The following is a 144,179-nucleotide window of genomic DNA, read 5'->3' on the forward strand; positions in this document are numbered from 1 at the left end:
TCGCTCATGTTTCTTCCAAAAGGAAAAAAAGATATATGAGAGTTCTTCCTGAATCTGAAAGAGAGTACTTGGGTTCTCCCAATAACTAAAAAGTGTAGCATGCCTGAATCTAACTGAGGTTCGCGATGGTGGAGGGACTGGATCGGAAAAAGGAGAGATTATAGTTGTAAGATATCTAATGAAACCGTTGCTGGAATTGAGATATTATTCAAATAGAAAGATCTCAAATATCTGAAGTTTGTCTTTGTATATTATAGGGATGATCCGAATGTACGGAATGTATCGTTAAATATTCAAGATGATTTCACAAGATCTAGTTTCATTTAAATAAGGGATTCTAGCCAATTGAAAGGATATTTTGATCAAGCTGATCTTCATGATCATTAGACTATGAGCAGTTTTAAGCTTTTGATAGGTGTAATAAATCGCCGTTAGTGCAGGTTCTTATTTCTTAACAATATGCTTTTTATGACATGCTTTCCTTATGTTTACCATTATACACTTCAATATATTTAGTGTGAGCTAGACGTAGGGTTTAGCCAAAATGGTATTGCGTGGCCTAATTAATTCAAAAGCTTTTTTTATTTCAATTTTTTTTTAAAATGTGGCATTGGTAAGTCTAGATAACCTTAAAAGACTAAAGTTTCACCAGGTTTGGGGTCGGTTTTTCGTTTTATATTTTAAGAATACGGTTTTACTTTAACACTGTTATTAAAATTGACATTTTAGTTTTCATGAAAAACGCGTGAAATTTTTTTGTTTTTAACTTTACAATTAAAAATTAAAATGCAACACCTGATAATTATATAGCAGCTATTTGAAAAAAAAAAGTTAATAAAAATTTATGTTAAGTTTACAATATTGTATGCTATTGTATTTAAATGTCTTTGTACGCATTGCCTTCTACTTAGATTACTATTGAATGTTGTATTGATCTACTTCGTGAACAAGAAGTAGGTGTTCAAGATCGACGAAAATTATAAACGTGAGGATTAATGGCCAATTTCGAAACCGAAATGCAACCATAAATTCGAGGGTCACAACCCGATTCCGGAACCAAAACCAAGGTATAGGCTTCATCCTTTACTAATTCATATAAAGTAGTACAAATGAGTTTTTTTTAGAAAGAAAGCAAACAAATTGAGGTTGGGGTTTTTACCATCAACCAAACGCCCATGTATGTATGCAGCATTTATGTAAAATCTTATAGCATGGTATTAACTGAAATTAAGGGTTTAATTAATACTAATTTCATCAAGCGTTAGTTTGAACTTTAAAGTGTTATTTATGTACCCACTATGGTATTAATTGAAAACATTCTTTTTTAAGTTATGGTCATTTGATTCATAGAACAAATAGAATGCATTATATTTATATACACACAAATGTTGATGTTAAATATTTAATTTTTCTTTGCTTGAACACATTTGTTTTGACTTAAGTTGAGGTTTGTGCATGTAATAGCCATTCTTACAATAACTATGCATAAAATTATCTTTTGTATAACTTAAAAGTAGAAGTGTTATGGCACCGCTACAATTTTTTTTTGAAAAACACATTATATGTTCAACAAGTTATATAAAGGTTGAACGACTATGACCATATTATGGTGTACCAACTGTGGTTTCAACGTCTAATCAAGTATACAGTCACAAACCCAGCATAACGCGCCAGTGTAAAAACTAGTTCAATATTAATTTTGAAATCCATATAAGGTGATTTTTCAATACTAACTTTGAAAGTTTAATATTCAATTCAAATAATTTCCCTCTCTCAACATTTTTGGTTAGGATGCTGCTGAACATACCATTTCCCCTTTAGTTTAACTAAACATATCCTTCCTCTAAAGTTTTACATTAATACGATTTAAATCTTTTTTATTTTTCCTTTGCAATTTTGTTATCTTTTATTATCATTATTATTTAAAAAATAGTTTTATTTATACTTTAAAGAGTTTTTCTTTTATTTATTATTATTATTTACATATTATAAAACAGTTTTTTAGATTTTAAAAATAACCAAAATAAGTGATTATGCAAAAAAACGTTTCTTTAATTAAAAAGAATATTTTTCTATTTTAGAGTTTTTAAAAAATGTTTTTTAGGGATAGCTTACCTTTTTTATTTAATAAAAATCACAAGTTTTAATCAATAAAAGAGATTAAACAACATACGAATTGATCAACAAGTTGGTTCACTTCTCATGTCATGTCACATTTATCTTGTGCACCCAAATCTAACAAACAAATATTCAAATGATTTTTTTTGTCCATGAAAGACATATGATAAGATAAAAATATACAAAACGTTTTATTGTTCTTATAAAGTCGTTATATCATTATTCTTTAAATACATTTTATAAAGCATTTAATATAAATATTGTTATTATGATAAAGAAAAATAATCACAAAAAGAGAGAAAATGAAAAAAAAAATAAAATAAACTGTAAGGTTTTTTATTTGATATTTTAAAGAGAGAATTAAAATGACAACAAATATTAGAAGATAGTAATATGCCAAATAAAACTGTAAAAGGTATTGAAAGTTTAGAGAAGTATGACAAGTACACAATGGGGGTACGTTTAACCTAAACCTTTTGGTTATTATCATTATTATAATTAAGAATTATGAATTCTTTCTAAATACTACGTTTGAAGCTAGTAATAATAGTAGTAATAATAATAATAACAACAATAATAATAATCTCTACAATTTTGGTTATTATCATCATTACTATGAATTCTTTCTAAACTAGATTGAAGCAAATAAGGATGTCAAAGACATAAATCTCAAAAGGATAGTTTGTTATTTATTCTAAGATTCAAGTTATTTTACAAAAAGAAATAAAAATTAAAATGATGAGAAATATTTGTAACAAAAAAAAACCTAAAAGAATAATGAAAAAAAAATCATAACTCAAAATATAATAAAAAAAAATGAAAAATATAAAACCACAAAAATGTTTTCACCGTCTTCCTCGGCAAAAAAAAACACTCGAAAAAGACATGTTTAGGAAAATTGATCATTGCGTCTTTTTATTTATCATTTTATCTTTGTGTTTTTTGTTTAAATTCGTCATTGATTGTGTTTTTTTTTCCTTAGCATTGTCTTTTTTTTTCTTGATATTGTGTTATATTACTCAACACTGTGTTATATTTTGCCACATATTTTTTTATTTATCATTGTGTTTGTTCATTTTCGGCATTGTGTCTTTTCGTCATTGTTTTGTGAACGGGAATAACAGGGGAAACATTTTGATTTTTTAATTTTTTCGCCTTTTTATTTATATTTTAAGTTATGTTTCTTTTATTATTTTTTGAATTTTTAAGGGTTTTTTGTGTGACCACAAAACCTTTGCACGCTTCTCATTTTTGTCTCATTTTGCATTTTAACTCTACACACATTCTAATGCATGTTTTCAAATCAAATCTCAAATGAAGAATTGGTTATTCGTTTGTCATTTATGCTCTTTCAAATCTAAGTTGTAACAACAACTATCAACAAAACTCTTTTCGAAATTAATAAGACAATCTAACGCCTTGTGATAAAACGTCAATGATGCGAGTGGTCACTCGGATGCTAATGTTACCGGCGATTAGAAACGGGCTTTCTTCTCCCACGAGTTGAAATAAAGACCTCTTAAACACATTTGTGCACAATAAAACCTCTCTTCTCTCGGGATCAATACGCCTGTGGGAGCATACTTATTTGAAGACAACATGGCCTCAGTGCAATACTTAATGGAAATAACTCCATAACTAATCTTCCTCATCTTCAAACTGAAGTCCAATGCAGAGTAGTACGCTCCCCGAATCACGCCCGAATGTTCGCCCAGACTAGCCCATAAAAAGGAACTTTTGCCCCAAACTTGAAACACTCGGATCTAACCCGAACCCCTTTAAGCAGAGTAAGCAGCTGATCCCTGTGATGTTTATGTACACATCCCACCGATCATGTTGATACACGAAACGTCTTTCGCTTTCGTCTTGTTAAAGGTTGGTTGATAGTAGTGTTAAAACGTAATAACGGGTTTTGCGAAGGTCATGTTTAGCGGATGTGAATATACCCGTATATGATCTACGTGTGATGGTAGATCCGTATATGTCATGATATACATTGGCATTGGTTGTTAGTTAGTTTCAATGGGTAAGCTTATGGATCATTTCTTTCAATGTTATAATTTTTGATCCAGTCAAGCTCGTGTACGTAATTGTCATATCTTTTGTATTTCACTACTATCAATAAAATTTGAGCGTACGAGTATATTCTATTGTGTTTTTCATCTTGTACCGATTTTCACTCAGTACATTAAAGAGTTGAATCAGTTCGTAAACAACAAAACATGATCTCGATCCCGGTCATGAACTTTTAAAAGCAATGCAGAAACTAAACTCATCGGCAGTGATCTCAAGGAAGATATGCATGACTTAAAACAGGAAGCCACTTGGTATTTATTAGCAATCAATAAAACGCAGAGAAGTTTCTGGTACGGTTGTTGAAGTCAACTCACCGGTCTACATAAATCTAACGACTTCTTCAAATGTGGAGAATTTTGGTCACCCTGTGAGCTACCCATGTTTGCTTGACAGGCATCTTGACTTTTGTCATATCCACCTAAACATAAGACACAAGTATAGTCACAAATAACTTAAATCACTAGAATAACCATAGGTACTGAAGCATTTAAAACGAAAGGCATAAAGAGTTCATTCATTTTGCTTACAATAAGTAATTATACTCCATCCATCCCACAAATATTGTAACACTTCATCATCATCATCATCATCATCATCGTCCTAAATTCAATCTCGGATTGGGTTGAATGAATGTTCTCCGGTCTTCAAGATGAGCGGACCCACACCTCGATCTTCTTCTCCGGTTGCTCGGGATCTGCCATCGAAGATTGGGGAGTGGAGGTGACTGTCAAAAGTTTCCTCTTATTTACATGCAAAATAATATGGTGGAGGCCAAGTCTCAAATGAGAGATGAAGATCCTTTACATAGGAACCCCGTGACCACCATCATAAAACCCTAACCTTATTAGGCCAAGCCCGGTATAGGTTACCTCCACATCCCCCAGTCCATTGGGCCTTGGTTAGTATACAATAATAATATAATAAATAGAACATGTAATGTAATAAGTAACGGTCGTACCTACGGTCTAGTACCCTACCTCCACAATAAGGCTCCTACGCATAAAACTGAATAAAAAAAATCCCCTAGATGACGTAAATAAGAACGAACCAGATTCTCTAATTCGGGCGGAAACTTCTGCGATATTAGTTTAGCATGCTTGTTCGAAAATCGAGTATCCTGATCAGCCGTAGTGCCTAATAAAACACAAAATCAACCATTAATTTCATCAATTTCGCCTACAGTTATCGAATAGAATTGTTTAACTACTCATCGAATAGAATTGTTTAATTGAGAAATCAACTTGACCTAATAAGTTGTTGACGACGAAATTGAATGTGAATTGTGTGAAATTGAGAGTGTACTTACACTGAAGAGACCTCCGAACATCTTCTAGGGTTTTGAAAGAGATGGAGATGAAGGTGCGGTGTGGTGTGGTGTGGTTTGGTTTGGTTTGGTTTGGTTGACAAGTTGCGAAAGAAATAGGGCTACATGCGGGATCTAATTTGGGGGGGGGGGGGGGGTTGTATACGGTGATGGTACAACCCGCTAATGCATGGATATAAGTGATTTATAAATTGCGGATATAAGTGATTTATAAATTGCTCCATCTGAGTTTAGGGTAATTTTAAGAATCGTCTTTAAACTATGTAAAAGTAATTCTTGTCCTCTGTTGGTAAGGAATTAAGGATGACAATAAAACTCAAATTCGATTAGAAAACTTGAAACCTAAAAATATTTAAAGCGAGTAACACCCACCCGATCCATTAGGGTATGAGACGGGATTGAGATTACTTTTGAAAATTTTCACGGGTTTAGGACGTGTATGGGATTTATAACATGCCTAGTTACCCGATAACATAACCCCAATTACCTGAATATATACCCAAGTAACCCGGCTTAATTTTCTGTTTTTACTTATATATTTATTTGTTTAGGACTTTTAAGTTCTTTCATTTGTTCCGCATTGGTTGCCTAAAAAGAAATGAAAGAAAATAATTTCCTTACTAGCTGAGTGCCCGCGCAATGCAGCGGGGGTGTGCACGCAACTCGACATTGAACGTCTAGTATGTGCCAGTACATACGTCATCTGATGACAGTGTGCACGTAGCCCGAAATTTGACATGTAACTCGTGCAAAGACAGTTGCGTGTAATCGAAGATTGAACACGCGTAACCGGCCCGGAATGCATGTTACTGACATTAAAACATGCTTAACCAACACCACGGGTGTAATTCATAACGATTAACGGTGTAGGGCGCTATGTTGAGCGCTTACCAAGATTTGGTTATGTGCGTTACGTGGTCCTAAACACTCGTTTATGGGCCCCGGTACATGTAAACAACGACATCTGCGTAACCGGTGACGAAAATCAAGAAGCAAACCCGAAATATACAGTAATTTCAAATAAATCACTTTTGTAAACCAACCCGTTTCGGCCCTAAACCCGTTCCGACTTGACATCGGTCTGACCTGCCCCTATCTTCTCGAACCCGAACCAAATAAACCATTTTTTTGTATCGAATTGTTCTGACCCTAATCCACTTTTACAAATGACCCAAGCTCACCCGACTCGACCTATTAACAGTTTTACACTGTGATCGCGTAACATGTTACATTTTTAAAAATAAAAAACTATAACAATATCACACTCAAATTTAAGAGAATAAAATATTCGTTTTTATAATGTAGTTATTTTAAGAAAAATATTAACGTGTGAAAAGATATGGCCGTTAAAAAGTTGAGGGGTAGTTGGTTTTGAATTAGGGGACATATGTGTAACTATTATCTAAATTTACAAAAAAAGTAGTGAAGTTGAGGGACCAAAATTATAAGTATATTTTAAAAGAACGAAAATACTTAATTACTCTTAATTCTTATACTTTTGATGCATTGTGTGTTGTACATAAAGAACTGAGTTTAATACCTCTTAAAATTTAAGAGGTCCCTCACTCATGCTTTATATATAGTATAGATAATTAGATCCCACGTTGCTAGGTTAATAAAATTTCTAGGGCCTTTATATCTTTTAAAAGAAAAGCCCAATGTAAATCCGAAACCATGGTTTAATGGTTAACCAACCAATACAAGTTTAAAGGCTGAAGTTTAGAGTAAAGTTTAATTGTTTAAATAATGGTTTGATAATTTTGTTAGATATATATTTTCAAAACCCGATAAATACCTGATGAGTTTTAGACCGAGTATATTCGACAAGTTTTTTTAATAAACTAATGGGTATACCCAAATCGGCGGGTATGCCTAATACCCAACGGACAAATACCCCGACAAATACTGGATGACTTTAGGAGGGGTTTTGATAAAAATGTCTGAGTTTGGGATTACCAAAACCTCTCCCAAACCTGACCCATTGCCATATCTACCCGTTGATCATATAGTCACAACGAGTGAATATTCTAGGACCTGTTTTATATATTAACTAGTTTTTATCCCCCGTATTACGGGGGTTATTTTATATTGTTTGTTCTAATATTTATTTTTTTTGAATTTATATTTTTTTATTGTATGAAAGTTAATAATATACTTATGGTTTGATAGATAAATTGTTTCACAAATAAATGAGATGTTATAATCCGGTTTAAAAGCGATATGGTTTTGATGAGACCCAAGACTCGTTTATTTTTTTTACTATAAAATTGGTTTTTTTAATTATATATAATATTTATGAAAGTTAATAATATACTTATGGTTTGATGAGACCTAAGACCCGTTTAATTTTTTTACTATAAAATTGGTTTTTTAATTTAAATAATATATATATATATATATATTAAAATAAATAAGATGTTAATTTTTAGTATATCCTATTTTATAGGATTTTACATCAATAATTTGGTGAGAATAATTTTTAATTTAATGAGATATTATAACCCGTTTAAGGAATATCTGGGTTTGGTAAGACCCATTCCCATGAATTCGGGTCAAATGCATGAGAAACCTTCATTTAAAAATCAAGAAAATCTGGTGACTTCAAAAAAGGGGGAGCGACCACATCACGACACATAGGATTTTTATGTTTCCGTTTATATATATTATAGATAGAGATTCGGATTGGATGGGTATTTGTATTTTGACCATTTCCAATTTAATATTTAATCATATGAATGTATTTTAAACTTTGTTTGATAACCATAGGTTACATGTCAGATAATTACTCAGCGGGTATTAAACAAGGGTATCGAAAAGTTAAAATACAAAGGACAACAAAAATAAGAAGGGTGAGAAGGAATTCAGTCCATTGATCTTAGATTTGAATGGCTAAGATTAATTTAATAAATAAAAATTGATGGAATTTGTTGACATTCTCTCTCCATATGCAAGTCACATGTCAATTCACCCATCATTTTAAAATGTCCGCAACTTTTTCATGCGACGTTATTTTTTTTTTAAATTCACCATAATAATAAGTGTTTTTTTTATCTTTAATATGAGTATCATATTGATATATATATAAAAAAAATAATGGGTTTTTTTAATTGTGTTTTTTTGTTGTTCATTGTGTCTTTTGGTTGAGTTTTCATATGAATTGTATCATAGATTTTGATCATTATATTTTTCAATTAGTACTCATATTAAAGATAAAAATTAAAACAAAGATTACTTCAGTGTGTCGTTTTGTTCGTCATTAACTTTTAGTCATTGTGTAATACGTTCATTGTCTTTTATTCGGATTGACATATGACAAATTTATTTAATTTGAGAAAAATAGTATTGCGTTCATTGTATATTACGTTCAAGTCATTGTGTAATATGTTGTTTCCATTGTGTTTTACGTTTCAAGTCATTGTGTTATACGTATTCACCATTGTGTCTTACGTTTTAGGTTATTGTGTTATATGTATTCACCATTGTGTTTTACGTTTCAAGTTATTGTGTAACATGTATTAATCATTGTGTTTTATGTATTAGATAATTTTTTGTTATTTTATCATTATTTTACATATTATTATTACACAACGGTGTTATTAGTATTTAAAAAAACATAATGATGAGTTGAAAGACACAATGACGAAAAAAGACACAATGGTGTGCGAAAAAACACAATGACGAAAAAAGACACAATGATAAGCGAATAGACACAATGGTGTGCGAAAAGACACAATGACGAAAAAAGACACAATGATAAGCGAAAAGACACAATGACGAAAAAAGACACAATGATAAGCGAAAAGACACAAAGGTGTGCGAAAAGACACAATGACGAAAAAAGACACAATGTTGTGCGAAAAGACACAATGGTGTGCGAAAAGACACAATGACGTGATTGTTGTTTTATTTTTTATATAACAAAAATCATACTCATATTAAAGATAAAAAAACGCTTGTTATTATGATGAATTTTTTCTTTTTAAAAAATATCACACGAAAAAGTTATAAACGTTCTAAAATGATGAGGGTATTAACATGTGCCTTGCATGTGGAGAGAGAAAATGTGTACAATTACATCTATAGTCTTTTTCTTTTGGTCCCCACTTGACACATGTCAATTATTTATGACTTCTCACACTTCTTATTTTTATTACCATTTGTAAAATAACTTGACCCATCGAAGATATACCTGATATATTGTTAGATAATATTCATTGATATTGCTTAGTACATTTTTTTTATTATTCCAATGTAATTTTATGTTTTCAACAACTATAATAAAAGATAGAAATGTTCAAATAACACCCTTGAAGTTTGATCTAATTCATGCATATGTTAAATTTACCTTTTTCATTTTGTTTTTTCTTTGGTTTCAATTTAAGTTCTTTCCAAATTTGTTTTTTTTATTTTAATTTGTTGCCTTTGTAAAATGTATCGTTATGATTTGCTTATTTTTATCAACATTTGAAACCCGTGGTAAGAAAATACATATGTCAAACACCTACGGTGCAACACACTAGCGCATATACTATTATTACCAAACACATAATGTGATCATGATGGAAAAGTAAATGAACTATTTTCAGGTAGATGGGTCGGGAATTACCTAATCACATCCCCGAGTAAATTTTTAAATTTAATCCGTTTCCCGAATACTTGTTTCATTACGCGTCCCTAATGTTTTTGATTTCGGGTATACATTTTCGGATAATTGGGCCGCGTATCATATAATCCATGCCCATCCTGCACTTGTAAATTTTTACAACTAATATCATACCCGAAGACCCGTCTTGAATGTTTTGGATTTGTCCATCTGATACGTGTATAGTAAGAGTAGTTTTGAAATGGTCCAAGTAGTCTTTTAACACATTTGATTATGGAGAGTGAGTTGATTGTTTGTTTCCTTGGTTCGCTGTCTATAGCAAATTTCCACACACTTAAATTGACCCTTGTTTTGAAAAATCAATTGGTGTAGGTGCCAAGTATTTTCAAGGGATAGATTTTCAGTGGTCACCATTAAGTTATGGCAGAAAGAACTTCTCAAAATAGTGTTTTCAGAATGGAAGCTAAAATGTCACCACTAACCGCACAATTATGTCGCCAATTTTCACTTGATGAGATCCTATCAGCCACCCAGAATTTCGATGATGCATTGGTGGTAGGGGAGGGTGGCTTTGGTAAGGTATACAAAGCTACTTTCAATGTTGAAAATGGGGAAACTTTTACTGTTGCCGTTAAGCGATTGGATTCCGGTTCCAACCAAGGAGCACCCGAGTTTTGGGCTGAGATCGAGATGCTTACTAAGTTAAGGCACTGCAATCTCGTGTCTTTGATCGGTTACTGTAATGATGACTCAGAGATGATCCTTGTCTATGAGTTTATGCCGAATGGAACCCTGGATGATCATTTGCATAGAAAGGGTACTAATCTGAGCTGGGTACAACGCCTAGTGATAAGCATAGGTGCTGCAAGAGGATTGCATTACCTTCATACTGGAACAGGGACCCAACATGGAGTCATACACCGAGATGTCAAAAGCTCAAATATTCTGTTGGATGAAGATTATGCTGCTAAGATATCCGATTTTGGATTATCCAAAATTGGCCCAACAAACACATCAGGTGCCTATGTCAATACCCTTGTTAGGGGTACCTTTGGTTATCTCGATCCAGAGTATTTTTTGACTGAACGATTGACTAGGAAATCCGATGTGTTTGCCTTTGGCGTTGTATTGTTCGAGTTGTTGTGTGGGAGGGCGGCGTTGGATAATAATCTTGATGACGATAGGTGCAGTTTGGCAAAGTGGGCTCATGAATCTATTGAGAAAGGGATAGTGAACGAGATCATTGATTTAAATATTAAAAGTCAGATCTCTCCAAAGTGTTTGAAGGTATATGTGCAGATTGCAGACCGTTGTCTGAATAGCGAGTCAAAGAAACGCCCTACTATGGCAGAGATTCTGGCAGCTCTTGAGCTTTCGCTGGCATTACAAAATAAATTCGAAAGTCGTTTAAAGTCAGCTCCAGGCATATTTTCATTTGCTAGAATGATTAAATGGCCCTTTATCTCACCTGAAGTCAACTCTGGTATATACTTACAAGTATATTTTGCGTATTCCATACAAATATTTATTTACAATTAGTTATAATCCTTATCATTTCCTCTTAATAGCTCATACTGATACGAAGCCCTCAACGATCAATGAAGATACCATTGAACACAGTTCATCATCGAAAGAGGCCCCCTCAAGGGAAATGCTGGATCATTTAAATCATGTTGCAGGTAACTTATTTAGTGATTTGTTTTACTTGTCATTTTTTTAGTCTCGAATATTCAATATCTATTTCATGTCGAATATATTAAACTGTATTAACTTAGTATATGTTTAAACCTATGTTATACTTATTATTAGATTAGTTATGATAATGTAGCATAACTGCTTTGCGGTTATATGGGTGAACTGATGTGATCAAGAGGTGCATCTCTCGATCGATCACACCTCTCTTGACATGCATAATAGGCAATCACGCCTCCATTTGTAAACCACACCAATTACATGCAATCCATTATTGATTAGCATTAATCTATAACTCCAAATTATTATCTTAACCCTTTTCTATTTGCAATTAAACATTTCAAATACTATTATTATATCTCAACCGAAAGAGTAGAATGCATATGTATAATATTGAAGTGGCTACTGAAAGGAATATTATGATTCTTTAGTTATTAAAACATTATTTTTTCTTTTCATTGAGGAAATATTTCTAATATTATGTTTTTTTATTTGTTGCGTTCATTTCCTCAAGCACAAAGCAAGTCTCTTGACAAAAGCAACATTAATCATGCCTCCTTGTCAAAAGAGCATAGTGATTTGAAGGTATTTTCTTTTGGAGAACTACAAAAAGCCACAAGAAATTTCATCCTTCATAGGAGGTTGGGTGTGGGAGAATTTGGGGAGGTTTTTGAAGGTTGGATGTATACAAATACATCTTCCCTGTCTGATTGTAGATTAAGGATTGTCATTAAGAGGTTTTTCCACCCCAAGATTCAATATCCCCTGAACGAGAAGGTACCTAACTTAACCTTTTGTCAAAAGAAAAGAATAAAGGAAAAGAAACAAAAACGTTGCTTGGAACATGACCATGCAATTAAGGATTCCTGGTGTACGTGATATGGCGTACTTAGTTTACATTCATATACTTTATATCGTGAACTTTTAACTTAGGGAAATATATAAGCTGTTGAGCTTAAGTGCTCATGTAATAGACCGATTTGAGATGGTCAATTTCCTCATAAACCTGTAAAGTGGGTTAGGCTCCAAGAACAAGAAGAGAAGAAGAAATTGAAGCTGGAACAATATTCTGAATATTTTTCTTATTCTTTTTACTCAAAAGAAGATTACACTTTATAGGAAAACAAATGCACAAAAATAGGAAAAGATAAACAATAAACAAACCTTATTAAGAACAATAAGGAAACTAAATAACAAATAAAATTACTTTGCTTGTAAGAAAAATCTTTTGATATATAATCAATATATTGAGCATGGATAATATCATGATCGTATCATATGAATTGCCAAATCTTGAGTGATAGTATATAGTCGGTGACTTGTAATTATTCAAAAAAATAAATAATAATGATAATAATAATAAATGGAATATTGGTAAACTATCTTATGGATCTAATTATGAGTATATATGCTTGCAGTTTGTTGATCTTACATTAAGCGAATTTAATCATCCGAATCTTGTTAAGGTTCTAGGCTACTGTTTCAAAGGCAAACAACTGTTCCTTATTTATGAATTCATGGAGAATGGAAGCTTACATACTCACCTATTCTCAAGTAAGCAGAGCCTTAAACAACATATAAGAAACTAAATGTTGCAACTTGGTGTAGAATGTAAAATGTTAATCCTTTTCAGAAGACAAGATACCACTTCCATGGAAGACAAGAGTTCAAATATTGGTAGGAATAGCTGAAGCCCTTTCGTTCCTGCACAGAACACAAAAGCAAATTGATAATCACCCTATAAGGCTAAACCAGATATTGCTAGACAAGGTAACTTTCATTTCTTAGGATGCAACTTTGACAATCTGTGGTTTTATTTCTCCTTTAATTTGGTACAAAATATAGACGTTCAACGCAAAGATTTCTGATTTTGAGGCTGCAAAACTAGTATATCGATATTCACATAAGAAGGATATTATAGATCCATTATACTACCCACCACAATTCAGTAAGTTCCTTTAATGTCTCTCCCAGCTTTTTCTGGTGCATGTTGAAATCTAATTTAAACTAATGACTTCTAAATATTTGTTTAGTTTCATCATAAATTAACAAAATGATACCGAGATTTCAGATGGCTTCAAAGCAGTGGAGAGCAACATCCAGGCTTTTGGGGTAGTGTTGGTTCAGATACTAACCGGTGAACGTATTGGTATTGAAACCATTATTGAAAATCTACGACGGGCGTTAAAAGTCGGTAGAAAACATCTGAAAGAGAGCTTGATGAAAGCACTTGATTCACGCGTGCCCGATGTAGATGACAATATTATTGAAGAGGCAATGAAATTAACTTGTCTTGCAATCATCTGTCTTGATGATCCTGATTTTACTCCGGATGTAGCCTTGGCTGTATTAAGAGACCTTTAGACTCATATAACAGAATGTTATGTACGTAAGTAGCCATAGACAGCATCACAACATCCTCTTTGTTGGGTTAATCCGATCTTTCACCAAAGTAATTAATGATTCCGTCAAGTTATAACAGTTAGTATTTGTGTTTGTTTGTGTTCGTGAACACATTCATTTACTTAATGAATGAACATGAATATAAAATCCCATTCGGTAAGTGTCCGTGAACCGTTCGTGAACACATTATTTCCTTAACAAACGAACATGAATAATTCCTTGTTCGTGTTCGTTCGGTTCATTTACAGCCTAAGTGTGGGCTACCCCTTAACCTATATATGCTAATAAACAAGTCACAAGAAGCGTTAGAAGATGCGATGCAAGCCCGTGTGATAAATCCTGAATGGACAACTTTACCTTGACGAAGATGCCCATGCGATGCCTAAAAATCTGATTTCGTTAGATTTGGAAACAGAGGGAAACTAAACACTCAGTGAAGTGATTACACATGCGCGGGCCTCGGCCTATTAATTCGAGAGTTGAAGGCTCTCTGTCAACTTTGACCAACTAGAGAGTTTTGCCCATACATGAATGACTAGAATAGTTTTTGATCTCCAACTCAGACCACAATTTGTAATTAAATTTTTATACTCCAACAAATTTTACTGGAGTTAATGTGTAAATAATATTCTAATAACTTTTTATGTATTTAAAGTATTAATATGATTGTAGCATTATGATATATGTTCAAAACGGTTTGGGACTAGGAACCGGAACCGGTTCCTAACCGGTTCCTATATTCAAAACCCCCTTTTAAACCGGTTCCAGGCTCGAACCGGTTAGGGAACCGAACCGGTTCTCCCACCCTCGGACCCCTAACCTATCTAACCGGTTCTTACCGGTTCCTAACCCGGTTCCTGTACCGTAACCGGTTCCAACCGGTTACAGTGTAAAAAAAATTTTTTTTTTTCGTTTTTCGTTTGCGATTTGGATTCTAAACTACGATTCGTATTTGTATAACATGAAAAATAAAAAAAACAATTAACATAAAAATAAACAATTAACTGATGAAGAAAAGACAACTACTGAAGATGTTTGCCACTGAAGACAACTACTGAAGGTTGCCACTGAAGACAACTACTGAAGGTTGCCACTGATGACAAGTTGACAACTACTGAAGGTTGCCACTGATGATAACTACTGAAGGTTGCCACTGATGACAACTACTGAAGGTTGCCGCTGATCACAGCTACTGAAGACTGCCACTGATGAGGAATACTCATCAGTGGGAAAGCTGCCACTGATGAGAAATACTCATCAGTGGGAACAGTCATCAGTTGAATCAGCGGGAAAGCTGCCACTGATGACAACTACTGAAGGTTGCCACTGATGAGGAATACTCATCAGTGGGAACATTCATAAGTTTAAGAGTTTGTTGTCACTGATGCAAAATATGAATCAGTGACACATCAGTTGCAGAGTTTCATCAGTTGGAACATCATCAGTTAAATATGTAACCATTGTACAATGTAAACTTGTTCATTGGATTTGCAATACAAGTGCATTTAGTTTTTTTTTTTTCGTTTTTCGTTTGCGATTTGGATTCTAAACTACGATTCGTATTTGTATAGCATGAAAAATAAACAAAACAATTAACATAAAATTCATTTTATTTACTTTAAGAAGTTCAAAAAAAAAGGTTACATGTTTTAAAATCTTCAAAAACAAACTAACAAAACATTAAACTTGTAAATATAAAGTTGTGACATATTATTTCTAGAAAAGCCTTCTTGTTCGTCGTAATTATTGAGCGGCGACTTCTTCCTCGGAATTACTTGTAGAAATGCCTTCTTGTTCGTCGTGCACTCGAACATCAAGTGGTGTTTCATCTTCGAGAGTGGTTACGTGTTGAATACGATCGATTGAGTCCAAGTGATCCTTTAAGCAAATGCACATTTCCACCGACTCCGAATTTAGTCTTGTTCTTCTCACCGATATTACCCTGCCACTAAGAGAAAAAGCGGATTCCGAAGCTACCGTAGAAGCTTGGACGGTTAGTAAATCACGGGCCATGGTGGCAAGAATCGGAAACTCGGTTTCATTTACCTTCCACCAAGCCAAAACATCAAAAGTGCCATATTCCTCTTCTGATAAACCGGTAGAGTAATCATTTGCACTATACCTTCCTAGTTCGCTTGAAGGGGTGTTACCCCTTTGTTTTTTAGCCGTTACGTTGCGAACGGTGTTCATAAGGCTAATCATGGGATCTCGTACTCTAGTAGCACTTGAACTTGATGAAGACCCCCCCGGAATAGGCATGTGTATGTTTGACCCATATTTATTTAAATAAAAGTCATACATAAATTTAAAATTCAAGTTAAAATCATTGTTTGCCTCTGTTGAAAAGTTTGGGTCAACTTCATGCATATCTAAGGCTGAAAAAATTTCGTCTATCACACATTCAACCCCCGTAACATTTAACATTGGGTTTAAAGCGGCGGCGCAAGTAAAAACCGGTGGCAATTCAAGAAAGTATTTTTTTAATTTAAACTTCATTGGTAATATGATGTTTGAAAACATTGGACTTTTATTTTCAAATTCTTTAAGATTGTTAACGATTAAAAATAACTCCGAAAGAACCAAGGGACTTGTCGGATAATACGTTCCCGATAGTTTCGTAGTTGATGTTTTAAAAACTTCAAGAAAAGTCGATAAGTCATTGATAATTTCCCATTTCTCATTTGAAATGGGGATTGCCAAATCATTCTCGGCAAGACTAGAATGAAACATTTGTAAAGTTTCTCTTTGTTTCAAAACACTTTGAAACATTATGCAAGTGGAATTCCATCGATGAGGTACATCCCAATTAGCTCCCAAAGCTTTTCTTCCCGTATCTTTACAAAATTTTCTATATTCCATTTGTCTTTTTTTACCTTTCTTAAAAACTTCATGTATCATTAGTCTAAAATCGTTTATAACCGATGTAACCTCATCCGAAGCAAGTCCGTCTTGCACGATTAAATTAATGATATGTGCAACACACCTTGAGTGAAAAAATACACCATTGCAAATCGGCGTATAGTTTAATTTTAATTTATCAACCGCCGATGTATTATTCGACGCGTTATCAAATGCCATTGAAAATATTTTATTTTCTAGTTTATAAGTTTTTATAACATAATCTAAAATTTCAAACAAATTATCTCCCGTATGTGGATACTTAAAGAGTTCGAAAGCAATGGTGCGTTTCATCATTTCCCACGATGACGGGTCTACCCAATGAGCGGTGACACAAAGATAAGATTCGGGTAGACCATGTGGAGCCGACCAAACATCACTAGTTAAGTTTATTCCCGTATTTATATTTTCAAAATATGCAATTAGTACCTCTTTGGCCTTCTTCCACAATTTTAAACAATAACGTTTAAGAGTATGACGACTTACGTGAGTGTATTGTGGTTGAAGCGTATCTCGAATCATGGCGGTTAAGCGAGGGTTGTCGAAGTGGCTAAACGGAAAAGCTTCTTGAATCACAAACTTCGCCATACGATCTTGAACTCGATCAATTTGGTATGTAAATATTCCGCCTTCACTATCCATTTGCGTTTGTTGCGAATCGACGTTCTTTTTCAACGCCTTGCAATACGGTTTTTCGATGTGTTTCTTCAAATTTGAATTCGAAAGTGGGTTTAAATAAATCCCACAAAACTTGCACCGAGCCTTCAATGAATGGTCACTCAATTCAACCAAATCCCAATTGCACCAAATCTCTTGATTACGATTATGAGGTACAATACGAACGAAACTTGGTTCGGCGTTGGAACCTTGACCAACCGATGATTGTGAGGCAGCCATAACAACAAATATGAATATAGAAGAAGAGAAAACAAGAGATTAGAGAACTCAAAACGTTGTAATAGCGTTTTTTTGTATTTTTTTGCGTTCGGGTTTGCGTTTTGAGTGTTGTGATGAACCCATGACACCAAATACAGTGGGGTGCTTGGGGGAGCCAAAAAACGGCTATTTTTGACCCCAACGGTCAAAAAACGGCCAAAAAAACGATTTCCAACGGCTATATTCGATCCAACGGCTAGAACCGGTTAGGAACCGGTTCCGGATGGTTCGGTTCCAGACCGGTTCCGGTTCGGTTCCGGTTCCTACCCGCCCCCCTCAGAAATGCAAGAACCGGTCACGGATCATCGGGTTGAATCAGATAGGGTCCGGTTCCTACAAAAAACGGGTAGGAACCGGTTCGGGTCGGTTCGGGTCCACCGGTTCGGTTCCAGGAACCGGTTTCGTTGAACATCTCTAGGTTACCTCCACATCCCCCAGTCCATTGGGCCTTGGTTAGTATACAATAATAATATAATAAATAGAACATGTAATGTAATAAGTAACGGTCGTACCTACGGTCTAGTACCCTACCTCCACAATAAGGCTCCTACGCATAAAACTGAATAAAAAAAATCCCCTAGATGACGTAAATAAGAACGAACCAGATTCTCTAATTCGGGCGGAAACTTCTGCGATATTAGTTTAGCATGCTTGTTCGAAAATCGAGTATCCTGATCAGCCGTAGTGCCTAATAAAACACAAAATCAACCATTAATTTCATCAATTTCGCCTACAGTTATCGAATAGAATTGTTTAACTACTCATCGAATAGAATTGTTTAATTGAGAAATCAACTTGACCTAATAAGTTGTTGACGACGAAATTGAATGTGAATTGTGTGAAATTGAGAGTGTACTTACACTGAAGAGACCTCCGAACATCTTCTAGGGTTTTGAAAGAGATGGAGATGAAGGTGCGGTGTGGTGTGGTGTGGTTTGGTTTGGTTTGGTTTGGTTGACAAGTTGCGAAAGAAATAGGGCTACATGCGGGATCTAATTTGGGGGGGGGGGGGGGGTTGTATACGGTGATGGTACAACCCGCTAATGCATGGATATAAGTGATTTATAAATTGCGGATATAAGTGATTTATAAATTGCTCCATCTGAGTTTAGGGTAATTTTAAGAATCGTCTTTAAACTATGTAAAAGTAATTCTTGTCCTCTGTTGGTAAGGAATTAAGGATGACAATAAAACTCAAATTCGATTAGAAAACTTGAAACCTGAAAATATTTAAAGCGAGTAACACCCACCCGATCCATTAGGGTATGAGACGGGATTGAGATTACTTTTGAAAATTTTCGCGGGTTTAGGACGTGTATGGGATTTATAACATGCTTAGTTACCCGATAACATAACCCCAATTACCTGAATATATACCCAAGTAACCCGACTTAATTTTCTGTTTTTACTTATATATTTATTTGTTTAGGACTTTTAAGTTCTTTCATTTGTTCCGCATTGTTTGCCTAAAAAGAATTGAAAGAAAATAATTTCCTTACTAGCTGAGTGCCCGCGCAATGCAGCGGGGGTGTGCACGCAACTCGACATTGAACGTCTAGTATGTGCCAGTACATACGTCATCTGATGACAGTGTGCACGTAGCCCGAAATTTGACATGTAACTCGTGCAAAGACAGTTGCGTGTAATCGAAGATTGAACACGCGTAACCGGCCCGGAATGCATGTTACTGACATAAAAACATGCTTAACCAACACCACGGGTGTAATTCATAACGATTAACGGTGTAGGGCGCTATGTTGAGCGCTTACCAAGATTTGGTTATGTGCGTTACGTGGTCCTAAACACACGTTTATCGGCCCCGGTACATGTAAACAACGACATCCGCGTAACCGGTGACGAAAATCAAGAAGCAAACCCGAAATATACAGTAATTTCAAATAAATCACTTTTGTAAACCAACCCGTTTCGGCCCTAAACCCGTTCCGACTCGACATCGGTCTGACCTGCCCCTATCTTCTCGAACCCGAACCAAATAAACCATTTTTTGTATCGAATTGTTCTGACCCTAATCCACTTTTACAAATGACCCAAGCTCACCCGACTCGACCTATTAACAGTTTTTCACGGTGATCGCGTAACATGTTACATTTTTAAAACTAAAAAACTATAACAATATCACACTCAAATTTAAGAGAATAAAATATTCGTTTTTATAATGTAGTTATTTTAAGAAAAATATTAACGTGTGAAAATATATGGCCGTTAAAAAGTTGAGGGGTAGTTGGTTTTGAATTAGGAGGCATATGTGTAACTGTTATCTAAATTTACAAAAAAAGTAGTGAAGTTGAGGGACCAAAATTATAAGTATATTTTAAAAGAACGAAAATACTTAATTACTCTTAATTCTTATACTTTTGATGCATTGTGTGTTGTACATAAAGAATTGAGTTTAATACCTCTTAAAATTTAAGAGGTCCCTCACTCATGCTTTATATATAGTATAGATAATTAGATCCCACGTTGCTAGGTTAATAAAATTTCTAGGGCCTTTATATCTTTTAAAAGAAAAGCCCAATGTAAATCCGAAACCATGGTTTAATGGTTAACCAACCAATACAAGTTTAAAGGCTGAAGTTTAGAGTAAAGTTTAATTGTTTAAATAATGGTTTGATAATTTTGTTAGATATATATTTTCAAAACCCGATAAATACCTGATGAGTTTTAGACCGAGTATATTCGACAAGTTTTTTTAATAAACTAATGGGTATACCCAAATCGGCGGGTATGCCTAATACCCAACGGACAAATACCCCGACAAATACTGGATGACTTTAGGAGGGGTTTTGATAAAAATGTCTGAGTTTGGGATTACCAAAACCTCTCCCAAACCTGACCCATTGCCATATCTACCCGTTGATCATATAGTCACAACGAGTGAATATTCTAGGACCTGTTTTATATATTAACTAGTTTTTATCCCCCGTATTACGGGGGTTATTTTATATTGTTTGTTCTAATATTTATTTTTTTTGAATTTATATTTTTTTATTGTATGAAAGTTAATAATATACTTATGGTTTGATAGATAAATTGTTTCACAAATAAATGAGATGTTATAATCCGGTTTAAAAGCGATATGGTTTTGATGAGACCCAAGACTCGTTTATTTTTTTTACTATAAAATTGGTTTTTTTAATTATATATAATATTTATGAAAGTTAATAATATACTTATGGTTTGATGAGACCCAAGACCCGTTTAATTTTGTACTATAAAATTGGTTTTTTAATTTAAATAATATATATATATATATATATATTAAAATAAATAAGATGTTAATTTTTAGTATATCCTATTTTATAGGATTTTACATCAATAATTTGGTGAGAATAATTTTTAATTTAATGAGATATTATAACCCGTTTAAGGAATATCTGGGTTTGGTAAGACCCATTCCCATGAATTCGGGTCAAATGCATGAGAAACCTTCATTTAAAAATCAAGAAAATCTGGTGACTTCAAAAAAGGGGAGCGACCACATCGCGACACATAGGATTTTTATGTTTACGTTTATATATATTATAGATAGAGATTCGGATTGGATGGGTATTTGTATTTTGACCATTTCCAATTTAATATTTAATCATATGAATGTATTTTAAACTTTGTTTGATAACCATAGGTTACATGTCAGATAATTACTCAGCGGGTATTAAACAAGGGTATCGAAAAGTTAAAATACAAAGGACAACAAAAATGAGAAGGGTGAGAAGGAATTCAGTCCATTGATCTTAGATTTGAATGGCTAAGATTAATTTAATAAATAAAAATTGATGGAATTTGTTGACATTCTCTCTCCACATGCAAGTCACATGTCAATTCACCCATCATTTTAAAATGTCCGCAACTTTTTCATGCGACATTATTTTTTTTAAAAAAAATTCACCATAATAATAAGTGTTTTTTTATGTTTAATATGAGTATCATATTGTTATATATATAAAAAAATAATGGGTTTTTTTAATTGTGTTTTTTTGTTGTTCATTGTGTCTTTTGGTTGAGTTTTCATATGAATTGTATCATAGATTTTGATCATTATATTTTTCAATTAGTACTCATATTAAAGATAAAAATTAAAACAAAGATTACTTAATTGTGTCGTTTTGTTCGTCATTAACTTTTAGTCATTGTGTAATACGTTCATTGTCTTTTATTCGGATTGACATATGACAAATTTATTTAATTTGAGAAAAATAGTATTGCGTTCATTGTATATTACGTTCAAGTCATTGTGTAATATGTTGTTTCCATTGTGTTTTACGTTTCAAGTCATTGTGTTATACGTATTCACCATTGTGTCTTACGTTTTAGGTCATTGTGTTATACGTATTCACCATTGTGTCTTACGTTTTAGGTTATTGTGTTATATGTATTCACCATTGTGTTTTACGTTTCAAGTTATTGTGTAACATGTATTAATCATTGTGTTTTATGTATTAGATAATTTTTTGTTATTTTATCATTATTTTACATATTATTATTACACAACGGTGTTATTAGTATTTAAAAAAACATAATGATGAGTTGAAAGACACAATGACGAAAAAAGACACAATGGTTTGCGAAAAAACACAATGACGAAAAAAGACACAATGATAAGCGAATAGACACAATGGTGTGCGAAAAGACACAATGACGAAAAAAGACACAATGATAAGCGAAAAGACACAATAACGAAAAAAGACACGATGATAAGCGAAAAGACACAAAGGTGTGCGAAAAGACACAATGACGAAAAAGGATACAATGTTGTGCGAAAAGACACAATGACGTGATTGTTGTTTTAATTTTTATATAACAAAAATCATACTCATATTAAAGATAAAAAAACGCTTGTTATTATGATGAATTTTTTTTTTTAAAAAAAAAATATCACACGAAAAAGTTATAAACGTTCTAAAATGATGAGGGTATTAACATGTGCCTTGCATGTGGTGAGAGAAAATGTGTACAATTACATCTATACCCTTTTTCTTTTGGTCCCCACTTGACACATGTCAATTATTTATGACTTCTCACACTTCTTATTTTTATTACCATTTGTAAAATAACTTGACCCATCGAAGATATACCCGATATATTGTTAGATAATATTCATTGATATTGCTTAGTACATTTTTTTTTATTATTCCAATGTAATTTTATGTTTTCAACAACTATAATAAAAGATAGAAATGTTCAAATAACACCCTTGAAGTTTGATCTAATTCATGCATATGTTAAATTTACCTTTTTCATTTTGTTTTTTCTTTGGTTTCAATTTAAGTTCTTTCCAAATTTGTTTTTTTTATATTTTAATTTGTTGCCTTTGTAAAATGTATCGTTATGATTTGCTTATTTTTATCAACATTTGAAACCCGTGGTAAAAAAATACATATGTCAAACACCTACGGTGCAACACACTAGCGCATATACTATTATTACCAAACACATAATGTGATCATGATGGAAAAGTAAATGAACTATTTTCAGGTAGATGGGTCGGGAATTACCTAATCACATCCCCGAGTAAATTTTTAAATTTAATCCGTTTCCCGAATACTTGTTTCATTACGCGTCCCTAATGTTTTTGATTTCGGGTATACATTTTCGGATAATTGGGCCGCGTATCATATAATCCATGCCCATCCTGCACTTGTAAATTTTTACAACTAATATCATACCCGAAGACCCGTCTTGAATGTTTTGGATTTGTCCATCTGATACGTGTATAGTAAGAGTAGTTTTGAAATGGTCCAAGTAGTCTTTTAACACATTTGATTATGGAGAGTGAGTTGATTGTTTCTTTCCTTGGTTCGCTGTCTATAGCAAATTTCCACACACTTAAATTGACCCTTGTTTTGAAAAGTCAATTGGTGTAGGTGCCAAGTATTTTCAAGGGATAGATTTTCAGCGGTCACCATTAAGTTATGGCAGAAAGAACTTCTCAAAATAGTGTTTTCAGAATGGAAGCTAAAATGTCACCACTAACCGCACAATTATGTCGCCAATTTTCACTTGATGAGATCCTATCAGCCACCCAGAATTTCGATGATGCATTGGTGGTAGGGGAGGGTGGCTTTGGTAAGGTATACAAAGCTACTTTCAATGTTGAAAATGGGGAAACTTTTACTGTTGCCGTTAAGCGATTGGATTCCGGTTCCAACCAAGGAGCACCCGAGTTTTGGGCTGAGATCGAGATGCTTACTAAGTTAAGGCACTGCAATCTCGTGTCTTTGATCGGTTACTGTAATGATAACTCAGAGATGATCCTTGTCTATGAGTTTATGCCGAATGGAACCCTGGATGATCATTTGCATAGAAAGGGTACTAATCTGAGCTGGGTACAACGCCTAGTGATAAGCATAGGTGCTGCAAGAGGATTGCATTACCTTCATACTGGAACAGGGACCCAACATGGAGTCATACACCGAGATGTCAAAAGCTCAAATATTCTGTTGGATGAAGATTATGCTGCTAAGATATCCGATTTTGGATTATCCAAAATTGGCCCAACAAACACATCAGGTGCCTATGTCAATACCCTTGTTAGGGGTACCTTTGGTTATCTCGATCCAGAGTATTTTTTGACTGAACGATTGACTAGGAAATCCGATGTGTTTGCCTTTGGCGTTGTATTGTTCGAGTTGTTGTGTGGGAGGGCGGCGTTGGATAATAATCTTGATGACGATAGGTGCAGTTTGGCAAAGTGGGCTCATGAATCTATTGAGAAAGGGATAGTGAACGAGATCATTGATTTAAATATTAAAAGTCAGATCTCTCCAAAGTGTTTGAAGGTATATGTGCAGATTGCAGACCGTTGTCTGAATAGCGAGTCAAAGAAACGCCCTACTATGGCAGAGATTCTGGCAGCTCTTGAGCTTTCGCTGGCATTACAAAATAAATTCGAAAGTCGTTTAAAGTCAGCTCCAGGCATATTTTCATTTGCTAGAATGATTAAATGGCCCTTTATCTCACCTGAAGTCAACTCTGGTATATACTTACAAGTATATTTTGCGTATTCCATACAAATATTTATTTACAATTAGTTATAATCCTTATCATTTCCACTTAATAGCTCATACTGATACGAAGCCCTCAACGATCAATGAAGATACCATTGAACACAGTTCATCATCGAAAGAGGCCCCCTCAAGGGAAATGCTGGATCATTTAAATCATGTTGCAGGTAACTTATTTAGTGATTTGTTTTACTTGTCATTTTTTTAGTCTCGAATATTCAATATCTATTTCATGTCGAATATATTAAACTGTATTAACTTAGTATATGTTTAAACCTATGTTATACTTATTATTAGATTAGTTATGATTATGTAGCATAACTGCTTTGCGGTTATATGGGTGAACCGATGTGATCAAGAGGTGCATCTCTCGATCGATCACACCTCTCTTGACATGCATAATAGTCAATCACGCCTCCATTTGTAAACCACACCAATTACATGCAATGCATTATTGATTAGCATTAATCTATAACTCCAAATTATTATCTTAACCCTTTTCTATTTGCAATTAAACATTTCAAATACTATTATTATATCTCAACCGAAAGAGTAGAATGCATATGTATAATATTGAAGGGGCTACTGAAAGGAATATTATGATTCTTTAGTTATTAAAACATTATTTTTTCTTTTCATTGAGGAAATATTTCTAATATTATGTTTTTTTATTTGTTGCGTTCATTTCCTCAAGCACAAAGCAAGTCTCTTGACAAAAGCAACATTAATCATGCCTCCTTGTCAAAAGAGCATAGTGATTTGAAGGTATTTTCTTTTGGAGAACTACAAAAAGCCACAAGAAATTTCATCCTTCATAGGAGGTTGGGTGTGGGAGAATTTGGGGAGGTTTTTGAAGGTTGGATGTATACAAATACATCTTCCCTGTCTGATTGTAGATTAAGGATTGTCATTAAGAGGTTTTTCCACCCCAAGATTCAATATCCCCTGAACGAGAAGGTACCTAACTTAACCTTTTGTCAAAAGAAAAGAATAAAGGAAAAGAAACAAAAACGTTGCTTGGAACATGACCATGCAATTAAGGATTCCTGGTGTACGTGATATGGCGTACTTAGTTTACATTCATATACTTTATATCGTGAACTTTTAACTTAGGGAAATATATAAGCTGTTGAGCTTAAGTGCTCATGTAATAGACCGATTTGAGATGGTCAATTTCCTCATAAACCTGTAAAGTGGGTTAGGCTCCAGGAACAAGAAGAGAAGAAGAAATTGAAGCTGGAACAATATTCTGAATATTTTTCTTATTCTTTTTACTCAAAAGAAGATTACACTTTATAGGAAAACAAATGCACAAAAATAGGAAAAGATAAACAATAAACAAACCTTATTAAGAACAATAAGGAAACTAAATAACAAATAAAATTACTTTGCTTGTAAGAAAAATCTTTTGATATATAATCAATATATTGAGCATGGATAATATCATGATCGTATCATATGAATTGCCAAATCTTGAGTGATAGTATATAGTCGGTGACTTGTAATTATTCAAAAAAATAAATAATAATGATAATAATAATAAATGGAATATTGGTAAACTATCTTATGGATCTAATTATGAGTATATATGCTTGCAGTTTGTTGATCTTACATTAAGCGAATTTAATCATCCGAATCTTGTTAAGGTTCTAGGCTACTGTTTCAAAGGCAAACAACTGTTCCTTATTTATGAATTCATGGAGAATGGAAGCTTACATACTCACCTATTCTCAAGTAAGCAGAGCCTTAAACAACATATAAGAAACTAAATGTTGCAACTTGGTGTAGAATGTAAAATGTTAATCCTTTTCAGAAGACAAGATACCACTTCCATGGAAGACAAGAGTTCAAATATTGGTAGGAATAGCTGAAGCCCTTTCGTTCCTGCACAGAACACAAAAGCAAATTGATAATCACCCTATAAGGCTAAACCAGATATTGCTAGACAAGGTAACTTTCATTTCTTAGGATGCAACTTTGACAATCTGTGGTTTTATTTCTCCTTTAATTTGGTACAAAATATAGACGTTCAACGCAAAGATTTCTGATTTTGAGGCTGCAAAACTAGTATATCGATATTCACATAAGAAGGATATTATAGATCCATTATACTACCCACCACAATTCAGTAAGTTCCTTTAATGTCTCTCCCAGCTTTTTCTGGTGCATGTTGAAATCTAATTTAAACTAATGACTTCTAAATATTTGTTTAGTTTCATCATAAATTAACAAAATGATACCGAGATTTCAGATGGCTTCAAAGCAGTGGAGAGCAACATCCAGGCTTTTGGGGTAGTGTTGGTTCAGATACTAACCGGTGAACGTATTGGTATTGAAACCATTATTGAAAATCTACGACGGGCGTTAAAAGTCGGTAGAAAACATCTGAAAGAGAGCTTGATGAAAGCACTTGATTCACGCGTGCCCGATGTAGATGACAATATTATTGAAGAGGCAATGAAATTAACTTGTCTTGCAATCATCTGTCTTGATGATCCTGATTTTACTCCGGATGTAGCCTTGGCTGTATTAAGAGACCTTTAGACTCATATAACAGAATGTTATGTACGTAAGTAGCCATAGACAGCATCACAACATCCTCTTTGTTGGGTTAATCCGATCTTTCACCAAAGTAATTAATGATTCCGTCAAGTTATAACAGTTAGTATTTGTGTTTGTTTGTGTTCGTGAACACATTCATTTACTTAATGAATGAACATGAATATAAAATCCCATTCGGTAAGTGTCCGTGAACCGTTCGTGAACACATTATTTCCTTAACAAACGAACATGAATAATTCCTTGTTCGTGTTCGTTCGGTTCATTTACAGCCTAAGTGTGGGCTACCCCTTAACCTATATATGCTAATAAACAAGTCACAAGAAGCGTTAGAAGATGCGATGCAAGCCCGTGTGATAAATCCTGAATGGACAACTTTACCTTGACGAAGATGCCCATGCGATGCCTAAAAATCTGATTTCGTTAGATTTGGAAACAGAGGGAAACTAAACACTCAGTGAAGTGATTACACATGCGCGGGCCTCGGCCTATTAATTCGAGAGTTGAAGGCTCTCTGTCAACTTTGACCAACTAGAGAGTTTTGCCCATACATGAATGACTAGAATAGTTTTTGATCTCCAACTCAGACCACAATTTGTAATTAAATTTTTATACTCCAACAAATTTTACTGGAGTTAATGTGTAAATAATATTCTAATAACTTTTTATGTATTTAAAGTATTAATATGATTGTAGCATTATGATATATGTTCAAAACGGTTTGGGACTAGGAACCGGAACCGGTTCCTAACCGGTTCCTATATTCAAAACCCCCTTTTAAACCGGTTCCAGGCTCGAACCGGTTAGGGAACCGAACCGGTTCTCCCACCCTCGGACCCCTAACCTATCTAACCGGTTCTTACCGGTTCCTAACCCGGTTCCTGTACCGTAACCGGTTCCAACCGGTTACAGTGTAAAAAATTTTTTTTTTTTCGTTTTTCGTTTGCGATTTGGATTCTAAACTACGATTCGCATTTGTATAACATGAAAAATAAAAAAAACAATTAACATAAAAATAAACAATTAACTGATGAAGAAAAGACAACTACTGAAGATGTTTGCCACTGAAGACAACTACTGAAGGTTGCCACTGAAGACAACTACTGAAGGTTGCCACTGATGACAAGTTGACAACTACTGAAGGTTGCCACTGATGATAACTACTGAAGGTTGCCACTGATGACAACTACTGAAGGTTGCCGCTGATCACAGCTACTGAAGACTGCCACTGATGAGGAATACTCATCAGTGGGAAAGCTGCCACTGATGAGAAATACTCATCAGTGGGAACAGTCATCAGTTGAATCAGTGGGAAAGCTGCCACTGATGACAACTACTGAAGGTTGCCACTGATGAGGAATACTCATCAGTGGGAACATTCATAAGTTGAAGAGTTTGTTGTCACTGATGCAAAATATGAATCAGTGACACATCAGTTGCAGAGTTTCATCAGTTGGAACATCATCAGTTAAATATGTAACCATTGTACAATGTAAACTTGTTCATTGGATTTGCAATACAAGTGCATTTAGTTTTTTTTTTTTTCGTTTGCGATTTGGATTCTAAACTACGATTCGTATTTGTATAGCATGAAAAATAAACAAAACAATTAACATAAAATTCATTTTATTTACTTTAAGAAGTTCAAAAAAAAAGGTTACATGTTTTAAAATCTTCAAAAACAAACTAACAAAACATTAAACTTGTAAATATAAAGTTGTGACATATTATTTCTAGAAAAGCCTTCTTGTTCGTCGTAATTATTGAGCGGCGACTTCTTCCTCGGAATTACTTGTAGAAATGCCTTCTTGTTCGTCGTGCACTCGAACATCAAGTGGTGTTTCATCTTCGAGAGTGGTTACGTGTTGAATACGATCGATTGAGTCCAAGTGATCCTTTAAGCAAATGCACATTTCCACCGACTCCGAATTTAGTCTTGTTCTTCTCACCGATATTACCCTGCCACTAAGAGAAAAAGCGGATTCCGAAGCTACCGTAGAAGCTTGGACGGTTAGTAAATCACGGGCCATGGTGGCAAGAATCGGAAACTCGGTTTCATTTACCTTCCACCAAGCCAAAACATCAAAAGTGCCATATTCCTCTTCTGATAAACCGGTAGAGTAATCATTTGCACTATACCTTCCTAGTTCGCTTGAATGGGTGTTACCCCTTTGTTTTTTAGCCGTTACGTTGCGAACGGTGTTCATAAGGCTAATCATGGGATCTCGTACTCTAGTAGCACTTGAACTTGATGAAGACCCCCCCGGAATAGGCATGTGTATGTTTGACCCATATTTATTTAAATAAAAGTCATACATAAATTTAAAATTCAAGTTAAAATCATTGTTTGCCTCTGTTGAAAAGTTTGGGTCAACTTCATGCATATCTAAGGCTGAAAAAATTTCGTCTATCACACATTCAACCCCCGTAACATTTAACATTGGGTTTAAAGCGGCGGCGCAAGTAAAAACCGGTGGCAATTCAAGAAAGTATTTTTTTAATTTAAACTTCATTGGTAATATGATGTTTGAAAACATTGGACTTTTATTTTCAAATTCTTTAAGATTGTTAACGATTAAAAATAACTCCGAAAGAACCAAGGGACTTGTCGGATAATACGTTCCCGATAGTTTCGTAGTTGATGTTTTAAAAACTTCAAGAAAAGTCGATAAGTCATTGATAATTTCCCATTTCTCATTTGAAATGGGGATTGCCAAATCATTCTCGGCAAGACTAGAATGAAACATTTGTAAAGTTTCTCTTTGTTTCAAAACACTTTGAAACATTATGCAAGTGGAATTCCATCGATGAGGTACATCCCAATTAGCTCCCAAAGCTTTTCTTCCCGTATCTTTACAAAATTTTCTATATTCCATTTGTCTTTTTTTACCTTTCTTAAAAACTTCATGTATCATTAGTCTAAAATCGTTTATAACCGATGTAACCTCATCCGAAGCAAGTCCGTCTTGCACGATTAAATTAATGATATGTGCAACACACCTTGAGTGAAAAAATACACCATTGCAAATCGGCGTATAGTTTAATTTTAATTTATCAACCGCCGATGTATTATTCGACGCGTTATCAAATGCCATTGAAAATATTTTATTTTCTAGTTTATAAGTTTTTATAACATAATCTAAAATTTCAAACAAATTATCTCCCGTATGTGGATACATAAAGAGTTCGAAAGCAATGGTGCGTTTCATCATTTCCCACGATGACGGGTCTACCCAATGAGCGGTGACACAAAGATAAGATTCGGGTAGACCATGTGGAGCCGACCAAACATCACTAGTTAAGTTTATTCCCGTATTTATATTTTCAAAATATGCAATTAGTACCTCTTTGGCCTTCTTCCACAATTTTAAACAATAACGTTTAAGAGTATGACGACTTACGTGAGTGTATTGTGGTTGAAGCGTATCTCGAATCATGGCGGTTAAGCGAGGGTTGTCGAAGTGGCTAAACGGCAAAGCTTCTTGAATCACAAACTTCGCCATACGATCTTGAACTCGATCAATTTGGTATGTAAATATTCCGCCTTCACTATCCATTTGCATTTTTCGATGTGTTTCTTCAAATTTGAATTCGAAAGTGGGTTTAAATAAATCCCACAAAACTTGCACCGAGCCTTCAATGAATGGTCACTCAATTCAACCAAATCCCAATTGCACCAAATCTCTTGATTACGATTATGAGGTACAATACGAACGAAACTTGGTTCGGCGTTGGAACCTTGACCAACCGATGATTGTGAGGCAGCCATAACAACAAATATGAATATAGAAGAAGAGAAAACAAGAGATTAGAGAACTCAAAACGTTGTAATAGCGTTTTTTTGTATTTTTTTGCGTTCGGGTTTGCGTTTTGAGTGTTGTGATGAACCCATGACACCAAATACAGTGGGGTGCTTGGGGGAGCCAAAAAACGGCTATTTTTGACCCCAACGGTCAAAAAACGGCCAAAAAAACGATTTCCAACGGCTATATTCGATCCAACGGCTAGAACCGGTTAGGAACCGGTTCCGGATGGTTCGGTTCCAGACCGGTTCCGGTTCGGTTCCGGTTCCTACCCGCCCCACTCAGAAATGCAAGAACCGGTCACGGATCATCGGGTTGAATCAGATAGGGTCCGGTTCCTACAAAAAACGGGTAGGAACCGGTTCGGGTCGGTTCGGGTCCACCGGTTCGGTTCCAGGAACCGGTTTCGTTGAACATCTCTAGGTTACCTCCACATCCCCCAGTCCATTGGGCCTTGGTTAGTATACAATAATAATATAATAAATAGAACATGTAATGTAATAAGTAACGGTCGTACCTACGGTCTAGTACCCTACCTCCACAATAAGGCTCCTACGCATAAAACTGAATAAAAAAAATCCCCTAGATGACGTAAATAAGAACGAACCAGATTCTCTAATTCGGGCGGAAACTTCTGCGATATTAGTTTAGCATGCTTGTTCGAAAATCGAGTATCCTGATCAGCCGTAGTGCCTAATAAAACACAAAATCAACCATTAATTTCATCAATTTCGCCTACAGTTATCGAATAGAATTGTTTAACTACTCATCGAATAGAATTGTTTAATTGAGAAATCAACTTGACCTAATAAGTTGTTGACGACGAAATTGAATGTGAATTGTGTGAAATTGAGAGTGTACTTACACTGAAGAGACCTCCGAACATCTTCTAGGGTTTTGAAAGAGATGGAGATGAAGGTGCGGTGTGGTGTGGTGTGGTTTGGTTTGGTTTGGTTTGGTTGACAAGTTGCGAAAGAAATAGGGCTACATGCGGGATCTAATTTGGGGGGGGGGGGGGTTGTATACGGTGATGGTACAACCCGCTAATGCATGGATATAAGTGATTTATAAATTGCGGATATAAGTGATTTATAAATTGCTCCATCTGAGTTTAGGGTAATTTTAAGAATCGTCTTTAAACTATGTAAAAGTAATTCTTGTCCTCTGTTGGTAAGGAATTAAGGATGACAATAAAACTCAAATTCGATTAGAAAACTTGAAACCTGAAAATATTTAAAGCGAGTAACACCCACCCGATCCATTAGGGTATGAGACGGGATTGAGATTACTTTTGAAAATTTTCGCGGGTTTAGGACGTGTATGGGATTTATAACATGCTTAGTTACCCGATAACATAACCCCAATTACCTGAATATATACCCAAGTAACCCGACTTAATTTTCTGTTTTTACTTATATATTTATTTGTTTAGGACTTTTAAGTTCTTTCATTTGTTCCGCATTGTTTGCCTAAAAAGAATTGAAAGAAAATAATTTCCTTACTAGCTGAGTGCCCGCGCAATGCAGCGGGGGTGTGCACGCAACTCGACATTGAACGTCTAGTATGTGCCAGTACATACGTCATCTGATGACAGTGTGCACGTAGCCCGAAATTTGACATGTAACTCGTGCAAAGACAGTTGCGTGTAATCGAAGATTGAACACGCGTAACCGGCCCGGAATGCATGTTACTGACATAAAAACATGCTTAACCAACACCACGGGTGTAATTCATAACGATTAACGGTGTAGGGCGCTATGTTGAGCGCTTACCAAGATTTGGTTATGTGCGTTACGTGGTCCTAAACACACGTTTATCGGCCCCGGTACATGTAAACAACGACATCCGCGTAACCGGTGACGAAAATCAAGAAGCAAACCCGAAATATACAGTAATTTCAAATAAATCACTTTTGTAAACCAACCCGTTTCGGCCCTAAACCCGTTCCGACTCGACATCGGTCTGACCTGCCCCTATCTTCTCGAACCCGAACCAAATAAACCATTTTTTGTATCGAATTGTTCTGACCCTAATCCACTTTTACAAATGACCCAAGCTCACCCGACTCGACCTATTAACAGTTTTTCACGGTGATCGCGTAACATGTTACATTTTTAAAACTAAAAAACTATAACAATATCACACTCAAATTTAAGAGAATAAAATATTCGTTTTTATAATGTAGTTATTTTAAGAAAAATATTAACGTGTGAAAATATATGGCCGTTAAAAAGTTGAGGGGTAGTTGGTTTTGAATTAGGAGGCATATGTGTAACTGTTATCTAAATTTACAAAAAAAGTAGTGAAGTTGAGGGACCAAAATTATAAGTATATTTTAAAAGAACGAAAATACTTAATTACTCTTAATTCTTATACTTTTGATGCATTGTGTGTTGTACATAAAGAATTGAGTTTAATACCTCTTAAAATTTAAGAGGTCCCTCACTCATGCTTTATATATAGTATAGATAATTAGATCCCACGTTGCTAGGTTAATAAAATTTCTAGGGCCTTTATATCTTTTAAAAGAAAAGCCCAATGTAAATCCGAAACCATGGTTTAATGGTTAACCAACCAATACAAGTTTAAAGGCTGAAGTTTAGAGTAAAGTTTAATTGTTTAAATAATGGTTTGATAATTTTGTTAGATATATATTTTCAAAACCCGATAAATACCTGATGAGTTTTAGACCGAGTATATTCGACAAGTTTTTTTAATAAACTAATGGGTATACCCAAATCGGCGGGTATGCCTAATACCCAACGGACAAATACCCCGACAAATACTGGATGACTTTAGGAGGGGTTTTGATAAAAATGTCTGAGTTTGGGATTACCAAAACCTCTCCCAAACCTGACCCATTGCCATATCTACCCGTTGATCATATAGTCACAACGAGTGAATATTCTAGGACCTGTTTTATATATTAACTAGTTTTTATCCCCCGTATTACGGGGGTTATTTTATATTGTTTGTTCTAATATTTATTTTTTTTGAATTTATATTTTTTTATTGTATGAAAGTTAATAATATACTTATGGTTTGATAGATAAATTGTTTCACAAATAAATGAGATGTTATAATCCGGTTTAAAAGCGATATGGTTTTGATGAGACCCAAGACTCGTTTATTTTTTTTACTATAAAATTGGTTTTTTTAATTATATATAATATTTATGAAAGTTAATAATATACTTATGGTTTGATGAGACCCAAGACCCGTTTAATTTTGTACTATAAAATTGGTTTTTTAATTTAAATAATATATATATATATATATATATATATTAAAATAAATAAGATGTTAATTTTTAGTATATCCTATTTTATAGGATTTTACATCAATAATTTGGTGAGAATAATTTTTAATTTAATGAGATATTATAACCCGTTTAAGGAATATCTGGGTTTGGTAAGACCCATTCACATGAATTCGGGTCAAATGCATGAGAAACCTTCATTTAAAAATCAAGAAAATCTGGTGACTTCAAAAAAGGGGAGCGACCACATCGCGACACATAGGATTTTTATGTTTACGTTTATATATATTATAGATAGAGATTCGGATTGGATGGGTATTTGTATTTTGACCATTTCCAATTTAATATTTAATCATATGAATGTATTTTAAACTTTGTTTGATAACCATAGGTTACATGTCAGATAATTACTCAGCGGGTATTAAACAAGGGTATCGAAAAGTTAAAATACAAAGGACAACAAAAATGAGAAGGGTGAGAAGGAATTCAGTCCATTGATCTTAGATTTGAATGGCTAAGATTAATTTAATAAATAAAAATTGATGGAATTTGTTGACATTCTCTCTCCACATGCAAGTCACATGTCAATTCACCCATCATTTTAAAATGTCCGCAACTTTTTCATGCGACATTATTTTTTTTAAAAAAAATTCACCATAATAATAAGTGTTTTTTTATGTTTAATATGAGTATCATATTGTTATATATATAAAAAAATAATGGGTTTTTTTAATTGTGTTTTTTTGTTGTTCATTGTGTCTTTTGGTTGAGTTTTCATATGAATTGTATCATAGATTTTGATCATTATATTTTTCAATTAGTACTCATATTAAAGATAAAAATTAAAACAAAGATTACTTAATTGTGTCGTTTTGTTCGTCATTAACTTTTAGTCATTGTGTAATACGTTCATTGTCTTTTATTCGGATTGACATATGACAAATTTATTTAATTTGAGAAAAATAGTATTGCGTTCATTGTATATTACGTTCAAGTCATTGTGTAATATGTTGTTTCCATTGTGTTTTACGTTTCAAGTCATTGTGTTATACGTATTCACCATTGTGTCTTACGTTTTAGGTCATTGTGTTATACGTATTCACCATTGTGTCTTACGTTTTAGGTTATTGTGTTATATGTATTCACCATTGTGTTTTACGTTTCAAGTTATTGTGTAACATGTATTAATCATTGTGTTTTATGTATTAGATAATTTTTTGTTATTTTATCATTATTTTACATATTATTATTACACAACGGTGTTATTAGTATTTAAAAAAACATAATGATGAGTTGAAAGACACAATGACGAAAAAAGACACAATGGTTTGCGAAAAAACACAATGACGAAAAAAGACACAATGATAAGCGAATAGACACAATGGTGTGCGAAAAGACACAATGACGAAAAAAGACACAATGATAAGCGAAAAGACACAATGGTGTGCGAAAAGACACAATAACGAAAAAAGACACGATGATAAGCGAAAAGACACAAAGGTGTGCGAAAAGACACAATGACGAAAAAGGATACAATGTTGTGCGAAAAGACACAATGACGTGATTGTTGTTTTAATTTTTATATAACAAAAATCATACTCATATTAAAGATAAAAAAACGCTTGTTATTATGATGAATTTTTTTTTTAAAAAAAAAAATATCACACGAAAAAGTTATAAACGTTCTAAAATGATGAGGGTATTAACATGTGCCTTGCATGTGGTGAGAGAAAATGTGTACAATTACATCTATACCCTTTTTCTTTTGGTCCCCACTTGACACATGTCAATTATTTATGACTTCTCACACTTCTTATTTTTATTACCATTTGTAAAATAACTTGACCCATCGAAGATATACCCGATATATTGTTAGATAATATTCATTGATATTGCTTAGTACATTTTTTTTATTATTCCAATGTAATTTTATGTTTTCAACAACTATAATAAAAGATAGAAATGTTCAAATAACACCCTTGAAGTTTGATCTAATTCATGCATATGTTAAATTTACCTTTTTCATTTTGTTTTTTCTTTGGTTTCAATTTAAGTTCTTTCCAAATTTGTTTTTTTTATATTTTAATTTGTTGCCTTTGTAAAATGTATCGTTATGATTTGCTTATTTTTATCAACATTTGAAACCCGTGGTAAAAAAATACATATGTCAAACACCTACGGTGCAACACACTAGCGCATATACTATTATTACCAAACACATAATGTGATCATGATGGAAAAGTAAATGAACTATTTTCAGGTAGATGGGTCGGGAATTACCTAATCACATCCCCGAGTAAATTTTTAAATTTAATCCGTTTCCCGAATACTTGTTTCATTACGCGTCCCTAATGTTTTTGATTTCGGGTATACATTTTCGGATAATTGGGCCGCGTATCATATAATCCATGCCCATCCTGCACTTGTAAATTTTTACAACTAATATCATACCCGAAGACCCGTCTTGAATGTTTTGGATTTGTCCATCTGATACGTGTATAGTAAGAGTAGTTTTGAAATGGTCCAAGTAGTCTTTTAACACATTTGATTATGGAGAGTGAGTTGATTGTTTCTTTCCTTGGTTCGCTGTCTATAGCAAATTTCCACACACTTAAATTGACCCTTGTTTTGAAAAGTCAATTGGTGTAGGTGCCAAGTATTTTCAAGGGATAGATTTTCAGCGGTCACCATTAAGTTATGGCAGAAAGAACTTCTCAAAATAGTGTTTTCAGAATGGAAGCTAAAATGTCACCACTAACCGCACAATTATGTCGCCAATTTTCACTTGATGAGATCCTATCAGCCACCCAGAATTTCGATGATGCATTGGTGGTAGGGGAGGGTGGCTTTGGTAAGGTATACAAAGCTACTTTCAATGTTGAAAATGGGGAAACTTTTACTGTTGCCGTTAAGCGATTGGATTCCGGTTCCAACCAAGGAGCACCCGAGTTTTGGGCTGAGATCGAGATGCTTACTAAGTTAAGGCACTGCAATCTCGTGTCTTTGATCGGTTACTGTAATGATAACTCAGAGATGATCCTTGTCTATGAGTTTATGCCGAATGGAACCCTGGATGATCATTTGCATAGAAAGGGTACTAATCTGAGCTGGGTACAACGCCTAGTGATAAGCATAGGTGCTGCAAGAGGATTGCATTACCTTCATACTGGAACAGGGACCCAACATGGAGTCATACACCGAGATGTCAAAAGCTCAAATATTCTGTTGGATGAAGATTATGCTGCTAAGATATCCGATTTTGGATTATCCAAAATTGGCCCAACAAACACATCAGGTGCCTATGTCAATACCCTTGTTAGGGGTACCTTTGGTTATCTCGATCCAGAGTATTTTTTGACTGAACGATTGACTAGGAAATCCGATGTGTTTGCCTTTGGCGTTGTATTGTTCGAGTTGTTGTGTGGGAGGGCGGCGTTGGATAATAATCTTGATGACGATAGGTGCAGTTTGGCAAAGTGGGCTCATGAATCTATTGAGAAAGGGATAGTGAACGAGATCATTGATTTAAATATTAAAAGTCAGATCTCTCCAAAGTGTTTGAAGGTATATGTGCAGATTGCAGACCGTTGTCTGAATAGCGAGTCAAAGAAACGCCCTACTATGGCAGAGATTCTGGCAGCTCTTGAGCTTTCGCTGGCATTACAAAATAAATTCGAAAGTCGTTTAAAGTCAGCTCCAGGCATATTTTCATTTGCTAGAATGATTAAATGGCCCTTTATCTCACCTGAAGTCAACTCTGGTATATACTTACAAGTATATTTTGCGTATTCCATACAAATATTTATTTACAATTAGTTATAATCCTTATCATTTCCACTTAATAGCTCATACTGATACGAAGCCCTCAACGATCAATGAAGATACCATTGAACACAGTTCATCATCGAAAGAGGCCCCCTCAAGGGAAATGCTGGATCATTTAAATCATGTTGCAGGTAACTTATTTAGTGATTTGTTTTACTTGTCATTTTTTTAGTCTCGAATATTCAATATCTATTTCATGTCGAATATATTAAACTGTATTAACTTAGTATATGTTTAAACCTATGTTATACTTATTATTAGATTAGTTATGATTATGTAGCATAACTGCTTTGCGGTTATATGGGTGAACCGATGTGATCAAGAGGTGCATCTCTCGATCGATCACACCTCTCTTGACATGCATAATAGTCAATCACGCCTCCATTTGTAAACCACACCAATTACATGCAATGCATTATTGATTAGCATTAATCTATAACTCCAAATTATTATCTTAACCCTTTTCTATTTGCAATTAAACATTTCAAATACTATTATTATATCTCAACCGAAAGAGTAGAATGCATATGTATAATATTGAAGGGGCTACTGAAAGGAATATTATGATTCTTTAGTTATTAAAACATTATTTTTTCTTTTCATTGAGGAAATATTTCTAATATTATGTTTTTTTATTTGTTGCGTTCATTTCCTCAAGCACAAAGCAAGTCTCTTGACAAAAGCAACATTAATCATGCCTCCTTGTCAAAAGAGCATAGTGATTTGAAGGTATTTTCTTTTGGAGAACTACAAAAAGCCACAAGAAATTTCATCCTTCATAGGAGGTTGGGTGTGGGAGAATTTGGGGAGGTTTTTGAAGGTTGGATGTATACAAATACATCTTCCCTGTCTGATTGTAGATTAAGGATTGTCATTAAGAGGTTTTTCCACCCCAAGATTCAATATCCCCTGAACGAGAAGGTACCTAACTTAACCTTTTGTCAAAAGAAAAGAATAAAGGAAAAGAAACAAAAACGTTGCTTGGAACATGACCATGCAATTAAGGATTCCTGGTGTACGTGATATGGCGTACTTAGTTTACATTCATATACTTTATATCGTGAACTTTTAACTTAGGGAAATATATAAGCTGTTGAGCTTAAGTGCTCATGTAATAGACCGATTTGAGATGGTCAATTTCCTCATAAACCTGTAAAGTGGGTTAGGCTCCAGGAACAAGAAGAGAAGAAGAAATTGAAGCTGGAACAATATTCTGAATATTTTTCTTATTCTTTTTACTCAAAAGAAGATTACACTTTATAGGAAAACAAATGCACAAAAATAGGAAAAGATAAACAATAAACAAACCTTATTAAGAACAATAAGGAAACTAAATAACAAATAAAATTACTTTGCTTGTAAGAAAAATCTTTTGATATATAATCAATATATTGAGCATGGATAATATCATGATCGTATCATATGAATTGCCAAATCTTGAGTGATAGTATATAGTCGGTGACTTGTAATTATTCAAAAAAATAAATAATAATGATAATAATAATAAATGGAATATTGGTAAACTATCTTATGGATCTAATTATGAGTATATATGCTTGCAGTTTGTTGATCTTACATTAAGCGAATTTAATCATCCGAATCTTGTTAAGGTTCTAGGCTACTGTTTCAAAGGCAAACAACTGTTCCTTATTTATGAATTCATGGAGAATGGAAGCTTACATACTCACCTATTCTCAAGTAAGCAGAGCCTTAAACAACATATAAGAAACTAAATGTTGCAACTTGGTGTAGAATGTAAAATGTTAATCCTTTTCAGAAGACAAGATACCACTTCCATGGAAGACAAGAGTTCAAATATTGGTAGGAATAGCTGAAGCCCTTTCGTTCCTGCACAGAACACAAAAGCAAATTGATAATCACCCTATAAGGCTAAACCAGATATTGCTAGACAAGGTAACTTTCATTTCTTAGGATGCAACTTTGACAATCTGTGGTTTTATTTCTCCTTTAATTTGGTACAAAATATAGACGTTCAACGCAAAGATTTCTGATTTTGAGGCTGCAAAACTAGTATATCGATATTCACATAAGAAGGATATTATAGATCCATTATACTACCCACCACAATTCAGTAAGTTCCTTTAATGTCTCTCCCAGCTTTTTCTGGTGCATGTTGAAATCTAATTTAAACTAATGACTTCTAAATATTTGTTTAGTTTCATCATAAATTAACAAAATGATACCGAGATTTCAGATGGCTTCAAAGCAGTGGAGAGCAACATCCAGGCTTTTGGGGTAGTGTTGGTTCAGATACTAACCGGTGAACGTATTGGTATTGAAACCATTATTGAAAATCTACGACGGGCGTTAAAAGTCGGTAGAAAACATCTGAAAGAGAGCTTGATGAAAGCACTTGATTCACGCGTGCCCGATGTAGATGACAATATTATTGAAGAGGCAATGAAATTAACTTGTCTTGCAATCATCTGTCTTGATGATCCTGATTTTACTCCGGATGTAGCCTTGGCTGTATTAAGAGACCTTTAGACTCATATAACAGAATGTTATGTACGTAAGTAGCCATAGACAGCATCACAACATCCTCTTTGTTGGGTTAATCCGATCTTTCACCAAAGTAATTAATGATTCCGTCAAGTTATAACAGTTAGTATTTGTGTTTGTTTGTGTTCGTGAACACATTCATTTACTTAATGAATGAACATGAATATAAAATCCCATTCGGTAAGTGTCCGTGAACCGTTCGTGAACACATTATTTCCTTAACAAACGAACATGAATAATTCCTTGTTCGTGTTCGTTCGGTTCATTTACAGCCTAAGTGTGGGCTACCCCTTAACCTATATATGCTAATAAACAAGTCACAAGAAGCGTTAGAAGATGCGATGCAAGCCCGTGTGATAAATCCTGAATGGACAACTTTACCTTGACGAAGATGCCCATGCGATGCCTAAAAATCTGATTTCGTTAGATTTGGAAACAGAGGGAAACTAAACACTCAGTGAAGTGATTACACATGCGCGGGCCTCGGCCTATTAATTCGAGAGTTGAAGGCTCTCTGTCAACTTTGACCAACTAGAGAGTTTTGCCCATACATGAATGACTAGAATAGTTTTTGATCTCCAACTCAGACCACAATTTGTAATTAAATTTTTATACTCCAACAAATTTTACTGGAGTTAATGTGTAAATAATATTCTAATAACTTTTTATGTATTTAAAGTATTAATATGATTGTAGCATTATGATATATGTTCAAAACGGTTTGGGACTAGGAACCGGAACCGGTTCCTAACCGGTTCCTATATTCAAAACCCCCTTTTAAACCGGTTCCAGGCTCGAACCGGTTAGGGAACCGAACCGGTTCTCCCACCCTCGGACTCCTAACCTATCTAACCGGTTCTTACCGGTTCCTAACCCGGTTCCTGTACCGTAACCGGTTCCAACCGGTTACAGTGTAAAAAAAAAATTTTTTTTTCGTTTTTCGTTTGCGATTTGGATTCTAAACTACGATTCGTATTTGTATAACATGAAAAATAAAAAAAACAATTAACATAAAAATAAACAATTAACTGATGAAGAAAAGACAACTACTGAAGATGTTTGCCACTGAAGACAACTACTGAAGGTTGCCACTGAAGACAACTACTGAAGGTTGCCACTGATGACAAGTTGACAACTACTGAAGGTTGCCACTGATGATAACTACTGAAGGTTGCCACTGATGACAACTACTGAAGGTTGCCGCTGATCACAGCTACTGAAGACTGCCACTGATGAGGAATACTCATCAGTGGGAAAGCTGCCACTGATGAGAAATACTCATCAGTGGGAACAGTCATCAGTTGAATCAGTGGGAAAGCTGCCACTGATGACAACTACTGAAGGTTGCCACTGATGAGGAATACTCATCAGTGGGAACATTCATAAGTTGAAGAGTTTGTTGTCACTGATGCAAAATATGAATCAGTGACACATCAGTTGCAGAGTTTCATCAGTTGGAACATCATCAGTTAAATATGTAACCATTGTACAATGTAAACTTGTTCATTGGATTTGCAATACAAGTGCATTTAGTTTTTTTTTTTTCGTTTGCGATTTGGATTCTAAACTACGATTCGTATTTGTATAGCATGAAAAATAAACAAAACAATTAACATAAAATTCATTTTATTTACTTTAAGAAGTTCAAAAAAAAAGGTTACATGTTTTAAAATCTTCAAAAACAAACTAACAAAACATTAAACTTGTAAATATAAAGTTGTGACATATTATTTCTAGAAAAGCCTTCTTGTTCGTCGTAATTATTGAGCGGCGACTTCTTCCTCGGAATTACTTGTAGAAATGCCTTCTTGTTCGTCGTGCACTCGAACATCAAGTGGTGTTTCATCTTCGAGAGTGGTTACGTGTTGAATACGATCGATTGAGTCCAAGTGATCCTTTAAGCAAATGCACATTTCCACCGACTCCGAATTTAGTCTTGTTCTTCTCACCGATATTACCCTGCCACTAAGAGAAAAAGCGGATTCCGAAGCTACCGTAGAAGCTTGGACGGTTAGTAAATCACGGGCCATGGTGGCAAGAATCGGAAACTCGGTTTCATTTACCTTCCACCAAGCCAAAACATCAAAAGTGCCATATTCCTCTTCTGATAAACCGGTAGAGTAATCATTTGCACTATACCTTCCTAGTTCGCTTGAAGGGGTGTTACCCCTTTGTTTTTTAGCCGTTACGTTGCGAACGGTGTTCATAAGGCTAATCATGGGATCTCGTACTCTAGTAGCACTTGAACTTGATGAAGACCCCCCCGGAATAGGCATGTGTATGTTTGACCCATATTTATTTAAATAAAAGTCATACATAAATTTAAAATTCAAGTTAAAATCATTGTTTGCCTCTGTTGAAAAGTTTGGGTCAACTTCATGCATATCTAAGGCTGAAAAAATTTCGTCTATCACACATTCAACCCCCGTAACATTTAACATTGGGTTTAAAGCGGCGGCGCAAGTAAAAACCGGTGGCAATTCAAGAAAGTATTTTTTTAATTTAAACTTCATTGGTAATATGATGTTTGAAAACATTGGACTTTTATTTTCAAATTCTTTAAGATTGTTAACGATTAAAAATAACTCCGAAAGAACCAAGGGACTTGTCGGATAATACGTTCCCGATAGTTTCGTAGTTGATGTTTTAAAAACTTCAAGAAAAGTCGATAAGTCATTGATAATTTCCCATTTCTCATTTGAAATGGGGATTGCCAAATCATTCTCGGCAAGACTAGAATGAAACATTTGTAAAGTTTCTCTTTGTTTCAAAACACTTTGAAACATTATGCAAGTGGAATTCCATCGATGAGGTACATCCCAATTAGCTCCCAAAGCTTTTCTTCCCGTATCTTTACAAAATTTTCTATATTCCATTTGTCTTTTTTTACCTTTCTTAAAAACTTCATGTATCATTAGTCTAAAATCGTTTATAACCGATGTAACCTCATCCGAAGCAAGTCCGTCTTGCACGATTAAATTAATGATATGTGCAACACACCTTGAGTGAAAAAATACACCATTGCAAATCGGCGTATAGTTTAATTTTAATTTATTAACCGCCGATGTATTATTCGACGCGTTATCAAATGCCATTGAAAATATTTTATTTTCTAGTTTATAAGTTTTTATAACATAATCTAAAATTTCAAACAAATTATCTCCCGTATGTGGATACTTAAAGAGTTCGAAAGTAATGGTGCGTTTCATCATTTCCCATGATGACGGGTCTACCCAATGAGCGGTGACACAAAGATAAGATTCGGGTAGACCATGTGGAGCCGACCAAACATCACTAGTTAAGTTTATTCCCGTATTTATATTTTCAAAATATGCAATTAGTACCTCTTTGGCCTTCTTCCACAATTTTAAACAATAACGTTTAAGAGTATGACGACTTACGTGAGTGTATTGTGGTTGAAGCGTATCTCGAATCATGGCGGTTAAGCGAGGGTTGTCGAAGTGGCTAAACGGCAAAGCTTCTTGAATCACAAACTTCGCCATACGATCTTGAACTCGATCAATTTGGTATGTAAATATTCCGCCTTCACTATCCATTTGCGTTTGTTGCGAATCGACGTTCTTTTTCAACGCCTTGCAATACGGTTTTTCGATGTGTTTCTTCAAATTTTAATTCGAAAGTGGGTTTAAATAAATCCCACAAAACTTGCACCGAGCCTTCAATGAATGGTCACTCAATTCAACCAAATCTCAATTGCACCAAATCTCTTGATTACGATTATGAGGTACAATACGAACGAAACTTGGTTCGGCGTTGGAACCTTGACCAACCGATGATTGTGAGGCAGCCATAACAACAAATATGAATATAGAAGAAGAGAAAACAAGAGATTAGAGAACTCAAAACGTTGTAATAGCGTTTTTTTTGTATTTTTTTGCGTTCGGGTTTGCGTTTTGAGTGTTGTGATGAACCCATGACACCAAATATAGTGAGGTGCTTGGGGGAGCCAAAAAACGGCTATTTTTGACCCCAACGGTCAAAAAACGGCCAAAAAAACGATTTCCAACGGCTATATTCGATCCAACGGCTAGAACCGGTTAGGAACCGGTTCCGGATGGTTCGGTTCCAGAACCGGTTCCGGTTCGGTTCCGGTTCCTACCCGCCCCACTCAGAAATGCAAGAACCGGTCACGGATCATCGGGTTGAATCAGATAGGGTCCGGTTCCTACAAAAAACGGGTAGGAACCGGTTCGGGTCGGTTCGGGTCCACCGGTTCGGTTCCAGGAACCGGTTTCGTTGAACATCTCTAGGTTACCTCCACATCCCCCAGTCCATTGGGCCTTGGTTAGTATACAATAATAATATAATAAATAGAACATGTAATGTAATAAGTAACGGTCGTACCTACGGTCTAGTACCCTACCTCCACAATAAGGCTCCTACGCATAAAACTGAATAAAAAAAATCCCCTAGATGACGTAAATAAGAACGAACCAGATTCTCTAATTCGGGCGGAAACTTCTGCGATATTAGTTTAGCATGCTTGTTCGAAAATCGAGTATCCTGATCAGCCGTAGTGCCTAATAAAACACAAAATCAACCATTAATTTCATCAATTTCGCCTACAGTTATCGAATAGAATTGTTTAACTACTCATCGAATAGAATTGTTTAATTGAGAAATCAACTTGACCTAATAAGTTGTTGACGACGAAATTGAATGTGAATTGTGTGAAATTTAGAGTGTACTTACACTGAAGAGACCTCCGAACATCTTCTAGGGTTTTGAAAGAGATGGAGATGAAGGTGCGGTGTGGTGTGGTGTGGTTTGGTTTGGTTTGGTTTGGTTTGGTTGACAAGTTGCGAAAGAAATAAGGCTACATGCGGGATCTAGTTTGGGGGGGGGGGGGGGGGGTTGTATACGGTGATGGTACAACCCGCTAATGCATGGATATAAGTGATTTATAAATTGCGGATATAAGTGATTTATAAATTGCTCCATCTGAGTTTAGGGTAATTTTAATAATCGTCTTTAAACTATGTAAAAGTAATTCTTGTCCTCTGTTGGTAAGGAATTAAGGATGACAATAAAACTCAAATTCGATTAGAAAACTTGAAACCTGAAAATATTTAAAGCGAGTAACACCCACCCGATCCATTAGGGTATGAGACGGGATTGAGATTACTTTTGAAAATTTTCGCGGGTTTAGGACGTGTATGGGATTTATAACATGCCTAGTTACCCGATAACATAACCCCAATTACCTGAATATATACCCAAGTAACCCGACTTAATTTTCTGTTTTTACTTATATATTTATTTGTTTAGGACTTTTAAGTTCTTTCATTTGTTCCGCATTGGTTGCCTAAAAAGAATTGAAAGAAAATAATTTCCTTACTAGCTGAGTGCCCGCGCAATGCAGCGGGGGTGTGCACGCAACTCGACATTGAACGTCTAGTATGTGCCAGTACATACGTCATCTGATGACAGTGTGCACGTAGCCCGAAATTTGACATGTAACTCGTGCAAAGACAGTTGCGTGTAATCGAAGATTGAACACGCGTAACCGGCCCGGAATGCATGTTACTGACATAAAAACATGCTTAACCAACACCACGGGTGTAATTCATAACGATTAACGGTGTAGGGCGCTATGTTGAGCGCTTACCAAGATTTGGTTATGTGCGTTACGTGGTCCTAAACACACGTTTATCGGCCCCGGGTACATGTAAACAACGACATCTGCGTAACCGGTGACGAAAATCAAGAAGCAAACCCGAAATATACAGTAATTTCAAATAAATCACTTTTGTAAACCAACCCGTTTCGGCCCTAAACCCGTTCCGACTCGACATCGGTCTGACCTGCCCCTATCTTCTCGAACCCGAACCAAATAAACCATTTTTTGTATCGAATTGTTCTGACCCTAATCCACTTTTACAAATGACCCAAGCTCACCCGACTCGACCTATTAACAGTTTTACACGGTGATCGCGTAACATGTTACATTTTTAAAACTAAAAAACTATAACAATATCACACTCAAATTTAAGAGAATAAAATATTCGTTTTTATAATGTAGTTATTTTAAGAAAAATATTAACGTGTGAAAAGATATGGCCGTTAAAAAGTTGAGGGGTAGTTGGTTTTGAATTAGGGGGCATATGTGTAACTGTTATCTAAATTTACAAAAAAAGTAGTGAAGTTGAGGGACCAAAATTATAAGTATATTTTAAAAGAACGAAAATACTTAATTACTCTTAATTCTTATACTTTTGATGCATTGTGTGTTGTACATAAAGAATTGAGTTTAATACCTCTTAAAATTTAAAAGGTCCCTCACTCATGCTTTATATATAGTATAGATAATTAGATCTCACGTTGCTAGGTTAATAAAATTTCTAGGGCCTTTATATCTTTTAAAAGAAAAGCCCAATGTAAATCCGAAACCATGGTTTAATGGTTAACCAACCAATACAAGTTTAAAGGCTGAAGTTTAGAGTAAAGTTTAATTGTTTAAATAATGGTTTGATAATTTTGTTAGATATATATTTTCAAAACCCGATAAATACCTGATGAGTTTTAGACCGAGTATATTCGACAAGTTTTTTTAATAAACTAATGGGTATACCCAAATCGGCGGGTATGCCTAATACCCAACGGACAAATACCCCGACAAATACTGGATGACTTTAGGAGGGGTTTTGATAAAAATGTCTGAGTTTGGGATTACCAAAACCTCTCCCAAACCTGACCCATTGCCATATCTACCCGTTGATCATATAGTCACAACGAGTGAATATTCTAGGACCTGTTTTATATATTAACTAGTTTTTATCCCCCGTATTACGGGGGTTATTTTATATTGTTTGTTCTAATATTTATTTTTTTTGAATTTATATTTTTTTATTGTATGAAAGTTAATAATATACTTATGGTTTGATAGATAAATTGTTTCACAAATAAATGAGATGTTATAATCCGGTTTAAAAGCGATATGGTTTTGATGAGACCCAAGACTCGTTTATTTTTTTTACTATAAAATTGGTTTTTTTTAATTATATATAATATTTATGAAAGTTAATAATATACTTATGGTTTGATGAGACCCAAGACCCGTTTAATTTTGTACTATAAAATTGGTTTTTTAATTTAAATAATATATATATATATATATATATATATTAAAATAAATAAGATGTTAATTTTTAGTATATCCTATTTTATAGGATTTTACATCAATAATTTGGTGAGAATAATTTTTAATTTAATGAGATATTATAACCCGTTTAAGGAATATCTGGGTTTGGTAAGACCCATTCCCATGAATTCGGGTCAAATGCATGAGAAACCTTCATTTAAAAATCAAGAAAATCTGGTGACTTCAAAAAAGGGGGAGCGACCACATCGCGACACATAGGATTTTTATGTTTACGTTTATATATATTATAGATAGAGATTCGGATTGGATGGGTATTTGTATTTTGACCATTTCCAATTTAATATTTAATCATATGAATGTATTTTAAACTTTGTTTGATAACCATAGGTTACATGTCAGATAATTACTCAGCGGGTATTAAACAAGGGTATCGAAAAGTTAAAATACAAAGGACAACAAAAATGAGAAGGGTGAGAAGGAATTCAGTCCATTGATCTTAGATTTGAATGGCTAAGATTAATTTAATAAATAAAAATTGATGGAATTTGTTGACATTCTCTCTCCACATGCAAGTCACATGTCAATTCACCCATCATTTTAAAATGTCCGCAACTTTTTCATGCGACATTATTTTTTTTAAAAAAAATTCACCATAATAATAAGTGTTTTTTTATGTTTAATATGAGTATCATATTGTTATATATATAAAAAAATAATGGGTTTTTTTAATTGTGTTTTTTTGTTGTTCATTGTGTCTTTTGGTTGAGTTTTCATATGAATTGTATCATAGATTTTGATCATTATATTTTTCAATTAGTACTCATATTAAAGATAAAAATTAAAACAAAGATTACTTAATTGTGTCGTTTTGTTCGTCATTAACTTTTAGTCATTGTGTAATACGTTCATTGTCTTTTATTCGGATTGACATATGACAAATTTATTTAATTTGAGAAAAATAGTATTGCGTTCATTGTATATTACGTTCAAGTCATTGTGTAATATGTTGTTTCCATTGTGTTTTACGTTTCAAGTCATTGTGTTATACGTATTCACCATTGTGTCTTACGTTTTAGGTCATTGTGTTATACGTATTCACCATTGTGTCTTACGTTTTAGGTTATTGTGTTATATGTATTCACCATTGTGTTTTACGTTTCAAGTTATTGTGTAACATGTATTAATCATTGTGTTTTATGTATTAGATAATTTTTTGTTATTTTATCATTATTTTACATATTATTATTACACAACGGTGTTATTAGTATTTAAAAAAACATAATGATGAGTTGAAAGACACAATGACGAAAAAAGACACAATGGTTTGCGAAAAAACACAATGACGAAAAAAGACACAATGATAAGCGAATAGACACAATGGTGTGCGAAAAGACACAATGACGAAAAAAGACACAATGATAAGCGAAAAGACACAATGGTGTGCGAAAAGACACAATAACGAAAAAAGACACGATGATAAGCGAAAAGACACAAAGGTGTGCGAAAAGACACAATGACGAAAAAGGATACAATGTTGTGCGAAAAGACACAATGACGTGATTGTTGTTTTAATTTTTATATAACAAAAATCATACTCATATTAAAGATAAAAAAACGCTTGTTATTATGATGAATTTTTTTTTTAAAAAAAAAATATCACACGAAAAAGTTATAAACGTTCTAAAATGATGAGGGTATTAACATGTGCCTTGCATGTGGTGAGAGAAAATGTGTACAATTACATCTATACCCTTTTTCTTTTGGTCCCCACTTGACACATGTCAATTATTTATGACTTCTCACACTTCTTATTTTTATTACCATTTGTAAAATAACTTGACCCATCGAAGATATACCCGATATATTGTTAGATAATATTCATTGATATTGCTTAGTACATTTTTTTTATTATTCCAATGTAATTTTATGTTTTCAACAACTATAATAAAAGATAGAAATGTTCAAATAACACCCTTGAAGTTTGATCTAATTCATGCATATGTTAAATTTACCTTTTTCATTTTGTTTTTTCTTTGGTTTCAATTTAAGTTCTTTCCAAATTTGTTTTTTTTATATTTTAATTTGTTGCCTTTGTAAAATGTATCGTTATGATTTGCTTATTTTTATCAACATTTGAAACCCGTGGTAAAAAAATACATATGTCAAACACCTACGGTGCAACACACTAGCGCATATACTATTATTACCAAACACATAATGTGATCATGATGGAAAAGTAAATGAACTATTTTCAGGTAGATGGGTCGGGAATTACCTAATCACATCCCCGAGTAAATTTTTAAATTTAATCCGTTTCCCGAATACTTGTTTCATTACGCGTCCCTAATGTTTTTGATTTCGGGTATACATTTTCGGATAATTGGGCCGCGTATCATATAATCCATGCCCATCCTGCACTTGTAAATTTTTACAACTAATATCATACCCGAAGACCCGTCTTGAATGTTTTGGATTTGTCCATCTGATACGTGTATAGTAAGAGTAGTTTTGAAATGGTCCAAGTAGTCTTTTAACACATTTGATTATGGAGAGTGAGTTGATTGTTTCTTTCCTTGGTTCGCTGTCTATAGCAAATTTCCACACACTTAAATTGACCCTTGTTTTGAAAAGTCAATTGGTGTAGGTGCCAAGTATTTTCAAGGGATAGATTTTCAGCGGTCACCATTAAGTTATGGCAGAAAGAACTTCTCAAAATAGTGTTTTCAGAATGGAAGCTAAAATGTCACCACTAACCGCACAATTATGTCGCCAATTTTCACTTGATGAGATCCTATCAGCCACCCAGAATTTCGATGATGCATTGGTGGTAGGGGAGGGTGGCTTTGGTAAGGTATACAAAGCTACTTTCAATGTTGAAAATGGGGAAACTTTTACTGTTGCCGTTAAGCGATTGGATTCCGGTTCCAACCAAGGAGCACCCGAGTTTTGGGCTGAGATCGAGATGCTTACTAAGTTAAGGCACTGCAATCTCGTGTCTTTGATCGGTTACTGTAATGATAACTCAGAGATGATCCTTGTCTATGAGTTTATGCCGAATGGAACCCTGGATGATCATTTGCATAGAAAGGGTACTAATCTGAGCTGGGTACAACGCCTAGTGATAAGCATAGGTGCTGCAAGAGGATTGCATTACCTTCATACTGGAACAGGGACCCAACATGGAGTCATACACCGAGATGTCAAAAGCTCAAATATTCTGTTGGATGAAGATTATGCTGCTAAGATATCCGATTTTGGATTATCCAAAATTGGCCCAACAAACACATCAGGTGCCTATGTCAATACCCTTGTTAGGGGTACCTTTGGTTATCTCGATCCAGAGTATTTTTTGACTGAACGATTGACTAGGAAATCCGATGTGTTTGCCTTTGGCGTTGTATTGTTCGAGTTGTTGTGTGGGAGGGCGGCGTTGGATAATAATCTTGATGACGATAGGTGCAGTTTGGCAAAGTGGGCTCATGAATCTATTGAGAAAGGGATAGTGAACGAGATCATTGATTTAAATATTAAAAGTCAGATCTCTCCAAAGTGTTTGAAGGTATATGTGCAGATTGCAGACCGTTGTCTGAATAGCGAGTCAAAGAAACGCCCTACTATGGCAGAGATTCTGGCAGCTCTTGAGCTTTCGCTGGCATTACAAAATAAATTCGAAAGTCGTTTAAAGTCAGCTCCAGGCATATTTTCATTTGCTAGAATGATTAAATGGCCCTTTATCTCACCTGAAGTCAACTCTGGTATATACTTACAAGTATATTTTGCGTATTCCATACAAATATTTATTTACAATTAGTTATAATCCTTATCATTTCCACTTAATAGCTCATACTGATACGAAGCCCTCAACGATCAATGAAGATACCATTGAACACAGTTCATCATCGAAAGAGGCCCCCTCAAGGGAAATGCTGGATCATTTAAATCATGTTGCAGGTAACTTATTTAGTGATTTGTTTTACTTGTCATTTTTTTAGTCTCGAATATTCAATATCTATTTCATGTCGAATATATTAAACTGTATTAACTTAGTATATGTTTAAACCTATGTTATACTTATTATTAGATTAGTTATGATTATGTAGCATAACTGCTTTGCGGTTATATGGGTGAACCGATGTGATCAAGAGGTGCATCTCTCGATCGATCACACCTCTCTTGACATGCATAATAGTCAATCACGCCTCCATTTGTAAACCACACCAATTACATGCAATGCATTATTGATTAGCATTAATCTATAACTCCAAATTATTATCTTAACCCTTTTCTATTTGCAATTAAACATTTCAAATACTATTATTATATCTCAACCGAAAGAGTAGAATGCATATGTATAATATTGAAGGGGCTACTGAAAGGAATATTATGATTCTTTAGTTATTAAAACATTATTTTTTCTTTTCATTGAGGAAATATTTCTAATATTATGTTTTTTTATTTGTTGCGTTCATTTCCTCAAGCACAAAGCAAGTCTCTTGACAAAAGCAACATTAATCATGCCTCCTTGTCAAAAGAGCATAGTGATTTGAAGGTATTTTCTTTTGGAGAACTACAAAAAGCCACAAGAAATTTCATCCTTCATAGGAGGTTGGGTGTGGGAGAATTTGGGGAGGTTTTTGAAGGTTGGATGTATACAAATACATCTTCCCTGTCTGATTGTCGATTAAGGATTGTCATTAAGAGGTTTTTCCACCCCAAGATTCAATATCCCCTGAACGAGAAGGTACCTAACTTAACCTTTTGTCAAAAGAAAAGAATAAAGGAAAAGAAACAAAAACGTTGCTTGGAACATGACCATGCAATTAAGGATTCCTGGTGTACGTGATATGGCGTACTTAGTTTACATTCATATACTTTATATCGTGAACTTTTAACTTAGGGAAATATATAAGCTGTTGAGCTTAAGTGCTCATGTAATAGACCGATTTGAGATGGTCAATTTCCTCATAAACCTGTAAAGTGGGTTAGGCTCCAGGAACAAGAAGAGAAGAAGAAATTGAAGCTGGAACAATATTCTGAATATTTTTCTTATTCTTTTTACTCAAAAGAAGATTACACTTTATAGGAAAACAAATGCACAAAAATAGGAAAAGATAAACAATAAACAAACCTTATTAAGAACAATAAGGAAACTAAATAACAAATAAAATTACTTTGCTTGTAAGAAAAATCTTTTGATATATAATCAATATATTGAGCATGGATAATATCATGATCGTATCATATGAATTGCCAAATCTTGAGTGATAGTATATAGTCGGTGACTTGTAATTATTCAAAAAAATAAATAATAATGATAATAATAATAAATGGAATATTGGTAAACTATCTTATGGATCTAATTATGAGTATATATGCTTGCAGTTTGTTGATCTTACATTAAGCGAATTTAATCATCCGAATCTTGTTAAGGTTCTAGGCTACTGTTTCAAAGGCAAACAACTGTTCCTTATTTATGAATTCATGGAGAATGGAAGCTTACATACTCACCTATTCTCAAGTAAGCAGAGCCTTAAACAACATATAAGAAACTAAATGTTGCAACTTGGTGTAGAATGTAAAATGTTAATCCTTTTCAGAAGACAAGATACCACTTCCATGGAAGACAAGAGTTCAAATATTGGTAGGAATAGCTGAAGCCCTTTCGTTCCTGCACAGAACACAAAAGCAAATTGATAATCACCCTATAAGGCTAAACCAGATATTGCTAGACAAGGTAACTTTCATTTCTTAGGATGCAACTTTGACAATCTGTGGTTTTATTTCTCCTTTAATTTGGTACAAAATATAGACGTTCAACGCAAAGATTTCTGATTTTGAGGCTGCAAAACTAGTATATCGATATTCACATAAGAAGGATATTATAGATCCATTATACTACCCACCACAATTCAGTAAGTTCCTTTAATGTCTCTCCCAGCTTTTTCTGGTGCATGTTGAAATCTAATTTAAACTAATGACTTCTAAATATTTGTTTAGTTTCATCATAAATTAACAAAATGATACCGAGATTTCAGATGGCTTCAAAGCAGTGGAGAGCAACATCCAGGCTTTTGGGGTAGTGTTGGTTCAGATACTAACCGGTGAACGTATTGGTATTGAAACCATTATTGAAAATCTACGACGGGCGTTAAAAGTCGGTAGAAAACATCTGAAAGAGAGCTTGATGAAAGCACTTGATTCACGCGTGCCCGATGTAGATGACAATATTATTGAAGAGGCAATGAAATTAACTTGTCTTGCAATCATCTGTCTTGATGATCCTGATTTTACTCCGGATGTAGCCTTGGCTGTATTAAGAGACCTTTAGACTCATATAACAGAATGTTATGTACGTAAGTAGCCATAGACAGCATCACAACATCCTCTTTGTTGGGTTAATCCGATCTTTCACCAAAGTAATTAATGATTCCGTCAAGTTATAACAGTTAGTATTTGTGTTTGTTTGTGTTCGTGAACACATTCATTTACTTAATGAATGAACATGAATATAAAATCCCATTCGGTAAGTGTCCGTGAACCGTTCGTGAACACATTATTTCCTTAACAAACGAACATGAATAATTCCTTGTTCGTGTTCGTTCGGTTCATTTACAGCCTAAGTGTGGGCTACCCCTTAACCTATATATGCTAATAAACAAGTCACAAGAAGCGTTAGAAGATGCGATGCAAGCCCGTGTGATAAATCCTGAATGGACAACTTTACCTTGACGAAGATGCCCATGCGATGCCTAAAAATCTGATTTCGTTAGATTTGGAAACAGAGGGAAACTAAACACTCAGTGAAGTGATTACACATGTGCGGGCCTCGGCCAAATAATTCGAGAGTTGAAGGCTCTCTGTCAACTTTGACCAACTAGAGAGTTTTGCCCATACATGAATGACTAGAATAGTTTTTGATCTCCAACTCAGACCACAATTTGTAATTAAATTTTTATACTCCAACAAATTTTACTGGAGTTAATGTGTAAATAATATTCTAATAACTTTTTATGTATTTAAAGTATTAATATGATTGTAGCATTATGATATATATTGAATTATGTATAAACTTTAAGCCTAGTTGGTGCCAAAGTTAGCTGTCGACTCGCTTGAATAGAATTTCATCCTGTATAATTTTTATTATGGTGTTTGTGTATTTTATAATTTGAAATTGTTGTTAACTTTAGTTCTTTGATACATGTATAAGAAAAATATATACAATCATCGAAGTTAAAAGAAAAAGCAAGCCATTTCACCATCTCGGCTGACTCAAGCTGAATTAATGTTGGCCCAACCCCTTTGGTCACTAATCTTGAAAGTCGGTTGGCTAATAAATGAAATTAAATAAAAAGAGAAAATTCAACTAGAAGGAACAACCGGGTTGATCAACCGACCGATAGTCGGTGACTTTTTAATTAATACTCCATCCGTCCCATTATAAGTGTCCTAGTTTGACTTTTCAAGTCTTTCTTATTTAACTTTGACCGACAATATTTTTGTTTGTGTTGTATAATACTTGATGTAAAATATATGAATGGATTGGGTTTTAAATGTATTTTACATTGATATAATTTTCATAAAGTATTATATGACACGAACAAAAATATTTACGGTCAAGGTTACAAAAGAAAGACTTGAAAAGTCAAATTAGGATACTTATAATGGGACGGAGGGAGTATCTTTTAAACTCTTGTGGGCACATTGCATGTTATAATTGGTTGGTTAGAATTGTTCAAATAAAATTTATTATGATAAAAATCTAGCACTATATAATTCAGAAAAATATACCAAACTTCATAAAAAGAAAGTTTTTTTTATTACTAGTGTGTGATATTGACATACTTCCAAATCCACTCTCGATTCTCGTTTCTGATTTTTTTTCGTGAAATCCCGATATATTTCTAGTTCTTTTTTTTTTTGGATATTTGATACAAATTTTATTTATAAAATGGAGTTATTTTAAAAGATATGCTTTTCTTTCTTAAAATGAGTTCGTACTACACTGAACCATGTTAAATCTACGTGTTTGTTTTAGTGCTTTCATGTGTGTTCCGTTCGTCTTTGTGAGTTCCTAATAAAGGATAATTCATATAAACCAATTTTGAAATACATGATGCCTCATTAAAGAATGATCACTTTGAAGGACTTAATCATCATACTTTCAATGTTAGGAGTGAACAGAAAGAAAGCGAAACAAAGGACATATAACACTTAAGACAATGATGACCGTGGTCCATGGACCGACAAATCTTCCGGGCTTCTTCTGTACGATTATGCCACTTGATTTACATTTTTGTTAGATCATTATGCTTCTGACTAAAATAATGTTAAATAAATTGTTGCCTGTAAATATATTTGGACATTTATTGATAAGTCAACTGGTGTAGGTGCCAAGTAGCTTTCGAGGGGTTGTGTCCTGGGCAGGTTATTATTGGTTTCAGTCTTATTATGGCATTAACACTTAGCAGTTCACACAGGCCTTAGCAACCATTGTACTTATTTTTGTAATGGAAGCTGTGAAGTCATCATTACTTTTCCCGCAATTATGCCGCCAATTTTCACTTGATGATATTCTAGTAGCCACCCAGAACTTCGATGAGGCATTGGTTGTAGGCGAGGGTGGATTTGGGAAAGTGTATAAAGCTAATATCAATGTTGAAAATGGTGCAGCTTTTAGTGTAGCCATCAAGCGATTGGATTCTGGTTCCAACCAAGGAGCACCTGAATTTTGGGCTGAAATTGAGATGCTTACAAAGTTAAGGCACTGTAATCTTGTGTCTTTGATTGGTTATTGAAACGATGACGCAGAGATGATTCTTATCTATGAGTTTATGCCAAATGGAACCCTTGATGGTCATTTGCACAGATATGGAACTAGTTTGAGTTGGGTACAACGACTCACGATAAGCATAGGTGCCGCAAGAGGATTGCATTACCTTCATACTGGAACAGGCACCAAACACGGAGTCATACACCGTGATGTCAAAAGCTCAAATATTCTGTTGGATGAAGATTATGCTGCTAAGATATCCGATTTTGGATTATCCAAGATTGGCCCAACAAACACATCAGGTGCCTATGTCAATACCCTTGTTAGGGGTACCTTTGGTTATCTCGATCCAGAGTATTTTTTGACTGGACGATTGACTAGGAAATCCGATGTGTTTGCCTTTGGCGTTGTATTGTTCGAGTTGTTGTGTGGGAGGGCGGCGTTGGATAATAATCTTGATGACGATAGGTGCAGTTTAGCAAAGTGGGCTCATGAATCTATTGAGGAAGGGAAAGTGAATGAGATCATTGATTTAAATATTAAAAGTCAGATCTCTCCAAAGTGTTTGAAGGTATATGTGCAGATTGCAGACCGTTGTCTGAATAGCGAGTCAAAGAAACGCCCTACTATGGCAGAGATTCTGGTGGCTCTTGAGCTTTCACTAACACTACAAAATAAATTTGACAGCCGTGTAAAGCCTGCTGCAGGTGGCGTACTCTCAGTTGCCAGAATGCTTAAATGGCCCTTTATCTCACCTGGAGTCAACTCTGGTAATATACACATACATACATTTTGTATTCCATGTAAATATTTATTTATATAACCTCATCATATTCCCTTAACAGCTCAAATCAATAGAAAACCCTCATTGATCAATATTGAAGATACCATTGAACGCAGTTTATCATCAAAAGACGATCCTTTGGATCATGTTCCAGGTAATGTATGGATCAACATTGAAGATACCGTTGAACACAGTTTATCATTGAAAGAGGATCTTTTGGATCATGTTCCAGGTAATGTATCGTTTATTTGGTGACATGTTATCTTCAGTTCAATTTAGTCTTGCATGTGTTTGATCTGGTTTCCTCAAATATTGTGGTATATATGTGTTTGATGCTCATCTCAGAGGATGGTGATAAGCTAAAGCTGCCAGCTTTTAAAGAGTACACACTAGATCAACTCAGAGCAGCAACTGATGGGTTCTCCGTGATGAATGTCGTGTCTGGGGATGGTGAATATGCTCCCAATGTTGTCTATATAGGAAAACTCGAAGATGATGATCGCTTGGTTGCGATTAAGCGGTTCAAAAGATCACTTGGTCTGATGCTTACGAATTCTTGGTATTTCACCAAATATCCATTTGTCTTTATTGAATTTCACGTTTCCACTCGTGTCTTAAATAAATCAGTTGTGGAATGATAAAACATAATCTAAATGCCCTTCAGTTCGTGTGTTATCGATCTCATGAAGAGGTTTTTCATTTACCCCGTTTATGGTTTCCGTTGATTTGGGACTTTGGGTGGCTAAACTTATTATGTATGTTTGTGTGATAACTTTGATAATGTCCATATGAATCATTAATGTTAAACAAATTAATTATGTGTTAATTGGTTTTTAGGATGAGGCAAAAGCTGTTGGACAACTTAGGAGCCAAAGATTAGCCAATCTATTGGGATGTTGTTTTGAAGGAGATGAAAGATTCCTAGTGGCGGAGTTCATGCCTCATGAAACCTTACCCAAATATCTATTTCACTGTCAGTTCTTAATAAATTCTCACTGCAAACTTTCATAACTTATAACCAACTTATAATGTATAACTTAATTTAGGGGATAGCCGACCATTAAAATGGGCTATGCGGTTACGGGTTGCTCTGTATTTGGCACAAGCTTTAGACTACTGCAACAGCAACGGACGAGCTCTGTATTATGACCTTATTGCATCCAGTGTCTTGTTTGATCAGGTAACCTCACATTATTTATTATAGTATTATTATACTAGTTCTGATTACAAAAAACAAGAATATTGGAAATTATAATCAAAATCGTTATATAAAGAGGTTGTGTGCATAAAAGATAGACTATCGGTGAGTTTAAACCCGAATGACTTGGTCTCCTTTTACTAAACTTTTTTATTTGACCGTTTTAACGCAAAATAAACTTCTTTATCAGTTTTGTGTTCTTATTATCGTACATGGTAGGAATGCAATCCAAGGCTCTCGTCTTTTGGTCTAATGAAGAATACACGATATGGAAGAGGCTATGCAATGGACTTAAGTTTTGGCCCTCCAGAATATTTTAATACGGGTATAACACTTTGGTCATAAAAAGTAAATAGTTTAAGTAGATTTTGTAGGTAATTTAACTTTTGTTAATTTTCTTGTTTGGTAGGTATTAGTGTGACCGCAGAAGGTGTAATTTACAGCTTCGGTACTATACTACTTCAACTTCTGAGCGGAAAACATATTACCCCGTATCACGTAAGTTCATTCGAGTTTTAATTGCGTATTAGAACCAGTATTTTAATCAGTTTTTAACATTTTGATATACAAATTCTGCTTCTGGGTATTTAGAGTTGAATAATCAGCTTAGACATTCGGTCAATATCACGAATAATAATCTTACAGATTCATACATCTAATTATCTGATTCTGTCCTCAAAATGCACAACCAAACACCACCTAAAGCTTTGTGTAGCTGAATATAAACTAAGCCATGATTCGTTAAGCACTTTATTTTTGCAGGTCCAATATTTAATAGAAAGGAATGATTTTGAGATGCTAACAGATTCATACTTAGAGGGCAATGTCTCTAAAGATGATGCAACTGAACTAATAAGAATTGCATTACATTGTTTGCAATATAAACCTCAAGAGAGGCCAAACATTGCGTTGGTTGTGGCTTCCCTTACTCCTTTTCTGACATAAACAGATGTAAGTGCACTTATTACTCCTATCATGTACACTAAAAATATTAAGTTACTATATTACTGTAAAAGTGACTACATGTTTTAACTGAGTCAGTTACAATAGAGGGAATCCTACCTAATTGTCCGTGGCTAAATACAAAGAAACTCTAAAATTATAATATTAATAACTAAATTAACAGTTACTTACACAAATGACAATCGGTGAACATTATTAGAGTTGGTCTTCTTGATTTAGTTCAGTTATAATTTAACATTCTTCATCCCTTGTATTGCTGAGGATTAGTAAGAAACCTGTTGGGTTCGTAGGCCTTGTTGGCCCGGTTTATTATATGAAGTCAAAAGAGGAGACGGGTGTGGGCGGTCGGGCCCAAGCCCGGCCCGGTTTAGATTTCTTGCATAATAATTTACTAACCCTAGTTCAGCCTCTATATAAACAATATTATGTACTTGTAATATTTTGTCACTCAATAAAGATATACCTAGTTGCCACCCGTGGACGTAGGTCAGTTTAGACCGAACCACGTTAAATCCTCGTGTTCGTTTACTGCTTTCGTGTGTGTGTTCAGTTTCGTGTGTGCGTTTAATCCTAACAAGTGGTATCTAGAGCTTAGGTTCGAATCACACAAAGAACACGGGAACCAGCCGAGTCGCCGCCAAACCTTCCGCTGCTGCCACCCTACTGCGCTAGGGTTCCGCTGCCGTTGTTTCGCCACATCAATCGATCGGAAGTATACCGAAGGCTTTTGGCAGTAGACCGTTCGTTCATAGGGTTGCGCGGTTCCGCCGGCAGAAAGCCGCCGCCTCTCTAACTTTCGTCTCAGCCGCCCTTCGTTGATTGAAGTTTATTCTGTGGAAAGCAATTATAACTACATCTAGTAGCATCACCACTGGTATCGTGCGCCGTCGTAAAAATTATATATAATATAAATTTTGAGCAGGAGCTTGGTTTTAGGTTTGACCAACATTTGTTTGCTTTGGACGAAACACAAGTTTGTTTTTTCTTTGTTGGGCTGTGTAGTTTTGGGCTTTTAAATTATAAGGGCAGCAGGCCCTAATTTGATTAATTGTGGACCAAAGTTTGGGTAGTTTAGCCCATAAATAATATTGGGTCAAGATCATAGTTGCAAAATACGAGCCAAGAATAGTTGAATCAAGATCCTATTTTTATTGAAGAACCGTTGTCAATCAGAAGAAGTCGTTTAAAGAAACGGAGAACCAGTGCCAACCGCGTTTGTCAGGTTTTATCGTTTCGGTTAAAGTTTCTGTTTTCTGATTTACAGTTCGTATTTCCGCTGCGGTTTAAATAGGTTGATTTTTAACAGAGTTCAGTAGAACAGTTGTTAAGTTCAGGCTCGTGCCATTGTTGTGTCTGTCTCTGTTTTTATCCAGTTTTTCGTTTTAGTCATTGTTATGGCAGAAGACGGAAAGGTTTCGATACAGAAGTTTGACGGACAGAAGTTCGGTTGGTGGAAGATGCAGATTGAGGCACTACTTTGTCAGAAAGACTTGGATGTAGTGTTTGAGGATGAAAAACCAGAAAAGTTGTCAGAAGCAGATTGGAAGAAGTTAGACAAGAAAGCTAGGGCTTGTATTACATTGTCGTTGTCGGAAGATGTGGCGTTTAACGTCATGAAAGAAACCACAGCCCGTGGTATGATGGACGCACTATCCAACATGTATGAGAAGCCTTCGGCAGCGAATAAAGTCTATCTTATCCGAGAGCTAGTGACAACAAGAATGAAAGAGGGTGGGTCAGTTACAACTCATATCAATAATCTTAATTCGATCTTGTCCCGCTTAGTGTCAGTTGACATTAAGTTTGATGATGAAGTTCAAGGCCTCTTGTTATTATCCTCTTTGCCCGACAGTTGGTCGCAAACAGTGACTGCAGTTTGTAGTTCGTCTACAAATATTACTTTCGATGGGATTCGAGATCTGATTCTGGGAGAAGATTCAAGACGCAGAAGTTCAGGTGAATCATCAGGCAATATGCTAGTCACAGAAGGTAGAGGTAGGGGAAAACAGCGAGGCAGTGGGAGCAGAAAGAGGGGTCAGTCTAAGACTCGTAAGGATATTGAATGTTGGGGTTGTAAAGAGAAAGGACACTTCAGGAATCAATGTCCGAATGGTAAGAAAGAGGTGAACGTTACAGAAGACGACACAGATGACGGGGTCAGTAGTGATGAGGCTTTGGTTTGTAGTGTTGAGAGTAGCGTTGATGCTTGGGTGATGGATTCTGGTGCATCGTTTCATGCCACTCACTGTAGTGAAACGATGAAGAATCTTAAATTTGGGGATTTTGGAAAGGTTCGACTAGCGAATGATGATATTTTAGAGGTTACGGGTATGGGAGACGTTGATTTGATAACTTCAGCCGGTACTTCTTGGACTTTGAAAGACGTGAGGGTTATTCCAACTTTGAAGAAACGTTTGATTTCAGTTGGGCAGTTGGATGACCAGTGGCACGATGTTAAGTTCGAGAATGGGCAGTGGAAAGTAGTCAAAGGGAATCTCGTTGTTGCTCGTGGCAAGAAAATGGGTTCGTTGTATATGGTCGATATGTCATCGAAAGGAGTGGATCCAGTTTTGGTGAAAGACAAAATCCGGTTCACAGAATCTCGTGGGCAGAAGAAGGTTCGTTTTGCAAGTAACGAACCCAGAGCCAAAGTGAAGATTCAGGATGAACGAGCTAGGAAGGTTAAATCAGTTGGGGGACATCGTGACAGTGGGAGCACAGGTCGTGTTTCAGTTACAGTCCCAGGTCGAAAGTGGATTAAGAAAACCAGTATTCCAGCTGTAAAAGTCTCTCCAATGAATTACTTGCTGAATATGGAGAGTGTTTGTTCTCAAGTTATCTCAGGATCCGGTAGTTCGTTACAGTGGGAGCCGGTAGGGACAGAGAACGGGTCAGGGGCAGTTTCAGCCATGACTGACGTGTTGGAGCTCCGGGGAGCTTCAACGGGCCTTCAGGTTAATTGATGAGAATGCGGTGGCAACTAAAAGAAGTTTAATGTTCAGATTACAGAAGTACAATCAGGAGTGCAGACGAGAGTACTCAAGGCCTCCGAGTGGGAGATTGTTGGGTTCGTAGGCCTTGTTGGCCCGGTTTATTATATGAAGTCAAAAGAGGATACGGGTGTGGGCGGTCGGGCCCAAGCCCGGCCCGGTTTAGATTTCTTGCATAATAATTTACTAACCCTAGTTCAGTCTCTATATAAACAATATTATGTACTTGTAATATTTTGTCACTCAATAAAGATATACCTAGTTGCCACCCGTGGACGTAGGTCAGTTTAGACCGAACCACGTTAAATCCTCGTGTTCGTTTACTGCTTTCGTGTGTGTGTTCAGTTTCGTGTGTGCGTTTAATCCTAACAAAACCAACACCTGCAAGTACAAATATCGAACTAGTCACCACTTGGAGGTTCTTATCCACCATTATGCCGCCAATTTTCACTTGATGAGATTCTATTTGGCACCCGGAACTTTGATGAGGCGTTGGTCATGGGTAAGGGTGGATTTGGTAAGGTATATAAAGCTTCTATCAATGTTGAAAATGAGAAATCTTTTATCATTGCCACCAAACGATTAGATTCCAGTTCCAACCAAGGAGCGCCTGAGTTTTGGGCTGAAATCAAGATGCTTACAAAGTTGAGGTACTGCAATCCTGTGTCTTTGATTGGTTATTGTAACGATAACTCGGAGATGATCCTTATCTATGAATTTATGCCAAATGGAACCCTTGATGGTCATTTGCACAGAGATGGAACTGCTCTAAGTTGGTTACAGCGACTAAAGATAAGCATAGGTGCCGCAAGAGGATTGCATTACCTACATACCGGGACAGGCACCCAACATGGAATCATACACCGAGATGTCAAAAGCTCCAATATTCTGTTGGATGAAGACTTTGATGCTAAGATATCAGATTTTGGACTATCTAAAATTGGCCCAACAAACACATCAAGTGCTTATGTCAAAACGCGTGTTAGGGGTACCTTTGGCTATTTCGATCCAGATTACTTTTTGACCGGACGATTGACAAGAAAAACAGATGTGTTTGCCTTTGGGGTTGTGTTATTCGAGTTGCTGTGCGGTAGGCCTGCATTGGTTACAAGTCTTGACGATGATGAGTGCAGTTTGGCAAAGTGGGCTCATAAATCAATTGAGGAAGGGAAAATGTATGAAATTGTTGATTTTAATATCAAAAATCAGATCTCTCCAAAGTGTTTGAAGGTATTCGTGCAGAATGCAGATCGCTGTCTGAGTAGCGAGTCAAAGAAACGCCCTACTATGGCAGAGATTCTAGTAGATCTTGAGCGTTCTCTGACGTTACAAAATAAATTCGACAGCTATGTGAAGCCAGCTGCAGGCATATTATCATTTGCTAGAATGTTAAAATGGCCCTTTATGGTACATGAAGTCAACTCAGGTATATACATATACTTTGTATTCCAAGAAAATATTTAACTGTAACCGTTCAGTTATTAATCCTGCCCGTCAATCGTCATATCCCCTCAATAGCTCAAAGTGGTAGAAAGGCATCAATGATCAATGAAAATACCATTGAACACCGTTCATTATCAAAAGAGAATAACAGTGATCATCATGAAGTGGTCCCTTTTGGGGAAATGCTGGGTCGTTCGAATTATGTTTCAGGTACTGTTATCACTTATATATTAGTGAGTTCCCCTGTCATTTTCTTAAGTCTCAATTGTTTCTAATGTTGATTTTTTTTCTTTGTTTGTGTTCCGTTCCTCTAGCTCCAACCAAGTCTTATGACACAGATGGTATTAATGAAGTGTCTTCAGCTGGGGATATACAAATATCGGCTCATCATTTGAAGGAGTTTTGCTTTGATGATCTTATAATGGCCACGAGAAATTTCGAGCATAATTTGAGGCTGGGTGGAGGAGAATTTGGGGATGTTTTTGAAGGTAGGATAAACTATGGGGAGGTGTTTGGAAGAGGATTTGGGACAGAAAGTTTCAAGCATGACACATCTTCTGGGTATGCTGTTGATAATTTCTTAAGGATTGCCGTTAAGAGGTTTCATCGCAAGAAGATTCAACATCTCTTGAAAGGCGATGGCGTTATAGAGGTGAAATGTGTTTTCTTTTTATATACCTTTCTTATATGTATGGACAAAAATGTAGACTTTAGTTTACATATATATATATAAATGTATTGTAGGTCATGAAATACACAAGCAGTTTTAAATTAGCTTTAATTGTATTCACCAAGTTTCCTAGATACCTCTAACTAGTGACTGTTAAGGTTCATCACTACTCAACCTTGCATTGGCAATTAAGGAGACGTGGTGTACCTGAGCAACCAACCCGTTTACTGAGTCGACCTGTTTTTCCAGTCTATCTTAAGGCTCTAGTCATTCGATAATAAGAGATCATTCTCTGCAAAATATAGTCCTTTTGTGTGTTCCGTCTCTGATAAGTCCATCGTTAGGCCATTCTGATCCAGTTGAGACCCAATAAACACTAATCATATGCCAGTCACCTAGATGTTGAAGTTGTTAGTTAAGGAAATACTAGCATTTCCTTTTAAGGGCAACCATGAAAAGCATCACTTGACCGGGTTTTGTATTATGGCCATTTAATTATGACATGGTTTTTCACTGACTTGTAATATTCATGAATATAAGGCTATGCGTAGTGGAGGGGCTACAAATTGGGGCGTTTTGTGCGGTGTGGCGCCCAGTCAGCAAGGGATGAAAATTTGTTTTTGGGGTGTAATGGTGTAGGGGCTACAATAATAATATAATAATAATATATACATATATATACATATATCTCTCACACACATACAAAATATAATAATAATAAATGAAACAAGAAAGGGGCTACAACAGAATACCGCCTCTCCACATTTCGCCCCTTTGTAGCCCGGGGGCGGTGTTCTCGCCCCAAAACCTTCATTATCGCCCCATTTATTCGCCCACTGCATATGGCCTAATGGAATCTTGGTAACTAGCTTATGGACCTAGCTACAGGTATATGACATATTGATATATATAACTTTCTAAAGATTTACACTATAATTAATCTAGAACTTGCTTTTTATAATGATCATTTGACAGAAACTTGCTATTATATGAACGATTGTCAGTTACAAATGAAAGGGTATTACCCTATTTATACTAATCGAAGGGGTGCCTCACCCTTGGTGAACCGACATAATGGTTCAGTGGCGGTGACAAAGTAACTGCCACCATCTTATGTTATACACTAATATTACAATTAAATACTAACTTAGGATAATATTAATATAATTTTAGACTATGGATAAAAGATAGTTATTAAATCGTTAGCACCGTAAATCAAATATTATGCTAACACTAACGAATATGTGTTTGCAGTATCTAACATTCATAAGCAAATTAAATCATCCGAACCTTGTTAAGGTTCTAGGCTACTGTTTTGAAGTAAAAAAAAACTGTTCCTTATTTATGAATTCATGGAGAATGGAAGCTTAGATTCTCACCTATTCGCAAGTAAGTAGTCTTAAACAACATATAAGAAACTAAACAAACTCGTAAGCGGATATGGAATTAATGTAACTTATGTTTGTTCTTAGAATATAGGAGACCAATTCCATGGAAGACAAGAGTTCAAATAGCAATACAAGTAGCTGAAGCTCTTTCTTTCCTGCATAGAACAGATAATCAGGTTCTTAATTTCTCCGTTAGGATACATCAGATACTGCTGGATGAGGTAATTTCCATTAATTATGATGCAACTACGACAACCAGTAGTTTTATATCTCATTTTATTCTGTACAAAATATTGTAGAACTTCAACGCCAAGATTATCGATCCATTGCACTACCAAGCACAACAATCACGTAAGTGCCTCCTATGTCTTTCTGAAGTTTCTATCATCACTCCTACTTTCCGTAGATAATGACTTCTGCGTATTAGTTTATGGCATAACTGATTAGAAAAATGATACAAATATTTCAGAGATCTCTAAATTTGAGGCCACCGTCTATTCTTTTGGAGTATTCTTGATTCAGATGATAACTGGTGAACCTATTAGCGAAATCAGAATTGCAGATCTAAGACAAAACATGTGGGATCCTAATGGAGAACATAGGAAAGAGAGCTTGAGAAGAGCACTTGATCCATGCCTGCACAATGCAGATGACGACACTACTATTATGGAGGCAATGAAATTAGCACTCGATTGTGTTGCTAATCCTTACTTTTCTCTGATGAGCGCATTGGATATATTAAGACAAATTGAGACTTATATGATAAAACATGACCCAAGTAGCCAAGGGAGCCATCACCAGAACACGTCAAATCTGCCTCCAAATTTCTATCAAATCTAACAATCTTCCTTTCTACTTATATTGGTTCTTTTAATTTGCTTGGGTGATAGCATTGTATGTATTTCCTCTTAAATACCAACACAGAATTCAACTGTGTATATTGCAATAGTGATAATAACAACTAACAAGAATAATGTAAAAAAGTACGTGTAATTGAGCATGGTTTAAATTTGGTAAAAATAGTGACTCATGCATGTTCATTCATTTAAATTTTAGACAAATGGATGGAGTTTTGTTACATTGGGAAGTTAGTTTTTCCTCAGAAAGGCAAGGAAATAATCGTAGACATTTAATTTTGTAATAATTGGCTAAGATTAAATGGATGAAGTTCATTTAAACAAATATGTGCTAGGGGTATTATGGTCTATAATGTTTTACAAATTGTGCTTTACAAAGATCGTGTTTACAAAATTGTGTCTTACATAATTGTGTTTTATCAAATTGTGTTATACAATTGTGTATTTCATTGTGTTTTCTCCAATATTGTTTTCAGGCAACCGTTTCTCAGGCGACCTTTTCCAGCGACTTTTTCTGGAAAGTTTTCCGGTGACGGTGGCAATGGAGTGGTGGCGGTGGATGGTGGTGGTTTTAGGAAATGGGTGAAGATGTAAGTAGATTTTTGAGATGAAAGTGGTTATGCCCTCCTTCCTAAGAAAATAAACTTTCTATTTGAACCCACCCTGCAACATAGGATACAAAGTTGTTAATTAATAGAGACCCTTATTGATCCAATGAAGAAAGAAGTAGCATTTGTTCGTAAGAAGATTGATTCGGTCAACAAAGAGTTGAAGCCACGCACTCGAACACCATTGCCGAAAACATCTAATTAATTGAACAATGATTTTGAGACAACGAACTTTTACAAATTAATATATATGTGTCAAACTGAAACATTGATTGTTAACAAGCCGTTAACAGTCAGATTCGGCCATTTAGGGTCTAAATGGTCACGAGATTCAATCAGTCTAGTTAGTTTTTCGTTTTCGATATCATTTTGTAATTTGTTTCATTTAATTATCGAGAGTAATAAAAATCATTTGATTATTTTGATCATTCCTTTTCTTTGAGTGTGTTCGTAACAATAAACGAGAAGAGCAGCTACTTCACTGCCTCTTTCAGAGTATCAGTCTAAAGCTGGTTACTTATTCAAATCACGTATTCACGTTTTATGATATGTTTAAAGGTCTTAATACTTTCAATGCTGAGTTCAGAGTATAATGTTGATCATCAATACATTTGAATGCAACACTAGCTAATTTAAACGCCTTACTGATAGTAGTGTCATCTACATTGGGCAGGCGTGGATCCAGTGCTCTCCTCAAGCCCTCTTGCATAGGTTTTCCTTTCCGATTCTTCATGTGTTCTCGTAGAGTGTCAATATTAATTTCACCAAGATGTTCACCGGTTAGTATCTGAAGCAATAATTTTCCAAATGCACTTATCTTGTCGTCATATAACATCCCTGTAGTATTTTGTTATTATGTCACTGAACTAATGTAGAAGTCACTTAAGTTTAACTAAGATTTCAACATGTATCAAAAATAGGAGTAATAATAGAAAGTTAGGAGACATTGAAGGAACTTGCTGTTAAACCTTAGACAAGCGAATCAAGAACACCAAACACGATATTGCATAAAACGTTTATGCGACTCTTTTTATTAATAAGAAATCTTTCTACTCTACTCTACTATCAACAAAAGAAAACTAATGATGGGTTTATATAACACCCACAATTCTAATCCTACTCAAACTAGGAAACACAATTAAACTAAACCTCTAGTTTATTTAATAATAAATAAAAGATAATTATGACACCAAGTTATTCAACTTGGTCCCTGAACTTTGGATCTCCATCGAACCGCCCCTTGAGATCTTCCGTACCACCCTTATACTTTTCGTATTAACCAGTCAGGTCCTTCAAGTTGGTGTTGCTCCAAGTTTTACACTCCCTCTCAATACCAACTTCCATTGTTCCTCCAAGATCTTTCACACCTTGTAACGCTCTCACCTCTTTGAGCTTGATTCTTGGATTCGACTTCATAACCCTACGTTCAGGTTTCTTTTTCCTGTTATCAATTGAGCTAGTTTCGAGATTACCATTATTTAGAACTGCATCACCCGTTTTCAGATAGGAACCAACTTTTGCTTTCTCAACTCCATGACCAACTATCATGGTACTCAAAGCAATTCGTCCATCTTCACTTGATGCATGCTCCCTCTCGAACTCAACTTCTTCATTCATTCGTTCATTCGGATCACCCGAACTTTGCATGAACCTCATGCATACTTCAACGCCAACTTTGTTGGTTTGTTGAAATTCAACCTTTTCAATTACTTCATGACAACCCGTAACATGAGACGGAGCTACCTCCTCATGCACTTCTTCCAACACGGTTTCTCTCTCGTCTTGTTCGGCTACTGTCACGGTTACGTTTTGATCAACCGTACTTTCTTCTTCAACCACAATTTTCTCATCATCTAAATTCAACATAACAATAGATGATTCTATGGTTACCTTTAACGACGACTTTGGCACTACTTCCTGATCTGTCCACCAACATGAGCCTTCTTCAAATCATTCATCTACCATGTTCGGTTTGAATTCGGTGTCAACTGTGTATTTTCCTTGAACCTCGGCCATATTAGCCTCCACATCCCATGGTTCTTCTTCTTTAACAACAGCTGCATTACCTTCCTCCATTGGTTCTCGACAGTATTTTGCCATATGCCCTTTTTGTCCACATTTATGGCACCTAAAAGGAAAGCGCTTTGGTTTGTACCTTGATTCCTTGTCCCGGTTCTCTTCGTCTGATGAATCTTCTTCAGAGTTATCAACCTGGCTCTTTCTATTCCATTCTCTCTTCTTGAGTCGGTCACGTTTCTCATTCTCCCGATATTTACTCTTACCTTTCTCACCATCACGATTATTATTTTTGTCGAACCGATGCTTCTCCTTCCTTCCGACATACAAGGCTTCGTTCTCGGTTTAAACTGACACACCAGCAAACTGTTTTGCTAAGGCTTCTTGTCCGGCAAGAATATTCTCGAACTCGGTAATACTCGGTTGGGTCGCCCAACCTTGAATAGCGGTAACGAAGCTACGATACTCCGGCCTTAAACCGTGGATGAGTATCCGCTTCATACGAGCATCGCTAACCCGAGACTGTGGATCGAGTTCTCCAATCTCGCGACACAGATTCTTAACTTTACAAAAATATTGTGAAATAGGAAGATCACCTTGGGAAATTGCCATCAACTCACCTTCAACTAGTTGCAGTCGAGCATCGTTCTTTTCCGTGAATAAGGTCTCTAGCGTATCCCACACTTGCTTTAGGTAATCGAGTTCTTGAATATGATAAAGCACATCATCATCAACCGTCATCTTGATGATAAACATCGCGCGGCCCGCTTTCACTTGCCACTTCCCGATACTACCGTTAATATCGTTTGCGGGTTGTCTCGTCCCGGTGCCGTTCGTTACCTGCCAAAGATCTTGACCTTGAAGATACGACTTGATGCAAGTCGACCATTGTTTATAGTTACTTTGGTTCAATTTCTTGATTCCTCCTACGACTTGTAATTCCGCCGTTGTTTCTGTTACTTGATTATCTTGATTTCGGCTCTTTACTTCTTATGGATTCTTTCCTCTCCGTGGAATAAAAAGGATTGCTCGTTTCCTACCCTGCTTTTACTTAAGCCTTCCAACAGTTGACTTTTGAACTTAATAATAACAATTCCCAAACAAAAAAAGTGTGGTATTTGGAAATCTAGAATTGTAAATATAACAACTCACAAAAGACAAAGAAACTTGCTTCTTCTTATCCCTTATACCCCACATAAATAAATCAAAAAGGAAGAAACGATATTTCTTTATTTGAATGATATTCGTTTAAGGGTGGCAGACGGCTGTCAACATAAACCAGTTCAACTCAAACTTTTATTCTTTTTCTTCCAACGCTCTCGGATACATACTCCGGATGGCTCTCGATCGACCTCCGGTTTTCTTCCTGTAGCAATTCTTGAACCGTTCTTTTCCCGCGATCGGTTTCTTGGCCTCTTATGTCTTTGATTGAAAAAAATTAACGCAATCAAGACTTACCGCCGATCGGAAACACGAGCCTGGATCGTTAGGCTCTGATACCACTTGTTAAACCTTAGACAAGCGAATCAAGAACACCAAACACGATATTGCATAAAACGTTTATGCGACTCTTTTTATTAATAAGAAATCTTTCTACTCTACTCTACTACCAACAAAAGAAAACTAATGATGGGTTTATATAACACCCACAATTCTAATCCTACTCAAACTAGGAAACACAATTAAACTAAACCTCTAGTTTATTTAATAATAAATAAAAGATAATTATGACACCAAGTTATTCAACTTGGTCCCTGAACTTTGGATCTCCACCGAACCGCCCCTTGAGATCTTCCGTACCACCCTTATACTTTTCGTATTAACCATTCGGGTCCTTCAAGTTGGTGTTGCTCCAAGTTTTACATGTATCAAAAATAGGAGTAATAATAGAAAGTTAGGAGACATTGAAGGAACTTGCTTGCTTTTGGTAGATAGCATAAATATAACGGATGCCCTTTTAGCTCGTACGAATCTACCTTTCCTACTTTTTCCAGCTCCGAATCTGAAACCTTTGCATTGAAGTCCTACATTTCAAACCAATAAATAAAACCTGGTTGTCAAAGTTGTATCACATGTAATGAAATTTACCTTGTCCAACAATATCTGATGTAGCTTAATAGTGTGATTATAATCCCAAATCTGTTTTCTGTCTAGGAACGAAAACGCTTCAGTTACTCCTAATGCTATATGAAATCTTGTCTTCATTGGAAGTGGTGTCTTGTTGTCTGAAAAGGATGTGGAAGTTACATAAATAAGGAAGTAACCTAGAATCTTAACAAGGTTTGTCATGTTATATTGAATAAGGCTCTACTTACTTTTGCACAAGTGATAATCCAACGGTCCATTCTCCATGAATTCATAAACAAGGAACAGTTGTTCATCCTCAAGGCAGTAACCTAGAATCTTAACAAGGTTTGGATGATTAAATTCGCTTAAGAATGTCATATCAACCAACTGCAACCATATATGATCATCAGATCGACAAGCTACTTGCCAATATTCCATTATTTAGCAAAAGGTCAAGTCAGTTACCTGCTTTTTCATGTTATACTGAATTTGGGAGTAATCAATCCTTCTAATGACAATCCTTAGTGGACCATCAATGTCAGATATGGAAGATGTGTTGTTATCTAGCAAACCTTTAAATACATCCCCATAACTTCCTTGACCCATCGTCATATTATGCTGGAAATTTTTCGTGGCCTCTTTTAGATCATCAAAAGAAAACTTTTTCAAATCATGAGCCAATATTTGTAATTCCTCAGCAGAAGATACTCCACTATGTTCTTTTTCAAGAGACTTGGTTTGAGCTGTTAAGGGGAAAAGTTTGAGGATCATAGTTAGTGGTAAATAAATATTTTTTTTGGAATACACAAATATATATATATATATACCAGAGTTAACTTCAGGTGAGACGAAGGGCCATTTAATCATTCTACCAATTGACAATATGCCTGCAGCTGGCGTTTCAGGGTTGTCGAATTTTTTTTGTAATGTTAGACAAAGCTCTAGAGTGACCACAATCTCAACCATTTTAGGACGGTTCTCTGACTCACTACTCAGACAACAATATGCAATCTGCACAAATTCCTTCAAACACTTTGGAGAGATCTGACTCTTGATCTTAAGATCAATGATGTCATCTACTTTCTTTTTCTTAATAGATTCAAGAACCCACTTTACCAAACTAAGCTCATGAGTATCGTCATGACAGTTATCCAGTACTGCTACCCTCCCGCACAATAACTCGAATAATACCACTCCGAAGGCAAACACGTTTGATTTTCTTGTCAATCGTTCCGTAAAAGTATACTCTGGATCAAGATAGCCAAACGTACCCCTAACGCGGGTTTCGACAAAGGCACCTGATGTGTCTGTCGGGCCAAATTTGGCTAATCCAAAATCGGATATCTTAGCAGCATAGTCTTCATCCAACAAAATATGTGTGCTTTTAACATCACGATGTATTACTCCATACTTGGTGCCTGTTCCGGTATGAAGGTACTCCAACCCTCTTGCTGCACCTATGCTTATCTTTAGTCGTTGGACCCAACTCAGATTAGTACCCTTTCTGTGCAAATGATCATCAAGGGTTCCATTTGGCATGAACTCGTAGACAAGGATCATCTCTGAGTTGTCGTTACAATAGCCTATCAAAGACACTAGATTACAGTGCCTCAACTTGGTGAGCATCTCGATTTCAGCCAAAAACTCTTTTTTACCTTGGCTGGAATCGAAATTCAATCGCTTGATGGCAACGATATAAGTTTCTGTGTTTTCAATAGTGATGGTAGCTTTATACACCTTACCAAAACCACCCTTCCCTACGACCAGTGCGTCATCGAAATTCTGAGTGGCTGATTGAATCTCATCAACCGAGAATAGGCGACATGATTTGGTGCAAGGGATTGATGAGATATGAGTTTCCATTCCACAAACACAATGGTTGATCTATTTTTTAGAGTTTTTTCTGTCACCATGAACCTGAAACCATTAAAAAACTACCTAGCTAGGTTCTGACTTTGCAATAATTGTTGAAACATATACGCATACACAGTTTGTTGAACATTATTACCACCGGTTAACCTAGCTATGTATTGGTTAATTTAGTCAATATTACCTAGTAGCAAAACCAAGAGGTGGAAATACATGTGGGGTCAACATAGTTTATTTCCCTTCTCCTTTACGCCAATGACGCTATGCTCTTAGGCGAGTAGTCTTTATCCAATTTCAAAAATATTGTTAAGATCTTGAGGTGCTTCTTTTTTGTGCTCGGGCCTTAAGATTAACGTACTTCCAAAAAACTTTACTTTCTGGGTAGAACATTTCTTATTTGGATATAGAGAATATTGCCAAGGTTGTTGGATGCAAGCCCAGCTCATTCCCTTTTATTCACCTTGCTATCTTGGTTGGGGCCAACATGAACAATATCAGGAACAAAGTCTTTGGAAGGCAAAGTCTTTGTCCATCAATGGTCCAGTGACATTAGTTATATCAATGCTTGAAAATATCCCAGTGTATATATTACTTCCCCCTTTAAAGTACCGATAAAAGTGATTGACAAGCTCGAAAGTATCTATAAGAAGATTTCTTTGGGGAGAAACAAACAATATAAATAAGATTAATTGGGTTGCTTGGGATCAGGTGTCCCTACCTAGATATGGGGGTGGGGGGGGGTGGGGGGGCTTGGTGTCTCTAAAATAAAAGATGTTAGCATCTCCCTTTTAATTTAATTGTTCTGGAGATTCAAAAATGAGAAGAGTAGTTCTGGAAACGTGTATTTGAAGCTATTCATTGGAGTACTAAACTAGAAGGGGGTTCGATTCCGGCCAACAAAAAGTATACCGGAGTCTGGAATAATCTCATCAAAGAGGTTAACAAGCCGAAAATTTGGAACCTCAAAATAGCCGATTTCATTAAAGAAGTTTTGGGAGATGGTAATGACTTGATGTTCTGGTTGGACCATAGGACCACGGACGCTCCCCTTCATTTGGTTCTTCCAAGGCTATATCAATTGGAAAGAAAACAAGAGATGCAAAATCAGTGAAAGATTCTATTGGATTGGGAGTCAAATAATTTGGAAATGGGATTGAAAAGAGCCCCTTTCAGTGTGCTTGAATTGGAAGATTGGGAGAAGTGCTTCAGAGTTCTAACCACTGCCAACCGGAAAGTTGGTACGGACTCATGGTCTTGGCTTGGGGATTCTTCGGGATCCTTCTCGGTTAGGTCGGTAAAAAAACTTCTCATCAATAGCAGGGACAATAGCCCCAATTACGTTAGAACTCTAAATTGGAGTAAATGGGTCCCGTCTAAGTGCAATATTCATTCGTGGAGATCGATCGGAAATAGATAGAATTCTTGTTGGTAATTAACCGAGTCGGACATGTCGAGTTCGGGCCTAGGTATCTCATTATGGTGTATGGGATTAAGAGGCTATATGGTAGTTGGTATTAACTAATGTGGTTGGCATTAACTTACCTAGTTGGCCATAACTAATGTAGTTGGCCATAAGTTTGGTGGTTGGGCATTTATATCAAGTTGTTGGACATAAATGCAAGTAGTTGGCAAGTTGGTTAAACTAGTATAAATAGATTTAGCAAGTTAGAGTTAAATATCACCCACCACTATCATCTTTCAAAGTTTATTGTATTAAGGTTTTGAGCTAGTTTCCTTGATATAATAATAAGTGAAGTTCGGTTATTTCTTTTTTCGTTTATTTGATTGGCTTTGAGACTTGAATTCCTACTAAAACGGCTCTTTTAATTAGGAATATCCCCCTATCGGATTCTTTGTGTGTGTTTTGTAGATCAGGCAAGAGTCTTCCGAGCATATCTATATCGTTGTCTGTTAACCGGGGAGGTTTGGAATGCTTTGATCTCTTGTTGTAAGTCCTCGTCTTATTTCGCATTTTCGGTTAAGAGACCTTTTGGAAGTTCACAACTACATGGGGCTAGGTCCAAGGGAAAAGGAAGCTTTTCACATTATCATTATTATTGTTGTTGTTGTTATTGTTGTAAATGGAAGGCTCGTAACGAAAAGCTTTTTGAAGGTAAAGAGGTGAAGGTTGGTGACATTAGATCTTCTAGTTTTCTTTGGTACAAACGTAGATCTACTTGCAAGTCGTTAAATTGGTATGATTGGTGTAAATTCTCTTTGATGTAGTTGTCTTGTTTGTTTTGGCCTTCCTCCGGGCTGTGGAGGGGTTTGCGGCTCCAGCCTTTGTTTATAGAAGTTCATAGTTCGAAAAAAAACACACAGTTTACGGACAAACCAGGCTATAACATTTAAGGAGTCAAACTGCTTTTATTTCTGAGCTCATAAAAAGTTAAGATCAACAACAATAAATACCGGCAAATATCCCATAAGTAACTGAATCCATTGTATTGGTTAATCCGATCTATACTTGTTGAAATAACAAACAAAACACTATACCCAGATTTGCAAAAATCTATTACTTAAGTAACTGCTGCAAATTCTAATAAAATAATCTTGAGAAAATGAAATATATAACTCAAGAATCACCTGATCGATGAAAAAAGCAGCAAATTTTTGGGAACTGTGAACTTCTATAAACAAAGGCTGGAGCCCCACGTCCACCAAGAAATCTAAACATGTAAGGATAAAATTATAGAATTAATATCTGGTTTGACTTTGACCAATTAGAAGGAACCCTGTTCCGAGTCTTCCGACCTTCCTGCCAGTCACTATCAGGGTGTAAATACAATTTTGGTCGTTATTTATATAGCATGCTTATTACATAATTGGGCTTCAAAATAATATGTATCAAGTGTTTTATGAGCTAAAAAAATATAACCACACTAAGAACCTAAATCAACTTTTTTTGAAGAGCAAACTCTTAACACATCTTTCAACCCACTCTTAAAATTACACCGTTTTCGTTACACTTAGTGGGACACCACCTTATCAACACCTTGGTAGCATTGGGCTATAAGACCTTCAGTACCTAAATCAATTCATTGATCGGTTGTTTACCACTTTATATTAATATTTAACAAAATGATTGATTTAACCTAGCCTCTACATGTTAATCTTATCACTGTTCTCAGGCGAGTGGTGACTTCTTTTGACCACTCGTTGGTTTCAATTGATCGTATTGAAATAAAAATACATCTAAGTTCAGTTCATATAATAAAAAAATATTGTATGTTTGTATGTTTCTGTTCTAATTCTTTGCATTTGTGTTGTTAATGATGTTGATGGTTGGATAATCTATAAATGGGCTTGAAGCTGGTCTTGTCGCACTCGCAGATGGGACTGGACAGTTGATGGGCTTAAAGTTAAAAGCTGAACAACTGATGGGCTGACTTGTTTTTCATTTGCTTCACATAAAAACACGTACATAGTTAACTGTTTAATTTTGAATTCATTTGTAATTTGTTACGTTTCATCATCCGAGAGTAATAAGAATCATTTGATTCGTTTGATCATTCCTTTTCTTTGAGTGTGTTTGTAACAATAAACGACAAGATCAGCTAATTTCACTGCCTCTTTCAGAGTATCAGTCTAAAGCTGGTTACTTATTCAAATCACGTATTCACGTTTTATGATATCTTTAAAGTTTTCTTAATACATCCAATGCTGAGTTCAGAGTATAGTGTTGATCATCAATACATTTGAATGCAACACTAGCTAACTTAAACGCCTTACTGATAGTAGCGTCATCTGCATCGGGCAGGCGTGGATCCAGTGCTCTCCTCAAGCCTTCTTGCGTACGTTTTCCTTTCCGATCCTTCATGTGTACTCGTAGATTGTCAATATTGATTTCGCTAAGTCGTTCACCAGTTAGTATCTGAAGCAATAATTCTCCAAATGCACTTATCCTGTCTTTATATTTTATCCCTGTGGTATTTTGATATGTCACCGAACTAATGTAGAATGACTTAACTTTAACTTAAATTTCCACATGTATGAAAACTAGGAGTAATAATAGAAAGTTAGGAGATATTGAAGAACCTTACCCACTATTGATGGATAGCGGTAATATAATGGATCCCTATTTAGCTCGTGTATGTATCTTCCTTGTATGAACCCACATGTCCTAGTTTTCTAATCTCAGCATCCGAAACCTTTGCATTGAAGTCCTACATTTCAAACCAAGAAATAAAATCACTGGTTGTCAAAGTTGCATAACATGTAATGGAATTTACCTTGTCCAACAATATCTGATGTAGCTTAATAGTGTGATTATAATCCCAAATCCGTCTTGTGTCTAGGAATGCAAAAGCTTCAGTTACTCCTAATGCTATATGAAATCTTGTCTGCCATGGAAGTGGTGTCTTGTTATCTGAAAAGGATGCGGAAGTTACATTCTACATCTGTTTACAATGTTTAGTTTTTAATTAAGGCTTTACTTACTATAGAGCAAGTGATTTTCCAAAGATCCATTCTCCATGAATTCATAAATAAGGAACGCGTGATTACGCGCAACACAGTAGCCTAGAATCTTAACAAGGTTTGGATGATTAAATTCACTTAATAATGTCCTATGACTCATATCATCCAACTGCAGCCATATATGATCATTAGGTCCACAAGCTACTTACCAATATTCCATAGCAAAAGATCAAGTTAGTTACCTGCAATTTAATGCGATCTTGAAACTGGAGGTGAGTAAACACCTTAATGGCAATCTTCAATGGACCATCAATGACAGATAGGGAAGATGTGTTGTTATCATCTATCAAACCTTTAAATACAGTCCCGTAATCTCCATGACCAATCTCCATGTCACGACTCAAATTTCTCGTGGCCTTTCTCAAATCATTATGAGAAAACTTTTTCAAATCATGAGCCAATATTGGTAATTCCTCAGCAGAAGAGGACTTGGTATGAGCTGTTAAAGGGAAAAAAACTTTTCCTGTGGCCTTTTTCAGATCATCAAAAGAAAACCTTTTCAAATCATGAGCCGGTATTTGTGATTCCTCATCAGACGATGCTCCATCACTGTGATCTTTTGAAGAGGAGGCATGACTTATGTTGTCCTTTTCAAGAGATTTGTCTTGAGCTGTTACAGGAAAATTTTGAGGATCATAATCAGTGGTAAATAAATATTTTTATGGAATACAAAAATATACCAGAGTTGGCTTCAGGTGAGATGAAGGGCCATTTAATCATTCTACCAATTGACAATAGGCCTGCAGCTGGCATTTCAGGGCTGTCAAACTTTTTTTGTAATGTCAGAGAATGCTCAAGAGCGACCACAATCTCAACCATTTTAGGACGGTTCTCTGACTCACTACTCAGACAACGATATGCAATCTGCATGAATTCCTTCAAACACTTTGGAGAGATCTGACTCTTGATCTTAATATCAATGATGTCATGCACTTTCTTTTTCTTAACAGATTCAACAACCCACTTTACCAAACTGATCTCATGAGTCTCGTCATGACGCTTATCCAGGACTGCTACCCTTCCGCATAACAACTCGAATAATACCACTCCAAAGGCAAACACGTCTGATTTTCTAGTCAATCGCCGTGTATAAAAATACTCTGGATCAAGATAGCCAAACGTACCCCTAACGCAGGTATCGACAAAGGCACCTGATGTGTCTGTCGGGCCAAATTTGGCTAATCCAAAATCCGATATCTTAGCAGCATAGTCTTCATCCAACAAAATATTTGTGCTTTTAATGTCACGATGTATTACTCCATACTTGGTGCCTGTTCCGGTATGAAGGTACTCCAACCCTCTTGCTGCACCTATGCTTATCTTTAGTCGTTGGACCCAACTCAGATTAGTACCCTTTCTGTGCAAATGATCATCAAGGGTTCCGTTTGGCATGAACTTGTAGACAAGGATCATCTCTGAGTTGTCGTTACATCAACCGATCAAAGAAACAAGATTACAGTGCCTCAACTTGGTAAGCATCTCGATTTCAGCCAAAAACTCAGTTGCACCTTGGCTGGAATCGAAATTCAATCGCTTGATGGCAACAATAGACGTTTCTGCGTTTTCAATAGTGATGGTAGCTTTATACACCTTCCCAAAACCACCCTTCCCTATGACCAGTGTGTCGTCGAAATTCTTGGTGGCTGAATGAATCTCATCGACCGAGAATAGGCGGCATGATTGGGCGCAAGGGATTGATGAGATAGGAGTTTCCATTCCACAAACACAATGGTTGCTAGATTTTTGAGAGTTTTTTCTGTCACTATGAAATTGAAACCATTAAATTAAAAAAACTACCTAGCTAGGTTCTGACTTTGCAATAACTACCCAAACATATAACATACACAGTCTGTTTAACATTATTACCAACATTTAACCTATGTATTGTTTAATTCAATCAATATTACCTGGTAGCAAAACCAAGAGGTGGAAATATATGTTAAGATATTCAAGGAATCAAACTGCTTTTTTATTTCTCAGCTCATAAAAAGTTAAGATTACCAATAAATACCGGAAAATATCCCATAAGTAACTGAATCCATTGTATTGGTTAACCCGATCTATACTTGTTGAAATAACAAACAAAACACTATAACCAGATTTGCAAAAATCTATTACTTAAGTAACTGCTGCAAATTGAAAGCAACAAATTAATTCTAACATAATAAACTTGAGAAAATGAAATATATAACACAAGAATCACCTGATCGATGAAGGAAGCAGCAACTTTTTTGGAACAAGGGATATATTTTTGTTTCAGATTTTATCGTTAGACAATCGTCGTCCCACGTCCACACAGAAATCTAAACATGCAAGGATAGAATGAATTATAGAATTAATATCTGGCTTGACTTTGACCAATTAGAAGGAACCCAGTTCCTTCCAGCCAGTCACTATCACTATCAGGGTGTAAAGGACGTTATTTAAATTCATTGGCTTTTTACGGATATCAATTCCAAATTTGGGTTGTTATACCGAAGTACGTATATAAATAAACATTTGGTAAATAGGGTCTCAATTATTTGATTTGGACTCGAATGGCCCAAATTCAAATCCAACTGGTCGAATTCTTATCGAATTAAGTTTTTGGGTTGTTGGTCTAGTGAGTTTTGAATACAATTGCGAATTGAATCTAGGTATTCAAATAACCCTAATTCGGTTTATATATTATATAACATGCTTATTCCGTAATTAGGCTTCAAAATAATATGTTTTGTTAAGTTCTTTATGGGCTAAAAAATATAACTCCGCTTGAAACCTAAATTAATTTCATTTTGAACGGCAAACTCTTACACATCTTTAAACTCACTCCTAAAATTACACCACTTCCGTCAAATTGGAATATGAACCCGCATCATTTGAAAGGAACAACACCTTAGTACCATTGGGTTACGGGGGTCGGGGCCTTTGGTACCTAAATCAATTCATCGATCGGTTGTTTACCACTTGATATTAATGTTTAACAAACTGATCGAATTAACCTAGCCTCTAAATAGCTAATCTTATCATTATTCCTAGGCGAGAGGTGACTTCCTCTTTTGATCACTTGTCGTTTTACGTTTTAATTGATCAATTCTCTTTTTTCATTACAAGACCTTATATTTTCATCATTTATCGGTACCACCTGTAATATTATATTATTATGTATGATTTAGATATTACTTTATAGAGAGTTTCTTGATAATTTTGAGCTTTCAGAATTATTACATTTTTTGTAATTGAGTAGATTCTAACTTGAATAAGCTTATTAAAATCGATAAATATAAACTTTATACAAATGATATAAAAATCAAACTGTGATACGAAAATGGCCAGGGGAAAATATATTTTTCATCACCAAACAAAGATCAAATTCCATATAGATGTTCAACTTAACAAAAAATAATGTAATTTTAGACCGAATACCATATTAAAACTACAACAATCATTAGCCAAAAAAGAACACTAATCACGCCTTTAGCGATACGAATCAATACTAATCATTGGTTACAAGGACGGATCGTGCATTGCAACATGAAGCTAGAATGAAGAGATGACGTATCTATGTCCGACACAGTGCCCGACATGGCTGGATGTTGCCACTCACCACCACTGCTTTGTTGAATTTCACGGGTCATTTTCGCTTCACGGTTGTCACATTAAACGAAGTCGGCGAGAGTACGAGAGGAGATAATAGCGGAATAACGGTTTTTGACACATCTTGAGGTTGTTTGTTAGGGACCTGATTAAGGTGAAGAGTTGCTGGAGCTTGTTTCTGGAGCCGTGTCGGAGGCTTTGGTTTGGGGACACCATGGTTCGTTACTGCTTCCGGGTTCATTATTGCTTCAAACAATTAGGGACGGAGAGTTTATGGTTTAAGAGAGGTGAAGAGTCATGCTTTAAAGGATGGTTAGAGGTGTAACGGTCTATATGATTTTGATTTGATTCACATGTTTATCATTTGCTTTATAACATATGCATGGCGTGTGGGGCGATTTCGGCGTTTCCTATGTGTTTAATGGTCTTTTCATTTCATAATTGGAATAGGTAATCATTACTATCATGATTTAGTTTTTTTAAACAACTTAGAGATTTCAAGTCCATTTTATATATTTTTCTCTATAATTTAACTAAAAGGATTCATTTAGTAAATTTATCTATCATTTTTCAAAATTCGTTCACATTCTATTCCTTATTCATATCCATAAATTAATTCTTTATTATTTTTCTCTTTTGTCTTGTTATATAGTAAATGGTGATTGGAAGATATGTGATATATTATATGGTATGGATCAAAAGTGAGTCCCTATAATTACTTTTTTACTTTAGTTGTCATATAACTCATCCGTATAATACGGAATGGATTGGAGAGGTGATTTTGATGGTTTTCTTAAAATTCATCCTAAATTATATGGGTTTGACAACTCTAGAGAATGGGTTGAGAATGCTCTTACACAATAACTCTACTCGTAAATTATTATTTTTTTAGAAACATCGAACTCGAACACGAACCCATACCCATTGAAAAGTCACTTTTAAGGCAAAAGGGGTGGTCACTTAAGATACCTTAATTCTCACCAATCATATAATGGCATGTCAAGTTTACCATCTACTACCCTAAATGCGTTTAAACAAGAGGCAACACTCCTTTTAACAACATTGATAAATTTAATTTAATAATAATAATAATTGGTTCTCTATCTTTTATTCAATCTCTTTCAAATCTAATTTGTAACAACTATCAACAAAACTCTTTCAAACAATCTAACGCCTCGTGATAAAACGTCGATGATGCGGGTGGTCAACGATAAACCTCACACGGATGCTAAGAATACCGTCGATTAGGAACGGACTTTCTTATCCCATGAGTAGAAACAAAGACCCCTTAAACAAATTTGTGCACAATAATGCCTCTTTTCTCTCGAGATCACTACGCATACTCCCGGTGTAAATGGGAGCATACTTCTTTGAAGACTGCATGGCCTCAATGCCATACTTAACGGTAATAACTCAAGATATAATCTTCCTCGTCTTCAAATTAATGTTCAGTGCAGAGTCGAACGCCCCCGGATCATGCCCGGGTATTCGTCAAGACCAGCCCACAATAAGAATATATTGCCTAAAACTTAAAACTCTCGGATCTGACCTGAACCCCTTTAAGCAGAGTAAGCAATTGATCCCGAGTGATGTTTATGTACACGTCCCAACAATCATTAGGTAAGACAACAATAATGGGTTTGTGGGTGTAAGCCCATTCATCAACACGGTGGTATTGGTGTGTGCGTGCTCAGGCCGATGGGTTGGCTTGAAAGTTGAGTGCATCTTGCACCAACTGTTGTGCAAATAGAGGGTCTACCAGCCCACATGTTATGAATTTTTTTAGCACAGGCTTGCTGAGGTAGGGGAACCGGATGAGGTTTGCAAGCCCGGTGGCAATGTCCCTTCTTTCATCTAGATCCCATTAGTGGTGCGTATACCAATTCACAAACAGATCGTGAACGACCGATTCATATTTTACCGTCACACTATCACTAGAAATGATGACCTTAATTGCAACCAAAGACAAGTCAATAATATTCTCAAGTTCTGACCTGTAATACACCATTTTTTTATAGTAAATACCAAATAAACAAAAGTTTTAATAATGAGAAAGAAAGTGAATGAAAAGAAAACTTACATTAGTTTGTCACTGTATTTGTAACAACAAATTGTCTTGTCTCATCACACCGAGGCATAAAATCTGCTGAGAGCCGAACAAACTTGGGTCCATCAAGGAAGAGCAATGCGGAAACTAAACTCATCGAGAGTGATCTCAAGGAAACGCATGACTTAAAACAGGAAGCCACTTGGTATTTACCAGCAATCAATAAAACGCGGAGAAGTTCTGGTACGGTTATCGAAGTCAACTCACCAGTGTACATAAATCTAACGACTTCTTCAAATGGGCATTCATCTGTTCATAAGATTTGAAATAAGAATATGCAGATTTTTTTATTTATAATCAATAAAAAGTAGAGGTGTACGCGGTGCAGTTTTGGGCTAGATACGAACCGAAAGCCAACTTCTTGGTTATTCAAAACCGTTGGGCTTTGGTTCTTTTGGTTTTGGATTCAATTTTGCTAACCGAGCAAAAATGTGAAATCGGGACTAGTACTTCTTTCTTTTTTAACGTTAATGATTAACAAAAATTGAACATTTTTTGGTTTGGACTCGGAAATTTAGTTTTGTGGACACCCTTTTATTAATAGTTAAAAAAGAAACAATGAAAAAAATTACTAATTATCAGAAGAGTTGAAATAATAATATTCAGATTTTTCATTTATAATCAATAAAAAGTAGGGGTGTGCACGGTGCTGTTTTGGGCTACAAACGAACCGAAAACCAACCATTTGGTTTTTCAAAACCGTTGTGTTTATATTTTTTTATTTTTTTGGTTTTGGACCCGGTTTTGTTGAGCGGACCCAAAAACTGAAAGCGGAACTAATAGATAAACCAATGTTTATCTATTTGCTATTCATTCTTATGTTTGAATCACGTGTGACTACAAAAAAACAATTGAAATTGTAACAATAACAAAAAAAATTGTGAAAGAAATCAATCAATTTCAGGGACAAGATGTCGACGTTAGAAACCAAAGTCATAGGCTATGATCTCACCTAAACACACAATATTTAACACAGTTCTCCATTTGATACTTATCACCCATCATTAGAACCCGTAGAAGTTGGGGTTCGGTTGTAGATGTCAGAATACTGGTGTCCATAAATCTAATGAGTTCTACAAAGGGGCCTTCATTTGATACATAAGACTTGAAAAGATTAAACATACCATTACGAAAGGAGATAATAATGAAATAATAGTTTTTGATGTATTTTGAGGTTCGTTGTTAGGGATCTACCTGATGGAGGTGAAAAGTTGTTTGAGCTTGTTTATGGAAGTTCATTTGGAGACACCGTGGGTTGCTACTGCTTCCGGGTTCAGCGTAGTTTCAAACAACAAGGTACGAAAAGTGTGGGGGTATAGAGAGGTGAAGAGTCCTGCTTTAAAGGGTGGTTGTTGTAACGATCTATGTCTTGGTTTAATTCACATGTTTATCATTTACTTTTTTAACATATGCATCGTGTGTAGTGCAATTTTAGCTTTTTAAACTGTTACTCATATGTTCAATGTTTTTTTTTTATTTTTGATTTTGTATGAGTATTTATCATTTTAATAATGCAGGTACAAATATAGAAATAAAGAGGAGATGAAGAAAATAAAGCTTTTATAAATTTAATATTGAAGAAACGTGCATTCAGTTAGGGTCGGGTCGAGATGTATGTTCACTGATTTTGGGCATGAACGAAGTCACACCTTGTCTGCTCCAGTAGGACTCGGGTCGGCAAGGCATAAAAAGCATGGTGAAAATATATAGAGTGGTGTGGGTTAGCAGGGAAAAACGATTCCGACTCAGAACAGCTGTCATCATCGCCATCATGGTGGTCTCTTTGGTGAATACAAGTATGTATGTAAAGCACTAGAGAGTATAGGTTTTGAGAGAGAGAAACAACGTGGTGGAGAATGAATCATCTTTTATTTGTAGGTGGAGAATAGTGGAGCCCTAGTGGGCCTTTCCTAACTTGTGTTTGCCAATTTTGTTTTAGCTTGGACTAGGTTGTCTTCTTATGTGTTGGGCTTTTTGAGAGGTAATCTCCACGAATATATAAAACTTACATATTTGCGTTTAGATACTTAATTTTATACATATTTGAGACCGGAAAAAGCTCAAGCAAACAAATAGTTTTCGAAAAAACAGAAATAAATAATGTTTGGGTAATAATTAGCTATATATTTATTTTTAACCACAACTCATACACTCTATAATATTACTTCTAAGTTACAATTTTTTTTAACAATCACGATACCTGAACCATTACTTTTGAACAAATAAGGTCTTATTTAACCCTTTGATACCATCAAACCATAACGTTATTTTGTTAATAACCATTTAGTAAAGTGGAACTAATTGTAATTGATGTGACTATACTCAAACTTAATTAATATTGTAGAATAGTGTGTAACTAGCTAAAATATAGGCTAAGGTGCAATTAAAAGAGCTCTATACCAAAGGGTTTATAAAGTTGTGGCATCTAGGTATATAGTCAAGTGATGAATGCTTAGGGCAGGAGGTACGTCATCAAGTAACGGAGATCGAGTATGGTACAGAATTCGGGAACAGTTTGTCGCCTTATCTGGTACCTCTTAGCGAGGTACGCTCACCGATAAACAATTTGGTAACTAGTTATTGAAATTGAACCGTTGGACGTTAATTCCAAAAAAAAATGTTTTCTAATTTAAATACCAACATTTTTACAATATTAATTCACACCAAAATACACACAGCACAACCAATATTCTTCATCGAAAATTCAAAATTTCTTGCAACCAAAAAAATCCTCTAAAGCCGAGGAGGTGGTTTGAGCAACCAAGGAACCGGTTCTACTGCGAGAAGAGGTGGATCGAATGCAAGAGGTGGTTTAAACACGAGTGGAGCCGGTTCTAATCAGTGGCGGACCCATGAATTATTTTCTTGAGGCGATATCGGGACTTAACATTAATATTAAGGGGGGCGATCGAAACTTTCACATACAAATAACACTAAAAAAATTTAAGGTGGGTGGCCGCCCCTACCCTCTACATAGGTTCGCCTCTGGTTTTAATGCAAGAGGAGATTTGAACGCTAGGTATCAGAGGGTATACACCACAACCTTTATATACACAACCACAACCTAGTTATGTTTATCCGCCACAATATTTTACACATCTACAAGACCCTTTTAATAATAAAAAAAATTATTTGTAATCTTTAGACTTATTCTTAAATAAAAAAACATTTAAAAAAACTACTCGTACTTTTTAACTTATCGTATTTTGATGTTTTATACTTTAGTTAATGTAATGTTTAATTTTAACGAATGTGTAGTTTTATTTTTTATTACATAATATTTAGTCAAAGAAAACAAATGAAAATTGTTTTATGGTACCTAAGAGGAATTTTTTGTGATTAAAGTGTTTTGGGATAGTTGATGGTTGAAATAACATGACAGTACCGGATTGGTAGAAGTTAAAATTATGAGAAAATTCTCAATATAACACAAAAGAAGAGAGAGAAAAAAAAAGATCCTAAATTTGTCCACATTCTCAAACTAACTACTGAATATGTACTGAGCCGACGCTTTGGGAAAATAAACGATGGAATTTTTCAACCAATGAAAAGTTGACATGTGGAAAGCATCTAACACACCAGGCGAGATTTTTAAAAATCTCGTGGTTTCCGACCATATTTTTAACTTAAATCACTTTTTATAAAACAGTCTATCAAGGCGGTTTTTTTATGTTTCTTGTCTGGTCATTTCATATTATATTTTTCTTGAGAGTTGAGTTTTTTTTAATTTCGTCTTTCAAGACGCATTTTGATTGAATTTGTTCCAAGGAGTTCATATTCTCAAGTTTCTTCTTATAAGTTTTAAAAGTTTAAATATCATCTCCACCGATAGGATTTTTGGTATTCTGTCTTGACCGACAAAGTCTTTTAACATTCCGTCTACTTCGACTATATTTATAATTATGTTTTGGGTGGACCCCACTTTCCAAATTAAACTATCAATTAAGGATAATATTGATTCAAGTATTTATCTTCTTCCATCTTCATCTTCTTCCATATTCATCTTCAACTTCAAGTATTATCTAGTTAGGTTTTAATTAGGTTTCATAGAATTTGATAATATTTTAGTTTGTTATGGTGGGAAATGGCAAAACAATGATGATGGAAACTGTGATATGTTCCAACAAACTGTAAACGGGGAGGTGTCAATCTTGATTCAAACATCAACCATTCAAAGTTGTTGGGTTTACTTGAAACTCGGTTTAAGAACCCAAAACCCCAGGACCCAAATCCGCAGTCTCGACTTGATCTCCTCTCTTATACTTCATTTTGGATGAAATGCTAATGATGGATGATGGATCGGATACAAGATAAACAAGAAGAAGATATAGGAATAATATTATGGGATTTGAACTTAACAGATAAGAAACTCGAGAATATGAACTCCTTGGAACAAATTCAATCAAAATGCGTCTTGAAAGACGAAATTAAAAAACACAACTCTCAAGAAAAATATAATATGAACTGACCAGACAAGAAACATAAAAAAACCGTCTTGATAGACTGTTTTATAAAAAGTGATTTAAGTTAAAAATATGGTCGGAAACCACGAGATTTTTAAAAATCTCGTCTGGTGTGTCAGATTCTTTCCACATGTCAACTTTTCATTGGTTGAAAAATCTCGTCGTTTATTTTCCAAAACGTTAGCTCGGTACATATTTAATGGGTTAGTTTGGAAATGTAGATAAATTTAGGATTTTTTTTCTCTCTCTCTTTTTTTGGATTATTTTGAGAATTTTTCTTAAGTTATATTTACAAAATGTGTGAGTTATTATTTTAAACAAAATGATATGTAAATAAGTAGGCAATTCTTCATCAACTTTATGAAATCCACCTTTATGTCCATATGTTGATGGAGCCCAACAAGGATACTTATTAAGTTATTATTATCATGAATTTTCTTTTATGGTGAGTTATACGGTATCAACTCGTTAAAATCTTGTGTTGAGATATATCTTCTGACAACAAATCATAAAACATCTATTTCAACAATGTGTGTTACACTCCAAGGACTAAATTTGCATTCAATAAAAATTAGGCAAATTAAATTTAATAAACTTAACATTTTTGCAATTGGCCGATAATAATTTAATCTTAAAAAATAGTTATTACTGGTCTTACCTTTAACACTAACTGTTTTCATTGGACCTTCATTATAAAAAAAAAAAACTTAACGTCATAGTTTTTTCCAAATCTCAGATTGATGTTTTTCGGCTGTTGATCGGAATGAGGATACGACTCCTTTGATATAATATTTTCCTCTATATAGTGCTCCAAACAACTTGTTTTATGTTAATTGGAAGTTTAATTACCTAAATTGAAGCACCGTTTCGTCATTTGGAACATTATTTCGATGTAAGTTTTCCATTAATCGATTTCCGATCAAAAGCCGTAAATCATCATTTCGAGAATTTGAAATTTGGAAAAAAAAAACTTAACGATGTTAAAATTTTTTTAGCGGAAGTCCTATAAAAGGTAGAAACGGTGACAACCATTTTATAAGATGAGATTGTTATTATTATTATTATTATTATTATTATTATTATTATTAACTATGTAATGACCAACTAAGTAATGCCGGGTACTCCGTACGCGGCTCTCATTGGTTAAAGGTAGCCCAAGTCGGCCACGAGTCCGGACTGATGGAGCCCCTAGTGGTTCACCTAATGAGGGATTTTCCGGATAAAACCCGACCCCCACGCCCGCCAAACAACACGACAATGAGGAGCCGGTAAAACTGTGTGAGATCAAGACTCGAACCCTGGCAAGCCATGGTCATCCATCATATCTCCCATGTAAATTGGTGATAGTGAGGTTTGAACCCCTACCTCTCACTAGTAAAGTGAGTCACATCCAATTTATATTATACTATTAACTAGTGACGGACCTACAGTGTAGCTACAGGGGTCGAGTGTTATATATACGATAAATTCTCGACCGACCCCTGAGAAATTTCAATGGCCCCTCTAACTTATTGGAAAATAGAGAAGAAAAAAAAATGACATATAAATGATAATCGGATTGAAGTTTTTTTTTCCGTTTACGGTCATAGTTGTATCAGGTGGAAATAAGAACAAAAGAGGGGATGATGGAGGAATAGTCCACTAGGGTTTTTTTTTAATTATCTAATTTAAAATATATCTCCCTATATAATAAAAAGAGTGGATTTTTAAGCAGTTATTTCTTACTTTTTATCAATTCTCTTTAAATTGTCACATGGCATTTTAACATATTTTATTTTTTTTCTTTTTTATTAAAATATTTTTCATTAAATCTTTTTAAATTGTCACATGCCATTTTGACATTTTTCTTATTTTATTCTTTTCATTAGATACTTTTTATCAAATATTTTAAAATTGACACATGACATTTTGGCATTTTTTTTTATTTTTTCATTTTCATTAAAATACTTTTAATCAAATCTCTTTAAATTGTCACATGCCATTTTGGCATTTTTTTTTATTTTTTCCTTTTCAATAAAATACTTTTCATCAAATCTTTTTAAATTGTCACATACCATTTTGGAATTTTTTTTTATTCTTTCCTTTTCATTAATATATTTTTTATCAAATATCTTTAAATTGTCACATGACATTTTGGCATATTTTTTATTTTTTCCTTTTCATTAAAATACTTTTCATCAAAACTCATTACATTGCCACATGGCATTTTAGCATTTTTTTACTTTTCCTTAAAATTAAAATTGAATTCATATATAGTGGGTTCTGTAAACAACTAGACTATGTCAAAGACAATTCTATTTCCAACCTTACGGCGTAAACCTAACAATTGTCTTTGGCTGATGCTCTTCTCAATCAGAATTCATGTGTAATCAATGTCTTCAACTTTAAAGGTAATTCTTAACCCTAATTTGTTGATGACAACTGGAATATATATGTAATCCTCAACGCTAATTCTATGATGACGACCGTTAATCGTATTCTAATGTAATCTGATTGGACTATACATATTCAATTTAAACGATTCCATAATGCATATTCAATTTACAGTTTCGATTGGAATATACATATTCATATGCAATCCTCAACCCTAATTCTATAATAATTATACCTTAATTCAATGTATAAATGCGATTAGACTATACATATTCAATTCACGATCATCATTTGTTTTTACATCCGTCTTATACATTAGAATTATAAGGTTTGTTTGATTTCTTTTTTTTACATGTGTTTCAATCGATATTCGTTAACATGAGTATCGGTTTATCGAATGCAACACAAAATTAAAACATTCATAGGAGATTCGTTGGTAAAAACATGGGTTTTGATAAATTAATTGTTAATTATCCTTTTGGTTCTTTGATTAAATCCAATTTATGAAATGGGACTTCTCAAATTTTATAACTTTGGTTTGAAACTAAAGAGTTCTATTCGGATTTCTATATAACTTTGTACAACATAGCCTAAGTTTGACTCAATCGATACGATGGTACAATGGTTTAATTCATCAAAATTCATCCTGTTCATCTAACTTTGTCATAAAGTAATCAAATAAACTTTTGATTGTTACAATTCGGATTGCTAACGTGATTTAAAAATTTGCGCAGATTGTCAAAAAACAACAGGGTTTTGATTTTGGCCAAATAAATGAAGAGTGTTGAGGAATTCGAACGTGGCTATGGTTCAAACTTGCCCAATAAAAGGTTACAGTTTTAAAAACCAGCTTCATATCATTATGATATCTTTTTATGGCCTTTATAGATCCAAGTGATATAAACAAGTTGGTAAGTTAACCATTTTATCCATTAAATGTCAATTATGGTTCTTTGTAGTGTAATATGCATTATAACGTTTTGTAAGTTTTGTAAAGTTTGTTAACTACTACAAAACACCAATGTTTATTACGTGTGTGCTATTGGTAATTTTATGATATTAACAAAAATGTTTGTAACTGTTTATATTATCATGTTTTTATCGTTTTTGTTTTATTATTACCATTTGTACTATATGTGTTTTTTTGTTTTTTTTTAATTATATATATTTTTATTAATTCGTATATCACACGGGTTCTAAACTAGTATACAATATTACAAGTACTATCCTCTGGAATTTTTCTTTATTTTAGTAATTTCAAAGTTAAGTGTTAAAAAGTGTGAAAATAATAAAATGTCTTATATTTAATAGGAATTTAAAAAGAAAGTTATGGTTTGGTTTACTTTATTTTTTTACTAACTAATGAAAGAAGGTATTTATTCTTTTTACTATATTATTTTATCTAATAGTTTTAAATAGTAATAAGTTGATCACATACCGTGTAAAAATATATATTAACGTACAAATGAAATTAGCGTGCTAAATATGAGAATCAAATAGAGTAATTATATATACAAGTAGAATAATTGTCATAGAGTAATTAATTATCATAGATTAATTATATAATTACTCTATGATAATTACTCCACTTATACATATAATTACTCTACTTGATTCACATGTTTAGCACGTTAATTTCATTTGTATTTGATCCAAACTCATGATTCCTTAGTTAAAAATTTATGTCTCATTCACTATATACCTTTCAGTAACATGTAAGTAATCTTTTTTTCAATTTCAGTTATACTACTATTCACATTTATACCTTAATTTCATATATAGTTGATCTGTTTTTACATAATTTATATATTATTTTGTGCATTGCTTGTATATATTTTAAGTCATAGACAAAGTTTATTCATATTTATCGCATATGTAAATCAATGTCCTTTTATTACTCTGCTTGTTGCCTTGTCTCCAGGAATGTCAAACTAGATGAGAAACACTTGTTTATTAATGTCAAACTAGATGTTATGGTTAGATTTCATAAAAATAACCCGTTAGAACAACTTTAGATATATTTTATATTAACTATGCACTTTACAAGATGTTTTATGTACAATTTTTGGTTATATGATATTTTATTTAATTGTTTTTTTATATGGCTCAACCCGATTTTGCCTGACCAAAATGGTCGAACCGGACTAGAAAGAAAAATTACATACCAATAGTCAAGTGAATATCGATCAAAATGATGATCCCTGTGAAATTATAGGATGAGTAACATTACAGAACTCATAAAAAATTTAAGAACTTGAAGTAACCGTTGAAAACAAATGTTTTTTTATAAATTTTTGTGTGTGTTAGTGTTATTTGAGTGTAGTTTTATCATTTTTTTATATCTATATTTACGATTACAATTTTGAAAATTAGTTTTTATACATATCTATGTTTTTTTTACAAATATGTAAATTTGTTAGTACATAAAATTTACACATATGTAAACTTGTGATTAATATATGTAATAAAATTCGTTTATATAAAATATGATAAAACGACTCTTAAATAATGTTAATATATAAAAAAATGTTTCGTTGTTAGGGGTGTGCACGGTTCGGTTATTAGCATTAACCCAACCTAACCGATCGGTTATCGGTTCGGTTCGGTTAATAACCAATATCAAATTTGGGCTAAAATTTTGCTTAAAAATACATGAAATGAATGCATAACTTAATGAAACAAATGTATAAATATATGAAATGGAGATATAAATGCATGTAAATTATAGTATTAAACTATTAATATATATAATACATGAAATAGAGGGAAAAAAGCTTGAAAATATTAAAAAATGAAGAGTTCGGTTCGGTTAATTTCGGTTAATTCGGTTCAGTTTCGTCGGTTTTCGGTTCGGTTTCGGTTAACGATTCGGTTATTGCTTACCCCTATTGGTTGTTAAGAGTTCTTAAGAGTTGTTAACTTTTTGAGAATTCTTAAATGATACCAACCCTACTATTAACTGAAAAAAGATAATATTATTAAGAAAAAATTACAAATTCTGTCCTTTTGAATATTCAAAATTATGGACTGGGTCCTTTATGAAAATGAGTTTCACTTTTTATCCTTTATTTGAATATTTGTCTTGGTTTTAGTCCTTTAAACTAACGGATGTTAAGTTTTTCAGTTAAGTCACTCCATGTGCCATGCACATGAGGGCATTTTAGTCTTTTAGCCATCTGAGGACTATTTGAGTAATATCTTAAAAGATTTGGTTCATCTATTCAAGCATATGCACTTCATCACTTTCACACCAAACCCTAAAATACACTCAACCTAATAACCATCACCATTACCACCACCATCACCACTACCACCACCCCACCCCCACCATTATCTTTTAACCCTCTTTACTTACCGCCGTCGATTATCACCGCCAGTTACATTGACGAAACCACGAGGAGGTTCGGACAGTCCTCTCATTCTACTCATGTCGAACACTCTGAACAATACAACTGCCGCCATCACCGTTTACCACTCTTGTCAGCGGCCTACCACCACCAACCTTTATTTGTCTTCATGGATCCGTGTCTTAGCCTGCAACAACCCCAAATCTGAAAACGATTTCACAGATCTGAAACCGACTTCACCGGAAAATTAACTTTACTTCACCGATATGCATCTATCTACACACAAATCTGCAAAGTCAAAAAGAGAGAGAGAGAGAGAGAGAGAATGAAGATGGTGTAGGTCGATTTACAGGTTTTAGATATCGTTATTCGGGCGTTTTTGGCCTCTGACGGGTTTCACGTTTTCTGGCTAACAAAGATGGGCAGCAGCAGTTTGGTTGTTGTGAAGCTCGCCTCCGAACAGAGAGGGACAGAGGGTTTGGTGGTAGAGGTAGCAGATCTTTTCTTCATCTTCGATTCCGTTCTTGCCATCAAAAATTGTGGCCGACGAGGGGCTGGCTGTAACCAGACATGCTGGTCGGCGTGAGGTTATGGTTGGAGATGGTGGGAGAGAAAGAATGTAAACTGGAAAATGATTGTATTTCTTTTAGTTTTTTTAATATCATTTATTTTATCTTAAATGCATAAGAGAACCAAATCTTTTAAGTTATTACACAAATAGTCCTCAAATGGCTAAAAAACTAAAATGCCCTCATGTGCAGGGCATATTGGGTGATTTAACTGAAAAACTTAACATTTGTTAGTGTAAAGGACTAAAACCGAGACAAATATCCAAATAAAGGATAAAAAGTGAAACTCATTTTCACAAAGGACCTAGTCCATAATTTCGAATATTTAAAAGGAAAAAATTTGTAAAATTTACGAATCAAATATTTACGAATCAAATCATCTTAGTCAGCATGCTCGAGACCAACACGTGGTTCACTGATTCGCTGGCAATAGCACCGATGAGGCATCGTTCATATTTGATCGTAACTCCTGCTGCTGCTGCCGCCGCTGCTAATGATGATTCTTCATGCTTATTAATATTCATGATTCGTAGCCGAACAGATTATCTGCTGCATGCCACGGCCAGTAGATTGAATTCGAACACAAACCATGCATCATATGGTGTTATTAGAACCCCAAATTAAAACAACCCAATTCTTAATTTCCCGCACATTATCCACCCTCGTAAACCACAATTCATTTCTAACCAACAATTTCACCTCATTGATTAACATTTCAAAGTCTATTGATTTACACCATTGCTGTAACACACACACTCTTAATAAGCTTATATCCTCATGCGCGAGTTCAAGATCACTTCATTTAGGTATTCAAGCTCATTCGTTTGTTTTAAAGATGGGTTTTTATTCACATGTGTATGTAAGTACTGCTCTTGTGGATATGTATAGTAATATCTGATGCGCATAAACTGTTCGATGAAATGCCTCACAGAAATGTGATCACTTGGAACTCTTTAATGTCAGGGTATCTTCACACCCGGTACGCGGATGTTTTGATTAACTTGTTTGTAGTAATGCTTAGTTTAGGGGTGTCCCCAACTTGTTATACGGTTTCGACTGTTCTTGTCGGGTGTTCGGAGTTGAAAGCGGTAGAATTAGGCCAGCAAATGCATTGTTTAGGTACAAAGTTAGGGGTTTTGTTTAATGTTGTGGTGGGTACAGCGTTGGTCGAGATGTACTGGAAATGTTCTAATGTTGAAGATTCTTGTAGAGTATTTGACTATTTGCCTAATAAAAATGATGTTACTTGGACCTCGATGATCAGTGGTTATACGCGGTATCAACAAACTGATAACGCAATGTGCATGATTAGAAGAATGATGGGTTCGGGTCGAAAACCGGATTCCATAACCTATAATACTTTGCTGACTTCGTTTTGTGACCCGAAGGATATGATTTATTGTGAGCAAATTCATTGTTGTGTTATAAAAGAAGGCTTACAATCTGATATGTAGAGTTAAGTGCCATTTTAGTACCTGTGGTTTGGCCAACTACGCAACTTTAGTACCTATTCTTTATTTTGTGCAAATGGCTACCTCAGTTTTAAAAAACTTGCATTTTTAGTACTTTTTTTCTAACCCCGTCTATTTTTTCCGTTAAGTTAGGGATAATTTGATAACTTCGTTATTTTCTTTGTTTTTTTCTTTTCTTCTAAACGCTTATATCTTGTAAACACGAAATCCACAAATCATAACATCAAAATCCAAATCCTAAATCCCCAAACCCTTTCTCCATATCATCATAGGGTTTGAATTTTTACGATATTTGGGGATTTAGGATTTGCATTTTGACGTTATGATTTGGGGATTTAGGGTTTACATGATATAAGCGTTAAAAAGAAAAGAAAAAAACGAAGAAAATAACGAAATTATCAAATTATCCCTAACTTAACGGAAAAAATAGACGGGGTTAGAAAAAAAGTACTAAAAATGCAAGTTTTTTAAAACTGAGGTAGCCATTTGCACAAAATAAAGAATAGGTACTAAAGTTGCGTAGTTGGCCAAACCACAGGTACTGAAATGGCACTTAACTCCTGATATGTATATAGCGGTTACTTTAGTGACTGTTTATTCACAATGTGGCTGTTGCTTACAAGACTTTTGCAATATCTGCTCAACTGTTCCAATAAAGAATAACATATCGTGTAATGCGATCATTTCTGGTTTTTCAAATGTGGGAAATGGTGACGAGGCGCTTAATTTCTTTATGGAAATGAGGCGGGCGGGTGTTAATATTGACTTTCTTACAATTGTAAGTGTTTTAAAAGTTATATGAATGATGTCACTTGTTGAAGAGGGTAGACAAATCCATGCTCGTATTATTAAGCCGGGTCATGATTCAAGTATGAACATAGAAAACGGGCTTATTTCGATGTATGCAAAATGTGGGAACATTAATAAAGCAAAATGTATATTCTCATTGATGGTTGACCATGATACGGTATCATGGAACTCACTTCTTTCAGGGTATGCTCAACACGGGTATGCTAAAGAAGCTGTTGAAGCATTTGACCAAATGTCAAAAGTCAAAGTCAAACCAGACTTGACCACGTTTCTTATAGTGATTTCTGCTTGTAGTCATGTGGGATGGGTACATAAGGGGCTAGAATACTTTAAGTTGATGAAAAATGATATTGATCTTGAACCGTTAAAAGCAGAACACTATGCGTGTATTTTTGATCTTTATGCTAGAGCGGGCTACTTAAACGAAGCAGAAGAAGTTATTAATATTATTCCGATAGAAGGGGGACCCGCAGTGTATAGAACTCTTTTAGGTGGTTGTAGAGTTTATGAAAATAAGGAAATTGGTGTCCGTTTGGCAAGAAAATTTGTGGGTTGCTTTCCTAATGATCCTGCAGGTTATGTGCAGTTATCATATATTTTGGCCACTGATGGTTACTGTGATGATTCTGCTGGAGTGCATAATTTCATGTGTGGTAAAGGAATGAAGAAAAAACTGGGCTGTAGCTGGATATAACTCATGTGTTGTAGTTTGAAATGTTGTTAAGCTCAAATATGTTTGTAAGTTCATTTCTTTTTAAAAACGAATATCAAGCAATAACTAACTTTTGTTGAATTTGAAATTCTTTTATCTATGATTAAATAAGTGATTCTATAATGTGACTGTTTATGTCTCATATAATTGTTTTGCCAATGTGCCATTCCGCGGTTGTAGTTTGTAATTCAGTCACAGTTACAGAAAATAATGTCATCGTATAACACTGGGGTAAAATTTATAGCTGGAAAAACAGATCTCATATATGGGCCAAAAAAGCATTTAAGCACAGTATATTGGTGAAACATATGTGTTTTGATGTATCAAAACCTATTGAAATTGATGGAAATATGGGTGAAAAATAAAACTTACTATGAAGATGGAAGAGATTGGTTATAGGAGAACAAGATAAGGTGAGTGCTAGGTTCATGCAGAGGTTTGACTTTTGGGAATCTGACTTCCAGGGTCATTGTTTGTGAAGACTGAGGTTGTGGTTCAGTTTCAAGATAAACATGGAAAATTTATTTGAGGGAGACACTGATTGCAGAGATTCCTAAACAGGTAACACTTGCATTTGTTTGTGGATTATGATTGTTATGCGGCTGTCGTCAGACTATCGTCCAACCAGCGTAGTATGATGCATATGATTACCATATGATTACAAAAACTATGCTTTTGAAATATTATAATTTTAATAGAATGGTTATAGAGGTTGTAAGCATATTGATACACTTGGGTCACTCACTCCTTTTCTAAACCGTGTTTTCAAAGTTCACTCATTTGACCCATGTCTTGATTAATGGTTAAATATTATCAGTGGTTTATATTATATTATTTTTATTTAACCCATTAACTTTCTCAATCATCAGGTTATTGGATTTTCCTTGAATGAATGAAAAAGGGGTATTAACTTGTCACAGCACAAAAGTTATTTTGTAATTGATAAGAAGTTCTGATTTTGTAGGTTCATCTTGCTTTTAAGCTAGAATATGCACATTTTTACTTGGATTGTGTGCATAATACCCGAAACCGCAGCTGAAGAAACTCATTCCAGTCGTCAACAGGAGTAGATGAATTTCCTATATGGATTGATCGAATTGACACTAAAGTCAATATTACTGAGGTTATGATATTAAAAATCTTGTTTTACATTTACATCAGCTTATAATTCTTTCCTTACATGGAGTTGTAATGGAAGGGATAACAACACATAATGAAATTTATCATATTTCTTCTATTGGTCAACAGGTTTTTCTCCAAATGGCAAGGTATTTACAGGCTAGTGTTACAAGACACAACACAAAGTTTGTAAACACAACAATTGTTGGTGAATGAAGCCTCTTTCAGGTCTGTCTTGACCCAACCCGTTTCAGTATATAAAACAGGTTACATGTTACTCAACCCGTTACAAATCTTGCTTGATGTTGCAAGATTTGGAATCAAGAAATAAGTTTCAGTTTTCCTTTCAATTATATTCTTTATTTCTTTTGTGTCTTTAATTATTATGATAACAATCAGCTAGCTACTGTACTTCCTTCACTGTTAAAATATCAATTCAATTTTAAATAAATTTATTATTATTATTATTATTATTATTATTATTATTATTATTGTGTGTGTTTTAATTTAATAGGTTTATTAAGTTAACAAGGTTTTTTACCCCACGTTGTCGGGCGGTCGATTTAAATAGTCAACAATATACGACAATTAGTAAAGCCACTGTGACTCCAACATCACCAGGGTGGAATCTGACAACGATAGATGATCATACTTAAACGTAAATTAAAATAAGCATGTCCTAACTATATCGGAATTTAAGAAAATATAGTATTCTAAAATTTGGAAGAGAAAAAAATATATATGCTAAAAATTAATTATGAGAGTAAAAAGGATATTAAAATCAAACCTTGAAAATGAATGGAATTAAAAATGAGTGTTTGTTTTATAAAGGTGTCCAATTTGAAAATTAAAAATTAGCTAACTACTATTGATAAAGTTTGTACACGTGAGATAACTAACATTTGGTTTTATATATATATATATATATAAATATGTGGTGCTCTTTAAATAAAGTGGAAAGTTGAAGGGGGGTATTTTGGGAAAGAAAGAAGCTACAACAGAGTCGGTGAGGTTTCTGATTGGCTGGTTGACTACACTAGATTTTCACAAATCTAATTCTAGGGTTTTCACTTTGTACGTCTGATTGTAGCGTCCACGAAAGGAAAGGAGTTTGGAGCTCGGTGTGAAGATCTGCATCGAAGAACAGCTCCTGATTATCCTCACTTTCTGGTTTTTTCTGTTACTCCTTGCTTTTCAATTTTAAAAGGGATGTTATTATATGCAAACACCATCTATAGGCCTGTATATATTTACTGAGGGAACAAACAGGCCTGACACAAAGTATAGACCCTATACACTTGTAACGGGGCTATACGACCCGTATATTATTCGCTTGTTCGACCTGTTGGACTATTATAGAGTGTTTGTAACAACTAATAAGTTTTTTCAGTAGTTTTTTTTGTGTGTGCACGCGCCCGTGCGTAATAGCATTTCATAAACTAATTGAAGCTAATAGCATTAAACACATTAAATAATTCGTCACCCAACAACTTTTTTATACTTCATCATGTTTTTAACAAAGCATTAAGGCATTGAACCATGCGACATGAATTTAATTTGTCACGCAGCAGCTTGTTTTTTAACCAACCTCTCAATTGTCAAACGACTCTAACGTGTTTTTAGTTTATAACCATGCCATTTGTTATTCATTAAATTTTGTGTTTTATTAGTTACTAGTGTTAATAGATTAAATATTAAAAAAAATATTTGTGTCTATACGAGCCGTGTAGTCCTATACAGGTTGAATAGGGCTTCACAGCTCGTATAGAGCTATATGAGCCAGGGAGACACAGGCTGGCACATGCCTGACACGATCTGGACACAATTCTGAACCTATATGACTCGTATAGGCTTAGACGAGTCGTGTAAGTCTCATCTGGTGTCTGGATAACCAACCCGGTGTTGGTATACGCAAGACTTGATTACTGTATGGAGATGCTTCCCTTGATTAAAAAGTTATTTTTTTTAATATGGCAGGTTATTGCAAAAAATGCTTTGTATAAATATTCAATTGGCTGTGATACTAGCATTTAATGGTTTAACTGATCCAGTTCATAAAACAACAAGAGATCCTACTATAGATGATGTTGAGCAGTATGAAAATGTGAAGCTATCAATATATATATACATCCGTGAGCTTGATAAAGACTGTAGGAGTGAAGATCATGCTGGTAGCTGCCAACGGAAACAACTCATATAACTGACATTTGAAATTTAGGTGCTAGACAGACTGACTGACAGAGGTGCTTTTTAAAGTTCAAGTTGACATTCGACATTCTGATGTTGATGCCAAACTATTAAATTTGCCCGATTCGACCCGTATTTATTCTTGTCAACCTTGTTTTTGACCCTAACCAAAGTAATCATGTTGTGATCTGTTTTGACCTGAATCCGTACCTGTTCTGACCCATCTCAACCCCAATACAAAAAAAAAAAAAAAAAAACAATTTAGCCTGTTTTTCTACTTTTTGCCGAGATTCATAATTCTAAAAATGTCATCATTGCCTTACGCACAGGCATGTCACCTGTTTTCATTTGATGAGATCAAATCAGCCACCCAAAATTTTAGTGAGAACTTGGTCATAGGGGAGGGTGGGTTTGGTAAGGTGTATAAAGCTACCGTCTCTTGTGAAAATGGGGAAGCTTTTATTGTTGCCGTCAAGCGATTGAATCGCAGTTCTAACCAAGGAGCAACTGAATTTTGGGCTGAAATAAAGATGCTTACCAAGTTAAGGCATTGTAATCTTGTCTCTCTCATTGGATATTGTAATGATAACTCGGAGATGATCCTTATCTATGACTATATATCAAATGGAAGTCTTTATCATCATTTGCACATATATGGGACCAATTTGAGTTGGCTACAACGACTAAAGATAAGCATAGGCGCTGCGAGAGGATTAGAATACCTTCACACAGGAGCACACACTCGACATGGAATCATCCATCGTGATGTTAAAAGTTTCAATATTCTGTTGGATGGCGTGTATGATGCTAAGGTATCGGATTTTGGTTTATCCAAACTTTGTCCAACAAACGAATCCAATACCCAGGTCAGTGCAGATGGTAACGGCACGCTTGGCTATATTGATCCAGAGTATTTTTTGACTTATCAGTTGACAATTAAATCAGATGTGTTTGCCTTTGGGGTGGTATTATTCGAATTGTTGTGTGGGAGGGTGGCGCTGGATAATAATCTTGTCACGGATAAGCGCCTTTTGTCTCAGTGGGCCAATAAAGCTATTAAGAAATCGAAAGTGCATAGTATCATTGATCGTAAGATCAAGAGTCAAATCTCTCCAAAGTGTTTGACGGAATTTGTACATATTGCACATCGTTGTGTGAATCATAAGTCAAAGAAACGGCCAAATATGGCAGAGACTGTGGCTGCTCTTCAGCGTTCTCTGACCTTACAAAATGAATTCGACAACCCCGTAAAGCCAGACTCAAGGATATTGGCATTTGCTAAAAAATTGAAATGGCCATTTATCACACATGAAGTCAACTCTGGTACATGCAAATACTCTTTTGTACTTTATTTCATGAGTTTTTTTTAACTTCATCATTTCCCCCTTAATAGCTTAAATGATAGAAAGCCCTGAACAATAATACCTTCGAGCACAGTTTATAATAAAATGGGGGTAATAAGTTTCTAGACAAGACTTAAAACACAACTTGACATGAAAATAATCATGTAATGGGTTGTCATGTCTAACCTGTTTAACAAAAAAGCTTTTTTCGTCTCACTAGTTGATATTTTACTTACATTTTCTTCCAAATCACAAGAACATTTTTTACTTGGGTTTATGTGAACTCAAATCTTGTATGTATTTATCAGACCATCATCAATGTTTGTTTATGTATAAATTTATTTATTTTCATATATGTATTCTTCCAGAGAACGGTGGTGGGGAAAGTGATACACTAAATCTTCCAGCTTTCAAAGAGTACACATTAGATCAACTTAGAGATGCAACTGCTGGGTTTTCTGTGGAGAATATCGTATCTGGGCATGATAAAGAGGCGCCAAATGTTGTATATAAAGGAAAACTTGAAGACCATGATCGCTTGATTGCGGTTAAGCGATTTAGCACATCAGCTTGGCCAGATGCTCGCCAGTTCTTGGTACTTCATATAATACCCATCTGTCTATCTGAATTTGTTTTATGCGAAACATTGATTCTTGATTAATTGGTAATTTTAAAACTTTACACTCTTTCCTATCATCTGTTTTACCTCAAGAACATGTTATACAGTTTTCTACCAGTGATGGTTTGTTTGGCCAGTGGTCGGCACGTGATAGCCCAGCCCACTTTTATGGTTTTTGTCGATTTGGGTGGTTAATCTTCATGCTTAATTGTGTGTTAATTGTGTTTTTAGGATGAAGCAAAAGCTGTTGGACAGCTTAGAAGTGAAAGATTAGCCAATTTATTGGGATGTTGTTTTGAAGGAAATAGCAGATTCTTGGTTGAAGAGTATATGCCTCATGAATCTTTAACCAAACATCTACTTCATTGTGAGTTATTTAATTTTCACACAGATGTTCAATATTTGTAATAAACTTATTATATTTAACTTAATTTAGGGGAAGGCCAACCATTAATATGGGCCATGCGTTTTCAAGTAGCCCTGTTTTTGGCACAAGCATTAGACTACTGCAGCAGCAAAGGACGTCCTCTGTACCACTACCTTAATCTTAACAGAATCTTGTTTGATCTGGTAACTACACATTATAGCAGGATTAGGGACTAGTCAAGTTGACTCGTCTGGCTCTTTCTATGACCTAATTATTTCAAAGTATTTATTATGCCAATCACGATTACAAAAAACAGTATCGTTAGAAACAATAATCAAAATCTATGAATAACAAAATTTTAAGGCATGGTGCATGAAATATAGACTTCGGGCCACTTTAAACATCTTTGACTTGTTCTCTTTTTCCTTAACTTTTTTATAAACTAGTAAAATTTACAAATTACAAGTACTGAAGTACATCGGTTGTAATTTCCAACATATTACAATTTAAAACAAATGCACCCAATAAAATCTTACTCATAGCTAGCTATTTGTAAAATTGTAATGTATGGTAATCCTGAAGATAGAGAGTCTGCTCTCTTTATTACAATTACAACTTTCTAATTTGTTTTCATGTTCTATCATGCCCTTTGTTCTTTTTTACTGTATCCGGCAGGAATACACTCCAAGGCTCTCATGTTTTGGCCTAATTAATTATAGGCAAGATGGAAAAATCTATAAGGATAACTATGATTTCATCCCTCTAGAATATTCTGGAACAGGTATAACCAATGGTGATAGCAAGACTAAGTAATCTAATGACATTTTGTAGGTGGAGTTTAACTTATGTTAATTTTCTTGTTTGGCAGGTACAGCGACAGCAGAAGGTGTGATCTACAGCTTTGGTACCATATTACTTAATCTTCTGAGAGGAGACCATATTCACCCGTCAGATGTTAGTTCATTCGTGTTTAATTTGCGTTTTAGAACCTGTATATCAACCATTTGTAAATATTTTTGTAAACAAATTCTGTTTTTAAAGGTGTAATAATCAGTTTTGAGTTTTAGACAGTCAAGTTCATAACAAATAATTATGTAAAGATGATGTTTACTTCTTTTATGGAATTTATATTTCAATTTTACAAATAATAATTTTTGGTAATCTTATTTACACGTTTCTCAAATAATTTCACAGTTTGCAGATGATCCAAATATCAAAATGCACATTCAAACACCCCCCCCCCCCCTAAAGTTATGAATAGATGCACAGAAACTAATCCATGAATTCTTAAAATACTTTATATTTACAGGCACTTCGTCTAATGAAAGGGAAGAGTTTTCAGATCGATTCATGTTTAGGGAGATGTTTCATTAATGATGACGAAGCAACCGAATTATTAAGAATTGCGTTACGTTGTGTGCAACCTGAACCCAAAGAGAGGCCCAATTTTAAATCTATCGTGGTTGCAATTACTGCTATTCAGAAACAAACAAATGTAAGTGCACGTACTGGAAAAAAGGTATTAAGTTATGATGTTACTATTACTAACACAAATAACAATCTGTGAACGTTATTAGAACCGGTTTCTTGTCTAACTTAGTAGGGAACTGTTAGAAGGCATTAGGATTAGGGTTTTGTATCTGTCTATCTATGCTATTGTAGATTGTAACTTACCATCAGTTAATCTCAATAAAACATCTCTTTTACATTTGCAGAAATGTCCGTCACCACTTGGAGATGCTTGCTCAAAAATGGATTTAACTGCCATACATAAGATACTGAATAACATTGGATATAGTGGCGATGAACTGGTTACGGATGAGGTATTATTTCAAACAAACCTGAAATAGTTTATACAACAGTATTAATACATGTTTGCATTGATCTGATAATCTCCTAAATGTACCTGGGATTGTTTTCTGTTCGCTTATATTTGTAGCTTTCGTCTCAAATGTTGACTAGAGAGGTAGAAGATGCATTAAACATTAAAGCGAACGGGGACAAAGCTTTTCAAGCCAATGATTTCACTGTCGCTATACAATGTTACACAAGCGTGAGTACTATAATCTCAGCTATAAAAGAATCTTCATGATTTCTAAACTCGTGAATTGAATCAAGTGTTAGGAACTCACCCCATGTGTTATAAAACTTCTTCCATCATTTACTCAAAAGGATTAGATTATAATATAATTTCAGTAATCATACATTGAATTTTACAGTTAATCAAGAACGAGACAGCCAGAATAGCGAGTTCCACAAGCTTCTTTCGTATAGTGACGCAAACCATGTATGTAAGACGTTGTTACAGTTACGTGATGATAAGCAAGGCACAAGAAGCTTTAGAAGATGCGAGGCAAGCTGAGCTGATGCATCCCGGATGGTCAACTGCACTTTATCTTAAGGCAGTGGCTTTATTTTGCTTAGGAATGGGCAAAGATGCTGATGCAGTGTTTAAAATGGCTCGTTTTAGAGAGAATCCCTATTCGCATCGCTGTGCTTTCCAGGCGGGGCCAAGTTGAGCCCCTGAAAGTTGAAAGAACACGAATATGCATCCCTGTGGTTTATGAATTATTCGGTTTGAGTCCCTCTCTCCATATCCGCCAACACCACACGATTCAAACAATCCATTTCTATTTCTCCAAATAATATGTTCGAAAATAAAGCAACATAATCAATCAATCAGCTTGGCGGAGCTGGATAAATTTCCAACAAAGATGGCATTAAGCAAAAGAACGCATCGGTTGCGTACTGCTTTTGCGTGTTGTGTAACGCTCGTTATAAGTCTGCTGATTACATTTTTACCAGATGACCATTGGCTGCGAAGGTGTTGGACCCTATGATCTCTTGGTGTAAGATTCCTTTTTTCTTTGCCTTCTCGGTTAGAGACTTGTTAGAATTACATCTTAATGTGGGGGTTGGGTCTCATGAAAAGGAAGTTATCCATGGTGTCTTTATCATCGTGTGGCAGAGGATTTGGAAGCCTGCGTACGACAGACTTTTTGAAGGCAAGGAGGTGAAGATAAAAGACATTACTTGTGATATTAAATCCTTGAGTTACTTTTGGTGTAAGTTGATAAAATGGTCTAGTTTGTGTAACTTTAATTTGATGTAAGTTGTTGGTTGTTGTTCTGTGCCCTCTGGGTTGTGGACAGGGTCTGTTTAGCCTTGTTTATAAAGTTCACAGTTCAAAAAAAAAGCTTGGTAATAATCGAAATTAACACGATTTATAAACAATGAATCAACGTACCAAACAAGAAGCGATTTCAGTGGGTTTGGACTAGAACGAAATAATTGGTGTGGCCGTGTGGGTAGTCATTGTTTTGAATGTACAACAGTGATTGTGATAGAGAATATCACAGTTGGAAAACGAGGGAGATATCGACACACAGAGAGGGAGCTGGTGACAGCGGCAGCACAACTGAACCACAACCGAAAAACAATTTGTATATGTTTTTTGTCTCGATCAAACCAAGATCCAAACAATTGATTTATTTTAATTTCATGGAATATAACTAAAAAATCATAGCACAAAAGCCAATGGTGGCTTGGTCATCCCCAAATTTGCCGGTGCCTCGTTCCAAAGCACCAAACATATATTCTTGTTGGCAGTCTGTGAACAAGAGGGTGTTGGTGGTGTTGGCCTAAATGAAGAGGATATGGAATTGTTGGTGACGACGGTGGTGGATGGTTGCAGGTGGTGTGATGGTTGTAGGTGGAGGTGATGGTTATTTCAAGGATAAAATTAATATAGGGTGAAAATACCATATTGTTCCTCAAGTTAACAGTGACGGTGTTAGTTGACGAATGGACTCAAACAGACGCGCTTTGAAACCACATGGGCTCATACGTGATACGTGTCATTTTAACTTCCCGGGGTTCAAATGTGGCCCACCCGAAAAAGCACATGGAAGCAGAAAGGAATTCTCTCCTCGTTTTAGTTGGCATGGATTCTCTGTTGGGCTTGCCTCAAGCTCATATCTTAAGTAAGACCTCAGGACTCGAGGAGCTGCAATAAAGCTTAATGAAGCTAGTGTTTGGAATTAAGAAATAAGCAGACTGTAGCTGGATATAACTCGTGTTTTAGTTCTCTTGTTAAGCTCAAATTATGTTTGTAAGTTCTTTTTTTCTTTCAAAATGAATATCAAGCAATCACTGAGTTTTGTTGAAGTTTAATTTTTGATTTTATGTGTGTTTAACTGTTAATGTCCAGTACCAATGTTCCATTACATGATTGTAGTTTGTAATAGTTTTATGAAACATAAAATGTTTAACATATAACATTGGACTAAAATTTGAAGCTGGAACGATAAATCTATAGGCCAAAAAAAGCATTTAATCATAGTATATGATTAAACATACACAGTATATTTTAGATGCATCTAGGGTTATAAATACAATCAAAATTCAAAACCAACTGAAATTGATGTTAACATGGGTGAGAATGAAAAGACTTTGTATAAATTTGATCTGCATTTGCAGATGAATAACTGATTATCAAATAACTTTACAACATAAATAATCTGAATATTCTCACTTTGTATAAAAAATAATCACAACCCTAACTCTCTTTTCAGTTGAGCAAGTGCAGCTTCAATTTCATCTATATTTTCTTCAATACTGCTTCCCTTACTACCTTCACTTCTACTCTTACCGGAAGTTGCAGGTTCTTCATATCTTCTATTTGTTTCATCTTCATCGTCGCAAATATTCAGCTCTTTTTCAAGAAACTCCATAAATTCTTCCGCGATTTCCTATCAATTGCAATAAATTTAGTAACTTTTATAAAAACCGTTATTCGTTACATCAGTTTAAAACAAACAGTTGAAGACATGGTTGCGCTCGTGACCCAGCTTTACAAACATAATACCTATTAAGATCTACAAAAGGTAAATGTTCATGCCAAGACTACTACAAAAGTATTCGTTCCCCGTTAGATGATACGTCTAAATGTTTACTGGTCATAAACCCAAAAATAAAAATAAACGAAAACGTGCTTAGGGATTGGGTGATACAAGCGTCTCAACATATATCATACGACTGGATCGATACCGAAAACGCGGAAAACAGAAACACTCGTAGAGTGTTGTGAAGTCCTCCGCATTGACTTTTTTAAAAGAATTATTTTCCTGATCCACAACAACAACAGCAAGCCAATTGCCGGTGATTGCTGTTGTGCATATACGTTTCCTATCCAGAGGGAACGGGTCACTAAAAGAAGCCACCATCACCCACCCACCCACCACCGTCACCATCCATCCTCCAGAGACCCCCTATGTCGGACTTACCCGGAATTCTTGCTAAACTAAACAACAACACCCTTCGTCGTCTTGTGGGGTTTTAGGTACATGCTCTCCTTTCCGTTTTAGGGTTCTCGTCAATCAAACAATCAATTGTGAGACGCTCTGGGTCTATTTTATTTTATTATTATATATAGAAAACAAGTTTGGGCACTCTTTTTTTATTTATATTTATTCGAATATAAGAATCGAATAACCTGAAATTTAACTTAAACCCAATTAGGATAGAAAGTTTGAATTTCGAGTTATTCTAGCCGAATCTTGATTTAAATACATATTTATATAAGGTCCTACGTTAAAACCTGTGTAATACGTGGATAGGTAATAAAACAAGGGACAATTCCCAGAATGATCCAAAACAAGAGATAAAAAAAAAGATCCTAAATGTGTCCAAGTTTCCAAACTAACCCATTAAATATGTACTGAGCCGACACTTTAAGAAAATAAACGACGAGATTTTTAAACCAATCAAAAGCTGACATGTGTAAAGGATCTGACAAACCAGACGAGATTTTTAAAAATCTCGTCTGTTCCGACCATATTTTTAACTTAATTCACTTTTTATAAAACAGTCTACCAAGACGGTTTTTTAATGTTTCTTATCTGGTCAGTTCATATTTTAATTTTCTTGAGATTTGAGCTTTTTTAATTTCGTCTTGGTAGACGCATTTTGATTGAATTTGTTCCAAAGAGTTCATATTCTCGATTTTCTTATCTGTTAAGTTCAAATCCCCTAATATTATTCCTATATCTTCTTGTTTATCTTGCATCCGATCATCATCAATCATTAACATTTAATCGAAATGAAGTAAACCCAACATTAAAATATGAACCGAGCTTCAAGTAAACCCAACAACTTCGAATGGTTGATGTTTGAATCAAGATTCACACCTCCCCGTTTACAGTTTGTTGGAACGTATTCACAACTTCCATCATCATTGTTTTGTCATTTACCACCATAACACTACAATATTATCAAATTCCATGAAACCTAATTGAAGACTAACAAGATAAATACAGAAGTTTGAAGATAAAATGGAAGAACATGAAGAATATGGAAGAACATGAAGAATATGTTAAAAAAACAAATATAATAACTTTAAGTAATTACAAACAAAAGTCAAATATGTTAAAGGAATACACGCTAAGGCTATGCGTAGTGGAAGGGCTATAAATGGGGGGCGAATTGTGACACGTGGCGCTCGGTTAGCAAAATGTGAGAATTTGTTTTTGTGGTGTAATGGTGTAGGGGCTACAAGTTAGACCCACAATAACTTTTTTTATTATTTTCTTTTTATAATTAAACTAATCAAATAAAAACCAATTTATTTAAATGATTAAATAAAAATGTATTAAAATTAAGAAATAAATACAAAAGAATACAAAAACTAAAAAAAACACACCAATAATAAAAATAAATTATAATAAAAAAAACACACCACAACAAAATACATATAAAAATACAAATAAAAAAACTAATCTATTCGTCTTCATCTTCATCTTCGTCCTCAACGGGATGGTTATCCCACACGTGTTGAACCAAATCCGTCTTCAGTTGGTTATGTATATCACTTTATGTGAGCTAGTGAATGTTATACATTCGTTGATCTTGGGTTGGTTCAGGGAACTGTTCTGGAACGCTTCCTGGTATATAGTGTTGACATATTGCGTTTCCCTCGTCTTCTAAAATCATATTATGCAATATGATACATGTATACATGACATCGCTCATTTTTGCCAGCGCCCATACACGACAAGGGTTTTCACATAATGCCAACGTTTTTTTAGAACCCCGAAACACTTCTTGATGTCCTTTCTCGCGGACTCTTGCTTATTCTTAAAATAATCTCTTTTTTCTTCGATCGGGTCTTGAAACGTCTTGACGATGATAGAGTACTCTGGATATATCCCATCTCCCAAATAGTATCCGTGACGATAGAAGGTATCGTTGGCATAAAACGGTAAGACCAGTATGCTACGGCTGATGTAATACTCTAGCATGGGTGACGCGTTGAGAACGTTTATGTCGTTGTTGGACCCGACTGAGCCGAAGTAGGCTGACGAAATCCATAGTTCGTGTGAACAAATGGCTTGAAGACTAACCGTTGGCACTCCATGGTCACCACGAGTGTATTTACCTCGCCATGCGGTTGGGCAGTTGGCCCACTCCCAATGCATGCAATCTATACTCCCGATCATGCCTGAAAAAGAATGTTTACTTTCGTGTACACCGTATATGCGGGTCAGGTCGTTTGAAGTAGGAATCCTCAGATAACGACGAGAGTATAATCGTATTATTCCTATACAAATAAATTATTAAAAAATATTTATATTAAAAATAATAGTTAATACAAACAATTTAAATTTCACCGATGCAAAAATTCTCCAACGCATCTCTCGTTGTTTTCTCAGCCATCTTTAAATACTCGTAATTGATATCGGTCGTGTTGCCGTATGCGAGGATGTGTAGAGCCGAAGTACACTTTTGGATGGCGGAGAATCCTAAATACCCTCTTGCGTCGGGTTCACATTGTAAATACTCATACTCCCGCTCCATATCTCCAACGATGCGCAAAAATAAACGCTTGGACATCCGAAAAGGACTTCGAAACATAGTGTCGATATATGTAGGTGTGTCGTTAAAGTAGTCCTTCATCAAACGAGCGTTCACTTGCTTACGATCCCGAAGGATATATGACCGTCTACGTGGTGGCGTATAGCTAGTAGAGCCGGACACCATGTTATTGGCGACGGCCCGAACCGCGTTCGTGACCTCTAAATGCTCTTCCGCCACTCGTCGATGAATCTGATGAATTCTTCGACTCTCGTTGATTAATTGATCCCAAATCTCGGCAGAATTCGTGGAATCCGGGGAACTCATTGAGTTTGAAGAAGTATAAAATGATGAAAATGATTGGTATTTTTATGTTTGAGTTTGTGTATGATATGATGAAAATGGTTTAATTGGTTTGATATTTATATTAAGTTTTTAATTTAATTTTTTTAGTTAGCCGTTATCCAACGGTAACATTATTATTATATTATTATTTTCATTTCTCGTCGGCGAAAATATAACCCCGCCCCCGCCCCAATTCGCCCACATATCGGCCGGGGGGGGGGGGACAGTGTTCTCGCCCTTTCTCGCCCAAACCCACGCCCACCACACATTGCCTAACCATATAATTTTTCAAATTTTGAGGATCCAAAATTCCCATTCCAATAAATCCAACCTCAAGATTATACTTATACTGCTAGACATCATCTTTTTTTTTGAAAACCCACACAAAGCCAACCATACTAAAAAAATCATTAATACTATTAAATTTGTCAAATATTACCAAATTATAACTAGAGCTCAACCGCACACGCAACTCAAAATGGGTAAGTCAAGTTATAACTATATGAAATATTTAGCATGCATTTTTATACCTAAATCACGTGTGTTAAGCTGTGTTGAACCATGTTTGACCGAAGAACCAAACAGTCCTAACTGTTATGGGTGAGCGAAAAACCGAATTAAGCGAACCGAAACCGAATTAACCGAAAAAAAACCACACCGAAAAAACCGAACCGAAGCATATGCCGACGGTTAGTTTTTTGTTTTTTTGAAAAACCGAAATTACGGTTTCGATTTGGTTATCCATTTTTAAAAAAACTGAAAAACCGAACCGATTAATGGTGATAAAGATTATCAAGATGATGAGGAATGGACTAAACTTTGAATATAAATAAGATGATGAATGAAGATTGGGAATAAATTTTTAGTGTTTTTTAATTAAGAACTTTATTGAATTTTAAATTTTATTTTGCAATTTTGTATTCGTATAATTCCACATAACACGTGCATATTTTTGTTTTTTGTATTCGTATTTGTATATATATAGTACTCTAATACGTTCTTATACTACTTAGTTAGATACTTATCTTATGTTAACCGCCATTTAAATTAAAAGTACGTATACCTATTCATACAGTCGTCACGTAAACCGGTATAGGCGTACCACGTATAACAACTAACTTATGTATTATGTCTATATACACGTAGCTATAATTTACCATACTTCATATAATTATTAGGTAGCCCCTATATCACATTCATACATTCATATATGTATATTCATTTATTCCATTTTAAAACTCGGTGTGGCTTATACAGTGTCTATTTGACATATCACCGTACATATTATTATTTAAACTATTAAGTAATACTTATATACAACAAATAATAATGTCGCTTAGTATCATGCAAGTCCACGTAAGTGGTCAACACTAATGTCAGTACATGTGTTGGTCGTGTGTATGACCTGACTTGTTAATCCTTAATTTTGTATAGAGTTGGTCCTCATAATATATTGTATCTTAATTATTGATAGTATTCAATATTATAATTTTGCTTAATATTTTGTCAGGTTAAGGTATTGAGTTTTTACTCCACGTATTAAACTAAAAATGTTATATCGACGTCTTGTACGCCTTATGTGTTCGTTTATAGTTTATTATAATTGCTTTAACTTATTAAAATAATCCTCATAACTGATTTCGATTTAGTGACTTTGATTGCCTCGAAAGATCGTACAATTTGATGTGTGTTTTTTTTTAAAAAAAAATTGGCCCTAAAATCAGAGTTGTTACAACTGAAAATTGTAACACATGTGAAATTGAAACTGTAACACATACAAACCCTAAATAAGCAACCAGATCGCTAATTAACTAGGAATTATACATCAACTAAGATAATGAGCTCTAATTCAATACAATCAGAAACAAAACATATTATTCGATCCAGCCATTAGTATGTGGTTGAGTGTGATTAGGTAATTGGGGAGGAATAAGAAGCCACACCAGACGATTATTGTTGGGTAGAAGGTGAGTGGTGATGAAAGAAGAGGAAGGGAGCGGTGATGATGATTGAAGATTGAAGGTTATGGTTTGAAACGACAGAGGGCAAGTTGTTACGACCCGTGGGGTTTTTAGAAAAGAGAGACGGAGAAATTAGAAATCAATTTAAAATTTAGATTTTTTAGAAATTATAACTCGTGTGTGAGCTATCCGGGTCAAACCGGGCTAAATCAATGAGAGACCACCATTTTATAGGTTTCTTTTATGTAGATCACACACACACATACACACATATATATATATATGAGATGGTTCAGAAGAGAAACTATCTTAGTGCGAGAAGTGTGATAAATGATTTATAGCCCTTGATTATGATAGATCAATGGCCTATATTAGATATGATATTTGTAAATATTGATTATGATAGATCAATGGCCTATATTAGAAGAGGTAGGTCCCAGCAGAGCCCAGTTGGACCCGCAAGACTCACCTTGAACAGGGACGTCTGCGCAGAAACCAACTGGATCCGCAGGACCAACCATGCTCAGAGACGTGACGTCCTTACGCGCAGTACGCAAGCTGTTCCCGCAGGAAATGCCTCCCAATGGTGAAGGACTCCGCCTGTCCCCGCAGCCTCGGATACAAGCCATCAGGGAAGGCCACCCGCGCAGCAAGGCTACACGCACAAGGCACTTAGCTCTCAATCACTCAGTGTCACCTGAAGGAATGAGCAAAGCCGGGAACAATCCCGCACAAGGGCGGGAGGGGGAATACTCCCGCCCAAATAAGCCAGTCCGTACGATACGGGAAGATCTTCTGTACTGTACCTGACGAGGAATGGGAAAAAGATCTGACTAAAGATACGACAGCTTATTGACAACAGTATGGCGAGCAGCATGCTCCTGCACTGTATGTCACTATTAGCCGCTGCCTACTCACCAACTCCTGTCATACCACGTGCGTAGCCGGCAGTTGGTGGAAAAGGAATGGTATACAGCAGGCCTGGTCACTATCAGCCGCTGCCTACCCACCAACTACCAGCAGGGCACGTGCGTAGGCTACTGTTGGTGGAACAGGAACACTGTTGCAGCCGGCCACACCTCCTTGGAAACCTACATTCGGCTATAAATACCACAAATAGTATGACCATCTCATCTTATCTATTATCATCATATTATACCTGATATCTGCTCTAGCAATCTCTTAATATACATTTATATTTAAAGAGCAATCTAGTCTGATTCTCACGCCGGAGGGTGGTCACAAGGAGGAACCCCCCCTTCTCAGTGACAAGCTCACGGTGTCTGTTTTGCAGGTTATCAGAAGAACCATCTTCTCAGGGTCTAACCCCTCGTGGGAAACATCTATCTAACCCCCAGGTTACTCGTAATCTGCCCGGGGTCCGGTTAGTGTTTCTTCATTGGCGCCATCCGTGCATAAAGCTATAACATTTTTCTCCAGTTTTTTCAAACCTCTAAGATGGTTAAAGAAACTCCGGTAACCACAACCCCAGCTACTGGGGGGAATACCGGCAACACAGTTTTTACAAACACTACCCCGGCTACCCAAGCCGGGGCAAGTGAAGTAAATTTTACGAACACTACCCCAGTTACTCAAGCTGGGGCAAGTTGTAAGGCCCCGAACCCGGTAGCCCTACTTTAGCGTCGGATTTACTCATAAACACAGTTCTTCAAATCAGAGTTTATTAAAACTTTTTGCGGAATATAAAACGTCAATCATTTGTTACAAAACATTAAATCTTTTCCTTGATACCATAACACCAAAACTTTATATTTAAAACATCTTTACTTCTTTCTTCAGATGCCAGCCGTTCAATCCATGCCATGTGCCATCCTCATGCTAACTCTATAATCAGCTCACCTGCGTGCATACTAAAAGTCAGCTACGCTGAGTGAGTTCTAGTTAATCACATAATCATACAATACATTCTTGCATTTCATACTTTCTTACCTTCATACTTTTATACATTCATATATTCATACGTTTTAAAGAGCCTTTCGCCCTATAACCTCACAGATATTATAAGGGTCTGGTCCCTAACATCACAGATATTATAAGGGTCTGGTCCCTAACATCACAGATATTATAAGGGTCTGGTCCCTAACATCACAGATATTATAAGGGTCTGGTCCCTAACATCACAGATATTATAAGGGTCTGGTCCCTAACATCACAGATATTATAAGGGTCTGGTCCCTAACGTCACAGATATTATAAGGGTCTGGTCCCTAACATCACAGATATTATAAGGGTCTGGTCCCTAACGTCACAGATATTATAAGGGTCTGGTCCCTAACATCACAGATATTATAAGGGTCTGGTTCCTAACATCACAGATATTATAAGGGTCTGGTCCCTTGTTTTCGAATATTAGAAGGGTTCGATTCCCTCTTCGTCACCATACAACCATACATCATACCTCGAGTATTAGTAGGGCTCGGTACCCTTTTCGTAACCATACATTATCATTTCTTTCTCCTTATTATCTCTATCATGTTCATACACATAAACATACATATCATACTTACCTTACACATAGTGTTACAACCTGACAGTACGTGCAATATCCGAAGATCGTTCACGTACCATCAAGCAATCATTCCTATATATCATATCATTCACATAAGGCATACACTTATCTCTTAGGATAAGCGTATTAACAAACATATCGAGTATGCACACAGCCCCGAAAACATAACACATAAATGGGGCTAGAAACTCACCTGAATACTGTTACGCTCGCCGTTGATCGTAATTCCTTTCTTTAACTGGGCTCGGCTAACTTATCAACTCAGATCTATTCAACAGAATCTCGGGTCTCGGCTTCGAATCTCGGTCGGTTATGTGTGTGTTTTTGAGGAGTGTAAAAGAGAAAGATGGAAATAAATGATATTTTGGGCTTGGGATGGGTATTTATCTCTCTCAAGCCCACGGACCCAAGGCCCATTCTCATTTAACCCATCTTACGCAATCTAAATCCAAGACCCACATACATTTCCCAACACTAGCCCGACCCATACCAACTCCTATTCTATTATTTATTTCCTGATAACCCGAGTAATCTTTCCCTCTATTGTTAAGTAATATAATTAATATTATCTCGAAATTTCGGGATGTTACAAGTCTTCCCTCCTTAAAGAGGTTTCGTCCCCGAAACCTAACTTATTCCCCATAATAGGAAAGCTTCTTATATCTACACGCTTTATTTAATCACCTTCGTTCTCTGAGTTACCCTTCCTACTTCCGACTTTGCAGTCATCGAATGGTGGTCATGTGTTTTAGCTATTTAAGGTAGCTTGTCCATGAAGCCCTCGATGTACCAAGTCTCGTTTGATCTTCAAGATGCTATGTCTTATATCATACTATTGCTAAAACCTAAGTCAACACTCTATCACAACACAATAATTTATCAAGACTAACATGCATTTAGACAATTCGTATCATAATTAATAAACACCAGTCTAAACTTCAACATAAAATAACACGCATAGTCATTAATAAGTCAAACATAACATAAAATAAAGTCATGGCTAGTAGCTAGCCTTCTTGAATGATCTTTTCCAAGCATGCGGAGGAATCTGTTAAACCTCAGGCACTCTTTCCTCCTTCCTGTTCTCCCTTTGGCGTCTTGCAATCCCTTGCTAGGTGCCCACGTCCTCCACAGTTGTGACACCTATGGTAATCATTACATTCCCAAGAGGAATGTCCTGCTCTTCCACACCTGTAACAAACACCTAATCCCTTTCTGCACTCTCCCGCCCCTGATTCCTTGCAATCCCTAGCCATGTGGTCAGCTTCCCCGCATTTGAAGCACTTTGGACGATCAGGGCATTCTTGAGAATAATGCCCACTCTTTCCACACCGATAGCACCTGTATGTCCCAGTCTTGCATTCTCCCTGGTGCACTCGCCCACATGTCTCACATGTATCCTTGTTCCCACCCTTGGCCTTCCTCTCATCAGTTGTTGTCACCATCACGCCAGACCGCTTAGTAGAGGTAGCCCATTTCTTTTCCTTCTCTCCCCCCACCGTTCTTGTTTCCCCACAATCCCTAGCAAAGTGACCCGACTTACCACACTTATAACATTTCTGGTCCTCGGTGCAATCACGAGTTATGTGTCCCTTCTTCCCACATCGGTAGCACTGATTTGGACCAGCCTTGCATTCACCTAGGTGCATCTTCCCGCACACTTTGCACGTTTCCCTTCCCGCGACCCTTGGTATCTTTTTCCCAGCATACTCCACGACATCTACAGATCTTTTGGTTCCTTTCGCTCCTCCCTTTTCATCATCACCACTCTCACTGTCCTTTCCTGCCTTCAAAGTGGCCCTTGCATGGTTTTCAGCAGACCTGTCAGTACGAAATTTCTTCTCTGTAGCAGCTACAGCGTAGGAAATGGCAAATCGAACAGCAGGATCCAGCTGATATCCTTCATCGCTGCTTGGTCCTTGCAAAGTTTCACTTTCCTCCTTTCTCGAGGTAGTAACTAGTTCTTCAGAAGGTTTTCGGACAACGCGTAATCCAAGAGGACGTCCAGTGTGACCTCCCTTTCCAACAAACCTTCTTGCTCCAGCCATTAGTATTCTTAAATGGAAAACACAAACATCATCACTCAAGGAACTATTTAGTACAAGGATAGCAAGGCTAACAGGTAATAACAGTGGCCAGCTGTGACTAGCTGATCACGTTGCTTTCCGTGTCCTATACACTTCCCTTTATGAGTCTATTTGTGCTGGTTCTACTTAAACAGTTAGTCAAATCAATCAATCAATTACTTCTATCCTTATCGTTCACGTATCTTTTTCCTTCTCATTAACATATATCATTTAATCATACACCTTACCTTTACTGATTTTGCTTGAGCGACACACGGCATTCTTGAACTGGCATCTTCTTTCCTTTCTTACTTAAATCCCATTTTCTGTTCGAGTCTAAGCATGTAGGATGCTTAAATCTCTCGAACTTATGCTCTGATACCAACTTGTAAGGCCCCGAACCCGGTAGCCCTACTTTAGCGTCGGATTTACTCATAAACACAGTTCTTCAAATCAGAGTTTATTAAAACTTTTTGCGGAATATAAAACGTCAATCATTTGTTACAAAACATTAAATCTTTTCCTTGATACCATAACACCAAAACTTTATATTTAAAACATCTTTACTTCTTTCTTCAGATGCCAGCCGTTCAATCCATGCCATGTGCCATCCTCATGCTAACTCTATAATCAGCTCACCTGCGTGCATACTAAAAGTCAGCTACGCTGAGTGAGTTCTAGTTAATCACATAATCATACAATACATTCTTGCATTTCATACTTTCTTACCTTCATACTTTTATACATTCATATATTCATACGTTTTAAAGAGCCTTTCGCCCTATAACCTCACAGATATTATAAGGGTCTGGTCCCTAACATCACAGATATTATAAGGGTCTGGTCCCTAACATCACAGATATTATAAGGGTCTGGTCCCTAACATCACAGATATTATAAGGGTCTGGTCCCTAACATCACAGATATTATAAGGGTCTGGTCCCTAACATCACAGATATTATAAGGGTCTGGTCCCTAACGTCACAGATATTATAAGGGTCTGGTCCCTAACATCACAGATATTATAAGGGTCTGGTCCCTAACGTCACAGATATTATAAGGGTCTGGTCCCTAACATCACAGATATTATAAGGGTCTGGTCCCTAACATCACAGATATTATAAGGGTCTGGTCCCTTGTTTTCGAATATTAGAAGGGTTCGATTCCCTCTTCGTCACCATACAACCATACATCATACCTCGAGTATTAGTAGGGCTCGGTACCCTTTTCGTAACCATACATTATCATTTCTTTCTCCTTATTATCTCTATCATGTTCATACACATAAACATACATATCATACTTACCTTACACATAGTGTTACAACCTGACAGTACGTGCAATATCCGAAGATCGTTCACGTACCATCAAGCAATCATTCCTATATATCATATCATTCACATAAGGCATACACTTATCTCTTAGGATAAGCGTATTAACAAACATATCGAGTATGCACACAGCCCCGAAAACATAACACATAAATGGGGCTAGAAACTCACCTGAATACTGTTACGCTCGCCGTTGATCGTAATTCCTTTCTTTAACTGGGCTCGGCTAACTTATCAACTCAGATCTATTCAACAGAATCTCGGGTCTCGGCTTCGAATCTCGGTCGGTTATGTGTGTGTTTTTGAGGAGTGTAAAAGAGAAAGATGGAAATAAATGATATTTTGGGCTTGGGATGGGTATTTATCTCTCTCAAGCCCACGGACCCAAGGCCCATTCTCATTTAACCCATCTTACGCAATCTAAATCCAAGACCCACATACATTTCCCAACACTAGCCCGACCCATACCAACTCCTATTCTATTATTTATTTCCTGATAACCCGAGTAATCTTTCCCTCTATTGTTAAGTAATATAATTAATATTATCTCGAAATTTCGGGATGTTACAAGTCTTCCCTCCTTAAAGAGGTTTCGTCCCCGAAACCTAACTTATTCCCCATAATAGGAAAGCTTCTTATATCTACACGCTTTATTTAATCACCTTCGTTCTCTGAGTTACCCTTCCTACTTCCGACTTTGCAGTCATCGAATGGTGGTCATGTGTTTTAGCTATTTAAGGTAGCTTGTCCATGAAGCCCTCGATGTACCAAGTCTCGTTTGATCTTCAAGATGCTATGTCTTATATCATACTATTGCTAAAACCTAAGTCAACACTCTATCACAACACAATAATTTATCAAGACTAACATGCATTTAGACAATTCGTATCATAATTAATAAACACCAGTCTAAACTTCAACATAAAATAACACGCATAGTCATTAATAAGTCAAACATAACATAAAATAAAGTCATGGCTAGTAGCTAGCCTTCTTGAATGATCTTTTCCAAGCATGCGGAGGAATCTGTTAAACCTCAGGCACTCTTTCCTCCTTCCTGTTCTCCCTTTGGCGTCTTGCAATCCCTTGCTAGGTGCCCACGTCCTCCACAGTTGTGACACCTATGGTAATCATTACATTCCCAAGAGGAATGTCCTGCTCTTCCACACCTGTAACAAACACCTAATCCCTTTCTGCACTCTCCCGCCCCTGATTCCTTGCAATCCCTAGCCATGTGGTCAGCTTCCCCGCATTTGAAGCACTTTGGACGATCAGGGCATTCTCGAGAATAATGCCCACTCTTTCCACACCGATAGCACCTGTATGTCCCAGTCTTGCATTCTCCCTGGTGCACTCGCCCACATGTCTCACATGTATCCTTGTTCCCACCCTTGGCCTTCCTCTCATCAGTTGTTGTCACCATCACGCCAGACCGCTTAGTAGAGGTAGCCCATTTCTTTTCCTTCTCTCCCCCCACCGTTCTTGTTTCCCCACAATCCCTAGCAAAGTGACCCGACTTACCACACTTATAACATTTCTGGTCCTCGGTGCAATCACGAGTTATGTGTCCCTTCTTCCCACATCGGTAGCACTGATTTGGACCAGCCTTGCATTCACCTAGGTGCATCTTCCCGCACACTTTGCACGTTTCCCTTCCCGCGACCCTTGGTATCTTTTTCCCAGCATACTCCACGACATCTACAGATCTTTTGGTTCCTTTCGCTCCTCCCTTTTCATCATCACCACTCTCACTGTCCTTTCCTGCCTTCAAAGTGGCCCTTGCATGGTTTTCAGCAGACCTGTCAGTACGAAATTTCTTCTCTGTAGCAGCTACAGCGTAGGAAATGGCAAATCGAACAGCAGGATCCAGCTGATATCCTTCATCGCTGCTTGGTCCTTGCAAAGTTTCACTTTCCTCCTTTCTCGAGGTAGTAACTAGTTCTTCAGAAGGTTTTCGGACAACGCGTAATCCAAGAGGACGTCCAGTGTGACCTCCCTTTCCAACAAACCTTCTTGCTCCAGCCATTAGTATTCTTAAATGGAAAACACAAACATCATCACTCAAGGAACTATTTAGTACAAGGATAGCAAGGCTAACAGGTAATAACAGTGGCCAGCTGTGACTAGCTGATCACGTTGCTTTCCGTGTCCTATACACTTCCCTTTATGAGTCTATTTGTGCTGGTTCTACTTAAACAGTTAGTCAAATCAATCAATCAATTACTTCTATCCTTATCGTTCACGTATCTTTTTCCTTCTCATTAACATATATCATTTAATCATACACCTTACCTTTACTGATTTTGCTTGAGCGACACACGGCATTCTTGAACTGGCATCTTCTTTCCTTTCTTACTTAAATCCCATTTTCTGTTCGAGTCTAAGCATGTAGGATGCTTAAATCTCTCGAACTTATGCTCTGATACCAACTTGTAAGGCCCCGAACCCGGTAGCCCTACTTTAGCGTCGGATTTACTCATAAACACAGTTCTTCAAATCAGAGTTTATTAAAACTTTTTGCGGAATATAAAACGTCAATCATTTGTTACAAAACATTAAATCTTTTCCTTGATACCATAACACCAAAACTTTATATTTAAAACATCTTTACTTCTTTCTTCAGATGCCAGCCGTTCAATCCATGCCATGTGCCATCCTCATGCTAACTCTATAATCAGCTCACCTGCGTGCATACTAAAAGTCAGCTACGCTGAGTGAGTTCTAGTTAATCACATAATCATACAATACATTCTTGCATTTCATACTTTCTTACCTTCATACTTTTATACATTCATATATTCATACGTTTTAAAGAGCCTTTCGCCCTATAACCTCACAGATATTATAAGGGTCTGGTCCCTAACATCACAGATATTATAAGGGTCTGGTCCCTAACATCACAGATATTATAAGGGTCTGGTCCCTAACATCACAGATATTATAAGGGTCTGGTCCCTAACATCACAGATATTATAAGGGTCTGGTCCCTAACGTCACAGATATTATAAGGGTCTGGTCCCTAACGTCACAGATATTATAAGGGTCTGGTCCCTAACGTCACAGATATTATAAGGGTCTGGTCCCTAACGTCACAGATATTATAAGGGTCTGGTCCCTAACATCACAGATATTATAAGGGTCTGGTCCCTAACATCACAGATATTATAAGGGTCTGGTCCCTTGTTTTCGAATATTAGAAGGGTTCGATTCCCTCTTCGTCACCATACAACCATACATCATACCTCGAGTATTAGTAGGGCTCGGTACCCTTTTCGTAACCATACATTATCATTTCTTTCTCCTTATTATCTCTATCATGTTCATACACATAAACATACATATCATACTTACCTTACACATAGTGTTACAACCTGACAGTACGTGCAATATCCGAAGATCGTTCACGTACCATCAAGCAATCATTCCTATATATCATATCATTCACATAAGGCATACACTTATCTCTTAGGATAAGCGTATTAACAAACATATCGAGTATGCACACAGCCCCGAAAACATAACACATAAATGGGGCTAGAAACTCACCTGAATACTGTTACGCTCGCCGTTGATCGTAATTCCTTTCTTTAACTGGGCTCGGCTAACTTATCAACTCAGATCTATTCAACAGAATCTCGGGTCTCGGCTTCGAATCTCGGTCGGTTATGTGTGTGTTTTTGAGGAGTGTAAAAGAGAAAGATGGAAATAAATGATATTTTGGGCTTGGGATGGGTATTTATCTCTCTCAAGCCCACGGACCCAAGGCCCATTCTCATTTAACCCATCTTACGCAATCTAAATCCAAGACCCACATACATTTCCCAACACTAGCCCGACCCATACCAACTCCTATTCTATTATTTATTTCCTGATAACCCGAGTAATCTTTCCCTCTATTGTTAAGTAATATAATTAATATTATCTCGAAATTTCGGGATGTTACACAAGTGCAGTAAATGATCGCCTACTGGGATTCACTGATACCCAGTTAGATAAACGAAGACTCCCCCGCCAAACTCTCGATGAAGTTAAGGCATGGGCGGAGGCACGTCAAAAGGAATTCCAAGGCGAGTTGGACGAACGCTTGCGTTCCGTCCAACAGGCCGACGAATTCGAAGAATACTTGGACAATGACTCGGAGGAATCCGACTCCGACGCGAACCCTCGCCATAGGGCAAAAGGGAAGCGTAAGGAAACGGACTCCCAACCGAGAAGGCATTTTGGACAAGCCTTCAAACCAAAAAGCACAGGTGGAAGTCCACGAGACTTCTCCAAAACATTCAGACCAAACGTTGCAAATGCGGGAACGTCCAAATTTGCAAGGGACATTGCGGAAGCAATCGCCCCAAAAAGTGCCAAACAAATGACAAGCATAGGCACATATGATGGTATATCTGATCCAGATGATCATTTGAACAGATTCATAGCGGGGGCAACCGTCAGTAGTTGGACGGAACCTACGTGGTGTTACATGTTCCAAATGACGCTGGTTGGGGATGCTAGAGCGTGGTTCGATCGTCTACCGTTCAACCACATCTACGACTGGGCAGACTTCCAACAGAAGTTTAGCCAACACTTCAGCCAGCAAAGAAAATATACCGAGGAGCAATGGACAATCCTCAAGTGCATTCGAGAAAAAGATGAATCTTTGCTGGACTTCGTCACTCGCTTCAACTCGAAGAAGCTAAGTCTGGGTAACATTAGCGAAGATCTTGTTCGCGCTGCTTTCATCCAGGGCGCGAACGACCCAGAGCTCATCCGCACCTTAACGGGTAAAGATGGCATGCCATCCACATGGGATGCCATCATGACAGCAGCTAAACGCTTTGCGGAAACGGAGAAGCAACTAGGTAGAGATCTCCCACTGAGCACAAACCTCTACACCCAGAAAACAAGGGAAGACAACGTCCTTACCGCCCGATTAAACAAAAAGCGAAAGCTAGGCATTTGGCAGTCAAGGGTAAACTTTGACACCTCATCCGGCTTGCAACATCGGTTAGGCGGAAGGGATAACGTACAGTCAAACAAGAACTCCAGATGGACGCCGCTCACCAAAAGCGTCACCGAGATATTCGCCACCGAGGAGCTCCCATGGCCAAAGCCTTAAATAATCCGACATCGTCACAATGCTGATCGGAGCAAGTACTGTGACTTTCACAGGACGAAAGGCCACAACACCGAAGAATGCATAGACGTAAAGGACATGGTCGAAGCATTTGTCAGAGATGGGACGCTAGCGCACCTCGTGGAGCAATGAACGCTGAGCAGGCCGATGCGTGTAGAACCCCAGCTGGGGAAAACACGAATAAAATTCCAGCTTCAATGTGGAGACTACATGCTGCGTAAATAACGAGATCCCGAACCAGGTGCGTATCGGCTCGATGGCACTCCCATCCCAACAACATGGAAGGGAGCTCATTTACACAGTTTGCATGTAAATCAATTCCAAATTTGTAAAGAAAAGGCCAAGAGCCACTTCTAATGGAAATGATTCTCCTTAAAACATCGATGCTGATAATTTTACATTTATACTTTATGAACTATCAACACGAATATGCCGGTTTTCACCGCATAATTACGTGAAAAGTCGTTGCATGGGGAAGGCGGCATAACCCGCATAAACCCAAAAAACGACAAACCTTCACGCAGGTCAGTTGAAGGGGAAAAGTTCAGTTATCCCATTAAATGAAAGTGCCGGTCTATCCGCATGAATCATAAGAGGAAACTGAACACTAACCTATCAACAACCAAGCGACGAACGGTTAATTTATTCAACACGAATATGCCGGTTTTCAACGCATAATTACGTGAAAAGTCGTTGCATGGGGAAGGCGGCAAAACCCGCATAAACCCAAAAAACGGCAAACCTTCACGCAGGTCAGTTGAAGGGGAAAAGTTCAGTTATCCCATTAAATGAAAGAGCCGGTCTATCCGCATGAATCATGAAAAAGGGAACTGAACACTAACCTATTGACAACCGTGCGTCGAACGGAAACTTATTCAAGAAAATTTCTAACTAAAGGATGAGGAAAACCTACACGCAGGTCAGATATAGGTAAAGTTTAGCCATCCTACTAAGTGCAAGTGACGGTCCTACCCGCACAATCACGAAAGAGGAAGCAAAACTTCAACCTATCATCTACCACGTTCAAAAGTTAACTTATCCTAAACACTTAGAAATTTCAAAAAGATGAGGAAAACCTACACGCAGGTCAGATGGTCAAGTTTAGCCATCCTACTAAGTGCAAGTGACGGTCCTACCCGCACAATCACGAAAGAGGAAGCAAAACTTCAACCTATCATCTACCACGTTCAAAAGTTAACTTATCCTAAACACTTAGAAATTTCAAAAAGATGAGGAAAACCTACACGCAGGTCAGATGGTCAAGTTTAGCCATCCTACTAAGTGCAAGTGACGGTCCTACCCGCACAATCACGAAAGAGGAAGCAAAACTTCAACCTATCATCTACCACGTTCAAAGGTTAACTTATCCTAAACACTTAGAAATTTCAAAAAAGATGAGGAAAACCTACACGCAGGTCAGATGGTCAAGTTTAGCCATCCTACTAAGTGCAAGTGACGGTCCTACCCGCACAATCACGAAAGAGGAAGCAAAACTTCAACCTATTATCTACCACGTTCAAAGGTTAACTTATTCTAAACACTTGGAAAATTGCTAATTTAAACTTAAGTATGCAAGTCATATAACGTTTATAAAGCAAGGAATCCAATAAAAGAAGCGGTCTTACTCGCGCAAAGATTTATATTTCATAAATATTCATTACAAAAATGGCCGGGTAACTACCCGCCTACAAGAAAATAAATCTATACAAGCTAAATCTATCCTAGCAGTGGGAAGGGATCTTCAGGATCAGGCTTCAGGGCCACTTCCACTTGGACCAGCACCATCATTAGAGCGTGGCAGTTCAAGGAAAGCTTTAAGGATAGCTAGCCCATCATCAGCCGCAGCAACTTCATTCACCTTCTCCACCACCGGATGCGGGAAGGCTGCGTACTGATTCACTGCTTGGTCGTAAACAGCTTCAGTATCTACATCGAATAAAGGGAAGTTGGAAGGCGGAATGCCTTTCTCAACGAACCCTAGACCAAGCAGGAAGCCGGCCTTTTCCCCATCCTCGTGAGAAGCGTTGAGGGCTGCGCTCATAGCATCGTCATAAGATGTCTCTGAGAAGACCCGATGCACAACCTACAAAGAAAAAATACAAGTGTCAAACCTTTTCTATGTACAAAGAAAAGCGTAAAGACATGAAAACATACCTGAGACAACGCTTCTCGAAGAAGCCATTCCTTGGCAACCAGAGCTTCTTGGAGGGCAGCTTGAGCTTCGTTACGGGCGCGTTCGGCTTCACTCTTGTTAAGGTTGGCAAGCAACACTTCTTTAGCCGCAGCCTCTTCGACGCCCTTTAGCTTCCGCTCAGTATGGTCAAGCACCCCCCTCTGGTCCAAGATCTCCTGGAGCTTTTTGGCGTCTTCCATCGCCAAGGCATCATGAGCCTGCTGGAGAGCCTCTAATTTGGCTTTAAGCTCTTCATTCTCCACGCGTAGAGGCTCAGCAACAGCTTCAGCCTTGGTGGCCCTCTCGGTTGCGTTCCTCGCAGTTTCCTTAGCCAGCCGAAGCTGTTCATTAACAGCTTGGGCAGCCTTGGAACGGGCCTCGAGTCGAGCCTGAACTTCAACCTCGAGGGCCTTGAAGGCCTTCTCCTTCTCCGCAGCCAATGCGGTAAGTTTTTGGTTCTCCTCCCGGACAGCCCGCGCCTGAGCTACTTCTTTAGCGCGAGCTGCTTTTAACTTGTCGTTTTCACGACAAAGCAGCTTGACGCGCGGCTGCATCCGGGCCAGGAGAACCCGAAGCTCATTGGTTAGCCTACCCTCCTGGTAGCTAGCCATGGCTTCCCCCAACGCACCACTGGGAGCAGCGTGACGAGCCCATTCCACGCACTCTACAGGGGTGCGAAGGGTTGTTCCTCGGCGAATGTTCCATCGTGGAACATACACTTCATTGGAATCCGACACTGCAAAAAACATAAAGCAGTTAGGAAAAGATGATAAGACAATATGAAAAGAAAGAACCCTACGCAACTGTAGGGTCAATAACAGGCCGATAGCCGCCGAACCCATCACCTGAACCCAACGGAAATCCATCCAAGAGGTCAGGCAGATGGGAAGGTGGCAGAGATTGGCGAGAAGCCCCATGCGTACCTGATGGATCGGCCGTCGGTGCCGATGACGGGGGCATGGTAGAAGCCGCCGCGGTAGCAGCTGCGGGATCCGCAGCAAGAGTGACCGCCGGCTCAGTGAAAGATGCTGTAAAAATAGCACTCACAGCCGGCGGTGACGTCATCTCGGCTGGAACAGTCGGCTCAAAGAAGGGAGCAACTGAACCAGCGGATGCAGGCGCAGGCGCAGCCGCCTGGGTCGTCGCCTCAGGTAGGCTGACCGGGCCTACCGTCATTGGCGGGGAGGCACCACTCTGCGCTCCACCCTGGAATGCGTCAACATCCACGCCTGCATAAAGAAGATAAGTGTTAACGATATTAAACTATGAAGCTAAAGAGAAGAAATTTGTACTTACGGGTTTTCTTGAGCCTGAAAGTACGGACGGGCGGGGATGAACCCGATGGAGCCGGCCTCTTCACACCGGTCACCGTTGTCATCCTGGGCTCTTCAGTGACAGTTGTCACAGCGTCCGGAATGGTGGTCTTGTCACCACCGGGATTCCCCGCCACTCCTTCGCTCTCGGTCTCCGAATCAGACCGAGGCGCTTGATCGGCAGTGGAGGCCTTCTCCTTCCCCTTCCCGCCGGCAGCCTTCTTCTTCCGCACCAACGGAGGACCATCTGTGGATTCCTCATCAGAGCATACGATTAAAGGAATTCCAGCAGAGGTTTCAACATTGAGGGGTCGAGGGTTGAAGAGCGCCTTACCTGGCCGCCTGGCGCTCAGGATCTCATGGCCTTGCGGATAGACCTCCACGAACCGATCCGCAGTTTGTTCAAGGATGGGCAACTCGTTCTCGTCTAGAGCGCGAGTACCCATCCGTGCGGGACCGTCAGCCTCCCGCGGGTTAAGGAGCGACTGCAGGTCGTTCCCCTCTGAAATAAACAAGAAAAAAGTTAGAAGAAAATCAAAATCAACAAAAAGAAACAAAGCATACCGTAAGGAACAGAGTTCGAACCGTATTCGAGGACGATTGGGATCTTTTGCGCATCGGCAGCCTTCCACACCCGGCTCATCCCCAGCATCACCATCCCGGACTCCGCAAACCGGTAAACCGGAGATTGGACCCGAGATATCTTCGCAAACCATTCCGCCTCCTGGTAGTTGGAGGCGTGAAGGCTGGGAAGTGCTTGCCCGTTCTTGAATTTCATGGCAATGGGGATGGCGCGAGCGGATATGAAGAAGAACTCCAGCTTCCATGAGCGAAGGCTGCGCTCGGTCGCGCAAATCTTCAAACCCTTAATCCGGGTTGTCAACGTGTACCACCCCTGGATGCACCTCCAAGTGTAGAAGGTCATCAGGCGGTCAACGTAGGGCTCAACGCCCAAAATCCGGCACACCCACTCGAAATGGCGAATCTTGGCGATCGCCATGGGGTGCAACTCGGTCAAATGAACACCGTGCCTCTCAAGGACACGGTAAACAAACTTTGTCAATGGGAACCTAAGATTCCCATAAACAAAGAATGCTGCATAAACCCCGATCTTGCCTCTGGGGGCATCGTACACAGTATGATGGGGTTCAGGAAACTCAGGCTCGAGAGACTCGAGCATGAACTTCCTGACGACATACCGGTACAGCTCGCCAGGCAGAGCACACTGGCACTCGCCAGCAGTACTCTTGTCATCGGTTGTGGATTCAACATCATGAGACGACATCTTGTGAAGGAAAGAAGAAAACGATTTCGGGAGAATGCTTGCCTGAAAAGGGGAGTATTCGCCGAAATCGCTTAAGAGAGAGAAAACGAAGGTGCAATGAAACTATGACACGTGGCAAAAAGCAAGCTGGCAACAGCTGTTGACAGGAAGCATACCATTAATTTCGAGGCCACGCGCCCGAAGAATCGCGCCCACGCGCCTGAAAAAGCGTCTGGAATGACCATGTACTGTCACGTCACCATAATTTCCTGCACGTCCTGACACAATCAGAAGAAACCGTCGCACGACGTTTCAGATGTTTGGACTGTTCTTATCCTTTCACCAACCTTTCGAATTTCAAAATTCAAAATTTAAAAATATTAAAAAGTAAGCGGGAAAATACCCCTTACCTTGGCAAACAAGTAACCGTAAGACGGATGCGGGTACAGTGTTAAGGCAAAACCCTTCACATACCTAGCACCCGCAGGGAATTGAAGCCAAGTAAACCTTGGCAAACAAGTAACCGTAAGACGGACGCGGGTACAGTGTTAAGGCAAAACCCTTCACATACCTAGCACCCGCAGGGAATTGAAGCCAAGTAAACCTTGGCAAACAAGTAACCATAAGACGGACGCGGGTACAGTGTTAAGGCAAAACCCTTCACATACCTAGCACCCGCAGGGAATTGAAGCCAAGTAAACCTTGGCAAACAAGTAACCGTAAGACGGACGCGGGTACAGTGTTAAGGCAAAACCCTTCACATACCTAGCACCCGCAGGGAATTGAAGCCAAGTATACCTCGGCAACCAAGTAACTATAAGACGGGTGCGGGTACAGTGTAAAGGCAAAACCCTTCACATACCTAGCACCCGCATGGAATTGACGCCAGGAATACCTTGGAAGTAAAGTAACCGTAAGACGAGCGCTGGTACAGTGTTAAGGCAAAACCCTTCACATACCTAGCGCTCCGCTGGGAATTGAAACCAAGAAGGATCTTCTGGGCAATACTTGTGGAGACGGAAATAACATCCCCGCATAGCGGGAACGTCGAGAACTACGTTGTTTGAAGCTCCAGGATGGAATTGGTGGTTTTAACATAATTGATCACTATGTTCAAAACTACCAAAACCTCATGGAGAATCCACACAAGTGGGACTCAACGCTCCTGACTTGCGAGGAGGTTACAGACCTACACGCATCATACCCAAAGACCAAGCAGGAAACTCGGGAATTTCTGCAAGTGACAAGGACTTCCGCGGGAAGAATCCCCATGGAAAACCTTAAAAAACCCTTTTCAAAAACCCTTTGCTTAAGTCCAAAAGTTCACCTCACTTTATTAAACACGCATGAGAAGAACATTGGACTGGGGGAACTTGAAGAGGTAGGTCCCAGCAGAGCCCAGTTGGACCCGCAAGACTCACCTTGAACAGGGACGTCTGCGCAGAAACCAACTGGATCCGCAGGACCAACCATGCTCAGAGACGTGACGTCCTTACGCGCAGTACGCAAGCTGTTCCCGCAGGAAATGCCTCCCAATGGTGAAGGACTCCGCCTGTCCCCGCAGCCTCGGATACAAGCCATCAGGGAAGGCCACCCGCGCAGCAAGGCTACACGCACAAGGCACTTAGCTCTCAATCACTCAGTGTCACCTGAAGGAATGAGCAAAGCCGGGAACAATCCCGCACAAGGGCGGGAGGGGGAATACTCCCGCCCAAATAAGCCAGTCCGTACGATACGGGAAGATCTTCTGTACTGTACCTGACGAGGTATGGGAAAAAGATCTGACTAAAGATACGACAGCTTATTGACAACAGTATGGCGAGCAGCATGCTCCTGCACTGTATGTCACTATTAGCCGCTGCCTACTCACCAACTCCTGTCATACCACGTGCGTAGCCGGCAGTTGGTGGAAAAGGAATGGTATACAGCAGGCCTGGTCACTATCAGCCGCTGCCTACCCACCAACTACCAGCAGGGCACGTGCGTAGGCTACTGTTGGTGGAACAGGAACACTGTTGCAGCCGGCCACACCTCCTTGGAAACCTACCTTCGGCTATAAATACCACAAATGGTATGACCATCTCATCTTATCTATTATCATCATATTATACCTGATATCTGCTCTAGCAATCTCTTAATATACATTTATATTTAAAGAGCAATCTAGTCTGATTCTCACGCCGGAGGGTGGTCACAAGGAGGAACCCCCCTTCTCAGTGACAAGCTCACGGTGTCTGTTTTGCAGGTTATCAGAAGAACCATCTTCTCAGGGTCTAACCCCTCGTGGGAAACATCTATCTAACCCCCAGGTTACTCGTAATCTGCCCGGGGTCCGGTTAGTGTTTCTTCAGGAGAGAAACTATCTTAGTGCGAGAAGTGTGATAAATGATTTATAGCCCTTGATTATGATAGATCAATGGCCTATATTAGATATGATATTTGTGTAAATATTGGTATCTATATTTAATGTCTTTTAGTAGAAAAAGGGAACGCCAAGCCAAACTGGGTTTTACCGGGAATGCCAAGCCAAACTCGGATACCAGCGAGGATCTCGATCATGTCAACAAAGTTGGCCTGAGTGGGGTGGCGGGGCGCGACGTGTTTGCGCAGTGAGATAACTTAACTGTGAAAGTCATCGTTCGAAAAAAAAAAGCAGACAATAAGAATCCCATGTTCACGCTTTCATCTTCTCAGTACCTATATTCTATTAATTAAAACACCCAACACAATTTTGATGAATTTACAGTTTTGACTTTTTTGAATTTAATTTCCTAACAAAAAAATTGAATTTTGGTAGATTGTATGTGTAGGTGTTTGGTATTTGTATATATTTTACGTCTTTTACGACTCTTTCTAGACTTTTTCCTTTTTATATATTTGGTTGTGATCTCTTATCAATTACATACACATACACAGCTTAATGGAAAACAAATATTAGATCGTGATTTAATATATTTTCAAATGTTATGTTTTCTTGTTATTCAAATTGTAAGGTTATTATATTTCACAAATTGGTTATATTATATGAAACAGGTGTATATCTACTTTTGTAATTTAGTTAGCATGGAAAAGTCACAAAATTGCAAAGAATAAAGCATATTACAAGTCCTATACTGTAATGCCCACGATTTTCATAAAGTAAAATGTGTAGCTAATTTGTATTCTGTGTGTGATAGTGTAAGTTCATAGTATAAAATGTGTAAGTAATATGTATTCTATATAGGGATGCGTAAGTTCATATCGTCTGATTTATGTGTAGGACTATGTGAGTTCATGTGCAGGTTAGTACCTATTTTGTGTAGAACTGTGTAAGTTCATAGAGGAAAGTGTGTAGGTAAACTATAAATAGTGTATACCTGTGTAAGTTTTTGTGTGATTATATGTAGCACTTGTTTCTTTTAGATGACTTTTCTTATCATGTGCTACTTTAAAAGTGTAACGGAAGACATTTGATTGTGTAGGATATATTGGCTGGGTATGTGTATCCTAATTAATTTAGTGTAATTATTTATAATTGTAGGGACCTGATGTATTATACTATTGTTAATTGGTTTCTTGGTTACGTATTGTTATTGTGCGCTTAATTTTTTTAAATCTCATTTATTCACGTTCTTTATATAAAAGAGGATTGTTTAATAATTAATATATGTTACACATTCAGTTATTGGTAGTCTAAATAGTCTGTAAATTTCTTTATTTTTGATAATTGATATTAGACATCTTTATCAATAAAAAGTAAAATGAATTTAACATGTATATTATGCTTAGATAGGAAAATGACACAACTAAATTTGATAAAGTAAAGACAAAGATATTGATGCATGTTGATTTGGGTATATATATTAGAGTCATCCGGATAAAAAGATGAAATTCAAATTACAAAATAAAAAAGACAATATTGATATGATTATATAGAGATGAGATATTAGATGAAAATAAATTATTTGTAACTTCTCAAAAAGATTATTACTTACCAAGTATAAGAAAATACATCTTTTACTATCATGCCCCAAGAAAATACATCTTTTACTATCATGCCCCTATCATTAAGTAAAAGATAAAACAAAAGAAAAATTATAATTGAATAGATTCATTTCTCATATTTCTTACACCAAAATCACTTCTCACATGAACTTAAACATATATATATGATTTTAATTGAAAGCTTATTGAATTTTAAGAACTTGAGAACTTAATGAGTAAATCACATTCAACCACATCATCCTCCTATCGATTTTCATATCAAAAATTATTACTTATCTATTTCTCTCTAATTCTCTCTATTTCACCTATATTAATTTTTTAATGACTTTTCTTCTCTCTATTAAGAAAAATTAAACGTGTCGTAATTTTAAAGAAAAAGAAGAAAACGCCTTCCATAACCGACGGACAAAGTATTTAAGCTAACCCTTTTCAATCATTCTGTAACATGAATTCTATAATATTTAATATAAAATTAAGAGAAAACAACTGTTTGCGTTCCTGTGGTTTCAAGGAGGAGATAGAATGAGTCCTTAAAAGAAAATTTGAACTGGTTGAGTCCCTGTGGTTTCGAAAATGAACCATTTGAGTCCTGTCAGATCTGAAATTACTAATTTACCTTTTTTGATGATCTATATGAGTCCTTGTGGTTAAGTATTGCTCAGTTTTAGTCCCTCATTAAAAATTACCTCCAAATTACATAATTAACCTCCAAACTATAATCAATCAAGCCATAATCAACTAACCAAACCATAATCAACAAAAAATAAATGAATCGAACTTTTTATTTAACAAAAATAAAAAAAACTTAAAAAAACGAACAAAACTAATTTTTTAACAAAAATAGACGAACAAGACTTTTTTTAACAGAAATACGAGCCGAACTAAACGGCTTGTTAAAAAAAGAGGCTCGATTTGTTTAGTTTAGTAGAAAAAAAGTAGTTCGATTCATTTATTTTTGTTAAAAGATAAGTTTGGTTTGTTTATTTTTATTAAAAAAAACAAGTTGGGTCGCTTATTTTTGTTAAAAAACAAGTTTGATTCGTTTATTTTTGTTAAACAAAATGAACTACTTGTAAAAAAAATGATTCAGTTCGTTTAGTTTGCTTAAAAAGTTAGTTTGGTCCGTTTATTTTTATTAAAAAGTAGTTCGGTTCGTTAATTTTTGTTGAAAAGGTGGTTCGGTTTGTTTATTTTTGTTAAAAAAAATTGGTCAAGCTTATTTTTTTTGTTAAAAGGTGAAAGGGACTCAAAGTGACCAGTTATGAAAGTTTGAGGACTCAGAGTGACAACTTATATATATAGAAGTGAAATGTCGAATCTACCCTTGAAGCTAACATAGTTAAGTAACAGCAAGGACTCAAATAGTTCATTTTTGAAACTAAAGGGACTCAACCCATTCAAATTTTCTTTTGAGAACTCATTGTGCGTCTTTCGTAAAACCACAAGGACGAAAACAGTAATATTCTCTAAAATTAATATGAAATATCTAATTTGAAAAAAGGAATTGAAAAAATGTACCATTAACTTAGCTTGAAAATGAAGTACAGAAACGAAACACAAAAATGTTGTGTGGGTTTTGTAAGTATGTGGTTTTTTGTTTTTTTCTTCACCCGCGTAAGTGGTTAAGTTTTTGCTTTATTTTATTTTTGCAAATTATAATTTAGTGTAAGCTATTAAATAACGTGTTGATGTTTTTTACAAATCTAAAGTCATTTGTGAATTTCTATAATAAAAGAAAGTTGTTCGATGTGCTCTATGTTTTTTAATTGTGACGTGGATTCGAAGAATTTTATTTCAAACTAGAAATTGAGAATTTTAGCATGAACCAATGTTTTCAGACCCGGCCCGGACGTCGACCCGGACGCCTTACCGGGTCAAAGGTCGGACCGACCCGGGAGGGCGGACCGGTATTGACTCGGATGACGTCATAAATAAATTATATATATATATATATATATATATATATTATTATATATATATAAAACATAAGTCTAGGATAATTTCAATAAAATCTATAACTTTAAGGATGCAAATTGTCATTTTGTAAAGAAAAGTAAACAAAGGAAGATATATACGTCTTTTAAGTTTTAAGTTAACCTAAAAAAACTAAGCCGCCACTATTTTCAATCTCATTTCATATTAACCGCCTCCTTGGTCTCCCATAATCGCTTCATCTGGCCTAAAATTACTCGACTGCGACTGAAATTGAGAAGACAATGACTTCCAAAATCACGATCGATGTTCCCATTTAGTAACCAAATGTGTTTCGCTGAGTAAGAATCGTGATCCCTGTTTTTACAGGTACGAGTCATTTATTGTTTCGGAACGCTAATTTCGTGTGTAATTCGCGAATCGAAGCGTTCCCGGAGCACGTTTGTACAGAGATCCGGAACGAACGATCCAGATCGAAAATCATAGGCTGTTCAGTAATGTATGTGACTATGGGCGATAGTACTGGAACGGAAGTGCGGCTGGAATGAAAAGTAAGGATTAATTTGTGGAGCGGAGCACTGGAGCGGCTGCTGGATCTGATATTATTTATTATCATTACAAAACATCAAAATGCAAACCTGCCGGTTCGACCATCAGGTCACCGGTTCCGGTCTGACCGGCCGGCCCATTAGAAAACGGGTATTACACCATGACCCGGACCGGTATTGATGCCGGGTCCCGGTCGGACCGGTCCGACCGGCTGGGCCGGGCCGGGTCTCAAAACCTTGGCATGAACAACTATTTTGTGATGTCCTCTAAACAAAATAAAAGAAAAAAAACAAAACAATTCAATTAATTTAAGTAACCTGAGTAATTTGTATATTTTATGTAATATGTGTATTTTGTGTTGTGTAATTTATGTATCTTGTGTAGTATGTAGTTGGTAACTTGTATAATATGGTTTATTTCATGGTTGGGTAATTTGTGTAATTGGTGTAGATGTAATTTGGGTAAAATCTATGTCATTTGTGTAACTGATGTTGTGTAGTAATTTGTGTAGTTTTTATAATATTTGTAATTTAGGTTATTTATGTAATTTGTGTAGTTTGGATAAGTTATGTGTTTGTGTATGTAGTTCCCTATAAAAAATGAATTGCTAATTTGATAGATTTGATTAATTTAATTAGTGAAAAATGTGGTGGTTGTGAAGATGTTATTACACATAGATAATTGTTGGTTTATAATTAAAAATTATTTTTAATACAACTAATTATTTATTAAGAAAACATCATATTTTATAGAAATAATATTTTTAGTTAACAATTGTCACATGTATATTATTAAAATATGAATTTCTTCAAAAATCAGTTTATAAAAATATATTTGGTTGACAAATAGTTAAATATTAAAAAACAATGAAAGAGAAAATGATTTGATGTTTTTTTTTACATATTTTAAGTTAAATAACCTTTAACCATTTAATAATATTGTTTCTCTCTCAATTTTTAAAATTATATTGTAGTTTAACTAATAACTAAATTTTTTTACATAATTAATTAAACATGTGATCCATATTTGGTTTTCAAAGTTCTTACAAAGAGTTTCTCAAATTATTCCTCCTCATTCATTACAGAATTTCAAAAACCTTAAGAACTTTGAGAACTCTAAACAACTAACTATTTTTTTGAAATTTTTTTGTATATTATTATTGTTAGTAGTTTTATCATATTTTAAAATATTTTTTTGATTACATATGTAAATCACAAGTTTATATGCGTGCAAAATTGATGTGATAAAAATTTTGCATGTGTATAAACTAAAATTCATAGTTGTAATCATAAATATAGATAAAAAAATAATAAAACTACACCAATTTAGCCAATTTGAAACATGTCGCAAATTCGTACCTGAACCGAGTTAACTAATTTATTATTCGTACAGGTACCAGTACCAAGATCATTAGAGATTGGGGGCGGGAGGAAATGTTGAGCGGTACAAAAGTGGGTATCGTATTGATACCTGTAACCATACCAGTATCGTACCAATAAATTCGGTACAGATATTGTTACTTTTTTTAATTGATTTTTGGCACGGGTTACAATCGGTACCGATATTTCAGTGTTTTTCGGTTTTTTAACCCTATTCGTTTTATATAAATCAATTTAGCCGAAAAACCTGGTTCGTCGAATTTTAACCACACATCCATTGATACACAATCATCATTTATGCCTAATACTTGATAAATGAATTACCACCACCACCAATCATCACATGCCACTATTGCCGAAGACATGTTTTAAATCTCAAAAGGACTGTTTATTTATATTATGTTCATTCTCATGTTTCAAATCTTAAAACACTGTTTATCTATTCATTTTCATGTTTGAATAACATGTAACTACAAGAAAACAATTGAAATTGTAACAATAACAAAACTCTTTTTGAAATAAATCAATCTTAGGAACAAAATGTCTACTTCAGAAACCAAAGTCATAAGTTGTGATCTCAAACTAGATACACAGTATTTAGCACAGATCTCCACTTGATACTTATCACCCATCATTAGAACCGTAGAAATTGGGGTTCAGTTGTCGATGCCAGAATACTGGTGTCCATAAATCTAATAAGTTCTACAAAGGGGCCTTCATCTATATGTAAGAGTTGAAAAGATTAAGCATACCATTACGAGAGTAGATAATTATGAAATGATATTTTTGACATATTTTGAGGTTTGTTGTTAGGGGCGTATCTGATGGATGTGAATAGTTGTTTGAGCTTGTTTATGGAAGCTTTCATTTGTAGACACAATGAGTTGCTACTGCTTCGGTGTTCATTGTGGTTTCAAACAATAAGGGACGAAAAGTGGGGGGGGGGGGTAAAGAGAGGTGAAGAGTCGTGTTTTAAAAGGTGGTTGGTGTAACTGTCTATGTCTTGGTTTAATTCACATGTTTATCATTTACTTTTTTTAACCTCACATGTTTATCATCTAAATTTTTAACATATGCATCGCGAGTAGGGCAATTTTAGCTTTTCCAACTGTAACTCATATGTTCAGTGGTTTTTTCATTTTCGATTTTGTACGAGTATTTATCATTTTAATAATATAAATATAAATATAGAAATAAAGAGAAGATGAAGAAAATAAAGCTTTTGTAAATTTAAATATTGGAGAAACATGGATTTAACCAGGGTTGGGTCGAGATGAATGTTCTCCGATTTTAAACACGAATGAAGTCAAACCTCGTCTTCGCCGGCAAGACTCGGATCGACAAGGCATAAAAAGCATGGTGAGCAAGGTTGCAAAAGTCGCTAGGCGGCCGACTGGGGAGTTGGGTGTACTCGGAGTACTCGGGGAATACTCGGTTAGTACTCGGACATGGTAAATATAAAGAAAAATAATGTTTAGATATTATATATATGTCAAATAGCATAAGTTCACTAATATTTATAACAAAATAGCTGAACATCAATATAAATAAAAGAAATGCATTTTTAAATAATAAATATTCTAAAAATTACTAGTCATTAATTAAAAAAAAATGATATTTGTTCTTTAATATTATTGAAATACGAATTAAGTTTTAGTTTTTATAGTCAAATTTGACCTAAGTTTACCGATAAGATGTGATTCTAGCTGAGGTTGATCATCTTTGACCGATTCTTAGTAACTAGACGGATTTACAGAAACTCGCCTCAGTGGCATACCTTGTAGCGAGTACTCGAAGAGTACTCGGCCTTGTAATCTTACTTTACAACATTAGTGGTGAGCATATATAGATGGTGGGTTAGCGGGGAGAAACGATTCCGGATCAAAACAACTGTCATCACCGCCATCATGGTGGTCTCTCTGGTGAATACATGTAAAGCACAAGAGTAGAGAGAGTATAGGTTTTGAGAGATGGTAACAACTTGGTGGAGAATGAATCACCTTCTATTTGTAGGTGGAGAAGAGTGGAACCCTAATGGACCTTTCCTAACTTGGGTCTGCCAATTTTGTTTAAGCTTGGACCAGGTTACCTTTTTATGTGTTGGGCTTTTTGAGAGGTAATCTCCAAATATATATATATATATATATATATATATATATATAACTTACGTATTTGCATTTAGAATCTTAATTTTATACATATTTGAGACCGGAAAAAGCTCAAACAAAAAAATAGTTTTTGAAAAAAACAGAAATAAATAATGTTTGGGTAATAATTAACTATTTATTTATTTTTAACGACAACTCATATACTCTATAATATTACTTCAATTACATTTTTTTTAATAATCACGATACTTGAACTCACACCTTTGGACAAATAAAGAGTTACCTAACTCTTTGATACCATTAAACCAAAAGTTATTTGGTTAATAACCATTTAGTCAAGTAGAACTAAATTGTAATTGACGTGGCTATGCTCAAACCTAATTAATATTGTAGAATAGTACAACTAGCTAAAAATAGGCTAAGGTGCAATTAAAAGAGTTCTATACCAAAAGGTTTTATAACATAATGGTATCTAGGTATATATAGTCAAGTATTGAATGCTTAAGGTAGGAGGGACATCATCAAGTAATGGAGATTAGGTATAGTACTTAATTCGGGAACACGGTTGTCACCCTATCGGGTACCTCTTAGCGAGTTATGCTCACTGATAAACTATCTGGTAACTAGTCATTGAAATTTGACCGTTGGGCGTTAATTCCAAAAAAAATGTTTCCTAATTTAAATACCAACAGTTTTACAATCTTAATTCACACCAAAATACACACAACACAACCAATATTCTCCATAGAAAATTCAAAATTTCTTGCAACCAAAAAAATCCTCTAAAGCCTGAGGAGGTGGTTTGAGCAACCAAGGAACCGGTTCTACTAAGAGAAGAGGTGGATCAAATGCAAGAGGTGGTTTAAACACTAGTGTAAGGCCCCGAACCCGGTGGCCCTACTTTCGTGTCGGATTTACTCATAAACACAGTCCTTCAAAATCAGAGTTTATTAAAACTTTTCGCGGAATATAAAACATCAATCATTTGTTACAAAACATTAAATCTTTTCTTTGATACCATGACACAAAACTTTATATTTAAAACATCTCTACTTCTTTCTTCAGATGCCAGCCGTTCAATCCATGCCGTGTGTCATCCTCATGCTAACTCTGTAATCAGCTCACCTGCGTGCATACTAAAAGTCAGCTACGCTGAGTGAGTTCTAGTTAATCAAGCAACTTATCATACAACCACTACATGCATCATATACGTATCCGCAGACACGTAGTCCACTATCTAACCTGCTTACATTACCACTTAGCCTCTTATTTACGCCTACCACTTTGCCACCTTGCCACTTTAATAACGTAAATCGTTATGCCACTTTGCCACTTTAATAACGTAAATCGTTATGCCACTTTGCCACTTTAATAACGTAAAACGTTATGCCACTTTAATAACGAAGGCACGTATAGGCTTACCCTACCACGTACTATCGTTATGCCACTAACACTCTTACTAGACTCTTGCCACTTCTAACACGCTCTACCTCTACTTGTCTACAACACGCTTCATATCATTTACATAATAAGCAAGTCACATCAACAATCATACACACATAATAACGATGGCACGTACAGGCTTTCCCTATCACGCGCTCACGTTATGCCACTAACACCCTTACTAGACTCTTGCCACTTCTAACACGCTCTACCTCTACTTGTCTACATCACACTTCATATCAGTTCGGTATTTACGTAATAAACAAGTTACATCATATCATTCATACACACTATAAACCACTTGGAATTTACTATCCTTGGCGATACGTGCAATATCCGAAGATCGTTCACGTACCGACAAGCATTATAAAATATATACCTCATATAACATCTATAGCATACACTTACCACTTAAGGTAAGTGTATTCACACTTCACATCGAGTATGCACACAGCCCCGAAAACATAACAAGGAAATGGGGCTAGAAACTCACCTGAACTCTGCTTCTTCCTCCGATAGTTGTAAATCCCTTCTTTAACTGAGCTCGGCTGACTGTATAAGTTACACGTATCAATACTCGCCTGATTTAATCCGGTGGCCTAGTATTAGCTTACTTTTACTTATCGTTTTTAATTTATTTTCTAAACGAACTTCACTTCAGGCGAAGTTAAACCTCGGGCGAACTTGGCTTCAGGCGAAGTTAAACCTCGGGCGAACTTGGCTTCAGGCGAAGTTATCCTTAGGCGAACTTGGCTTCAGGCGAAGTTAAACCTTAGGCGAACTTGGCTTCAGGCGAAGTTATCCTTAGGCGAACTTGGCTTCAGGCGAAGTTATCCTTAGGCGAACTTGGCTTCAGGCGAAGTTATCCTTAGGCGAACTTGGCTTCAGGCGAAGTTATCCTTAGGCGAACTTGGCTTCAGGCGAAGTTATCCTTAGGCGAAGTTACGCTTGAAGGCGAAGTTACGCTTGAAGGAGAAGTTCATCAGGCGAACTTAATCTTGCAGGCGAAGTTATCGCGCTGCAGATCTGTTTGCCCATAAATCCTTCGTTTCTTAGCCAAATATCTCGATTTTGGTACCCACGGAATCGTATGATCGGCGCCTACAAATCCCAACCATCAAATCGGCCTAAAATCGACGTTTTAGGGGTCCGATTTGGGCAGTTTGGGTTTCGGGTCCGGTTAACCCATCCAATCCTAACCATTTTCAGTAATATTAGCTTTGTTGGATTTGTTCTTACCTTACCAACTCAGATCTATCAACAAAATCTCGGGTCTCGGCTTCGAATCTTGATCGGTTAGAATGTGTGTGTTTTGAGTGTGTGTTAGGGAGTTTGGTGAAAATGAAGATATTTTGGGATTTTGGGGGTATTTATATCCCTGAAATCCCATTCTCATTTAACCCAACACTAGCCCGACCCGTACCAACTCATATTCTATTATTTATTTCCTAATAACCCGGGTAAACTTTCTTTCTAATATTAAGTAATATAATTAATATTACTTGGAAATTTCGGGATGTTACAACTAGAAGAGCCGGTTCTAACGCGATAGGAGATTTAAACGCTAGTTATCGAAGGGTATACACCACAACCTTTATATACACAACCACAACCTAGTTATGTTCATCCGCCACAATATTTTACACACCTACAAGGTCATTTTCTAGTTGCACCTGGTCGATATGAATACTTTTGTGATCTTTAGACTTATTATTAAATAAAAAAAACTATTCGTACTTTTTTCAACTTATCTTGTTTTGATGTTGAATAGTTCAGTTAATGTAATGTTTAATTTTAATGAAATTGTAGTTTTATTTTTATTTCATATTTTTTTAGTTAAAGAAACAATGTGAAAATGGTTTAATGGTGGTACCTGAGAGGAATTTGTGATTAAAGTGTTTTAAGATAGTGTGATGGTTGAAATAGCATGACAATACGTACGAGATTGGTATAAGTTAAGATTATATTTACAAAATGTGTGAGTTATCCTTTTAAACAAAATAGATAGGTAAATAAATAGGAATTGTGGCTGGAAAAACGAGACTCTCCAAATTTGAGAAGTACAGTGGCCTAACACACAAGAAAGTCGTTATTCTAAAAAAACAAATAAAGAGGCCGTTCTTCATCATCTTTATGAAATCCACAATTTCATAGCCCAACAATGATGCATATTATCATGAATCTTCTTTGATAGAATAGCAAAAATAGTCTTTTATGTGTGCATGCTTTTTCAATGGTTGTCATTTAACAAACTTAATGATATAAAACATCCTTTAGACCACGAGTAGTCATAAAGTCCCACTACCAGGCGTTATGCGACACGTGGCGCCCAGTTAGAGTTATGTTTTTTACAAAAACTTGGTGTAGTCATAATGCCCCACCCCAGGCGTTATGCGCCACGTGGCGCCCAGTCATGTTTACACTTTTTTGCACCTACCACCGGATCCAATTATTCTGGCCACCACGATCAAACACAATCAAACATTCCGGCCACGATCAAACACAATCAAACATTCCGGCCACCAGATGTTTGTGTTTGTGTAATTACGTAAATTAAGCCGCACACAAACACAATCAAACACATGAAAACCCACCACCGGATCCATTCATTCCAGTCACAATGAAACCCATCGGATACAATTATTCCGGCGACCATGAAACCCACTGGATCCGTTATTCCGGCCACCATGAAAACCCACCACCAGATTCAATCATTCTAGCCACCATGAAATCCACCGGCCACCATGAAACCCACCGGATCTTGACTAGATTAACGAAGAAGAATTTGTTTTTTTAATTATCGTGCCTTCACCCGCGTTATATATAAAACACCTAAAAAAAAGGAAACCCAAAACGCCGGGGGGGGGGGGGTGCCCCGTCGTTATAGCTCAAAACGCCGTAAAAACGGGCCGACTACGGATGGTCTTATATTTAAAAACTCAATCACGTTATGTCATTTAGCCTTAACCCAGTTAATTTTCCTCGTTAAATTTGGTCGCAAATAGGATTGAAACATATATATTTTTATGTATCAATGTAGGGTTAAAATGACAATAAAAAACTATTGAAATTGATGTGAATATGCGTAAGAAAGAAAACTTGCTACATGAAGATGGGAGTGATTATAGAACAATATTAGGTGAGGTTCTTGAAGAGGATTAGTGACCTTGCGCATTGTGACTTTCGTGTTTTTTTTTAAAAAAAAATTGTTAATATTGAGAACCTGGTATTGGAAAATCTACAGGACACACCAATAGCCAGCTAATCAACATGAACAAATAAATTGTAGCTAGTGCCCTAGCATGGGGCCTTCAAGAGGTTACGGTAGAAATCATGTGGAAATAATAAGATTTGAACCGGAGATCCCTCCCCTTTGAAGTCAACTTTTGGGAATGTAAATAAGGGTGCTGCTGTACTCCCTACTTCATTTTTACTAAATATACCCCCCTGAACTTATTACATAAATTACAATTAGCTCTTGACATTATTTATATA

At 36.1% G+C, this 144,179-nt stretch overlaps 7 protein-coding genes, 1 long non-coding RNA gene and 5 pseudogenes across 13 annotated transcripts; 11 read left to right on the top strand and 2 right to left on the bottom strand.

Annotated features, from left to right (window-relative positions):
• The first annotated feature begins 10,541 nt into the window (after nt 1–10,541).
• On the top strand, nt 10,542–13,794 carry LOC143563894 (putative serine/threonine-protein kinase PBL22). Its single transcript, XM_077051330.1, has 6 exons — nt 10,542–11,604; nt 11,690–11,800; nt 12,328–12,590; nt 13,232–13,367; nt 13,447–13,583; nt 13,659–13,794. The coding sequence occupies exons 1-6, from the start codon at nt 10,542–10,544 to the stop codon at nt 13,773–13,775; spliced, it is 1,827 nt and encodes a 608-aa protein (XP_076907445.1). The 3' UTR covers nt 13,776–13,794.
• Nucleotides 13,795–23,980: 10,186 nt separating this feature from the next.
• LOC143563895 (putative serine/threonine-protein kinase PBL22) lies at nt 23,981–27,233 on the top strand. Its single transcript, XM_077051331.1, has 6 exons — nt 23,981–25,043; nt 25,129–25,239; nt 25,767–26,029; nt 26,671–26,806; nt 26,886–27,022; nt 27,098–27,233. Exons 1-6 carry the CDS (start codon nt 23,981–23,983, stop codon nt 27,212–27,214), a joined length of 1,827 nt encoding a protein of 608 aa, XP_076907446.1. The 3' UTR covers nt 27,215–27,233.
• A 10,157-nt stretch (nt 27,234–37,390) lies between these two features.
• On the top strand, nt 37,391–40,643 carry LOC143563896 (putative serine/threonine-protein kinase PBL22). The gene is made up of 6 exons (XM_077051332.1): nt 37,391–38,453; nt 38,539–38,649; nt 39,177–39,439; nt 40,081–40,216; nt 40,296–40,432; nt 40,508–40,643. Exons 1-6 carry the CDS (start codon nt 37,391–37,393, stop codon nt 40,622–40,624), a joined length of 1,827 nt encoding a protein of 608 aa, XP_076907447.1. The 3' UTR covers nt 40,625–40,643.
• A 10,213-nt stretch (nt 40,644–50,856) lies between these two features.
• On the top strand, nt 50,857–52,250 carry LOC143563897 (receptor-like protein kinase ANXUR1 pseudogene; annotated as a pseudogene).
• A 1,291-nt stretch (nt 52,251–53,541) lies between these two features.
• LOC143563877 (uncharacterized) lies at nt 53,542–54,109 on the top strand. Its single transcript, XR_013140739.1, has 3 exons — nt 53,542–53,682; nt 53,762–53,898; nt 53,974–54,109. It is a non-coding gene; the product is annotated as an uncharacterized LOC143563877 (long non-coding RNA).
• Nucleotides 54,110–56,974: 2,865 nt separating this feature from the next.
• Nucleotides 56,975–57,973, top strand: LOC143563898 (receptor-like protein kinase ANXUR2 pseudogene; annotated as a pseudogene).
• On the top strand, nt 57,942–59,933 carry LOC143563878 (serine/threonine-protein kinase BSK3-like; annotated as a pseudogene). The gene is made up of 5 exons (XR_013140740.1): nt 57,942–58,277; nt 58,556–58,691; nt 58,765–58,898; nt 59,136–59,241; nt 59,326–59,933. The product of XR_013140740.1 is annotated as a serine/threonine-protein kinase BSK3-like (transcript).
• A 3,362-nt stretch (nt 59,934–63,295) lies between these two features.
• LOC143563879 (receptor-like protein kinase FERONIA) lies at nt 63,296–65,130 on the top strand. The gene is made up of 2 exons (XM_077051317.1): nt 63,296–64,295; nt 64,388–65,130. Exons 1-2 carry the CDS (start codon nt 63,368–63,370, stop codon nt 64,585–64,587), a joined length of 1,128 nt encoding a protein of 375 aa, XP_076907432.1. The 5' UTR covers nt 63,296–63,367; the 3' UTR covers nt 64,588–65,130.
• Nucleotides 64,734–67,821, top strand: LOC143563899 (putative serine/threonine-protein kinase PBL11). The gene is made up of 5 exons (XM_077051333.1): nt 64,734–64,912; nt 66,462–66,591; nt 66,670–66,721; nt 66,840–67,176; nt 67,704–67,821. The coding sequence occupies exons 1-5, from the start codon at nt 64,734–64,736 to the stop codon at nt 67,819–67,821; spliced, it is 816 nt and encodes a 271-aa protein (XP_076907448.1).
• A 3,897-nt stretch (nt 67,822–71,718) lies between these two features.
• Nucleotides 71,719–73,856, bottom strand: LOC143563880 (putative serine/threonine-protein kinase PBL22). 5 transcript variants are annotated; one of them, XM_077051319.1, is made up of 5 exons: nt 72,746–73,856; nt 72,384–72,661; nt 72,167–72,254; nt 71,940–72,076; nt 71,719–71,875 (listed from the first exon to the last, which is right to left on the bottom strand). In XM_077051319.1, the coding sequence occupies exons 1-5, from the start codon at nt 73,779–73,781 to the stop codon at nt 71,720–71,722; spliced, it is 1,695 nt and encodes a 564-aa protein (XP_076907434.1). In that variant the 5' UTR covers nt 73,782–73,856; the 3' UTR covers nt 71,719. The 5 variants fall into 5 exon arrangements, 4 of the variants coding, with proteins under 4 accessions (XP_076907434.1, XP_076907433.1, XP_076907436.1 ...); XM_077051318.1 differs by having other exon boundaries at nt 72,167–72,305; XR_013140741.1 differs by having other exon boundaries at nt 71,733–71,875; nt 72,167–72,247.
• A 21,235-nt stretch (nt 73,857–95,091) lies between these two features.
• On the top strand, nt 95,092–97,677 carry LOC143563900 (pentatricopeptide repeat-containing protein At2g33680-like; annotated as a pseudogene).
• Nucleotides 97,678–101,306: 3,629 nt separating this feature from the next.
• Nucleotides 101,307–105,849, top strand: LOC143563901 (serine/threonine-protein kinase BSK5-like). Its single transcript, XM_077051334.1, has 10 exons — nt 101,307–102,324; nt 102,713–102,939; nt 103,195–103,330; nt 103,400–103,533; nt 104,006–104,111; nt 104,199–104,284; nt 104,640–104,849; nt 105,046–105,153; nt 105,270–105,383; nt 105,550–105,849. The coding sequence occupies exons 1-10, from the start codon at nt 101,307–101,309 to the stop codon at nt 105,847–105,849; spliced, it is 2,439 nt and encodes an 812-aa protein (XP_076907449.1).
• Nucleotides 105,850–110,209: 4,360 nt separating this feature from the next.
• LOC143563903 (uncharacterized) lies at nt 110,210–111,640 on the bottom strand (annotated as a pseudogene).
• Between the last annotated feature and the right edge of the window lie 32,539 nt (nt 111,641–144,179).

The sequence above is a fragment of the Bidens hawaiensis genome, unplaced genomic scaffold (genome assembly GCF_021521415.1).
Source record: "Bidens hawaiensis isolate Kalapana, Puna unplaced genomic scaffold, B.hawaiensis_p1.1 tig00021582_1, whole genome shotgun sequence".
Lineage (NCBI taxonomy): Eukaryota > Viridiplantae > Streptophyta > Magnoliopsida > Asterales > Asteraceae > Bidens > Bidens hawaiensis.

Bases quoted from the DNA above. Each gene is read 5' to 3' on its own strand.
- LOC143563880 (XM_077051318.1), bottom strand. From the start codon at position 73,781: ATGGAAACTCATATCTCATCAATCCCTTGCACCAAATCATGTCGCCTA. The intron at 72,306-72,383 runs GTAACTGACTTG...ATATGGTTGCAG, and splicing joins AGTATAACATGAAAAAGCAG to TTGGTTGATATGACATTCTT. The intron at 72,077-72,166 runs GTAAGTAGAGCC...CATCCTTTTCAG, and splicing joins GGATTATCACTTGTGCAAAA to ACAACAAGACACCACTTCCA.
- LOC143563895 (XM_077051331.1), top strand. From the start codon at position 23,981: ATGGCAGAAAGAACTTCTCAAAATAGTGTTTTCAGAATGGAAGCTAAA. The intron at 25,240-25,766 runs GTAACTTATTTA...CATTTCCTCAAG, and splicing joins TCATTTAAATCATGTTGCAG to CACAAAGCAAGTCTCTTGAC. The intron at 27,023-27,097 runs GTAACTTTCATT...TACAAAATATAG, and splicing joins ACCAGATATTGCTAGACAAG to ACGTTCAACGCAAAGATTTC.
- LOC143563899 (XM_077051333.1), top strand. From the start codon at position 64,734: ATGGCCACGAGAAATTTCGAGCATAATTTGAGGCTGGGTGGAGGAGAA. The intron at 64,913-66,461 runs GTTTCATCGCAA...CTTAGAATATAG, and splicing joins TTAAGGATTGCCGTTAAGAG to GAGACCAATTCCATGGAAGA. The intron at 67,177-67,703 runs GTCAAATCTGCC...TATTGTTTTCAG, and splicing joins GGGAGCCATCACCAGAACAC to GCAACCGTTTCTCAGGCGAC.
- LOC143563894 (XM_077051330.1), top strand. From the start codon at position 10,542: ATGGCAGAAAGAACTTCTCAAAATAGTGTTTTCAGAATGGAAGCTAAA. The intron at 11,801-12,327 runs GTAACTTATTTA...CATTTCCTCAAG, and splicing joins TCATTTAAATCATGTTGCAG to CACAAAGCAAGTCTCTTGAC. The intron at 13,368-13,446 runs GTAAGCAGAGCC...AATCCTTTTCAG, and splicing joins ACATACTCACCTATTCTCAA to AAGACAAGATACCACTTCCA.
- LOC143563896 (XM_077051332.1), top strand. From the start codon at position 37,391: ATGGCAGAAAGAACTTCTCAAAATAGTGTTTTCAGAATGGAAGCTAAA. The intron at 39,440-40,080 runs GTACCTAACTTA...ATATGCTTGCAG, and splicing joins AATATCCCCTGAACGAGAAG to TTTGTTGATCTTACATTAAG. The intron at 40,433-40,507 runs GTAACTTTCATT...TACAAAATATAG, and splicing joins ACCAGATATTGCTAGACAAG to ACGTTCAACGCAAAGATTTC.
- LOC143563879 (XM_077051317.1), top strand. From the start codon at position 63,368: ATGGGTAAGGGTGGATTTGGTAAGGTATATAAAGCTTCTATCAATGTT. The intron at 64,296-64,387 runs GTATATACATAT...TCCCCTCAATAG, and splicing joins GGTACATGAAGTCAACTCAG to CTCAAAGTGGTAGAAAGGCA.
- LOC143563901 (XM_077051334.1), top strand. From the start codon at position 101,307: ATGTCATCATTGCCTTACGCACAGGCATGTCACCTGTTTTCATTTGAT. The intron at 102,325-102,712 runs GTACATGCAAAT...GTATTCTTCCAG, and splicing joins CACACATGAAGTCAACTCTG to AGAACGGTGGTGGGGAAAGT. The intron at 104,285-104,639 runs GTTAGTTCATTC...TTATATTTACAG, and splicing joins ACCATATTCACCCGTCAGAT to GCACTTCGTCTAATGAAAGG.